Genomic DNA, 116,508 nt, shown 5'->3' with positions numbered 1-116,508 from the left:
ATATTAAGGCACTAGTCTGCATCTCACGTTTATAATATTTTATCACAACTATTTTAAGGTTAACATAAAAGCCAACCTTAAGCATGCAAGACTAGCGAGGGATGAGTCCTACTCCCGTGATGCGCATTGTAACTGACATTTAGCTCTGATTCTGCGAAGTGTTTCGCGTCAGTTTAGCCTGCCAGTGTTACTTAGAAAAGATTTAACTTAACGGTAGAGAGAGAGAGAGGACTCAAATCTTGTGCTAAGGAGCGCATCCGTGAACATGTTATTAGGGCGTCTGTACTTTTGATGTCTTTTTCCCTTTTCACACTGTTCATGGGGTTCTCAGGACAAGAATACTGGAGCGGTTTGCCATTCCCTCCTCCGGTGGACCGTGTCTTGTCAGAACCTTTTACTATGGCCCATCCATCTTGGGTGGCCTTGCACAGCATGGCTTATAATTTCGTTGAATTGTCTAAGCCCCTTCCCCAGGACAAGGCTGTGGTCCATGAAGGGACCATAAAGAAGGCTGAACACCAAATAATTGATGTTTTTGAACTGTGGTGTCGGCGAAGACTCTTGAGAGTCCCTTGGACTTCAAGGAGATCAAACCAGTCAATCTTAAAGAAATCAACCCTGACTACATTGAAAGGACTGAGGCTGAAGCTCCAGTACTTTGGCCATCTGATGGGAAGAGCCAGCTCATTGGAAAAGACCCTGATGCTGGGAAAGATTGAAGGCAAAAGAAGAGTGTGGCAGAGGATGAGATGGTTGGATGGCAACACCGACTCCATGGGCTTGAATTTGAGCGAACTCTGAGAGTGAAGGACGGGAAGGCCTGGTGTGCTTGTCTTGGGATCATAAAGAGTTGGACGTGACTTCGCAACTGAACAACTTTGGATGTCGTGGTTTTGCTGTAGATATGCAATTTTGAGGACGTTGTGTTTTGAGTCACACACTGTTATGGTTTATGGATCTACTTCCCTCCGGATATAAAAGCCATTTTCTTGGCTGCTTGCCTCAGAGGAGTTAGTATCATCAGATCCAATCGGCCTTTTATATTTAATTCTTCTCTGGTTTTGAACTTTGCAGTACTACCTTTTTCATTTTCACTACAGCATTTAGGAAGAACCAAACAGGAAACAAGAATAGGAAAGGTAATTTCAGTGACAGCTATGATTTACTTAGGGACTGCTCCAAGGGAGGCAGCAAACTGAAATTTCCCTCTTGGTAATTCATTTCATTCTCCTAGTGTTCCTGTGAGACAGGCATGTTACTGTTTTTCAGAAGATGAGCCTGGGGGCCAGAAAGATTAATTTAGTTGCCTGAGCTCAAAGCTAGGCTGGTGGATGATCTGACAGCAGTTAATTCTCTTAACCACTGGGTCAGTCTTTGTCAGCTGAGAAAACAGCTGGTACTGGAAAGGCTTCAGCCTTGAGGATAAGGCGGTCAGCTACAGTGTTAGATGAAGTCATGGACACACCAACCGCATGAATGGCCTGGGCCTGGCCCTGGAACTCCTCTCTCCCCTCCTGAGAGTAGTCATACACTCCTGTCAGGATCATTGTGTCTTAACTTCTCTTCCTCATCTTTTCCCTCTCCAGCCCTGACCAATCCATCGTCCACTGCAGCCAGCAATCCAACAAGTGACACACTTCAACTCCCTGCTTATGACTCCATCTGGCTCTCACCCAGCTGCACGCTTTGTCACCAAGCAGACTGACTTAGGGTTCCCCAGATGCCCCATATTCACAGGTCTTTGCAAGTGCTATCTCCCCTCTCTCACCATCCCCACCGTATGTGCCAAATAAATGTCCATATAGGAAGTTAAAACAGTTTTTCTCTCCTTGGACCTCTTAGAAGAATTCTTTTCTAAACAATTCATTTGCCAATCACATTTTATCTTGTGATAGTTCTTTATCACTTTATTCACTAGATGACTCTCTAGTTTATTTGATGACATGGGAACTCAATGCTGAAGACAGATAAATAAAACACTGCCTGGGAGACATCCCTGGTGGTCCAGAGGCTAAGACTCTGCACTCCCAATGCAGGGGGCCTGGTTTCCCTCAGGGAACTAGATCCCACATGTAACAACAAGATCAAAGATTCTGCACACCACAATTAAGACCTGGCAAACCAAATAAATAAATGTTTCTTAAAAAACGCTGCCTGGACCTCCAGTTGCTCATAACTGCAAACAGTAATTAAACAACATGAAAGTGTAAGAGCGACTCATAAAAATGCAGTGACTGAGGAGGTGACAAAGTCTGCCTGGAGGAAAGGAATGAGTTTGGGAAGGGCCTCCTTTCAGGTGGACCCTGAAGCACAAACAACCTACAGGCAGAGACGCACAGAGAACGTCTTAGGCAAGAACAAACGTGGGGGCAAGTGCACAGGAAGGGAGGGAAGGGTCTGGAGGGTTTTAGGAAATGTAATAACTTGTCTATAGCAGAGCTGCCCAACAGAAATATAATACGAGCCACAGAGTCATTATAAATTATCTAGTAGCCACATTTTACAAAGTGAAAAACAGATGAAATCAAATATAGTATTTAACCAAGTATATACCAATGTTATCATTTTGTCATAGAAAATATATTTCAAATGTTGTGTTGTGTTATACCTTTTTTATACTGTCTTTGAAGTCCAGAGTGTTTTTTATACTGACAGCACCTCGGTTCAGACTGGCCCCGTTTCCTGGGCTCACAGCCCCAGGTGGCCAGTGGCTTTCACTCCGGGCAGTGCAGGTCTGGAGCACAGGGTGTGTGAGTGGGGGCAGGGGACATGCCATGGGTGGACGGCAGGAGATGAGACTGGGGGGGGGGGGCAATTTGTCCAGGGCCTTGGAAGGTTTGATATAAAGATAAAGCATTAGATTAGGCAGTGATCAGTCCTTAACATGGGAAGAGATAGCTGCAGCTGAAGACTGGGCCGGTGGAGAACTCCCGACACCCAGAAACCAGGTGGTAGCTTGGCGGCCTTCGTACAGGCTGCTTCTCTGCCTGGATCTGCAACACCTTTGCTTCCCCCAGTGCCTCCTCTGCTCCATCTCTCTCTGATTCTTCTGCCTCAGTCCCCCATATCCTCGTCCCTGTACTTTAAAAATGTATGTTCTGGGCTCCTCTGGCAGCCCAGTGGTTAAGGCTCAGAGCTTCAGCTGCAGGGGGTATGGGAGCTAAGATCCTTCCTGCCACTCAGTGCAGCCAAAACGTATATAAAAATAGGGATGTATGTTCACTCTGGCAGGTTGTGGTAAAAACAAAAAAATTTTTCCCACATTAATAACTTTGTTACAGAAGTCACATCACAATACTGTCACTGAGGTGTGTGGATGTGAAACTTGCCTGCGGTGTTAACTAAGGGCTGGTCAGAAGTCTGAGCTCAGGTCACTAGCAGGGTGTTTTACCGCCTGCGTCGAAGCGGGATCACAGGGCACCTACTCTGCAGGGATCACGGCTGAATGAGTAATTCTATAAAGTACTGAGCATCTGTACCTACAAAGCTGAGCAGTCAATAAATGTGAGTTATTGACATTTTTATTATTGTTGCTCTTTTTTTTTTTTTTTGTTCAATCTAGTTTATTTGACTGGAAATTTTGATTTCATTTTTTTTCCAACCTGGAAATTAATGAGAGAGGCAGCCTCACTGCAGGAAGCAGAGTTGTTGTTCAGTCGCTAAGTCGAGTCCAAGCCTTTGCAATCCCGTGGACTGCAGCACACCAGGAAGCAGAGTGGTCAGCAGCAAAAGTCAAACCCCACAGGCTGAGGATAAGGGCTGAGGCTATGCAAGGATTATCAGAGCAGTTAGGACATCCCTGATTGCTGTCTCCCAATTCACGTTTTGCACTCTGGGCTCTGTAAACTGCATCCTTCCACCTACTAATTCTTACCCACCTCTCTGAGCCCCGGAGACTTCGTGATGGCAGCGCTGGCATCTTGGACAAGAAAGAAGGCTTGTAGCCTTTCCGTCCGTCGTTGTCAATGTGTGGGCTTTTGCAATTGCAAGGTCAGATGCCCTGGAGAATGAGCACCACGACGCTCTGTTGTCATCATCCACTCGATGAACACTCAAACTCGATGGCGTCTGAGCAAGCTACGGGAGTGGGTGATGGACAGGGAAGCCTGGTGTGCTGCAGTCCATGGGATCACAAAGAGTTGGACACAACTGAGTGACTGAACTGAACTGAGGCTCTGTTATTGTTGTTTAGTTGCTAAGTCCTGTGACTCTTTTGTGACCCCATGGACTGTAGCCCACCAGGTGCCTCTGTCCATGGGATTTTCCAGGCAAAAATATTGGAGTGGGTTGCCATTTCCTTTTGCAGGGTATTATTGCTCTTACAGACTAGTGCCTAAACTATAAGCACTTAGAAATAAAAATGGGTGCAGTACCAAAATTATAGCCTTCCTTTGTAAATTCATAAATCATCTGCTACCATGGGAAACCAGGCTGTGATGCTGCTCAGTGGTAGAGGATCTGCCTGCCAATCCAGGAGACCCAGGTTCTATCCATTGTCTGGGAAGATCCCTGGAGAAGGAAATGGCAAACCACTCCAGCATTCTTGCCTGGAGAAGCCCATGGAGAAAGGAGCCTGGCGGGCTGCAGTCCGCGGAATCACAGAGAGTTGGCACAACTGAACAGCAGCAGCGATATGAAACCATAATTGTAGCCCCTTTTGCAATTTCAGATGGCCCATCAGCACCCCTTTCTTCTCTCAGTCCACAAAGAGACCATAGTGGCAGAACCCTAAATGTACCCCAACTCCACAGTCCCTTCTCCTTGAGAATGTGATGGGATTTCACACCCAAGACTAGATACTAATCAATTCAGTTCACTTCAGTCGCTTTCATGTCCCACTCTTTGTGACCCCATGAACCACAGCACGCCAGGCCTCCCTGTCCATCAACAACTCCCGGAGTTCACCCCGACTCACGTCCATCGCATCGGTGATGCCATCCAGCCATCTCATCCTCTGTCGTCCCCTTCTCCTCCTGCCCCCAATCCCTCCCAGCATCAGAGTCTTTTCCAATGAGTCAACTCTTCGCATGAGGTGGCCAAAGTACTGGAGTTTCAGCTTTAGCGTCATTCCTTCCAAAGAAATCCCAGGGCTGATCTCCTTCAGAATGGACTGGTTGGATCTCCTTGCAGTCCAAGGGACTCTCAAGAGTCTTCTCCAGCACCACAGTTCAAAAGCATCAATTCTTCAGCGCTCAGCCTTCTTCATAGTCCAACTCTCACATCCATACATGGCCACAGGAAAAACCATAGCCTTGACTAGACGAACCTTTGTTGGCAAAGTAATGTCTCTGCTTTTGAATATGCTATCTAGGTTGGTCATAACTTTTCTTCCAAGGAGTAAGAGTGCCTTTCAATTTCATGGCTGCAGTCACCATCTGCAGTGATTTAGGAGCCCAGAAAAATAAAGTATGACACTGTTTCCACTGTTTCCCCATCTATTTCCCATGAAGTGATGGGACTGGATGCCATGATCTTCGTTTTCTGAATGTTGAGCTTTAAGCCAACTTTTTCACTCTCCACTTTCACTTTCATCAAGAGGCTTTTTAGTTCCTCTTCACTATCTGCCATAAGGGTGGTGTCATCTGCATATCTGAGGTTATTGAGATTTCTCCTGGCAATCTTGATTCCAGCTTGTGTTTCTTCCAGTCCAGTGTTTCTCATGATGTACTCTGCATATAAGTTAAATAAGCAGGGTGACAATATACAGCCTTAATGTACTCCTTTTCCTATTTGGAACCAGCCTGTTGTTCCATGTCCAGTTCTAACTATTGCTTCCTGACCTGCATATAGGTTTCTCAAGAGGCAGATCAGGTGGTCTGGTATTCCCATCTCTTTCAGAATTTTCCACAGTTTATTGTGATCCACACAGTCAAAAGCTTTGGCATAGTCAATAAAGCAGAAATAGATGTTTTTCTGGAACTCTCTTGCTTTTTCCATGATCCAGCGGATGTTGGCAATTTGATCTCTGGTTCCTCTGCCTTTTCTAAAACCAGCTTGAACATTAGGAAGTTCACGGTTCACGTATTGCTGAAGCCTGGCTTGGAGAATTTTGAGCATTACTTTACTAGCGTGTGAGATTAGTGCAATTCTGCGGTAGTTTGAGCATTCTTTGACATTGCCTTTCTTTGGGATTGGAATGAAAACTGACCTTTTCCAGTCCTGTGGTCACTGCTGAGTTTTCCAAATTTGCCAATATATTGAGTGCAGCACTTTCACAGCATCATCTTTCAGGATTTGAAAGAGCTCAACTGGAATTCCATCACCTCCACTAGCTTTGTTCGTAGTGATGTTTTCTAAGGTCCACTTGACTTCACATTCCAGGATGTCTGGCTCTAGGTGAGTGATCACACCATTGTGATTATCTGGGTCATGAAGATCTTTTTTGTACAGTTCTTCTGTATATTCTTGCCATCTCTTCTTAATATATTCTGCTTCTGTTAGGTCCATACCATTTCTGTCCTTTATCGAGCCCATCTTTGCATGAAATATTCCCTTGGTATCTCTAATTTTCTTGAAGAAATCTCTAGTCTTTCCCATTCTGTTGTTTGCCTCTATTTCTTTGCATTGATTGCTGAAGAAGGCTTTCTTGTCTCTTCTTGCTATTCTTTGGAACTCTGCATTCAGATGCTTATCTCTTTCCTTTGCTCCTTTGCTTTTCGCTTCTCTTCTTTTCACATCTATTTGTAAGGCATCCCCAGACAGCCATTTTGCTTTTTTGCATTTCTTTTCCACGGGGATGGTCTTGATCCCTGTCTCCTGTACAATGTCACGAACCTCCATCCATAGTTCATCAGGCACTCTATCTATCAGATCTAGGCCCTTAAATCTATTTCTCACTTCCACTGTATAATCATAAGGGATTTGATTTAGGTCATACCTGAATGGTCTAGTGGTTTTCCCTACTTTCTTCAATTTAAGTCTGAATTTGGCAATAAGGAGTTCATGATCTGAGCCACAGTCAGCTCCTGGTCTTGTTTTTGCTGACTGTATAGAGCTTCTCCATCTTTGGCTGCAAAGAATATAATCAATCTGATTTCGGTGTTGACCATCTGGTGATGTCCATGTGTAGGGTCTTCTCTTGTGTTGTTGGAAGAGGGTGTTTGTTATGATCAGTGCATTTTCTTGGCAAAACTCTATTAGTCTTTGCCCTGCTTCATTCCATATTCCAAAGCCAAATTTGCCTGTTACTCCAGGAGTTTCTTGACTTCCTACTTTTGCATTCCAGTCCCCTATGATGAAAAGGACATCTTTTTTGGGTGTTAGTTCTAAAAGGTCTTGTAGGTCTTCATAGAACCGTTCAACTGCAGCTTCTTCAGCATTACTGGTTGGGGCATAGACTTGGATTACTGTGATATTGAATGGTTTGCCTTGGAAACGAACAGAGATCATTCTGTCGTTTTTGAGATTGCATCCAAGTACTGCATTTCAGACTCTTTTGTTGACCGTGATGGCTACTCCATTTCTTCCGAGGGATTCCTGCCCGCAGTAGTAGATATAATGGTCATCTGAGTTAAATTCACCCATTCCAGTCCATTTTAGTTTGCTGATTCCTAGAATGTCGACATTCATTCTTGCCATCTCTTGTTTGACCACTTCCAATTTGCCTTGATTCATGGACCTGACATTCCAGGTTCCTATGCAATATTGCTCTTTACAGCATCGGACCTTGCTTCTATCACCAGTCACATCCACAGCTGGGTATTCTTTTTGCTTTGGTCCATCCTTTCATTCTTTCTGGAGTTATTTCTCCACTGATCTCCAGTAGCATATTGGGCACTTACTGACCTGGGGAGTTCCTCTTTAAGTATCCTATCATTTTGCCTTTTCTTACTGTTCATGGGGTTCTCAAGGCAAGAATACTGAAGTGGTTTGCCATTCCCTTCTCCAGTGGACCACATTCTGTCAGATGTCTCCACCATGACCTGCCCATCTTGGGTTGCCCCATGGGCATGGCTTAGTTTCATTGAGTTAGACAAGGCTGTGGTCCTAGTGTGATTAGATTGACTAGTTTTCTGTGAGTATGGTTTCAGTGTGTCTGCCCTCTCTTACCTTGGGCGTGGGGAATCTCTTCACGGCTGCTCCAGCAAAGTGCAGCCATTGCTCCTTACCTTGGACAAAGGGTATCTCCTCACCGCTTCCCTTCCTGACCTTCAACGTGGGATAGCTCCTCTAGGCCCTCCTGTGCCCGCACAGCCACGGCTCCTTAATCAACTAAGTCAAAAAGGAGATTGCCCTGAGTGGACATAACAGCAAAGGAGGTGACACTTCAGAGAGACACTTCTGCTGTCCTGAGAAGATAAAGTGAGCTGCGACACGGGGAGGGGCAACATGGAGGGAGCCCAGGGAGAGCCCTGACTGTCAGCCCCACAAATCAGAACCTGCGTCCTAGAGCCGCAGTGAACTTGGAGAGGATCTCAGGTGAGGCCCTCCAAGAGGACTCAGCTAGCACTTCACTTGCCTTCCTGGACCTGAGCAGAGGGCCCAGAGAGGTCATGCAAGCACATCTTCATTACTGGTAAGCACTGAAAGACAGCTGTGACTCGATGCATGGCTTCAGTTGGGGGTTCTCAAGTGTACTGCCTAATTCAGACTTCCCCATGAACACCAGGGCTCCCCTCACAGGCACAGAGCTTCCTCAGGGCTCCTGAGGGCTGAGCTGTATTTGGTGGATAAGTTTCATCATAGAGACAAGCATAAAGTATAGACAAGATTAACTCACTACAACAAAAGGCTTCTCAGAAGTGGAGACATACACATCGGGTTTTGAAAGATGCATGGGAGTTTTGCATAAAGACAGAAGGAAAAAGTCCAGACACAGTGAACAGTGGTGCAGGTGCAAAGGCTTGGAGAGACAGACAACAGTGAGGTCTGGCGAGAGCAAGTGGGGAGCAATGTGACGGTGCAGGGAGCAGACCCTGGGTGAGGCGAGACACAGGTCAGACTGTGAAGAGCTCCGCTTGCTTGCAGAAGGTCTTTAACTTCACAGGAGAAGAAAGGGGAACAGTTTATAAGCAGGGGAGCGATTCAATCAAACTTGCACTTTAAATTGGCCATTTGATAGAAATAGGGACTTTCAAAAATAATTTTTGAACTAATTTCAAATTTGGAGAAAATATTTGAACACAAAAGTCTCCATCACCAGATCCCCACTGTGAACCTCAACAGCATGTGCTCCCCTCGCCTGTCCCCATCTCTCACTTAGCAAGCATCTCTCTACACATACACACACACACACACGCTTGTGCTTAGTCGCTTAGTCACGTCTGACTCTTTGCGACCCCATGGACTGTAGCCCAACAGGCTCCTCTGTCCATGGGGATTCTCCAGGCAAGAATACTGGAGTGGGTTGCCATGCCCTCCTCCAGGGGATCTTCTTGACTCAGGGATAGAACCCAGGTCTCCCGCATTGCGGGGGGATTCTTTACCATCTGACCCACAAGGGAAGCCCAAGAGTTCTGAAATGAATAGCCTATCCAATCTCCAGGGGAACTTCCAGACCCAGGAATTGAACCAGGGTCTCCCGAATTGCAGGCAGATTCTTTACCAGCTGAGCTACCAGCTGAGCTTACCTATCATTATTAGTCTTTTTCTGAGTTATCTGACAAAGGCTTTCAGATATGATTACTCATCACCCTGAAATACTCCAGTGCCTATTTCCCCAAAATAAGGACAGCCTCTCCTCCACAGCCCTCTCACTCAAGAAGTAAAGACTGAAACAACTCTATCTAATCCACAGACTGTCCCCAGGGTATTTCCTTTGTGGCCAAGATCCCACTCCGGAGCATACACTGCAAGGAGTTGTGTCTCTTCAGTCTCCTGGGATCTGAGATAATTACAGTTTCTCAGTAGAAAAGAGGGCACCTGAACACCCCATCTGTCTGATGAGCTCCCAGGCCACACTTGGACCAAGCTTTCTGGCAGAAATGCCCCAGGCATGCTGCTCTGCTCCTCTCCACTTGTGAAGTCAGGACGCAAAATTCCACCCTGGCCCCCAACCCCAACTAGGTCACATCTGCCAGTTTTTCCCTTTGAGATTGAAGAGTACCTTGTGACAGGTATTAAGGCTTCCACCTACCATCCTTAGCCTCCACTAATAACTCACTGCAGCCCCATGATGACTGCTAAATGGTGATTTTTCCGTTTTCATCACTCCCAATTATTTATTTCTACACATTCAACACTCACTTGTCTACCTACCTTGGTATGGACTCATGGGTTCCTGTTTTACTCACTGGATGGTAATCTGTCAACATCATTCTTGACTTTGATGCTCAAATTCAGTTCAGTTCAGTCACTCAGTCATGTCCAAGTCTTTGCGATGCCATGGACTGCAGCATGCCAGGCCTCTCTGTCCATCACCAACTCCCAGAGTTTATTCAAACTCATGTCCATTGAGTCAGGGATGACATCCAATCATCTCATCCTCTGTCAGCCCCTTCTCCTCCCGCCTTCGATCTTTCCAAGCATTAGGGTCTTTTCAAATGAGTCAGTTTCTCATATCAGGTGGCCAGCGTTTTGGAGTTTCAGCTTCAGCATCGGTGCTTGCAATGAACATTCAGGACTGATTTCCTTTAGGATGGACTGGTTGGATCTCCTTGCAGTCCAAGGGACTCTCACGAGTCTTCTCCAACACCACTGTTCAAAAACATCAATTCTTCTGCACTCAGCTTTCTTTATAGTCCAACTCTCACATCCATACATGACTACTGGAAAAACCATAGCTTTGACTAGACAGACCTTTGTTGGCCTTTGTCTCTGCTTTTTAATAAGCTATCTATGTTGGTCATAACTTTTCTTCCAAGGAGTAAGCGACTTTTAATTTCATGACTGCAGTCACCATCTGCAGTGATTTTGAAGCCCCCAAAATAAAGTCTGTCACTGTTTCCACTGTTTCCCCATCTGTTTGCTCATTTACCCAGATTTAATCAGGGGGCACCCTTCCCATTGCCTCCCATATGTCCTTTGACATCACTCGATTCTTTGATAATTTTCTTACTTTTTGGCACAACAAAGTATTTCAGGCTCAATGGAAGTACTTTCACTTCTTCAGCCCTGAAGTCAACTATTTCTCAAAAGATCCCTAGTTCCTTTTACTGGAGAATGGTATTTAAGAGCAAGATCTGGGAACTATGCATATGATCTGTACACTTACATCATACTCCCTCCAATGCCAATCCAACACCTCAGGGCTCTTTCCAGCCTCCCCTGTTTCCATGGTTATAAGATCTCCAACAGCAAGAAACCTGGCTTGCAACACCCAGTGTATGTGTCTCTTCGCCAGTATATCCAGGCTGACTAGTCACTAGTGCTAGGTCTACCACTGTCCCTTCTGTGCTGGGGAGCAGAGGCCTCTAGAGAGCTTTTAAAGAGAGAAAGATTAAAGGGATATCAATCAGTTAAGACACTACTGTAATAATCCAGGTAAGCCAACGAGGACCAAGCTTTCTCTGATTCCTCTAGTTGCACAGCAAAGAGATCCACTTGGTGACTCAGATAAAGAATTCGTGATTGTGTCAGCAGAGAAGCGTCTCAGAGACACAGGAATAGCAGTCTTGCATGGTTAGGGTAAAACGAGTCTGGCTGGTAGAGTCAGCTAACAATTGTCGTCCGCCATCTGCCTCTACAAGGATGAGGTCACCGGCCACTGCGGTAGCTGCCCTTCCACAGCCCTGAAGGGAGTTCAGGGCAGAGACCAGCAATGAGGGAGGCCCTCTGTGCTCTGGGAAAGCTGGCAGAACAGGCTTTAGGCAGTTTGATATGTTCAGGAGAAGATTTTATGAGCTCAATTTCTTGCATCCTGTCATAGCTTAGAAAATCACTACGATCATTAACAAAGATGTCTGCCCTTGTGATCAGTAGCAACCTTCTGCCAAAATGTGTCCGATTTCATGCACCTCCTTCACCAAAATCACACATATACTACACCCCCACCCCGACCCCGACAAGCTCTTTGGAACAGTTCCTCAGAACTATCTGACAGGCTGTCTTCTGAACTATGGTCCTCATTTTGCCCCAAATAAAACTTCACTCACAAGTCTCATTTTGTGTATTTATTCTGTCGACAGCATGAAAGGGAGGCCGACTGTGCCCCTCCCCTCTGCATGAAGCTGGTGTAGAGGTGCAGGGAATGAGCTAGGACACAAAGCTGGGAAAGGTTCATTAAGGCCCAGCCTCTCCACCGGAGGGGAATCTAAAACAAAGCAGAACGGATTGAACTTACAGAGAAGGCAGCACTTTGCTCTGAAACTAGACAGGATGAATGCAGAGGCTGAACTTCTACAGTTCTGCACTGGAACACTCATGATCATGCTCATCTTTCCTCTGAAAACTGTCTGCCCCGAAGATAAGGAAAGAGGCACCATGAAGAGGTTACAGGAGTCCGGGGTGTAGAGTAACATGCTATCAAAGACCTAAGAGCTGGGCTGTATTTGCTGACAGGCTCAGTGCAGAAGGAGATGGTTCCGCCTTGCTAGGAAGGAGCCAGAATTTCAGTGGGGTCACAAAGGCAGCAGAGAGGCTGGAGACTGATTGGTGCACAGAATATTTTATTAGGTTGGTGCAAACATAATTTCAGTTTCAGGCATGAATTTTAAATCATAACTAAGCTCAAACATCTTTATTAATCAAAATAGGGACCATTACAATCAACGCATCTTTCCCAATGAGAAATAAGTTTGCTTATTCTTCTAGCATAAAAATCCATGCTTTGGGATTTGACAAACTCTTGGAAAGCATTTCCTGCCCCCTCTGGTTGTGGAAGCATTTTCCCTGCAAAAAGTTGTCAAGATGCTTCAAGAAGCGGTAGTTGGTTGGCAAGAGTCAGGTGAGTATGGCAGATGAGGCAGAACTTCGTAGCCCAATTCGTTCAACTTTGGGTGGTTGTACATGTGGTTGGGCGCTGTCGCGAGAATTGGGCCCTTTCTCTTGACCGATGCCAGTGCTGCAGTTTTCCGTGCATCTCATCCATTTGTTGCGCATTCTTCTCAGGTGTAATGGTTTCACGGGGATTCACAAAGCTGCAGCGGATCAGAGGGGCAGCAGAGCACCAAACAGTGACCATGACCCTTTATTGGTGCAAGTTTGGCTTTGGGAAGTGCTTTGGAGCCTCCTCTTGGTCAAGTTTGGCTTTAGGAAGTGCTTTGGAGCCTCCTCTTGGTCCAACCATTGAGCTGGTCATCGTCAGTTGTATAAAATCTACTTTTCATCACATGTCACAGTCCAATCGAGAAATGGTTCATTGTTGTTGCACAGAATAAGAGAAGATGACAGTTTTTCAAAACGACGATTTTTAAATTTTCGGTCAGCTCATGAGGCACCCACTTATGGAGCTTCTTCACCTTTCCAATTTACTTCGAACGTCCAACAACCGTAGAAAGCCGAGTTCTACAGCGAGTTCTTGTGTAGTTGTCAGAGGATCAGCGTCAATGATCCTCTCAGTCGGTCACTGTCAACTTCTGATGTCAGGCCACTACATTCCTCATCAAGGCTCTCATCTCCTTTGGAAAACTTCTTGAACCACCACTGCACTGAATATTCGCTAGCAATTCCTGAGCCAAATGTGTTCATGTTGCAAGTTGTCTTTGCTGCTTCACAACCCATTTTGAATTTGAATAAGAAAATTGCTCAAATTTACTTTTTAATATCATTTTCCAAGTTTTAAATAAATATAAAATATACAGTAAGTAGCAAGTCATTAGCAAAAATTATAAAAGCAAGAAATTCACATTAAAATGATGTATAACATAACCACCTTTAAGAATGTACTCCAGTATCAAACAGCAAAGTTTTAACATGCAAAACTGTGATTACTTTTGCACCAACTTAATACATCCCTAGGTCCCCAGGAAGCTTCCACAAGCCTCTTACCCTCCTCTATTAGAGGGCAGAAAGAATGAAAAGCACAATCACAGAAAACTAACGAAACTGATCACATGGATCACAGCCTTGTTTAACTCAATGAAACGATAAGTCATGTCATGTAAGGCCACCCGAGATGGACGGGTCATGGTGGAGAGTTCTGACAAAATGTAGTCCTCTGGAGAAAGGAATGGCAAACCACTTCAGTATTCTTGTCTTGAGAACTCCATGAATAGTATGAAAAGGCCAAAAGATAGGACACTGAGAGATGAATTTCCCAGGTCAGTAGGTGCCCAATATGCTACTGGAGAACAGCGGAGAAATAGCTTCTGAAGGAATGATGAGGCTTAGCCAAATCAGAAACAATGACCAGTTGTGGATGTGACTGGTGATGGAAGTAAAGTCTGATGCTGTAAAGAAGAATATTGCATCAGTTCAGTTCAGTTCAGTTGCTCAGTTGTGTCTGACTCTTTGCAACCCCATGAACCACAGCACGCCAGGCCTCCCTGTCCATCACCAACTCCCGGAGTTCACCCAAACCCATGTCCATTGAGTCGGTGATGCCATCCAACCATCTCATCCTCTGTCATCCCCTTCTCCTCCTGCCCTCAATCCTTCCCAGCATCAGGGTCTTTTCAAATGAGACAGCTCTCTGCATCAGGTGGCCAAAGTATTGGAGTTTCAGCTTCAACATCAGTCCCTCCAATGAACACCCAGGACTGATCTCCTTTAGGATGGACTGGTTGGATCTTCTTGCAATTCAAGGGACTCTCAAGAGTCTTCTCCAACACCACAGTTCAAAAGCAGCAATTTTTTGGCGCACAGCTTTCTTTATAGTCCAACTCTCACATACATACATGACCACTGGAAAAACCATAGCCTTGACTAGATGGAACTTTGTTCACAAAGTAATGTCTCTGCTTTTTAATGTGCTGTGGGTCAAGGTGGAGAGGTCTGACAGAATGTGGTCCACTGGAGAATAATATTGCATAGGAACCTGGAATGGTAGGACCATGAATCAAGGTAAATTGGAAGTGGTCAAACAGGAGATGGCAAGAGTGAACATCGAAAATTTAGGAATTAGTGGATCTAAAATAGACTGGAATGGGCAAATTTATTCAGATGATCATTATATCTACTACTGTGGGCAAGAATCCCTTAGAAGAAATGGAGTAGCTCTCAGTCAACAAAACCATCTGAAATGCAGTAGTTGGGTGCAATCTCAAAAATGACAGAATGATCTCTGTTCATTTCCAAGGCAAATTATTCAGTATCACAGTAATCCAAGACTATGCCCCAATTGCTGATGCTAAAGAAGCTGAAGTTGAAAAGCTCTATGAAGACCTACGAGACCTTCTAGAACTAACACCCAAAAAAGATATTCTTTTCATCATATGGGAATGGAATGCAAATGTGGAAGTCAAGAGATACCTGGAGTAGTGGGCAAGTTTGGCCTTGGAGTACAAAATGAAGTAGGGTAAAAGCCAAGAAAACACACTGGTCATAGCAAACACCCTCTTCCAACAACACAAGAGACAACTCTACACATGGACATCACCAGATGGAAAATACCAAAATCAGATTGATTATATTCTTTGCAGCGGAAGATGGAGAAGCTCTATACAGACTGAAAAAACAAGACCAGGAGCTGACTATGGCTCAGATCATGAACTCCTTATTGCCAAATTCAGGCTTAAATTGAAGAAAGTAGGGAAAACCACAAGCAGCCGTAACCATTCAGGTATGACCCAAATCAAATCCCTTACAATTATACAGTGGAAGTGACAAACAGATTCAAGGGACTAGATGTGATAGCCAGAGTGCCTGAAGAGCTATGGATGGAGGCTTGTGACAGAAGGCGCTGGTCAAGACCATAATCAAGAAAAAGAAATGCAAAAAGGCAAAATGGTTGTCTGAGGAGGCCTTACAAATAGCCGAGAAGAGAGGCAAAAGGCAAAGGAGAAAAGGAAAAATATCCCCATCTGAACGCAGAGTTCCAAAGAATAGCAAGGAGAGATGAGAAACCCTTCCTAAGTGATCAATGCAAATAGAGGAAAACAATAGAACGGCAAAGACTAGAGATCTCTTCAAGAAATACACAACCTTGACAAACTCCTTTCCCAATTTGGAATCAGTCCATTGTCCCTTGTCCAGTTCTAACTGTTCCTTCTTGACCTGTATACAGGTTTCTCACGAGGCAGGTAAGGTGGTCTGGTATTCCCATGTCTTTAAGAATTTTCCAGTTTGTTGTGATCCATGGTAAGGATAACAACAAATTTTCTCTTCAAGAAAATTAGAGACATGAAGGGAACATTTCATGCAAAAATGGGGACAATAAATGACAGAAATAGTATGGACCTAACAAAAGCAGATGATATTAAGAAGAGCTGGCAAGAATACACAGAAGAACTCTACAAAAAAGATCTTCATGACAAAGATAACCACCATGGTATAATCACTCACCCTAGAGCCAGACATCCTGGAGTGTGAAGTCAAGTGGGCCTTAGGAAGCATTACTACGAACAAAGCTAGTGGAGGTGATGAAATTCCCATTGAGCTATCTCAAATCCTAAAAGATGATGCTGTGAAAGAGCTGCACTCAATATGCCAGCAAACTTGGAAAGTTCAGAAGGGGCCTCAGGACTGGAAAAGGTCAGTTTTCATTCTAATCTCAAAGAAAGGCAGTGCCAAAGAAGGTACACCTTACCGTGGATCACAACAAACTGCAGAAAATTCTTAAAGACCTGGGAATACCAGACCACCTTACTTACCTCCTGAGAAACCTGTATACAGGTGAAGAAGCAGCAGTTAGAACTGGACATGGAACAATAGACTGGTTCCAAATCAGGAAAGGAGTACGTCAAGGCTGTATATTGTCACCCTGCTTATTTATCTTATATGCAGAGTACATCATGAAAAATGCTGGGCTGGCTGAATTAGAAACTGGAATCAAGAATGCCAAGAGAAATACCAATAACCTCAGATGTGCAAATGACACCACCCTTATGGCAGAAAGTGAAGAGAAACTAAAGAGCCTCTTGATGAAAGAGGAGAGGGAAAAAGCTGGCTTAAAACTCAACATTCAAAAAGCTAGGATCATAGCATCCAGTCCCAACACTAAATGGCAAATAGATGAAGAAACAATGGAAACAGTGACAGATTTTATTTTCTTGGGCTCCAGAATCACCGCAGATGGTGACCGCAAACCATGAAGTTAAAAGATGCTTGCTCCTTGAATAAAACGTATGACAAATCTAGACAGCATATTAAAAAGCAGTGACATTACTTTGTAACACAGGTTCGTATGGTCAAAGCTATGGTTTTTCCAGTAGTTATGTATGGATGTGAGAGTTGAACCAAAAAGAAGGCTGAGCACCAAGGAATCGATGCTTTTGAATTGTGGTGTTGGAGAAGACTCTTGAGAGTCCCTTGGAGAGCAAGGAGATCAAACCAGTCAACCCTAAAGGAAATCAGTCCTGAATACTCATTGCAAGGACTGATGCTGAAGTCCAATACTTTGGCTGCCTGTTTTGAAGAGTCAACTCATCAGAAAAGACTGATGCTGGGAAAGACCGAAGGCAGGAGGAGAAGGGGATGACAGAGGACGAGATGGTTGGATGGCATCATCGACTCAACAGACATGAGTTTGAGCAAGCTCCAGGAGATGGTGAAGGACAGGGAAGCCTGGTGTGCTGCAGTTCATGGGGTCACAAAGAGTCGGACACAACTGAGGGACTAAACAACAAGGCCGACAAGTCAAAGTCTTTATCACAGACATGCAGGATTTCTCATGTGGATCACGTTCATCCAAATTTTTATCTATAGGATATGCTGCTGCTGCTAAGTCGCTTCAGTTGTGTCCGACTCTGTGCGACCCCATAGACGGCAGCCCACCAGGCTCCGCCGTCCCTGGGATGCCATTTCCTTCTCCAATGCATGAAAGCGAAAAGCGAAAGTGAAGTCGCTCAGTTGTGTCCGACTCTTAGCGACCCCATGGACTGCAGCCTTCCAGGCCTCTCTGTCCATGGGATTTTCCAGGCAAGAGTCCTGGAGCCTGTTGCCATTGCCTTCTCTGATAGGATATGATTCTACAGCTTTTTAGAGGAAATACCACAAGACAGAAAGACTCATGCTTCTTCCTAGGTTAACAAGGCAATTACTTGTTTTAAGGTTGTAAATTGGCCTTGAGTGACAGGTAGCCTTCCAGCTTTAAGCTGCTGCCTAGCAAAAGGGATGAGACTCACCCTTTCACCTATCTGTAACTCACATGATGTAATTTGCGGAAGAGAAAGAAAAAAACACTCCTTCCCTTGCTTGTGGTTTAGTGTGCTTGCTTAATGTTGTGTGTTTAAGACCCTAGAGCAATGTTATGAGAGTATATATTTACATATATCTCCATAACCCGCCCCCCACACACACTTATGTATACCTATTACATACAGACTCACAGATGAGGGGAGGGGTGCCCTTTATTCACTCAGGACCTGCTGTGACGCGCACTGTGCTAGCCTGAAAAGACGTTGACCAACATAATAAATATGGTTCCTGCCCTTACTCACGTAAAGCCTCAGCTCAGCTCAGCTCACCCAGTTGTGTCTGACTCTCTGTGACCCCATGGACTGCAGCACACCAGGCTTCCCTATCCATCATCAACTTCCGGAGTTTATTCAAACTCACGTCCATTGAGTCGGTAATGCCATCCAATCACCTCATCCTCTGTCAGCCCCTTCTCCTCCCACCTTCAATTTTTCCCAGCATCAGTCTTTCAAATGAGTCAGTTCTTCACATCAGGTGATCAAAGTATAGGAGTTGGAGCTTCAGAATCAGTCCTTCCAATGAATATTCCCTTAGGATGTGGACTGGTTGGATCTCCTTGCTCTCCGAGGGACTCTCCAACACCACAGTTCAAAAGCATCGATTCCTTGGTGCTCAGCCTTCTTTATGGTTCAACTCTCACATCCATACATAACTACTGGAAAAACCATAGCTTTGACCATACGAACCTGTGTTACAAAGTAATGTCGCTGCTTTTTAATATGCGGTCTAGGTTTGTCATACGTTTTATTCAAGGAGCAAGCATCTTTTAACTTCATGGTTTGCGGTCACCATCTGCGGTGATTCTGGAGCCCAAGAAAATAAAATCTGTCACTGTTTCCATTGTTTCCTCATCTATTTGCCATTTAGTGTTGGGACCGGATGGTGTGATCTTAGCTTTTTGAATGTTGAGTTTTAAGCCAGCTTTCTCCCTCTCCTCTTTCATCAAGAGGCTCTTTAGTTTCTCTTCACTTTCTGCCATAAGGGTGGTGTCATTTGCACATCTGAGGTTATTGGTATTTCTCTTGGCATTCTTGATTCCAGTTTCTAATTCAGCCAGCCCAGCATTTTTCATGATGTACTCTGTACGTAAGTTAAATAAGCAGGGTGACAATATACAGCCTTGACGTACTCCTTTCCTGATTTGGAACCAGTCTGTTGTTCCATGTCCAATAGGCTCTGTCCCTCCTAAAGGTGATCATTCAAGGCTGCCAGAAATTGAATTAAAATATCCTTCGAAACCACTTGATATGCTTTAAAAACTTACTTAGGCTGTCCTCTGCAACTCTTTGGCTTTAAGGAGGCTAGAGTGCAAATATAATTACCCTGATTGAGTTTAAGGGGAAACACAGCGATCAAGAGCGGTTTGCCCTGCTAGAGAAGGTATTCAGGAAACGCCTGCGCTCGTCGGAAATCCTGCTGAGGGCGGGTGTCGGGTCTCCGCGATCCCGCGGGCGAGAACAAGTCCCGCCTTCGCGCACAAAGCGGCCTATCCAAGCTCCCTCGTCTCCAGGGCCGCGGAGAGAATTCCGTCAGGAAATCGTCCGTCGGCTGTGGGCGGTCAGGACCCGCAAACTCAGGAGCGTGGGCTTCTCCTTCCGCAGTATCCCGGCGCGAAGCGCGGCCCAGGTGACTGGGAGAGCGAAGCCCCCCTCGGCGAACACGGAAGCCCGCGGACTGATCGTTCCGCGCCGCAACTTTCACGCAAAACCCGCCCGCCACTCCTCAAGGGCGCCCCGCCCATCCGTGTTGGCGTCACGAAGCACCGCCCACTCCGCCTCAGGGGCCCTCTCTCTAGCGTGTGAGGCAACACCCACGCCGGGCCCGGCCCCCCAGCGTCAGAGGCGCCCTGCCCACCCGCGCCAAGAAGCCACACACCAGCCAGCCCCGCCCAACCCCCGCCACCGCGGCGCTGGCGGGCCTTGTGGGATGACGTCCCACGCGGGCCGGGCGCACCCCGCGTTGGGCCGCACCCAGGCCTGGGGCCACACCCGGCTGCCGCAGTGGAACACCTCCGCTCCTCTCCGCCACCGCCCCGCCCTGCGTGCTGACGTCACACGGCGCCGCGAGCGGAAGCGCGCGCGGGCGGGCGGGCCGGGCGGCTGCGCCGTCCCCTCAGAGGGGCGCTGCCGCGCGGGCTGAGGCGTCTCGGCCGGGAACCGGGGGGAGCGGTACGCGTCGGGGCCATGAGCGGCTCCAGGGCTCCGGGCCCCGAGGCGGGCGCCTCCGGGGCAGAGCCCCCCGGCGCGGCGCTGAGCGTGGACGTGGCAGGGCTGCTGGCACAGCTGGCGCGCAGCTTCGCGCTGTTGTTGCCGGTGTACGCGCTGGGCTACCTGGGCCTGAGCTTCAGCTGGGTGCTGCTGGCGCTCGGGCTGCTCGTGTGGTGCCGCAGGAGCCGCGGCCTTAAGGCCACCCGCCTGTGCCGCGCGCTGGCGTTACTGGAGGACGAGGAGCGCGCCGTGCGCCTGGGGGTGCGCGCCTGCGACTTGCCGGCCTGGGTGAGTGGGCGCCGCGGACCCCGGCCCGCCCCCGGCCCTGACCGGCCCGCCCGCCTCCGCTGGTCAGGGTCAGGGGCCCCGGGCCCGCTCTGACCCCGCCTTCCCACTCGGTCTGGGAGGTCCTCGCCTACCTTTACTCTGGCTCAGGTCAGACCAGGGATGCCCGCCCGCCACGGTCCCGGCCCTGACCCCGCCTGCCCGCCCGGCCGGGAAAGCCCGTCGGGAGTACCGACCCACCACTACCCGGCCCGGGTCGGGTCCCCACCCGCCCTGACCCCGCCTGCCCGCTGGGTCAGGGGTCCCCGCCCGCCACTACTCCGCCTGGGTCGGGGTTCCCACCCGCCCCGTCAGGGGTTCCTGCGTGTCCTCGCCCAACCCGACCGGACCCCGCCCGAGTCGGGGTCCCTGCCCGCCGCGACCCGGGTCCTGGTGCTGGCCGCCCGCCCGGTGGGAAGTCCGGGCTCGTCCCCGCCCCTCCCGGGTCTGGGGTCTCGTCATTCCTCGACCCCTCCCACCTGGGGCGTTCTGAGCCCCGGGCGCCGGCGTCTGTCCGAGCCGGGTAAATCGGGGGTCGCCGCCGCTGTCGCCGGGCCCCCACCCCGGCCCGCAGACCCCGCGGGTGGGCGCCTTCCCCTCTCCGCGCGGGCGGGTCCCGAGCACAGGTGAGGCGCGCCCCGCGCGCTCCTCCCGCGGCCACGTCGCCGGGCCTCCCCGCGAGGTGCCGCGACTCCCGCCGCTGGAATGTGAGCTCGGGGCGTCTGCTGCGCTCCGCGGGCCTGGACGCCGCTCGCTTCTCTGCTGCGGAGAAGGCGGCCAGCGGTGAGCGGGGAAGGGCGGTTTCCTCCTCCGCTGAGACGCCTCAGCCATTTCTTGGTTGTTTCTGACACAGTTGAGCAGTGGGGGTCCGCCTAAAGGTCCTTTGATGTTACGATAATTGGAGGTTTGTTTCACATCTTTGGAAGTAACGTTATGAGCTGAGTAGCTTTTATGTAGGGTAGACTTGAATCCGAGGTGAATTTTAAGTGGGTGGGGGCAGGAAGTTTTGGAAGAGTTGCACTAATGGAGAGAGTCCTGGTACTGATTATGTTTACATCCAGCAATTCTCATTATTTATGCAATGTGGAAACCAATGGAGTTGGCTTCCTCCTGCTTTCTTAACCATAAGTTGGTGTCGCAGTTTCAGGCAACAGGAAATAGTGCTTATTTTAAGATAAATGATGCTCATGTTAGGCTTGATGTAAACTTCATGGGGAAATGGCCAGCCAGTGACTTTCAGAAGGGTCGTTTTCTGTTAGCGGAGTAAAGGACTTGGAGTGTGATCCCTGTTTCCAGTCTTAAGACATTTGTCATGGAGTACATGACACAGGCAGACAGGTTGGAAAGCTGGAGTGCCCAGGGTCAGGAGGAACCTAACCTAATGGCTACTACCTGTGAGGACAAATAGCAATTGTAGTAAGAATCTCACAGTCAGGGACTTCGGGAATTTAAAATTCTATCAATACATGGTGGATGTGTGCACAGTAGTATTTGGAAGAATCAGAATAAGTAGTGTGGTGTAGCTTTTCGCCAGAAGCAGCAAAGAGGAGTGAAGTGTAAACAGGAACTTAGAAACCCAGGTGTGAAAATCCAAGAACAGAGGTGCACTTTTTGGAAAGGCAGAAGGACTTTCAAGTGGCATCTTGTGTCTTATGTTACACCAAATTAAATGATTACAGAAAGTAACCAAAAACAGTGAGTAGAGACATTAATGGCACCCCACTCCAGTACTCTTGCTTGGAAAATCCCATGGACGGAGGAGCCTGTTAGGCTGATATCCATGGGGTCGCTAAGAGTCCGACACGACTGAGCGACTTCACTTTCACTTTTCACTTTCATGCATTGGAGAAGGAAATGGCAACCCACTCCAGTGTTCTTGCCTGGAGAATCCCAGGGATGGGGGAGCCTGGTGGGCTGCCGTCTGTGGGGTTGTACAGAGTCGGACACGACTGAAGTGACTTAGCATAGCATAGCATAGCATAGGGGCATTACCCAAACAGTAGACATAATCAGGGTCAAGAGTCACAGGAATTGGGGCTGTCGACATTCATAGATAGTTGGTTATGGAGCAGTTGGCTAACATCAATGCTTGTGAAAGTTGTGAAATGCATGCTATTTTAACAATAAATTAACAGGTATGTTTGTTACCATATTGAAGGACATGACAAATTATTATTATTTTATTAACAGAAGAAAAGGGTGATTAGCCAAAGATTCCTTTCTTGGATTTTCCTCAGTGTGACTTAAACTGATGAACCTTGGTGTTCATCTCGTAAAGTATGGAATTTCTGTTTTTCACACAGCTTTTCACTTGTTCATCAATTTGTATTTGCGCTCACATTACATGTATATACACTTAAACATGCCTGTATTGCTTAGAAAACTGCTGTGAGAATTCACACAAAACTTGATTATGATCATATCCAAGAAAAGCCTAGGAGTCTGAGGTTTGAGGAAGATGTTTTAATACCTTTTTTATTGTAATACCCATGTGTTAATTTCCTAATAAAACCAGTAAATTACACTGCCTAGAAGTGGACCTGCTGTTCTGTTATAGCTAGGGAATAAATCAGCAATAGAAATCGTTCATATATAAGAAGAGTTAAGATTTCTGTATTAGTAGTTCTTTGATTTTTACTGTACAAACTTAGGTTCTTCTGGTTGGTATTTTGCTTTGAACAAGATGTGTTTGTGCAGATTTCATAGTGGGTCATTGACAGCTGTGATTCACAGCAGGGTAGAAGCAGAGGAAAACATGAAGTAATGTGCTCACTTCCTAGCTTCACTTTTGAATATGTTTACTCACAATTTTTCTTCTTTTTATTTAGTAAAGTAAAAATTTATGTTGGCTGTAAAATGAGATGATAAACAAATATGAATACTTTGAGAAAAATGTATATACTATTTCAAATCAAGGCTATTAGGAGGATATGAAAAACGGCTCTCATTTAACATGTGACACTTCTGTAAGACTTTGATCTTACAGCTTTAATGAAGCACAGTACTATTCATTTCTTTACTCTCTTTTTTCATCAACAGGGAAATCACCTGGTAAGTCTGAGTTGACAGATTGAGGACTGGCCTTTTTGTTGTCCCTGCGGTTGTCCCTTGTCAATTGAGCCCTGTAAAATTAGACTGTGGGTGAAGAAAATTCTTGAAGAGTTTTTCATAGAGATGCGTAAAGATGGTTTTCCACTACGATTTTTGTTTATTTGAAAAATTAGAACTTGGTGTGAAGTCTGCCCTTTTCCCGTTTTCACTGCTGCCAATTAATGTTGATTCTATGGCTGCAAATAATTAGAAACCCAAACCTGCTGTAAATGACAATTGGTCTTCTATGCTTCTTACACCTTGATGATTGAGATTTAAAGCACAGTCAGCTTATGTGTTCTGCTGTTTTTACTGTTATGCACTAGCTTTTCTTTAGGGAGAGCTTTCTTCCTGTGGTTCTTCTGGGAAGTTCAGGAGAATTTTAAGTCTAGCCAAAATTTATTATATTAGAGGAAAAACCAAATGAGCAAAAGAATACAGTTTGGTCTTATGTAAAGGAACGGCAAGTACTTTTATTTTCAGTGTTAATCATTGACTTATCCTATTAAAAAGTTTTGTGAAGACTCGTTAACAGACTTGTAACTACATCAGGTCCCAGAGTTTAGCTATTTTAAACTGCAGTTGCAACTTTAGATCCTAGACCAATTAAGTGCTTGGAGAAAATGTTGGAAGCTCCTCAAAGCTAGGAGAGATGTGGAGACTCCTGGGCTTTCCTTTATGCCTGCTACCGCTGCAGTCGCCGGCAGCTCACCGTTGCGCCAAGAGCTTCATGAGGTTAGAGCACAAGGCCCCGCGGTGCCGGACGCAAAGCAGCCAATACCTGTTCACATTCAGGATCTGTGCCTCCATCAGGTTGTGTGCTCTGGGTTTTCTGCTTCAGGTGAACATATTAGCCTCACTTTATATTTCAAGATTGGAGAATGTACAGCTAGGACTAAACTGTAAATAATTAAACAGATACAGGAATTGAAAATATATGTAATTATATTAAATTATATTTAGTTAATATATGTTGTATTAAATTATATTAAATATGTGTAAAATATAGATCTTGGTCCTGTGAAGAAACAATTATGAACAACTGACTAGTCACTTAGTGTTCTCCTTAGACCTGGTGAACATCTTACTATATTCTTTGTGAGTTTTCATGATTTCTACACTAGTTGCGACATTTAACCTTGAATATCACAGATGTTGAAAACAGATTAAAAACAACTGAATTGTAGACGTTAAATGAGTGAATTTTATGGTATGTGAATTATTTGTCAATAGTGCTATTGAAAAATATTATAGACATTAAATTTCTTTTAAAAATAAGTGAAACAGGCGATTAGTTATAGTACAGAGTAAGCCACACAAACCACCTTGTTATGGAATTCCAACTAAAGCTGTTATACCTTTTTAAAATTATTGTTTCAATGTAAATTTGGAGTAATTTATAAAGAATATTTAATGAACGAGGAGGGCTTATGAATGTAAAAAGTAACTCCATAAATATTTTTACCTTAAACCTAATGTTACTTTCTACTTCCCTATGGTTCAGTGGTAAAGAATCTGCCTGGTAAAGAATACAGGGATGTGGGTTTGATCCCCAGTTCTTGAAGATCCCCTGGAGAAGGAAATGGCAACCCACTCCAGTATTCTTGCCCATGGACAGAGAATCTGACACAACTTAGTGAGCAAACAACAACAGATGTTACTTTAAGCATTGCTGCTACATTGGCTAAATGAACAAATAGAGATTTTGCTTCAAAGATGTAAATATCCTAAATGTGTGTGTGTGTAGGGAGTTGTGTGTGAGTTATTCTAAACTCTTAACTTTAATTCAAGGTAATGATACGTAATTACAGTGTGTATTGGAGAAATCTAGCTGGTAAATTGGTTTGTTTTTTATAAGATATATTCTATCATAGGGCTTCCCTGGTGACTCAGACTGTAAGGAATTTGTCTGCAGTGCAGGAGACCCAGGTTTGATCCCTGGGTTGGGAAGATTCCCTGGGGAAGGAGATAGCAACCCACTGCAGTATTCTTGCCTGGGAAGTCCCATGGATGGAGGAGCCTGGCAGGGTACAGCCCATGGGATCGCAAAGAGTCAGACATGTCTGAGCAACTAACACTGACACTATCATAGCATGATTTTATTTTTTTAAGGCCCACTATTTTTTTTTTTTAATTTTAATTTGTTTATTTGGGCCACCAGCATGTGGCATGCAGTATCTTAGTTTCTTTACCAGGGCTAGAACCTGTACTTTCTGCAGTGGAAGTGAGAAGTTTTTATATAGATGTAATTTTTTATATTTATGTAATTTATTGTTTGGCTGTGTTGGGTCTTCAGTATTGCATGGGCTTTTCTCCTGTGGCAGCAAGCGAGGACTACTCTCTAGTTGCAGTGCTCTGCCTTCTTATCGTGGTGGCTTCTCTTGCTGACCGTGTGTTCTAGGACACTTGGGCTTTAGTAGTTGGTTGCGGTTCGCGGGCTCTAGAGCACAGGCTCAATAATTGGGGTACAGGGGCTTAGTTGCTCCACAGCATGGGGGATCTTCCTGGACCAGGGATCTAACCCCTGTGTCCTACATTGGCAGGTGGATTCCTTACTACTGAGCCGCCAGGGAAGTCCTGGAAATGTGGAGTCGTAACCATTGGACCACCAGGGAATTCTTCATAGCATGATTTTAGAATGAATGTACTGTTTGTAGACTCTTGCATTTTGTTATGTTTTGTTAATTTATTATCTTTTTTGGTTTCCATGCCAACACTGTGTCGGATTAATTTTCCTTCTTCATTTAAAGATCTAAGGACCCACTATCTACAGTCGTGTTAGAGGTCACCTTCCCTTCCTGTGTGTACTTATTCCAGGTAGCTACGAGGTGGGGTGTGATGGCTGAAGAGTGCCCTCATGGTCAGAAAGTGGTTTGGGGGGGGGGGGGAGGTGTGTGTATAGACACCCTAAAGGACAGAAGAATAAGTGGGAACAGCAAAATCAGGCGTGTCTCAGGGTGGAGGTGTCAAGTGTCAGAGCCCAGTAGGACAGCACAATGGATCTCTGGGCTTTTCCTTGGTGGGGGCTGGGGCGGGGGAGGGTTGTAAGTAAGGTGAGAACTGTCAGCTGGGCCCAGGGGTGAGGAGCGGAGGTGCTCAAACTGGGGACTGGGCCATCTGTCAGGCAGCACCCCCATGTCTCAGGGGGGCTGGGCGATGTGTTCAGAACCAGGCTTGTGAGGTCAGAACACGGGAACCCTGCGCAGTGCGGGAGATCTCCTGCCCTGGCTCCGGAACACTTAGCGCCATGCTGCCACTGGGTTGCTCAGCCTGGAGGGGCTGCTGGAGGTGCCCGCCCGCCTTCCCTCAAGCTCTGCTCTCTTTCACTCTTAAGGATCTTATTGTGCTGTAAACACTGAGTCACCTTGTGTTCTTTTGGAACTGGGTGGGGCACAGTGCTTGTATAAATAGTGTCTGTAGTTGTCTTGCATGGCATTTTTCCATTTAACATGTTTAATTCACAAGTTTTCTCATGGTCTTTCTCCCTGTCAGTGGTTTTGCTTCATTTTTTCCCCTGCTTAACTTTTTTTAAAAAAAAGTCATAAATTTTTTTAAAAGGAAACTATTCTATTTTGGTGAATTTTTCCTAGAGTAGATGATATTTTAAGTAACAAGCCTAGCTTAAGTGCAGGAATCAAAAATGAACTTTTATTGATTCATCTGTTCACTGAGCCAGAATTTATTAAACCTTTGCTATGTTCCATGTACTGTGCTAGGTGATAAGTAAGACAAGGCCTTAAACTAAGAAATTTATAGCTAATAATAACACAAATCCAGTAATAATCCTAATTTTAGTGTGCACTAGCAGTTTTTTCTTTTTTAAAAAATAAAAATAATACATACTCATTTTTCTTAAATCAAAAAAGTGTATTAAAACATTATTCATGTGGAAAAAGAAAGGCAAACCTTTATTAGATCTTTCAGTTGGTGAAATGATATGTTCATTTTTTTTAAAAGAGTCTGCCTTCTAGGGCATTTTGTGCATTTAAGAAATAGCTCATCTCTTTAAAGGAGAAGGCAGTGGCAACCCACTCCAGTACTCTTGCCTGGAAAATCCCATGGACAGAGGAGCCTGGTAGGCTACAGTCCCTGGGGTCCTGAAGAGTTGGACACGACTGAGCGACTTCACTTTCATGCATTGGAGAAGGAAATGGCAACCCACTCCAGTGTTCTTGCCTAGAGAATCCCAGGGATGGGGGAGCCTGGTGGGCTGCTGTCTACAGGATTGCACAAAGTCGGACACGACTGAAGCGACTTAGCAGCAGCAGCAGCATCTCTTTAAATCAGTGTATTGTAAAAGATTTTATTGATAAGGATTAAACCTTTTCTTCTAGGGTTTGTAGATATAGCTAGCTGTGCATATAACTTCAATGTTATGTTGTCCTGTCTGCCTATTTTGGGAAAGGCAGTCTTGTGATTACTCATAGTGGATGCCTCTGAGACCCGTAGTTCAATATCTGTGTCTATTAAGTGGATTACAGCAGGATGTGCAGAGGAAATCATCAGAGTGATGGCACTGTCAGCAGCAGTGACTTTGTGTTTTAAAGAACGTCGTCGTCGTACCTGGTGACTATACTTGAGAATTAGTGATAACCGCACAAATGGCAGATGTGGAAATACTAATATGAGAGTGTTTATTATTCTTTCTTTTTTATTATTTCCAAAAATGTCATTGAAGTTGAGCTTGAAGTTCTTTTCTTTGTTCAGTCACGTAGTGAACTTTATCTTTCTACTTTCAATGAATATGTTGTCTTGTATGTCTTTTATTATGGCTGTGTGCTCAGTGGCTCAGTCATGTCTGACTCTTGGCAACCCCATGGACTGACTGTAGCCTGCCAGGCTCCTCTGTCCATGGATTTCCCAGGCAAGAATACTGAAGTGGGCTGCCCTTTCCTCCTCCAGGGGATCTTCCTGACCCAGGGATCAAACCTGTGTCTCTTGCGTCTCTTGCATTGGCAGGCAGATTCTTTACCACTAAGCCATCAGGGAAGCCCTTTATATTATGGCTAGACAAGTTTTAAAAACATGTTTTTCCGGTATGAGAACACATACTCATTGTAGAACATTTCAAGCTTTGCAGAAGAATAAAAGGAAAAAAGTTACCTACTGTCCTACTAACCAGTGGTAGCCATTATTAATGTTTTGGTGATTTTCTGAATCTTTAGTATTGACATGATTGGCGGTACGTGGATGTCTGTGTGTGTTGTATTTGCCTTCATTAAGCATTATGGTGTGAACATTATGTCATTATTCTTCAGAAACATGACTGGTTTTTGCAGTAGTGTCTTGTTTATGGGAGTGCCATGCTTTATTTAAATTGTCTCATGTACAGATTCCAAAAATGAGATTGTTAGTTACTGAAGGTTAAGAAAAGGTAAAACTAGAGTTTGAGATATTTAATTTTTTACCTTTTCACGTTACAAAAGATGGTTTGTGTGAGCCATTCATGTAATCTGTCCAGGATATATGAACTATTTTTGAACTCCTAAGAGTAGCATAGTAATTTTATAAGCAGAAGTCTAGCTTTAGAGGACAGTGTTTGTTTTTGAATAGTGTGATGTTAAAATAAGCACAGTAGGTTTATCCAGATCCCCTCTTATGTAAATAACCTTTAGAAGAAGAGAGTGCTCCCACGCAGTCACTCTTTTGAAGGGCTTTTCTTCTCTGTGCTGTGTTGGCAAGTGAGAGTTGGGTAAGCCAAGTCATTGCTTTTTGTAGCGCGGTATAGGGATGGTTGTTTGGAAATGGCTGAGAGGGCTCACTGCATTGTCCTTGATCTTGTCTGAAAATAGCCAGCTGTGTGACTGGCGTCGTCAGTGTTACCTGGGAGTCCTTGGGCACTGAGTGTTGTGGGTCATGCTCAGGGACCTGTGTCACACGTGATGGTGTTGCCGCTGGGGCACACACTCGAGAAGCAGGCTTGGTCTGACCCATGTGGGTTCCTGTCTGAGGCCCACCCACTCCCAGCTCTGTGCTCTCTAACAGGTCAGCACCGCTTTCAGAATCTTAGTGCCCTTATCATTAGGTGGGCACTGACAGCCTCGGCTTGTGTGTTGTGGTCTTGAGGCTGGAATAAGGAAGGCCCAGGGCTAAATGGCAACCCACTCCAGTGTTCTTGCCTGGAGAATCCCAGGGACGGGGGAGCCTGGTGGGCTGCCGTCTATGGGGTCGCACAGAGTCGGACACGACTGAAGCGACTTAGCAGCAGCAGCAGCAGGGCTGGCAGGGTGGCTGGAGGTCCCTTGGGGTCAGGAATCCTGTGCTGATGCCTCCTTTGAACTGTCGGCTGTTAACCTCCAGCTTCCTGCTGCCTGAGGGCTTCTCTCACCTTGCCACCGCCTCCCCCACTTCAGCTGGAGCAGGCAAATGACAGAGCTTCTCTTAGTTTCTGTTTCACTGGGGTTGTTTGTTTTGTTGCTAAGAGTTTATCTACCATAATGCTTTGTTATGAGTCGTACTTGAAAATATTCCTTGTATTTTCTTTCTTTTTTCTTTGAACATCCTAAAGTAATATCCAAGGAGCCAGTGTTGTTACCCCTCATCCTCGCTGCCTCTTCCTTAAAACAAATTCTGTCCTGCTGCTGTTCAGTCCCTCAGTCGTGTCCAACTCTTTGTGACCCCATGAACGCTGCAGAATGCCAGGCTTCCCTGTCCTTCACCGTCTCCTGGAGCTTGCTCAGACTCAGTCCACAGAGCCGCCTGTCCTCTGTCCCCGTGTCGTCCTCTGTCCCCGTCTCCTGCCTGAGGCTGTGGTTGCTCTCGCTCTGCTGTAGCAGCCGCCCTGACACAGCAGATGGCTGTAGCTCGTTCCATTAGGAGACTGTCACGCAAAACCTTTAAGTTCATGTGCTCATTTCCTTCCTCTTGTGAGTAAGTGTTGGTTGGGGACTAAAGTGGGGGTTTGAAACTGCATATCAATAACCTCAGATATGCAGATGACACCACCCTAATGGCAGAAAGTGAAGAGGAACTTGGTGAAGATGAAAGAGGAGAGTGATAAAACTGGCTTAAAACTCAACAACTAAGTTGAGTTTTACTTAACATCAAAAAACTAAGATCATGACATCTGGTCCTGTCAGTTAGTGGCGAATGGGGTGGTGGGGGGGAATGAAAACAGTGACAGACTTTATTTTCTTGTGTTCCAAAATCACTATGGACAGTGACTGCAGCCCTGAAATTAAAAGACACTTGCTGCTTGGAAGAAAAACTCTGACAAACCTAGACAGTGTATTAAAAAGCAAAGAGATGTCTTTGAGACCTTTGCTGACAAAGGTCCATCTAGTCAAAGCTGTGGTTTTTCCAGTAGTCATGTGTGGAGGTGAGAGTTTGACCATAAAGAAGGCTGAGTGCTGAAGAATTGATGCTTTTGAACTGTGGTGTTGGAGAAGACTCTTGAGAGTCCCTTGGACAGCAAGGAGATCCAACCAGTCCATCCTAAAGGAAATCAGTCCTGAATATTCATTGGAAGGCCTGACGCTGAAACACCAATACTTTGGCCACCTGATGCGAAGAACTGACTCATTGTAAAAGACCCTGATGCTGGGAAAGATTGAAGGCAGGAGGAGAAGGGGACGACAGAGGATGGGATGGTTGGATGGCATCACTGACTCACTGAATGAGTTTGAGCAAGCTCCAGGAGATGGTGAAAGACAGGCAAGCCTGGCGTGTTGCAGTCCATGGGGTCGCAGAGTCGGACATGACTGAGCTGAACAACAACAACAAAATTTTGGGTCAACTATGATAGTTTAATTTAACCAATATTAGATGTAGAGTTTCCTTCTGTTTCCATCTGGTGGGTTATGTTTTGGGTTTCTTAGAGTACGGTGGATCTGCAGAAGATAAATCCAGTGATGTGGAAAGACAACATCCTCCAGCTTGCTTTGTGCCATAAATTCTACCCTGGAGTGCGTGTGAAATACTGGGTTTTGAGTCTGCCACTCATAATCTGAGGTACCAGCATCAGATGAAAGTTACTCATCTGGGCGATGCTCTTCTTGTTTTCTCACAGAACCGCTTCATATCAATCATATGAAGCGGTTCTGTGAGAGTTCTGCAGTTAAGTGTGCTTAGTCTTGTAATTGTGGATCAAGAGTTTGAAGACAGGGACTTTTTATGTCTGCTGTAGCATCTAACAGTTTGCAAGGAGTCTGCACAGAAAACCTAGTGAGTGGTTGAAACAGTGAACTACTAATTGCTTGTTTTACGAGGACTCTACACTCAATTATAAATTGTCGTGTAATGCCTATGATGCCAATATACATATTTGAGGTGAGCTGCCTACTGAGATCATTAATTTATTTCATTTGTGCTGTAAACACTTGCATGCATAGCAAGTGAACACATAAGATCTATTAATGCTAAATTAATGTTTTTTCATGTACATAGATTTTGAAATCTATTCAGAGCTGTTGGAAAGTGTTGATTTTACTTAATAGCTTGAATCTGATTGTGGTTTTACACTGGGGAAATGAAAGCATGAACACTGCTGTGTGTGTGAGGGATAGTCTTAGCAGGACTTACTTGAGGGCTGTTTCATCATGGATGGGCAAGAGGGGAAGTGAGCAGCCCCCTTGGCTTGCTCCCCGGACTGGGGCCACCAGAAGAAAGCTCTGCAAACTAGTGGCTTAAAACAGCACAGATTTATCATTTACACTTCTGGGGGCCAAAAGTCTGGAAGCAGTTCCCAAGGGCTGAAAGCAGGGGATTGACAGGCTCTTCCCAGCTTCTGGAGCTGTGCTCCTGGGTGCGTGGCTCCTCACCCTCACTGCCGGTAGCTGCTCCAGTCATCACATACTTTCTGTTTTCTGTCTGTGTCTGTTCCGCCTCTGCTTCCACCTGAGAGGACGTGTGTGATTGCATCACAGCCCACACAGGATGCAGGACAGCTCCTCAACTCAAGAGCTTATCAACTCAACTTATCACATCTGCGGAGTCCTTTTTTTTTTGTCCTGTAAGGAAACACGAGTCCTAAGGAGTGAAACGTGGCCATCTCCTGAAGGGCCACGAGCACCCCCCCATCTTGGATGCTCGGAAGAGGGTAGCTGCGCGCAGTGGCGGTGGCTCAGCTTTGCCTCATCTGCTCTGGAAGGCCTTTCCCTCCACTGGACCTGCGGGCTCAGATCGTGTTGTGTCTTGGGTTCAGTACTGTGACTATTCCCCTTCACTGCCGTTCTCCTGGTGCCTGAGAATTACGTGTGGCCTCGTGGGTGCAGGCGGGGGAGAGGAGCTGAGCCCTTGGACTCAGCGCGGCCCAGCTGGGCCACAGTGTTTGCGTCGGGAGCGGAGGAGCGGAGCAGGGCCTCTCGCCGCTGGCATTTGGGCCAGATCTGAACGACACCAGGAAAACACCAAAACATTTAAAGCAATGGCATGTCCCAATTTGAAAACTGGACGTGTAGCAAGATAAATCTGGCAGCGATGGCCAAGGAGACTGAGGGGACAGAGTGGGGACCGGCTCCGAGCCTGAGGAAGGAAGCAGCGCCTGGCCCTGACGGCTCACTGGAGGGAGGGATACAGGGCTGGGCTCTCGGAGGGAAGGCGGCTCCAGCTGAGCCCCTGGGGGAGGACGCATGATGGCCTTCACCAGTAACCATTCAGTAGGAACAGGAGTTTGGAGGCCTAGGGATAAGGCTGGGAGATGGTTAATCTTGTCTTATAAACGTTGAGTTTAAGAACCCTAAAGGAGTTCTTAGAGGAGTTGTCCAACAGCAGCCAGTGGCTGGTAAGGGAGACCTGGGAGCATAGCCAGATACCTCAGTTCACAGGCAATGGGTGCTTGAGATCATGCTTGAAGTGGAGAAATGGAGGAAGTGAGTGTAGACAGTGTAAAAAGACCAGAGCGCCGAGGACAGGCCTTTGCTCCCCGGAGGAAATCAGGAGGTGGAAAATGAGGAAAGGGAAATCACTGGCCATCCAGTCGTTATGAGTCCATGCTTTTACTGCCATGGCCCGGGCTCAGGCCCTGGTCAGGGAACTAAGATAGCACAAGCCACACAGCATGGCCAAAGAAAAGGGACATGGTCCATCCATTAGTGCTCACTGTGTGCAGCTTCTCTTCCAAGCTCTGCGTAGAGGAAGTCAGTAAGGCCCGCAGCATGCCTGTTACCCCGTCCTAAGGGCGAGGGGACAGACCACACTGGCACGCACTTTGGGTCTGCGACAGACTTTGAACTGGGAAGTCTGTGAGTTCTCAGCCCTCTCTTGATGGTGGTGAGGAAGAAACTGGGGATTAGACATCATTTCATCTAGTCATTTACTAATGTGGGCAAGAATCCCTTAGAAGAAATGGAGTAGCCTTCATAGTCAACAAGAGCGTCAAAAATGCAGTACTTGGGTGCAGTCTCAAAAACAGCAGAATGATCATGGTTCATTTCCAAGACAAGCCACTCAGCATCACAGTGATCGAAGTCTGTACCCCAACCACCGATGCCAAAGAAGCTGAAGTTGATCGGTTCTAAGACCTTCTAGAACTAACAACAAAAAAAGATGTCCTTTTCATCATAGGGGATTGGAATGCAAAGTAGGAAGTCAAGAGATACCTGGAATAACAGGTTAAGTTTTGCCTTGGAGTACAAAATGAACCAGGGCAAAGGTAACAAAGTTTTGTCAAGAGAACACACTGGTCATAGCAAACACCGTTTTCCAACAGCACAAAATACGACTCTACACATGGACATCACCAGATGGTCAATACCGAAATCAGCCTGTATTCTTTGCAGCCGAAGATGGAGAAGCTCTATACAGTCAGCAAAAGCAAGACTTGGCACTGACTGTGGCTCAGATCATGAACTCCTTATTGCCAAATTCAGGCTACGATTGAAGACAGTAGGGAAAACCACTAGACCTAAATCAAATCCCTTGGAGTGGGTGGTGACAGTGGAGGTGACAAATAGATTCAAGGGATTAGATCTGGTAGACAAGAGTGCCTGAAGAACTATGGACAGAGAGGTTCATAACATTGTATAGGAGTCAGTGACCAAAACCATCCTGTTACTGAGTCCAAGCTCACTCTGCTCAGTGCATGACAGGCCAGTGAATCTAAGAGACAAGGGGTTGAGGCAAGAAAGAGACTTTATTCAAGGAGCTTGCTGATGAAGAAGATGACAGGCTAGTGCCTCAAAATAACTATCTCATCGGGTCTGGATGCCAGGTTCTGTTACAGATCAGCGATGGGGGAAGGTCAGTCAGTTCAGTCGCTCAGTCACGTCTGACTCTTTGCAACCCCATGAATCACAGCACGCCAGGCCTCCCTGTCCATCACCAACCCCTGGAGTTCACTCAAGCTCGTGTCCATCCAGTCGGTGATGCCTTTCAGCCATCTCATCCTCTGTCATCCTCTTCTCCTCCTGTCCCCAAGCCCTCCCAGCATCAGAGTCTTTTCCAATGAGTCAACTCTTTGCATCAGGTGGCCAAAGTATTGGAGTTTCAGCTTCAGCATCAGTCCTTCCAATGAACACCCAGGACTGATCTCCTTTAGGATGGACTGGTTGGATCTCCTTGCAGTCCAAGGGACTCTCAAGAGTCTTCTTCAACACCACAGTTGAAAAGCATCAATTCTTCTGCGCTTAGCTTTCTTTATAGTCCAACTCTCACAACCATACATGACCACTGGAAAAACCATAGCCTTGACTAGATGGACCTTTATTGGCAAAGTAATATCTCTGCTTTTTAATATGCTGTCTAGGTTGGTCATAACTTTCCTTCCAAGGCATTTTTTGTCTCTATAATTGTGACAGGACCTTCTTCCATTTCCACGTTTTTGTGTGGGATCATTTTCTTTCTACCTGAAAAGCTCACATTAATACTTATTTTAATGCAAGTTGGACAGCAACAGGTTTTCTCTACTTACTTGGTTTACAGAAAACTCAAGCAGATACAGTTCCCATATCCCCCCTGCAGGCAGTTTCTTGAGTTAGCATCTTGCATTAGTGTGCTACATTTGTTGCAGTTATTGAAACAGTGTGATACATGATTAATTAAAGTCCCTAGTTTACATGAGGAGGCTCTAGCTAGTCTTCCTTCCTCCCCATCCCTGACCTTCTTGGTGGCCACTTACCTTTTTACCGTTTCCAGTACCTCAGGGAGTTGGAATCATACAGTGTAGTGTTTTCAAGTTGGCTTCTGTCTGTCTTCGCAACATGTGTTTTAAGATTTTGAAAGGTTGTTGTTGAATCACGCGAATACACCGGGATTCTTGGCCCCTGGAGGAGAAGAATTCAATCCAGGGCCAGAGACGAGGCTTGATCGCTCAGAGCTTTTGTGTAATAAAGTTTTATTAAAGTATAAAGGAGATAGAGAAAACTTCTGACATAGGCATCAGAAGGGGGCAGAAAGAGTACCGGCTTGCTAGTGTTAACAATGAAGTTATATAATCCAAAGAATATCTGGAGGTTGTAAAGACCTCATCAGACCTACTCCCATAATTTACATTTTAAGATAACACTGTCCTCAGGCAAGATACATCCTTGTAAAGACCAGGTCTACTCCCATAATTAACATTTTAAGATAACAGAAGGTTGAGTCCAAAGACTGTCCTTAGGCAGGATACATTATTGTTATATAATCCTAAGGAATGTGGAGAAAGAAAAAAAGTTCGTCCTTTCTTCCTCCTTGAGAATTCCAGACCCCTCTCTCCTTGGGGACCCCTAGACTCCCTATCAACCTGACTAGGAAGTGACTCAATTTCTTCTGATTTTTTCCTGGCATGATAGTTCATTTCTTTTCTTCTTACTGCAGTAGGTTTCAAGTGACATAAAATGACTCAGGGTCATTTAGCGCCTTCATAGTGCTGTGCTGCCATCACCTCTGTCTGGTCCCCCAAGTTTTCATCACCCAAAGGAAAGCCCGTACTAGCATCATGACGCATTTCACCCTCCCCGTGGTGGTGCCGTCACATATGTTTCTTTTTTTTTTTTTCATATGTTTCTGTCTTTATAATTTTACCTTTTCTTAATGTTTCATATAGATGGAATCATACAATATGTGAACTTTTGTGTCTTTCACTTAGCGTAACATTTTTAAGATCTTGCTGCTGCTGCTGCTGCTAAGTCACTTCAGTCGTGTCCAACTCTGTGCGACCCCATAGACGGCAGCACACGAGGCTCCCCTGTCCCTGGGATTCTCCAGGCAAGAACACTGGAGTGGGTTGCCATTGCCTTCTCCAATGCAGGAAAGTGAGAAGTGAAGTCGCTGAGTCTTGTCCGACTCTTAGCGATCCCATGGACTGCGGCCCACCAGGCTCCTCCGTCCATGGGATTTTCCAGGCAAGAGTACTGGAGTGGGGTGCCATTGCCTTCTCCGTTTTAAGATCTTACCCTATAGCATACCTCTTATTTTACAGCTGAATAACGTTCCGTTGTACAGGTATGCCCCGCTTTGTTTATCCTTTCATCCTTTGAAGAACTTTTTGGGTTGTTTCTGTCTTTTGGCTATTATGAGTTGTGTTCTGAACATTGATGTTCACATTTTTGTTTGAATACTTGTGTTCAGTTTTGGAGGGTATATACCTAGAAGTGAAATTGATGGGTTTAACTTTTGGAGGAGCTGCTAAACTGCTTTCCATAATGGTGGGAATACTTTATAGACTCACCAGCAATGCAAGAAGGTTCTAATTCCTGCACCTGCCTGCAAACACATATTATTTTCTGTTTTTTGATTGCAAGTCATCATAGAGTGTGTGAACTGGGATGTCACTGTGGATAATTCTGCATTCTCCAATGACTGATGTCACCTTCCCACGTGCACTTCCTCCTAGCTTCACAGGGTGAGATTGTCTCGTAGCGTGAAACGGCCGTGGTGGGACAGTGTACCCTGGCAGTCGGCAGTCTCGGGAACTGGCTGTGAACCCTTGCTGGCTCTGCCACTGCCCCAAGCCATCTTCGTTCCCCTCCTCCGGAGATCTGCACCCCAACCGCTAAAGGCAGAGGGAACAGACGCCTTAGCCCAGCAGGTTTGAGTTGGCCTGAGGGCGGGTGGTAGGGAGGAGTGCTCTCTGATCTGGACCCACCTGTGCTCCGGGTTCCGTACAGTGGAGGCTGTACCAGAGCCCATAACAGAAGAGGACCTGCCCTGTTGACCAGGTCCCTTCCAGTCCCTCTCAGAGTCCAGGCTGTGCTTTCTCAGTGCAGGACACCTGCCAAAAGCTCTAGTTTGCTTTTTATAGACTAGCTTCTTGCCCTCTGTAGCTCAGGAATTTGGCAGATGCCTGAAGGGAAGCTTAGTTGGCCTCTCCTCCCCATCCCAACACCCTCCCCCCTCCCCCCCCCCCAGGGTCTGGGCCCTCAGAGTGTCGCTCAGCCGACCTGAACTCCAGTTCCTGTCTCCTTGGTCTGGTGAGGTTTCTGTCAGCTCATCTGGCTTCTCAGCTGCATTCCTCCGGGTTTCTCAACCTCTGGTACCTCAGCAGTGGGGGAGAGGCACCGCAGAGTGCCTCCTCACCGCCCTGCGCGCCTTCTGCCCTGTGTCCTCGTCCTTCGCGCCTTGAGTGCCCTGTGACCTCAGGTAGGCGTGCATTCGGGTCTCTTCTGGGTTTCTCATGTTCTCAGCAGATGGGGATCATCATATCTGGAAGCCAGTATTATTTTTAGGGAAAAAATAGATTTGAACTCTAGTATATTTCCATGTGAAAGTTGGAAGAACAGATAGTTTCTGTTGGGAGATATGTTTAGAAGACAGAGGGCGGAGGTTGAGTTTTAGGTGTGTAGTTTGTTTCAAAATATTTCCCTGGGTGAATATTTTAAATTTAGGTGGGTTTCATGGTTTTGGGGTTTGTTGTAATTGTTGTTTTCAGGAAAATACTGCCCAAGGTGTGAGGTAAATTTTAAGCAGTGAGGCTTGACGTAAACAGCTGTAGAAAAACTCCAGTCAGGGCTTCACTTATTTTACCTGTGAAACGCCACCCAGCAGGTCTGGTAAACTCTTGAAATACCTGTTTAGCTTGACCACTTAGTGGACTCATATCTTTATGAGTGGTGAGCACTGTTTCTTGCATTTTATACTTTGTAGCTTCAGGACGAAGACAGCCTGAAAACACTGGGAGTGTTACAACTAGCGGAGAAAAGAGTTTTGAAAAATAGATTTTAGAACTTTTCACTGGAGCCCCTCCTGTGTAAGGAGGGGCCGGGAACCTGGCCCCTGGAACAGTTTGGCCTGGCACTGTCTCGGGCACCTCAGGACCCGGCCTGGTGCCAGAGCTGCATGGAGGCCAGCCTCGGAGTGCCTGCCTGTATTCCGTGGCTTCTGACTAGCGCCCTCTTTCTGGGACTCGGATTCTTCGCCTGCCGAGTGGGGAGGAAGCACAGTGGTTCACCTGTCAGGCTCCTGCACAGCCTTAGAGACAAAACAGGAAACGAGCCAGGAGTCGGGCCTTCAGGGAGGAGCAGCGGCGAGCAGGGCAGTGCAGACAAGGGGAGAGGCTGCTTTCAGGTGGGCAGCGGGCATTAGCGCGCTGAGGAGGAAGCTAGAGGGGGTGAGGGAAGGAGCAGCTGGCCGTCAGGAAGGACAAGCGTTTGTTGTTGTATACACCGTGGATCGTATGACAACGCAGTTTATTCTCATAGTTTTATGGCCTCAGGAAGTACTTTGGTTCTGGTGTATAAACAGCTTTTAACTTCAGGAATCATCTGGGGGCCCCGGTGGTGTGACTGCTCTTCCTTCACCAGTGAGTGGACCAGGGTCCTTTAAGGCTGAAACAGCCCCAGTGTGCCCTCACTTGCTGGCTAATCCACTGACAGCTCTGAGTCAAGCTACTGGTTTGCCTTGGGACTCTGCAGTCACTTATTTGGTGGTGGTGTTATTTGGGGAAATATTGATCCACATGAGGACACAATACTACATGATCCACGGTCAGTTGGAACTGAGGATTGGAGGACTGACTGTAAATTATATGCAGATTTTTGGCTGGGCAGAGGGTCAGCTCCTCTAACCCCTAAGCTGTTCAGGAGTCAGCTATATATGGTTCAGATTTTTGTTACATTCCCAAGATTGTGTCAGTTCAGTTCAGTTCAGTCGCTCAGTCCTGTCCGACTCTTTGCGACCCTCTTTGCAGCACACCAGGCCTCCCTGTCCATCACCAACTCCCAGACTTCACTCAAACTCACATCCATAGAGTCGGTGATGCCATCCAGCCATCTCATCCTCTGTCATCCCCTTTTCCTCCTGCCCCCAATCCCTCCTAGCATCAGAGTCTTTTCCAGTGAGTCAACTCTTCGCATGAGGTGGCCAAAGTACTGGAGTTTCAACTTAAGCGTCATTCCTTCCAAAGAAATCCCAGGGCTGATCTCCTTCAGAATGGACCAATTGGATCTCCTTGCAGTCCAAGGGACTCTCAAGAGTCTTCTCCAACAGCACACTTCAAAGCATCAATTCTTCGGCACTCAGCTTTCTTCACAGTCCACCTCTCACATCCATACGTGACCACTGGAAAAGCCATAACCTTGACTAGACGGACCTTTATTGGCAAAGTAATGTCTGCTTTTTAATATGCTGTCTAGGTTGGTCGTCGGAGAAGGCAATGGCACCCCACTCCAGTACTCTTGCCTAGAAAATCCCATGGACAGAGGAGCCTGGTAGGCTGCAGTCCATGGGGTCACTAAGGGTTGGACACGACTGAAGTGACTTCACTTTCACTTTTCAATTTCATGCATTGGAGAAGGAAGTGACAACCCACTCCAGTGTTCTTGCCTGGAGAATCCCAAGGACGGGGGAGCCTGGTTGGCTGCCGATGGGGTCGCACAGAGTCGGACACGACTGAAGCGACTTAGCAGCAGCAGCAGCAGCAGCAGGTTGGTCATAACTTTCCTTCCAAGGAATAAGTGTCTTTTAATTCCATGGCTGCAATCACCATCTGCAGTGATTTTGGAGCCCCCCAAAATAAAGTCTGACACTGTTTCCACTGTTTCCCCATCTATTTTCTATGAAGTGATGGGACCAGATGCCATGATCTTCATTTTCTGAACGTTGAGCTTTAAGCCAACTTTTTCACTCTCCACTTTCACTTTCATCAAGAGGCTTTTTAGTTCCTCTTCACTTTCTGCCATAAGGGTGGTGTCATCTGCATATGTGAGGTTATTGACATTTCTCCCGGCAATCTTGATTCCAGCTTGTGCTTCTTCCAGCCCAGTGTTCCTCATGATGTACAGTGCGTATAAGTTAAATAAGTAGGGTGACAATATACAGCTTTGACGTACTCCTTTTCATTGTGTAACCATCATCAAAATCTAATTTTAGAATGTTTTTGTCCATAAGCACTGGCACTCACTCTCCCCTCCCTCCGCCTTCCTTATGCCAGCCTCAGGCAACTGCTAGTCTCCCTTCTGTATCAAGGCTTCCCTTTTCTGGGTGTCCATGCCTGTGGAATCAGACATGGTGTGGTCCTTGTGGCTTGGACAACCCATGTGATAGATGATAGAGGTCTGTAGATAGGTGATAGAAAATGAGAGAGGTGATGTGATTGATAGATACAATGCTGATGGGTTGATAGATAAACGGAGATAAACAGATACCCGTCCATTCCCTCTTGTGGTGATGTACTCTAGTTGTATAATATGTAACCACTGGGGAAGTCTGGGTGAAGTGCACACACGGGCTTTCTTTTGTAATATTGCTCTTTTGCAATATCTGTAATTATTTCAAAAGAAAAAAAAATGAGAGTGATCTTATGATCTAGTTACTGGTTTCTATATAATTATGCATTTATAGTGAATAAACTAGTGGGTTTTTCTAGGAAAAACTGAATAGAGTTTGGGATTTGATCAAGAGATTATGAAAATTTTTGTAGTTTTTTTCCCCTGAGATTTCTTTTTTTTTCCCCCCTGAGATTCTTGTATGGAAAACAAAGAATGATAAGGTAAGCTATAGTATTTCTCCCTGGGTTATCACTGTAACACCAAAACTGAAGGGTTTCTTTTTTATTTTTGTTTTTAGTTATTTCTGTATTCCGTGATCACAGTTAATTACAGACAAGCACTGAGGGATGTGCTGGAGCGTTGGTTTCAAGCATCCAGTAAAGATAAATGATCACATTCAGGAAAAAGTCTCAGTGCTTTCAGGTGCCTGAGTCTCTCTCGTTTCTCCGTTGCATACAAATAGAGGAATGAAAGGAGAAAACAATAAGGTTTTAGGTTCATAAATTTCTCTGACTTCATTCTCATAACTTCTGAGATATTTGTGTCAGTGTGAGAGAATGAAATTAAGCTTTTAGAAATACCATGTAAGTATATTTCTTTACTGTAGATCAAAAGATTTATTCATGGCTTTTCTGAATTTGCATTTGAAAAAACAAAACCAAAACAAACACCTCTCCCTGCAAAAAAACTCCCATACGTTTTTCCAGTATAATTTCTCAGAGCTCTAAGATTTTGCTGCACTTATTACAATGGTAGTTTTCCCCCAGGATAATTGTGTAAATATCTACAGACGTGAAATACTGCCGGAAGCCACTCTGTGTTAATGTTTAATTACATACAGAGTTGGTTTTTCTCCCTAGAAGAGTATTTAAAAATTTAATAAATATTGCATGGTACTAAGCCTATTTCTTGAAAATGAAAAATTTATAGTAAAATTTCAAACATAAGGTGACTTCTGATTCCATGTAGATGTTTGGTATACCTGTCTGTTCTGTAATCTGTAAATTTAACCCCAGCATCACAACATCATAGTCTCATAGGTTCTTTCTTCCCTTCCTCCTTCCCTCCCTTCTTTCCCTTTTCCTTTCCTTTTCATTTTTATAAGAGAACAAAGCTGGGTTGATTCCACTTAGTACAAAGAATGTGTCCAGTTAATTCAGCGCGGTAATTACCTCTCTTTCTTCTTGTCCATTCCAGTCAAGATGTAAGCTTGTAAATCTGAATGGTAGCTTTCGATTTGAATTTAAAATAAAAAACAACCATATTGTCTTATGTGTTTAGCAAAGAAGATGAGAAGACATGTTTCCTGTTGTTGGACTCATTTTAATTTGTGAGATATATCTCATGCCAAAACCTCAACTTTAAACCAAGCTTGTCAAGTAATTTCCTTGTGTGAGTTTTTTTTTTTTTCTTTCTAGCATTTACGGAAAGAATATGTCAATGACTTTAGAATTTTATTAAAATATGCTTCAAGTCTTTGAAAAATATCACAGACATGCATCTATATGTAAGGCATTAAACCTCTTGGCATTAGTATTTTGATGAAGGGGGACGTCCAATTGTTCTCCTGGGTGGAAGTCACGATGCATCCCTGTTGGTTTTTTTTTGTGTGTGTGTGTTTGCTTGTTTTCTTGTGTCCCTGTTTTGACCCAGCCATTGATTCTGAGTCCTGGCTTAAATCCCCTTAATCATTCTATGCATGCACTGAAATTTAAGCCCCCTTCAAAATTAAATGGATAGATAAATAGTGTGTCTAACACAGCAATGTATGAGATTATAGGAGCCTCACAGTGACATTCTCTTTAGTGAATTAGAAGTAAGAGTTTGTTTTCACATAATTTGGACAGCTTTCTTAATTATAGAAATCATGCTGGGATAGACCTAGCTTTGTTTTTCTTTTGGCCATGCCATGTGGCACATGAGATTTTAGTTACCTGACAGGGATTGAACCCATGGCCCCTGCAGTGGAAGCACGGAGTCCTAACCACTGGACCACTGGGAAATTCCCCAAGCCAAGCTTTTTAATTTTTATTTTACTGTTTCCTGATCTGCAAAAATAGGTAGTGGTAAGTAATCAAAGTCTACATAAAGCTGATCGAACCAACCAAGAAAATAGTAATTGTGGATGTTGAAAAATATTAATTGCTGTATTTACTGTGTGACTGTGGATTGCCTACTTTTTTGTGCACTAGACATAGATGAACCGAGTTATTTTTTTACCCTCCAAAGGAGTAATTTGGCCCTGCTGCTACCATTTGACAGAGGTTCTGAAAGACATTCCTCCCCCACGTTTTTAGCCTTGAATACTTTATTCTTTATAGAAGTAGCTATTAGGAGAAAGTGTCCCGGTATTTAGAAAAAAACATCATTAGGATTTCTTGGCCCTATTTTTCCAATTTCCATGCACACTGAATCTCTGGAGAAGATGGGAGGCAGCAGATTGGAACTGGGAATTGTGAGGCTTTAAAGACAGAGATGGTTTAATAACGCATGTGCTAAATGGATAAATAAGTTTTAATATAAAAAAAATTAGAGGCCACACATTTAGCTGATGCCACTTTGCGTTTGAGTCATTTTCTCCTGACATGCTCCCCAGCCAGTCTTGAGGATGCTCAAATTCCCCCTCTGCGGTACTGGAAAGAGCTGGCATGGGCCTGCAAGATGCTGGTGCCGTTTAAACTTTTAGACCCTCTTATTTGGAAGTTCTCGCCAGGGTCAGTATTTGTTAGTGTCTCTGATACTTTTTTCCCATCATAATTACATAGCATAAAGAGATTTTGAGGGACTTTTCTCCAGGCCACATACAGATGCTCCCAGGGCCCCAGTTCATCGCAGCAGGCCAGTCACACGTGGTTTTCTGAAAGCACTGGCATAGAGACCTGTAGGTGTCTGATTGACCCAGGGTCCACAGAGGAAGAACGGTTTCTGGCCTTCTCTTGGACTGGTGTCCATCTTTCTCCATCATTGACAGCATCTCCCAGATCCTGGCTTCTCCAGGCAGTCCTGGCTTGATTGGCCAGTTTAATGACATTTCATTTCTAAATTGATCATTTTATCCATTATCTTTTGTATTTTACTTAAAGATGTTAAATCAGTAATACTTCCGGTGTAGTAGATAGGCCGTCTTTACTTGGATTTCCCAGACCTTGACTAATTCTTTTAGATGTTTAAATAAAGGAGTGAGTTACTTTCCACCGCAGTTTCAGCGCTAATGGTGCTCGCAGGGTTTCAGCGGGGTTCTCTGCAGCCCCAGGAGGCGCCCGCTGCACTGTGTGTGGCTGTCTTGGGCTGAACAGAGATGTCTGCACGAGTGCTGACCATCAGCAGGGGCTCCCAGAAGAGAGCCCTCTGTTAGCTTCAGTTCCAAACATTACCTCATGTTCAGAAGTGGGGGAAATAGGATTTAAGGAGAAGATGTCAGCTGTGTGTAAATTGGTTCCATCCTTTATGCTTCAGGGAGGACTTAGAGTCATGGGGTCTGGGCCTCTTCCCTCTAACTCACTTGTTGCCTTGGGACTTTGAACAGATTATCCCTGGAGAGACTGTGTTTCCGTATCTGGTAGGTGGTGCATGGACTGCTGACAGGGTTGTTGTGAGGGTTAAAAAAAGGCACTGTTTGCAGGGTTCTGGCATACAGTCAGCGTTGTGTCTTGGGTTTATTTTTCCTAAGCAAGCAGCTTTGATAATATCAACATCATATTAGAATCGAAAATATGCCTTTGTTCTTTTTGAAGAAAAAATTAAAGAGATTTCTTAGTTTCAACTCTTACGTAAAGTCAAAATTTCGGTGCTCCTACAATGGTTATTTCTAGTTTGTAAAGATACTATGAATAATAAATATGAAAACATGTTTCATAATTAGACATATAGAGATTTGAGTGGATTTTCTTCTTGTTCTTTGGATTTTTAAAAATGATTTACAACCAAATGACATGTGTTCATTATTCCTCTATGCTTTGGGAACACATTTTCTATTTTCCCTGTACATCTTTACCTCTCTCTCTGAGGTTTTTGCTACTTTAAATTGTTTTGTGGAACATAAACAAATGTCTGTGAGTATGTATTAGTGAGAAACAGTAAACAGAATTAAAATGTGGTAACAGGTTTATTTTATTCAATTTTGAAATATTCTTTTTCCTTGGCACTTTGAAACAATCTCTTATAAATTAAAAACCACAGAATTGTTGAATGTCTTGGGATTCTCTACTAAGAGAGGGCTTGATTTTCAAATTCTTCTATATAAACTTTAGTGATGTAAGCCCGTTCTCTTCCCTTGAAAGCTTACTTGTGCAGATGGTTTCTCTGCCCTCTCCTCTGGTAGTTACAGAATAGAGTTCCTCAAATACTAATCTTATGTAATTTTTCTCCTGAAAACCCTCAGGTTGACCCATTGCCAGTAGAACAAAATCCGTGCTCCTCTATGTGTGGCACAGAAGGCACATCGGGCTGGTCCTGACCTGATTTTCCAGCTTCAGCACCTACCATTCTTCCGTTGTCTTGGTCCAGCCAGAGTAAATTACATGCTCCATTTTTTTGCTTAGAATGTACTGTTTCTTTGCATGGCAGACCCCAGCTAATCCCATCAAACCCATGTCACATGCTATCTTCCTGACTCTCTCATGGACTCTTAGAGGCAGCATCAGACCCTCCCCAGCCTGTACTGTCCTTCCCTCCTAGGCTGGTGGCCACACGTGTCCTTGCCAGTGTGAGCCACACCCAATTCTTCATTATGTCCCTGGCCCTGGGCACAGCGCCAGACCCAACTAACTGAAAAGTGACTTCTTCAACCTGTTTTTCTAAAAGAACAGTCTGTACATTTGCGGTAGATTAAGGAATAGCACAGTGATGAAAATGCAGTAACAGAATCAGAATTTACACCACGCGAACTGTACTCTTTCCTGGTGCATGGTGGTGAGTAGCTGCTGCTGCTGCTGCTAAGTCGCTTCAGTCGTGTCCGACTCTGTGCGACCCCATAGATGGCAGCCCACGAGGCTCCTGTCCCTGGGATTCTCCAGGCAAGAACACTGGAGTGGGTTGCCATTGGTGGTGAGTAGAGAAGTTCTCTTATTAGGTGTAGGTGACTCAAGGGACTGGTGTGTTTTGCCTGAGGTGTGTGACAGGATACATAGGAGTTGGTGGTTTGTTAGCAGGAATGTCTTGAGGAATATCAGTGAACTTGAAGAAATCACATTATGTTAGAGAAAGCAGATATTATATTTTTGAATAGTTTTGCAGGAGTTATTGTATTTGATCATTAAGGTGTTTGTTTCAACGTAGTTATATTTTAGCTTTAAAACTTGAGGATTCAGAAAAAAAATTTTTTTCAAATCAGATTTAGAGTAGGTTACTTGTATTATAAGAAAGTCTTGTTTCCAAGTATTCTTGCTGATATAATCAATATGTTCAAAATCAATTTTATGAAAACTCTTGTTACACAGTTTGAGTTACTTATTATATAAAATACTACTTTCTGTGTTAGAGAATTCTTGGTTTTAATCTTAAGTTAGACTAATAACTGGAAAAGTAGTTTATGCTTCTTACACATAGTTCAAATGTATAGTAATAGAGGAAAAAGTAAAATCCTCATTCCAGTCCTTGTTACACTACTTTGATGTGTATTTTTGCAGTTTTTCTGTACACTTATAAGCATGTATAATGTATATAAAAGTATGTTTATGTGTACACAGAGAAATATACCAGTGTTTTTAAGAATATGTGACCTCTATTTAGTACATTTTCATTAATTGGAAAGTTTGGCAATACTTTATTACCAAACATAGTAATTTCTTGAAATGCTTTCACTGAAAGTAGAAGTTCATTGAATGATATTTGCACAGGTGAATTTGGTCTGCTGTACTGACTTGCTCCTTGGAAGAAAAACTGTGACAAACCTAGTTCAGTTCAGTTCAGTCGCTCAGTCGTGTCCGACTCTTTGCGACCCCATGACTCGCAGCACGCCAGGCCTCCCTGTCCATCACCAACTCCCGGAGTTCACCCAGACGCACGTCCATCGAGTCGGTGATGCCATCCAGCCATCTCATCCTCTGTCGTCCCCTTCTCCTCCTGCCCCCACTCCCTCCCAGCATCAGAGTCTTTTCCAATGAGTCAACTCTTCACATGAGGTGGCCAAAGTACTGGAGTTTCAGTTTTAGCATCAGTCCTTCCAAAGAAATCCCAGGGCTGATCTCCTTCAGAATGGACTGGTTGGATCTCCTTGCAGTCCAAGGGACTCTCAAGAGTATTCTCCAACACCACAGTTCAAAAGCATCAGTTCTTCAGCACTCAGCCTTCTTCACAGTCCAACTCTCACATCCATACATGACCACAGGAAAAACCATAGCCTTGACTAGACGAACCTTTGTTGGCAAAGTAATGTCTCTGCTTTTGAATATGCTATCTAGGTTGGTCATAACTTTCCTTCCAAGGAGTGAGCGTCTTTTAATTTCATGGCTGCAGTCACCATCTGCAGTGATTTTGGAGCCCAAAAAAATAAAGTAGGACACTGTTTCCACTGTTTCCCTATCTATTTCCCATGAAGTGATGGGACCGGATGCCATGTGTATTAAAAAGCAGAGACATTACTTTACTGACAAAGGTCCGTCTAGTCAAAGCTATGCTTTTTCCAGTAATCATGTATGGATGTGAGAGTTGGACTATAAAGAAAGCTGAGTGCTGAAGAATTGATGCTTTTGAACTGTGGTGTTGGAGAAGACTTGAGAGTCCCTTGGACATCAAGGAGATCCAACCAGTCCATCCTAAAGGAGATCAATCCTGGGTGTTCATTGTAAGCACTGATGTTGAAGCTGAAATTCCAGTACTTTGGCCACCTGATGCGAAGAGCTGCTGAATGGAAAAGACCCTGATGCTGGGAAAGATTGAAGGCAGGAGGAGAAGGGGACAACAGAGGATGAGATGGTTGGATGGCATCACCAACTTGATAAGACGTGAGTTTGAGCAAGCTCTGGGAGTTGGTGATGGACAGGGAGGCGGTTCATGGGGTTGCAAAGAGTCGGACATGACTGAGCGACTGAACTGAACTGACTGGAAGACAGAGGGGCTGACAAGGGCCCCAGTTGGTAAATGAAGTCCCTCGTTTGGTTGGTGAAGGAGTTCTCTGACGCTGGGAAAGTAGAAAGGAGCCATGTAAGTGTCTTGAGGATTTGAAGAGTTGGACGGGGAGGCGGGAGCTGAGGATGTGCCCCGCCCCTGCTGGTGAACCTCGAGGCCTGTCTGTGCGGTGACTGTGGGACAGCTGACTGTGCCCAGACGGGAACAGGGCCGGGTGGGCGCGGACGGGGGAGCTCACTTCCACCTTGGGCCCTTCTCCTGTTCTTGTCTCTACTCTCTTGTCCCCTTCCTTGGGAACCGCGTTTTTAAGTTTTTGTTAATTTTTATTTTAAAACTTTATTATGTACACCTCCTCCCTCCACCCCACTCCCCTGAATGAATGGTAGCCAGTTGTAGCTGCTTTTCTCTGTATTTTCACTGAAAACAAATCTTGGGAGTTACTCCACAGAAGTATTCCAGCAGCTCTGGCAGCCCCCGCCCTGGACCGCTCCTCGCTCCTGTAGCTGTGCAGCCCTCACGTGTGGGCACGTCTGTCCCACCCGGCCGCTCAGGGCAGTGATGGCCGCTCCCGGCATGCCGCACATGCATCGTTCTCCTAGGCCAGATTCTGAGAAATGGGATTGCTGGTTCACAGGGTGGATGGATGCACATGGAATTTTGTCATTACTACTTCATCATTATTTCGTGTTCATGGACACTAGCTCTTTCCCGTGGCAAGTTTGAATGTTAAGTAAAACCAGTCTTAAATTGCTCTGTTGTGAGTCTTGGGTGGAATACTAGGTCTGCTAATAGTGTTTTATTGTGAAGTGCTGTCTGGTTTTCTGAACTTCGCTGTCAGCTGTTTCAGGATTTGTACAACCTCTGGAGTGTAGGTTCTTGTTGTCCAGTCACTCAGTCATGTCCGACTCTGCGACCCCATGGACTGCAGCATGCCAGGCTTTCCTGTCCTTCACCATCTCCTGGAGCTTGCTCAAACTCATGTCCATGGAGTCAGTGATGCCATCCAACCATCGCATCTTTTCCAGCCTCTTCTCCCACCTTCAGTCTTTCCCAGTGTCAAGGTCTTTTCCAATGAGTCAGCTCTTTGCATCAGGTGGCCACAGTATTGAAGCTTCAGCTTCAGCATCAGTCCTTCCAATGAACACCCAGGACTGATCTCCTTTAGGATGGACTGGTTGGATCTCCTTGCAGTCCAAGGGACTCTTCAAGAGTCTTCTCCAACACCACAGTTTGAAAGCATCGGTTCTTCAGTGTTCAGCCTTTATGGTCCACCTCTAGATAAATCACCGTTAAACACACATTTTCTACTTCTGGCTACCACTCAGGATCTCGTACATTTTAAGACATGAAACCAGACTTGCAGGTTCTGCTCTTTAAGGGGGTGTGTTCTCTTGAGGGTTCAGCAGGCTCTACGAATGGTGATCTCCATGCACTTGCCACTTCCCTTGGTAGCAGAGTGGCCAAGAGCACAGGCAGACAATCTGGTTTTTCATCCCCATTCTGTCACTAGTAGCTGTCCTGTAAATTTGGGATAGTAATAGTCCCAATTTGTAAGAATTAACTCAGGGAATGTGTCTGACTAACAGCGCAGCACCTGCTACATAAATAGCAGTTTATACTCAGTAAATGGTAGTTCAGTCTGGTGCTCAGTAGCTCAGCCATGTCCAACTCTTTGTGACCCCGTAGACTGTAGCCCACAAGGCTTCTATGTCCGTGGGATTCTCCAGGCAACAATACTGGACTGGGTTGCCATGCCCTCCTCCAGGGGATCTTCCTGACCCGGGGATCGAACCCCCAGCTCTTGCATCACCTGCACTGGCAGGCAGATTCTTTACCACTAGCACCACCTGGGGAGCCCAAATGGTAGTTACTCATATCATTTTATACAAAAATGGTTGGATGGCATCACTGACTCCATGGACGTGAGTTTGAGCAAACTCCGGGAGATGGTGAAGGACCAGGAAGCCTGGATTTCTGCTGCAGCCTGTGGGGTCACAAAGAGTTGGACACGACTGAGCAACTGAACAACAACACACAAAAATAGTTTATAGTTTAGTTGTATTGTCCACCTTGATCTCCAGAAACCTAGTTCAGGGGAGATTTATGATATGTCCATCGGCCAGCCCTCAGCGTCTGCCTTTCCTCACTTTCTGCTCCTCCAAATCGTTCACCTGAAAGACCTTGAAGAGACCTTGCCCTCATTGCCCCCCCAACCCCCGACCCCCTCATGTCAGATCTAAATCTCTTGCAACCTAGTCTGGCTGGTCTGGAGAGCCCTCAGCTTTCTCCAGCCCCGCAGCCTCCTGCCTCTGGGGGAAGTGCAGTCCTTTCTGTGCTCTGGTTCCCCTCAGGTAGAAATGGCTCCTCTGCAGCGACGTGACCTCCAGACAGGAGCAGCATCGCCAGCATCCTTTCCTAAATCTCTGTTTCTTTTTTTTTTTAATTTTATTTTATTTTTAAACTTTACATAACTGTATTAGTTTTGCCAAATATCAAAATGAATCCGCCACAGGTATACATGTGTTCCCCATCCTGAACCCTCCTCCCTCCTCCCTCCACATTCCATCCCTCTGGGTCGTCCCAGTGCACCAGCCCCAAGCATCCAGTATCGTGCATCGTAAATCTCTGTTTCTTAAGCATCATCTTTCTCAACTCTTGAGCCTTTTCCTTAATTCTGGAAGGTTGCCATCTATTTGGTTTTGTTCCAGAATGGGTTCAAGCTAAAACTTAATTTAGAAAAATTTGTTGCAGGCATGCCAGCCCACCCTTGGGATTCATGCAGATTAAAGGCTTCCCATCCTGCGGCATGAAGGGGCAGGTCTTAGGCATGTGGGTGCGAGGAAGGTGGAGCTGTGCGGCCGTGACAGACGTGGAGACAGTGGTCTCGCCAGCCAGGACCTGGCTGCTCACGGCCCCGTGTCCTGGTTTGTGCTCGGGGACCAAGGCTGAGAGGTGGAATTGGTCCTCAAGGAAGCATCTTCTTGGGCACATACCCTAGAATAATGTTTCCTGAGCAGCTGCGCTCAGCCAGAGGCTGGGATGGGGCTTGGCTCTTACTGGCTGCAGCGTGTATGTTACTGAGAGAAGTTGGCGTGGCCATGTTGGGCCCTGCCCTCCCCCTCCACCCCCAGTCCCCAGGACAAAACTGCCGCGCTCCAGTCTGTACTCCAGGCTGTCGTTGGGCCCCAGAGCAATTTTCAGAATGTTCGTGTGGCCAGCGTGTTCTTTCTTGGAGGGGCGTGGAAGCATTTCTTAGACAACTCCCTGCTCAAAACTGCTTTAGCCTTTTTTCTGCAGGGATTGTTTTAATGACAAAAAGAGCACTTTCTCAGCTATTTCTAAGTAGGGTTGTTTTTTTTCCCTACCTCTCCACTTATTTTCTCCAGTATACAGGCCCCATCATGGAGAACTGTAATTATAATCCTTGTTTGGGAGACTCTATGGAGAGGGGCCAATTAAGGAACATTGTGTGCCGTCTCCTTTGGGCCAAAAGGGGAAGAGAAAGGTGGGCTTCTGAGGCTCTGAGCCTGGAGGCCTACGGAGGGTGGGGGTGCTAAGGTACGAGCTTGAGGTTTCGGGCTCTGTGGGTGCTCCTCAGGCCAGCGGGGAGGTGGGCAGGGGTTTCAGAGTGTCCTCACAACATGAGGGACTGGGCCACACGCTTCTGTGGAAGGTTTCCCAGCACGGGGTGAAAGAGCCGCAGACACAGAGTAGATATACAGTAAGAATACTAACTGGCCTGTGTGACATTTTACTTCGAGTTGTCAGGAGTTGCTAAGTCGTGTGTATGTTTTTCTCTTAGGTTCATTTTCCAGACACTGAGAGAGCAGAATGGCTAAATAAGGTAAGAGAATAGTGCACGAAACACCAGATATCAGTGGGAATTAGAGGGTGAGATGCCACCTTTCCATATTTGGGGATTTGGATGTTGACAATATGTGAACTCATTTGGACTTAGCGGGTTGGCTTCTGCTCTCAAAATAACTGAGACGTTACTTTCCTTTTCTAAGCAGTGCAAACTGTGTCTTTGACATAGAAAGCTAATAATACTCTCATAGTTGGACGTTTGGCCCTGTGTCTCCTCACTTTGATGATAGTCGTAAGTGAAAATTTTAGAACATTCTTATGAAGAGGGGAATAACTCCCAAGAAATCTAGCCTTTTTAAAAAGGTTATGTTTTTAAAATCATTATACTTTGAAATAGATCTCTTTTATCTCTGTATTTTATATATCCTTAGAATTGTAGTAAAAACTAATGTAGGTAATGATTACCCGTAATGTAATCACTGGAAGTTAGTCCGTCCTTAAAGACAACTCATTAATGTTTGTTAAGAACAACACAGTTTTAGAAAGTTTTTAGCACTGAGTTTAAATTACAGGATTATCTGACTGTGCATACCAAGTTGCTTCAGTCACATCCAACTCTTTGACCCCATAGATTATAACCCACCAGGCTCTTCTGTCCATGGCATTCTCCAGGCGAGAATATTTGAGTGAGTTGCCATGCGCTACTAAAGGGGATCTTCCCGACCCAAGGATTGAACCCTTGTCTCCTGTGGCTCCTGCATTGCAGGCAGATTGTTTACTGATGAGCCACTGGGGAAGCCCCTTTCTGACTTTTTAGTAATGATTAAATGTGCTGATATGCATAAACAAAATATTTAACTCAAATAACTAATTCCTGCAATATACTGGTTGGTTAATCAATAGTTTATTGTTATAATACATTTTTAAATTTTAGATGCTGTTTTTGCATAACAAAAAAGGACACCCCCTGCTTTTGCCTTTCAAAAATTCTGGTAAACTGTACGAGCATGATTTTTCATGATGATTTAGATACTGTACTATTTGTTTGACTGAGTGAGACCCCACAGACTATACAGTCCATGGAATTCTCCAGGCCAGAATACTGGAGTGGGTAGCCTTTCCCTTCTGCAGGGGATCTTCCCAACCCAGGGATTGAACCCAGGTCTCCCGCATTGCAGGTGGGTTCTTTACCAGCTGAGCCATGTTGAACCTGAACTCCTTCTCTTTTCCAGACTGTAAAACACATGTGGCCTTTTATTTGCCAGTTTATAGAGAAGTTGTTTCGAGAAACCATAGAGCCGGCCGTGCGGGGCGCACACACCCACCTCAGCACCTTCAGCTTCACGAGGGTGGACCTGGGGCAGCAGGTTTGTCTCCTCTTGGGCTTTCTTACCTGTGCACCACTGGAGAGAACACTAAGCCACTTCACATTGCTTTCTAGAGCGAGCTGTTTTCTGGAAGGCTGGCTGTGTGTGCAGGTCCTCCCTGGGTCTCCTGTCTCGGGGTCTCTCCTCTGTCGGGACCTCGCCTCCTTTGTGCGCAGTGGTGCCTCTGTCAGTCCAGGTCCACCTGCGGGCCCCTCAGCTGCACGTTCTCCCATCACAGTTACCTTTGTACTGTCCTGCAGGAGAGGGGATTTCTGGGGAAACTCACTAATGGTTGACACAATCTGGAAGGAGCCCCCACTCCCACCCCCATGTTTCAAAACAGCAACCCGGGGCTCCAGTGCTGGGCTCGCAGCACCGCTTTAGTGACACAGGGGAAGGGGAAGATGGGCTTTGTTCTTGGAATCGAGTTATATACAGAAGATGGTCACTAATTCCAACACTGCTGGAAGCCTCGGGACCACCATAACAGCAAGTTTCCTTTTTTATCTTTTTAAGTCAGTGTTCACAGTAACTAGAAACCGCTGAAGGTAGCATTTTTTCTATCAAGGCATAATTGACACATAACGTTATATTAATTTCAAGGTAACATTGTTTTTATGCCTAATAAGAGTTCAGAGTTCAACAGTACTTTTTTTTAGTTTATTTTTTGGCCACACTGCGACCCTGCAGGATCCTAACTCGCCAGCCAGGGGTCAGCGGCTGCAGAGCCCCACGAGCACCTTCCCCTCGCTGCGTCCTGTTGTTGGTGCTCCAGGGGGCGGGGCAGAGGACCGTGACCCCAGCTGTGTCCCTGCCCCAGGCTCCCTCCCAGCCCACACTCCCAGATGTCGGTCGCCTATCCTTGTCGAGGTCCATCTTTGTGCAGAGACAGGTGTGTGTGTCCTGCCCAGCTGGGTCGTGCAGGCTGTTTGCCCTCTTGGCTGAGTCTGCAGCATGCTACCATTTTGGATGCGGTCCCTGTTCAGCTCATGGGGCCAGCGCAGGACTCCTGTGGGACACTGCCTCTCGTTTCCACTTTATCTCAGTCCCTTAAAGGGACCACAACAAGTGGGAATGCACAGTTAGAAACCAGAATGGCACATGAATATGAAATGGGGGTTGCAAGGTTTTCTGTGAAGGGCGGGTGGTGAATAGTGTGCGTTTTGATGGGTACAGACAGTTTCAGAGGCGTGTCCTCCTCCTGCCCTGCCCCCTTCTTTGCCTTTAAAATAACACTCAGGCTGTGTCTTACAGTCAGGCATGCTCATGTTCATGCAGATTTGGAATTCTTGCTCCAACTGAGTTTTTCTCAGAATTACATTCATGTTTGTGTGTGTACTTTCAACTTAATGCTGACAAAGGGTAGGAATGTTGAGAGTAGTGCAGTTTGGTCAGAGAGCTCAGTGTCACAGGGCGCTTGGACTTCTCGTAGGAATAGAGGACCGAGGCGTCTGATGCAGGGACCGGAGGGGGCACGGGAGCCTGAGCGGAGACCCTGCAACCTGGGGTGGTGGCAGCGTGGGCCCAGAGTCTGCTCCTTAGGCCGACTGGGCAGTCAGACTTCAGGACACCCGCACTGTCAGAGTGAACGTGGGCACCCGGTGGTTCTTCAGCTTGCGTTTTTCATGTCCAGCTGTCATGTTGCGAACTTTCTTAGAAGGGGGTCTCAAATCAGTAAATTGGGAAAAGATTCTGAAATGATGTTGAAATATAATATTTATTATTGTCTGCCTTTTCTTTTTATAGTCATTTGATTCTCACCTTGTTGCCTGTATTATCTGTTGAAAATATAGTTAATATTTTTGATTCACTCAAAAAGTCCCGTTTTTATAAAAATATTAAAAAATAGAAAGTTATGACATAAAGATAAAATGAGAAGAACTTCTGTTTTAGACAGGGTATTAAGGGTGGACTAGAGGGAATGGGTCAGAGTCCCCTGGAGGAGGCAAGGACTGAGGGTCCTGGGGCGGGAGTGAAGCCGGGTCACAGCCCCGAGTGCCTGCTGAGCTAGGCAGCGCTCTATGGCCTGCTGGTCCCACATCCTGTGGGCCGCTCTCAGTCTGCAGGGCCCTCCTGAGTGTGTTATAGATGAGGGTGCTCAGGGCCAGAGGCCCATGGCGTCCTGGGGGTGAGACGACAGCATCATGAAGCAGAGTGTTCCCGCCCGGGCCTGGGACCCAGGCCCGTCTTCTCAGCTCTGCTGGGTCACAGGGTTTGGTGTTCTTTACCCTTCCTATGTTTTAAAGAAGCCAATTTTTGTTTCAGCCCCTCAGGATCAATGGTGTTAAGGTGTATACTGAAAATGTGGATAAAAGGCAGATTATTTTGGACCTTCAGATTAGGTAAGTTTGTGTGTTAGTCGTAGTTAATGATGTGTGATGTCACTTAGCTATGCCCATAAAGTAGAGAATATAAAGAGCACATATCTTACTGCTATTTGATGGAATTGGACTAGCTTCTTGTTGAGGACCTAAACTTAGCTATTTCTGGTTTTAGTCCCTGATAGGAGAAGGCAATGGCAACCCACGCCAGTGCTCTTGCCTGGAAAATCCCATGAACGGAGGAGCCTGGTAGGCTGCAGTCCATGGGGTCGCGAAGAGTCGGACATGACTGAGTGACTTCACTTTCACTTTTCACTTTCATGCATTGGAGAAGGACATGGCAACCCACTCCAGTGTTCTTGCCTGGAGAATCCCAGGGATGGGAGAGCCTGGTGGGCTGCCATCTGTGGGGTCGCACAGAGTCGGACATGACTGAAGTGACTTAGCAGCAGCAGCTTAGATAACTGCCATTCGTAGAACATGTTAAAATAAAAGAAATTAAAGGCACTGCAAGAAAACTACAGGCCCATATCCCTTGTAAACATTGATGCCATAATTGTCAAGAAAATGCTCACAAACTGAATTCAGCAACATAGTGAAAGGATTATACACCATGAATAAATGAGATTTATTTCCAGAATGTAAGGATGGTTCATCATAAGTGATCAATGTAATACTCCACAGTAATAAGAGTGAAGGGGAAGACCACCTCATCATCTCAGTTGATGCAGAAAAAGCGTTTGTTGAAATTCAACACTTTGATGATAAAAACACCTAGGGCACAGACAGAAACAGTGTCAGCTGGGCTTGTTTATTGCACTGGGAGCGCTCAGCATGTGTCCCCAGCAAGCAGCACGCTCCTGGTGAGAAACTGAGACGCCTCCTCTGAGCTCAGGAGCTCGGCAAGCACCCTGTCACCACTGTTGCCCAGCGCGGCACTGGAGGCTCTTCCAGAGCAACTAGGTGTGAAGAAAACAAAACGCAGACATTGTTGGAAAGGAAGCAGTAGTAAAGTAGAAGGATACAAAATCAGTGCAAAAAAATGTATAGTTGTATTCTATACATTAACAACAAACAAGTCCAGAAAGGAAGTTAAGAAAATTTCATTTATGGTAAAAACAAGAATAAAATACTTAGAAATTAACTGAAGCGGTGAAAAACCTGTATAATGAATACTACAAAACACTGATGTGAAAAATTAAAGATGACATGAATACATAGAGATACAGCTCATGTTTGTGGTTTGGAAGACTTAATATTGTTAAAAGCCAACACTCAAAGTAATCTATAGAATCAGTGCAATCAGATGTATGCATGTAATCAAATATATGATAAAGGATTGAGATCCAGAATATAGAAAGAACTGCTACAACTCAACAGCAACAACAAAACAATTAACGTGATTCAGAAAGGAGCAAGGGACTGGAATGGACGTTTCTCCAAAGCAGATAGACTAGTGTTCACAGGCGCACGAGAGGTGCAGACGCCACTGCTAACACCCGCGAGGCGGCGCCTCACACCCATCAGGCAGCAGCTGTCAACCCAGAACGGTCAGTGAGAACGTGCAGAGATCGGGGCCCCTGCACACTGATGGTGGGAATACAAAGGGCATGGTTGCTGTAGAAACAATAGTATCTCCTTAAAAACAAGAAACAATAACTATATGACCCAGCACTTCCCCTTCTGGGTGCATACCCAGAAGAACGGAAAACAAAATCCCAGAGGGATGATTGTATACTTCAGTTCATAGCAGCTTTGTTCACGTTAGCTAAAACATGGAAGCAGCCCAGGTGTTCGCTGACTGTTGGACGGGTAAGAAGGCGTGTTGTGTGCATACAGGGGAGCGTCGTTCAGGCTGTACAGAGAAGGAGTGGCCACAGTGGGCAGTGTCCATCCAGCTACAGTGGGATGGGCACCTTGGGGACATCATGCTAAATGAAGCAGGACAGTCACAAAGAGATTGTGTGTGATTCCCCCCGTGGGAGACCTCTCGAGGAGCAGACCCACAGAGACAGAGAGCAGGATGCAGGCTGCTGGGGAGGAGGGGAGGATGTAAGTCACTGAGTGAGGGCCATAGAGTCTCAGTTTTGCAGGATGAAGAGAGTTCTGGAACTGATGGTGGTGATGGTTGCACAGCAGTCTGAATGTGCTTAATTCCACGCCTTGCACTTCAGAATGCGTGAGATGGTAATGCTATGTACATTTTACCACGATAAAAAGTAATAGGGAAAAATTGATTGGGGGTCTGCCAACTGCCTTCCCTGGTGGTAAAGGGCTTCTCTGGCTCTTGTCTTTGTCCTTCAAGAACCTGCTTATGGCTTTGTGAGGCCCCTGCCCAGCTGTGTGCCAACTACTGACTGACACGGCTCAGCAGGGTTGGTTTTGTTTTGATTAAGGGTCATAATTTTTATCGTGTCATCTTTGAGTTTCTAAAGTGTATTAATGTAGTAAATGAACAGAGTCCATACCAATTGCTTTTATTTTAGAAAGAAGCATAGAGTGTTAGGATGCTGTAAAATGGGAAAACTCTGCGTCTTCAACACATTTGGCACCACTGCAAATACTGCTGTCATGAGCGGAGTAAAAGAGGCAGCCCCGTGTTTGTCTTGGGGTCAGCTGTACCTGGCAAGGCTGTCCACAAGGTTGAGGGTGAGCTTCAGGGGGTGGGAACCCTGTTCTCTTATTCCATCACTGAGGGAGCCCTTGATACACGTTTGTTAAACAAACACTGAAATGAGTCTGTTACCTGATGCCATTTTGAAGACTGCAGTCTGGCTTTTGTGGTTTCAGCAGACATAGCAGCATATGCAAGTTATGCAGCTCAGACATTTATGTCTCTGAAGCAGTCTGCATTCTACTTTTTCCTATGTTCCAGACAACAACCGTAACTAGATCACTGCCTGTAGCGTTGGGGAAGGAGTAATTGAGAGATAATAGAACATAAAATGATCACGCCTTAGGGTATGTGGAGAAAACTTGTCAGTTGCCATCTGCCTCTACAAGGATGAGGTCGCCAGCGCTGTGGTCACTGCCTTCCACACCCCTGAAAGGAGTTCTGGGCAGAGACCAGGGATGAGGCCCTCTGTGCTCTCAGAAGACTGGCGAACTGACTTTCAAGCAGTTCGGTATTTTCAAGAGAAGATTTTATGAGCCCAGTTTCTTTCATCTTCTCATAGCTAGAAAAACTCTACAATCATTAACGAAGACGTCTGCTTCTTGTGACTGCTAGCAACCTTCTACCAAAATGTGTCCTTGATCGCGTGCACCTCCTTCACCAAAAGAATCTATACACACACACAAAATCGCTTCAGTCGTGTTCGACTCTGTGCGACCCAGTAGACGGCAGCCCACCAGGCTCCCCCATCCCTGGGACTCTTCAGGCAAGGACACTGGAGTGGGTTGCCATTTCCTTCTCCAATGCATGAAAGTGAAAAGTGAAAGGGAAGTCGCTCAGTCGTGTCCGACCCTCAGCGACCCCATGGACTCCAGCCTTCCCGGCTCCTCCATCCATGGGATTTTCCAGGCAAGAGTACTGGAGTGGGGTGCCATTGCCAGTGACTTTTAAGGCAGGAGTGTGACTGTTGGCAGACTTTCATCCCAGATGCCTTCTGTTGATATTTTGCTCATGTGCTTGGACACGGCCTGTTGTGATTATCAGATTCCTCCTGATGCTCCAGGGCAGGAGCAAGATGATCCGCTTCCAGAATCAAGGGTGGGCATCAAACCATTCAGGTTCCACAAAAACATCATGGGCCTGTCACGTTTTTATAAAGACAGGTGAAGCCTTCCATGCAGCGTCACACAGTGTTCATGGGTGTTCACATTAACGATTGAAGGGACAGTCGCTCAGTAAAACTGATGCCTCGAACAGGTGTAATGTCTCTGAGGGCCTGAGAACTGCTGGTTTCTCACGGTGGGGGAGCACGGGCACATTGTTTGTGATGAAATATGATCGAAGCTTTGTATATGTTTTAAACAGTTATTTATGAGACAAATGAAAACTATACTCCATCAAGAGACTTCTCCAGAAGCTGCCCTTTGAGAAGTGACATTTGTTCCAGGACCTCTGGCCAGGCCGCCAGGCTCGCCCTCCGTGTGGCCGTGCTGACTCTGGGGCTGTGGCTGCCGCAGCCCAGGTGCTGGGACCCGGGCCTAGCTGGCCTGCGGGTTGCAGCTGCCCACGGTCCAGTTCTGGTGGCTTTACTAGCACTGTATTCAGATTCTGCAGCTTGGGTCTGTGCTGATGAAGAGAATGTAATCGGAACTTTTTCTTTGCTAGTTTTGTAGGCAATTGTGAGATCGATCTGGAGATCAAGCGATATTTTTGTAGAGCTGGTGTGCAGAGTATACAGGTAAGGCTTTTTTAAGTTTCATTTTCCTATCAGATTCTCTGCGCTCTATTCAGAAAGAAAATTGTGAAGTTTTTATTAACTCAGAATTTCTTTGAAGTTAGAGAAGCCTGAAGTCATGTGCTCAGGAATCACTGTCAGGATCTGGTACCCTCCTTTTGAGTCAGTAAGGGCCTGTGAAATTATTTCCATTAATGTTTTGTTTTCCCATTTAAATTTAGATTCATGGTACAATGCGGGTGATCCTGGAACCATTGATTGGAGACATGCCCTTAGTAGGAGCTTTGTCTATCTTCTTCCTTAGGAAGCCAGTAAGTCAAGGTTTATTTCATTCTCTTCTTCCCATTCACTGACAAGAATGTGTACATACCAAAGAACAGAGTGAAGAAAAAGAGCTTATCTCACTTTATTCCCTTTGAGGCATGAATCCTGTATGTTTTCATCTCTTTATGCTTTAACATCTCTTGATAGACAACTTTTTCCTCATTATAAAACTAATACGTTTGGGAATTCCCTGGTGGTCCAGTGGTTGAGACTCAATACTTCACTGCAGGGGGTGGGGATTCTATCCTGTTCAGGGAGCTAGATCCTGCACGCCTCACAGCCAAAAAGTAAAAATAACCTTATAATACTAATTTCCAAATGAAATTTTAGCACTCAGAAAAGCAGGATGTGGCTGTGAGAGGTTGAGAATCACTGGTACCTTTATATGGTGAATTACAGCCCCTAAGCACAATCTTCAGAGAAAAGGGACTTTTTCGGTCACTTTCATCTGGAAAATATCAGAGCACAGTTCCCTACCATCTGCCAAGTCCTTCCCCACCACAGTGAAAAACTAAGATTTTGGGATTTTGACTGGATGATTTAGACGTATGGAAATCTTTGAATGTGAAACTTTTGTACATTGGTTTGCTTGTTGATTTGTTTAGTTTTGATAATGTGCTACTTGCTTTATAAAAAACAAAACTGCAAGTTTCTGAAGTGCTGCCCTCATGGAGCACATGGATGGACGTGCTGCCCCATTTCAGGCTCAGTGATGGAAGCAGGCCTCCCACCCTCACTTCCCACTCTCGGTTCCTCCTGTTCTTTGATCAGACTGCCATCTCCCGCCACCGGTCTCCACAGGGGATGGTCCCAGGACTCCCACAACTAAGGTCCACGGATGCTCAGGTTCCTTAGTAAATAGCAGTGTTTGCTCATAACCTCTGCACAGCCTCTTGCATCCTTTAAATCATCTCCAGATCAGTAGTAACACCTAATACAGTGTAACTTCTGTGTAAATAGTTGAAATGTAAATGATATGTAAATGGTTGCCTTAGTGCAGCAGATTCAAGTTTTGCTTTATGGAACTTTCTGGAATATTTTTTCTTTCTGAATACTTTTGATCCATGATTGGTTAAATCTGAGGAGATGGAGCTGGAACCCTTGGACACTGAGGCCCAACTGTTTTTGATTTCTGTAAGCCTCAGTTTCCCCATCAATAACACGGAGAGTACAATAATACCTCCGGTAAAAGATTAGATTTGACAACTAAATGTCAGTGGGTAAAAATACTCAGTATAGTACCTGGCATACAGAAGTCTTCAAGTATTTAAGAAATAAAATATTTTCCTATATGTAGGTTTAGCATTCTGGTGGGTCCTGACAGCAGAGGTCAAGGTTTGGTAAGCTTGGATGAAGGTTCTGGGAAGAGCCAGGGAGACCCACTGTCTGCCATTGGACATGTCCCAGAAATTGGTGGCCACCCACTCATGCTGACTTGACATTATTGGCATTGCCTCTGGGGTATACTCTTGAGGGTGTTTCAGAATCCTTAGGTCACATTTAGGTTCATCTCAGGAGTGTGGATTAGACTAGACTGAAATGGGAGGCCTTTTCTAGAACTTCTCCAGGAGGTGGTCTGGGCTCACTCTGAATATGTTTATCCGAGGGGTCCTCCCCGGTAGCAAAGCACATGTCTTCTGAGTCTGTGATCCGCAGATTGAGTTTCTTCATCTATAAAATGGAATTAATATCTTCCTTTAAGAGTGAGTGTGAAAAGAAATTGAATCCATCTAGCTAGGACTCCAGCAATTGACGTTGTTATTGTTCAGTTGCTCGGCCATGTCCGACTCTTTGTGACCCCATGGACTGCAGCATGCCAGGCCTCCCTGTCCATCACCAACTCCCAGAGTTTACTCAGACTCATGGCCATTGAGCTGGTGATGCCATCCAACCATCTCATTCTCTGCCGGCCGCTTCTCCTCCCGCCTTCAATCCTTCCCAGCATCAGGGTCTTTTCAGATGAGTCAGCTCTTCGTATCAAGGGCTAAAGTACTGGAGCTTCAGCTTCAGCATCAGTCCTTCCAATGAATATTTAGGACTAATTTCCTTTAGGAGTGACTGGTTAGATCTTCTTGCAATCCAAGGGACTCTCAAGAGTCTTCTCCAACACCACAGTTCAAAAGCTTCGGCGCTCTGCCTTCTTTATGGTCCAACTCACATCCATTCATGACCACTGGAAAAACTGTAGCTTTGACTAGATGGACCGTTGTCAGCAAAGTGATGTCTCCATTTTTTAGTACGCTGTCTACATTTGTCATAGCTTTTCTTCCAAGGAGCAAGCAGTTGATGTACATTAAGCAAAGAAGGAGGATGAAGGGGGGACTTTAAAAACAGAATGAGCATGTCCTGCTGTCTCATGGAATCCATGCAGGGGCTGCAGCCGAGCATCAGGAACAGGATGACTGGCGCGTGGCCACTGTGGCTGCCGTCCTTTCTCAGGCCTGTTCTGCCTGCTTCGCTATCTCTCCCCGAGACCGTGGCCTCTGGTCCTTCAGGCCACAGGGCAGAGTCCCAGCTGCCATGGCCCCTAGGAGGAGTGAGCCTCCCCTCTCCATCTGTCCTGGCCTGCCCCCTTCCAGCTGCGCCAGGCACAGGTCCTTGGCCCTGAGACCATGAGTGCGGAGGACACAGTGTTTGAACGAGGGTCCCGGAGGCTGATCCTGCCACCCTCTGTGGGAGGCAGCAGTGAGGTGATGAGGCAGAAACTGGCAGGGGGGTCCTCGGAGCCCACTGCGCTGAGGAGGGCCCAGAATGGGGCCACTGGGGAGTTTGAGGGTATTTATCCTGCCAGATGTTCTCTGAGTTTCTTGGAGCAGGGGTTGATATCCTGCCTTATTTTGGAGCTTCTTGCCGCACCGCCAGGGTGCTGGTGCTCTCAGCGGCCCCTCCCCGTGCCCTGGAGGCGCCTGACGCGCTCTCAGCACCCTGCACCTGTGTGGTGCAGAGGGAGTTCTGTCCTGGCCTCTGAGCAGCCGGCCTGTCTTTCCTGTCTTTTTCTGTCTCTGGCTCTCATAGGGCTTGCTCTGGCTCTCCTGCCCAGGGTGGCTCTGTCACCTCAGCTGTCTGTGCATTCAGGAGTGACACTCTTCCCAGTTTGCTGCATCCCAAGTGGAAGCTGGAAGTCCCAGGGCTGTTAAAACATAAGAAAAACATTCGTGACCTTTATCACCAGTCCGGACCAGCAAATTCAAAAGCTCTGGGGAAGGGCGGAGCCACCAGTATGTCTGTAGCACACTTCCTGTGTAGGAGGCTGGCGTGCAGCCAGCGCTGAAATGAGCAGTGTCTGTGGGTTCAGATTCTGTTGGACCCACAGGCCCTCAGAGGGCGCTCAGGGGAGGCATGGCTGAGGCTGCCCTTGCTCCTGTACCTGCTCAGGCTGCTGGGGCTCCAGGTGCAGGGGGTCTCCGCCCCGCCCTGCCCTGCCCCTGCCCTCACTGCTACTTCTCAGCCCTCAGAAAGAGGTAATTTCCTGTCCTTTGGGAACGCTTCCCACTGGCTCTTCAGTTTCCCAAAGGGAGATTCATCCAGACTGCGGGCTGATGGGGAGGGCACTAATTTTCGTTGCTTTTCCTCGATCTGCCCCTAGGGCTGGGTGGACTTTTCTCTCTCACATATCTGGACACCTGTTCAGTCACGCACTCTCAGTCTCGTCCTCAAACACAGAGTCACTCACACTCCTCTCCCTCCACAGCCCTCCAGCTTGCTCTTGTGTGCTCTGGCCTCCCTTGTGCTCCGGGACAGGCCAGCTCCCCGTTCAGGGCCTTGAACAGGCGTGCCTGGAGCCTTCCTTCTTGCATTCGTATCTCTTCAAACTCAGCTGAGTCTGTCCTTCTGTGAATTCTTTCCCCGTCCCCCTAGTATTATTCTTTTTCTCTGAACTCGGGTAGCATTCAGGTACATCTCATCGTTTTGACAAGTGTCCTGTGAGTAGGTGCTCTGTTACCCCCGAGCTTGCAATCTAGTTTTAGTCCCTCGACATGATCGCCCTTTGGGAGGGCCATTGAGAGTTTCTTTGACCTTCTGATTCAGCAGGATGCCCCAGGTTCATGTTAGCAGTTTTTGCCCCAGACCTAGAATCAGCCATTTCTTCAGAGTCTCCTGTTCCCTTTAGTGGCAGATGCATCTAGAGATCGCCGTCATGGTCTAGGGCGTCCATGGGCTTCCCTCTTAGCTCAGTCGGTAAAGAATCTTCTTGCAAGACAGGAGACCTGGGTTTGCTTCCTGGGTTGGAAAGATCCCCTGGAGGAGGGCATGGCTACCCCCTCCAGTATTCTTGCCTGGAGAATCCCATGGACAGAGGAGCCTGGCAGGCTACGGTCTATGGTGTCGCAAGAGTTGGACACGACTTAGCAACTAAACCACCAGGGAGTCCTGTGGAGGTTAGTTTCTTATTAAAGTTGTTGCTTTTGAGTTTGGGTTTGTCCAAAGGAATCTTGACCCTTCAGTTCATACTTAGAGCTGCTTCATACTTAGAGCTGCTTACTCCCCAGCTCTGTCACCCCAGTGTGTGTAAATAATAGAGGTCATACAGTTTCACTCAGCGTCTTCTGCAGTGTAAAGCACAAGTGATTGCATTACGTGCAGTATCCATCTTGACAGGAGAAGCAGTGTTTTAATCAGTACTTTTTACTTGTCCACATCTGTTTAATGGAGTCTCAGCCAACTATATAGAAATTATTCTAAGATAAATACCCACTAGCTGCTGCTGCTGCTAAGTTGCTTTAGTCGTGTCCGACTCTGTGCGACCCCATAGATGGTAGCCCACCAGGCTCCGCTGTCCCTGGGATTCTCCAGGCAAGAACACTGAAGTAGGCTGCCATTTCCTTCTCAAGTGCATGAAAGTGAAAAGTGAAAGTGAAGGCGCTGAGTCGTGTCCTACTCTTTGCGACCCCATGGACTGCAGCCTACCAGGCTCCTCCATCCATGGGATTTTCCAGGCAAGAGTACTGGAGTTGGGTGCCATTGCTTTCTCTGAAATACCCACTAGAAAACTGAGCCAAAAAAATCCAAAAGTTGACTAAATGGATGGAACATATCCCACTAATATCAGGAAAAAAGTGAAAGTGAAAGTCACTCACTCGTGTCCAACTCTTTGCGACCCCATGGACTGTCCAGTCCAGGGAATGCTCCAGGCCAGAATACTGGAGTGGGTAGCTGGTCCCTTCTCCAAATATCAGGAAAATGCTGTTTGAAATAGTGATGGAGTAACCATTCTTTAACTGGCAAATAGACTGATTTTTAACATCTGTGTTTGGTGTGGCTGTAAAGAAAGTACATTTCATACAATTTTGATGGAAATGTAAATTGGTACAATATTAAAGCAATTAGGTAGTGACATGACTTAGCAGCTGAAAACAAGGTAGTGTATATCAGCATAAAAAATGAACATATATCCTTGACAAGAGCTTCAACTTTTTGAATGCTGGTCTCTGTAAGAACATGTGTGTAAAAAGATATTCACTGAATCATTTTGTTGTTCTTCTTCTTCAGTTGCTAAGTCATGTCTGATTCTTTGCAGTCCCATGAACTGCAGCATAGCAGGCTTCCCTGTCCTTCGCTATCTCCCTGAGCTTGCTCAAACTCATGTCCATTGAGTCAGTGATGCCACCCAGCCATCTCATCCTGTCACTCCCTTCTCCTCTTGCCCTCAAACTTTTCCAGCATCGGGATCTTTTTCAGTGAATCAGCTCTTCACATCAGGTGGCTGAAGTATCAGAGCTTCTGCTTCAGCATCAGTCCTTCCAATGAATATTCAGAGTTGATTTCCTTTAGGATGGACTAGTTGGATCTCCTTGCAGTCCAAGGGACTCTCAAGAGTCTTCTCCAACACCACAGTCCAAAAGCAGCAATCCTTTGGCCTTCAGCCTTCTTTATGGTCCAACTCTCACATCCATACATGACTACTGAAAAAACCATAGCTTTGCGTATACAGACCTTGTGAGCAAAGTGATGTCTCTGCTTTTTAATACGCTGGCTAGTTTTTTCATAGCTATTCTTCCAAGGAGCAAGTGTCTTTTAATTTCATGGCTGCAGTCACCATCCGCATTGATTTTGGAGCCCAGGAAAATGAAATCTGACACTGTTTCCACTTTTTCCCCATCTATTTGCCATGAAGTGATGGGACCGGATGCCATGATCTTAGTTTTTTGATTGTTGAATTTTAAGCCAGCTTTTTCACTCTCCTCTTTCATCTTCATCAAGAGGCTCCTTAGTTCCTCCTCACGTTCTGCCATTAAGGTGGTATCATCTGCATATCTGAGATTGTTGATATTTCTCCTTGCAATCTTGATTCTAGCTTGTGATTCATCCAGCCTGGCATTTCCCATGATGTACTCTGCATATAAGTTAGGTAAGCAGGGTGACAATATACAGCTTTGACATACTCCGGTACAGGTTTCTCGCGAGGCAGGTCAGGTGGTCTGGTATTCCCATCTAAGAATATTCCACAGTTTGTTGTGATCCACACAGCCAAAGGCTTTAGCATAGTCAATGAAGCAGAAGTAGATGTTTTTTTAGAATTCCTTTGCTTTTTCAATGATCCAGCATATGTTGGCAATTTGATCTCTGGTTCCTCTCCCTTTTCTAAATCCAGCTTGTACATGTGGAAGTTCTCGGTTCATGTACTGCTGAAGCCTAGCTTGAAGGATTTTGAGCATAATCTTGCTAGCATGTGAAATGAATGCAATTGTAGAGTAATTTGAACATTCTTTGGCATTGCCTTTCTTTGGGATTGGAGTGACAACTGACCTTTTCAAGTCCTGTGGCCACTGCTGAGTTTTCCAAATTTGCTGGTATAATGAGTGTAGCACTTTAACAGCATCATCTTTAAGGATTTGAAATAGCTCAGCTGGAATTCCATCACCTCCACTAGCTTTTTTCATAGTAATGCTTCCTAAGGCCCCCTCAGGATGTCCGGCTCTAGGTGAGAGATCACACCATCGTGGTTATCTGAGTCATGAAGAGCTTTTTTGTGTAGTTCTTCTGTGTATTCTTGCCACCTCTTCTTAATCTCTTCTGCTTCTGTTAGATCCTTGCCATTTTTGTCCTTTGTTGTGCCTGTCTTCGCATGAAATGTTCCCTTGGTATCTCCAATTTTATAAAGAGATCTCTAGTCTTTTCCTTTCTTTTGTTTTCCTCTAACTCTTTGCATTGTTCACTTAAGAGAACTTTCTTATCTCTCCTAGCTGTTCTCTGGAGCTGTGCATTCAGTTGGGTATATCTTTCCCTTTCTCCTTTGCCTTTTGCTTCTCTTCTTTTCTCAGCTATTTGTAAGGCCTCCTCAGACAACCACTTTTCCTTCTTGTGTTTCTTTTTCTTGGGGGTGGTTTTGGTCACACCTCCTGTACCATGTTATGAACCTCCGTCCATAGTTCTTCAGGCACTGTCTCTACCAGGTCTAGTCCCTTGAATCTATTTCTCACTTCTACTGTATAATCATAAGGGATTTGATTTACGTCATACCTGAATGGCCTAGTGGTTTTCCCTACTTTCTTCAGTTTGAGCCTGAATTTTGCAATGAGGAGCTCAGGATCTGAGCCACAGTCGGCTCCCGGTCTTGTTTTTGCTGACTGTTTAGAGCTGCTCCATCTTTGGCTGCAAAGAATATAATCAGTCTGATTTTGGTGTTGACTATCTGGTTATGTAGATGTGTAGAGTCTTCTCTTATGTTGTTGGAAGAGGGTGTTTGCTATGACCATTACTTACAAAAAGGATAAACTGCAAATATTCTAAGTGCTCATCAGTAGGAGGGTGGGTATATAAATAATTATGATTTTACTGGAGAAAATTATGACATCAAAAAACATAAGAACAGGCAAGCTATCAGTACCAATAAGGGACAACAGCTTTGATATTTTATAAAGTGAAAATCAAGGTATAGGACAGCATTATGTACTGAGTAGCCCATTTCATTTATAAAGAAACAGACTTGTATAATTTGATAATGATAATTAGAAGTAGTTTGCATACTTACTATATTTGCCGTTTTTTTAAAAACAGCTTTTAGAAATTAACTGGACAGGACTGACTAATCTTCTCGACATTCCTGGATTGAAGTAAGTACTCTGTCGTGCCCTGTGGCCAGCTTGCTGATGGCATGTGCGTTGGCGGCGTCATGAGACAGCCCAGCGGCTGAGCGCCGTCTCCCGGGCAGTGTCCGTGCCTTTCAGGCAGGGCGCTCAGGCTCCAGAACCCGAGTTGCGTCTCAGGCTCTGGGTTGCAGCTGCACGCAAGCCCTGTTGGGGCTCATTGGAGCCATTTCATTTGTCATGAGGTGTCTTTCCAGTTTTGGTGTTTTAATATCCCAGAAAAATAAAGAAAAGTTTAAAAAGTTTTCAAGCCCTTTCTGGCTACGTTGAAGCTGTGCTGCCCCATCCCTTCCTGCCTTCTCGGCCTTGACGCGCTCCTCCTGGGCGGGGAGGAGTCAGCCTGGACATGCGGCTGCGGGGTGCGCTGGGAGTCTTTGCTCTTCCGTGTGCTCTAGTGTCTGAACCGTGAGGACTCCTTCCAGACGAGCTGTGAAGCCTTCGGGGCATGTCCCTCCTGTGAGGGCGGTGAGGCTTCCTAGTCAGGCTGCAGGTCGTCTGTCCTCCAAGATGGAAGGCGACAGTGGCAGGCCGTTAGCGCCAGGCAGGGAGCCTGCTTCTGGTTTACCACTGCGCTTGAAGGCGAAAGTGCAGTAAGTGTTGCTACAGTTACATATTTCCTAGTGGACACTTTGTTAATCTGTGGGGTTCTTTTCCCTATTTTGCTTAGAAAATTGAATTATGAAAGCCTTGGTTCAGTCTGCTTTTTTTTCTATTCCTTTGTATTTATTATCTCCTTGAAGTGGCCATTAGAAAGAATTTTATTTTGTTTCATTATCAGGAAAAAATGAAGACTTTAATAAGCTGGGGCATAGTTGTAATAATAAGACTTTTTTAGGTTTTAGGTACTGTGATTTATTGGATATAGAGAAGTACCGTTATCTTTAAAAGATTCTCGGAAAGGACAGCGTTAAAAGAATTTTGTAAAAGGGTTGGTTAGCATTCTTGCTTTCAAGAACAAACCCAGCTCACTTGGTCTTCATTAAGCGAGTAAAGGTTTTGACAGACAGTCTGTTCTTCCATCCACCAAGCGGGCGGGGAGCGCCTGCTCTGGGCGTTGGGTGTGGCCTGTGGCCCTGTCAGGTGGCCAGACGGGGCTGGACGCTAATGTCCACAGGACGCCTCCTGACCCACGTTTTCTATGTGTGGCTTTGTTGCCAGGCAGGCTCTTGCTGTGAAGTAGCAGCTTCTGGCTTCTATTCTGTGGTATGCTTAGCAACCTCAGGAGAAGATTCCAGCAAATGTCCCTCTAGTTCCAGCAAAAGTTTCAGAGTTGACCTCTGTTTGTCCACCTTTCCTTGGACAAATTTTCCTGGTTCTGATGATCAGGTCTGGGTCTCATGCCCACACTGAGAGGAGGCAGAGAATGGCTTGAAAAAGTTGCAGTGAAGGACAGGAAGTCCCCCAAAGGAAGGACTCCCGGAGTTGGAGGAAAGGGTGCTGGCCAGTGGCCAAAGCAGCAAGTCCCTGCTGTCCTTTAGTGCAGAAAAGAACGTGGATCCTGCTTGCCTCCCCTCAGCACCGCGACCTGTGCTCGTCAGGCGTCTCCTCTGCAGGTCGCGCTGTGGCGGAGAGAGCCGGTGGGCGGCTCCGGGCCATGAGCCCGCAGCTCTGGAGTCAGTCCCAAACCAGTGGAAAGGGAGAAACGCACGTACACAAGGACACACAGATACACACGTGCAGACACAGCTTCGGTTCATTTCGTGGATTTATATGAAGACAGACTTGGTGTGGCATACCTTCTAGCTGTTGTTCTATATATAGATTTTTATACACATATAAAACATATTCTTATATATTAGGTATATATAGGATTGCATATATTGTTAAGAATATATATGCATATATATTAGAAATACAGGTGGAAACAGGCACACACCATGCAAAAATGAGACCATGGTATAAAAGAAATATAGTAAAATACTCCTTTAAAATTACATATATTTACATATGACATCACTTATATATAATTATGTAAATTTCATGCGATAAAATATATGCATGTGTACTTAACGTAAAACTTGGGCCACTATTTTGTGAAGATTTTATCAGGTAACAGCTGTGGCAGACCTTATCTTGTAAAAGTAAATATTTAATAACTTTGAACCTAACACAATGAAATCTTGCCCCAAGCTTTACTAAATGAACGTCTGCCTGCTCCCTGCATTGACTGCAGAACAGAAGCCGAGGTGTGAGGAGGCGGCAGGACGCCTGAGTCACTTCACGTCACCACGCGTGTTCGCGCTCCCTGCCACTGTTGAGTGAGGAGCCCTAACCCGAGTGTGAGGGGTGAAGGCTGTAGGTGATGCAGGACCGGGTCAGGAAGACCAGGAGGGCGGAAGGCGTGAGGAAGCCGTGCTGTGTGCTGGGCCCTGCCGCGGTCAGGACGGGGGAGTGGCGACTCGGGGGGTGTGCAGCCCGCTAGGGAGCCGTCGGTGGAGGTGCCAGCTGGGCCTTCTGCTGGCAGCACGGGCGTCAGCGGGAGGTGAGGCACAGCCCACCCCCGGGGCAGCGAGCAGGTCCTGAAGCACTTGCGTCAGCAGTGAGGGGTCTTCTGTCTCAGTAGATTTTTCGAAATAAAACTCATGCTTCTGCAGGGAGATTGCCTGGAGTGAGGGTGCTGGGTGCTAAAGCTCTGAGGGACCCCTCCGTCGTCAGCTTGGTGAGCACCAATCCAGTGTCTGCCAGCTTACGCCCTCCGAGTCCCTCTGGAGTGTAGACGCTGGTTAACTGGCCTCTTCACAGAGCAGAGCTGTCTGGGGAGTGTGGTTCCCACGTTGAACTGAGAGGGCTGGCGCTGAGCCTCCACGCCTTGGTTGGCGTTTGGACCCCAGCCTGCAGTGAGGCTCGGTCATCTCTCAGGGCGCGATAGGACTGTCACTGTGTCCCAGGGGATGTTCCGGCTGTGGTTCCTTTACGTCTGCCATGTCCGTAATGCTGACATCTGAGAAGTACTGGCAAGAAGTAAGTTTCTTCTAGGACTCTGCTGTTCTGGCTAAAGGTGCTCTCGCACAGCTGTGCAGCTCAGGTTCTGGGCCCTCAGGAGTGGTGTTGCAGAGACCCCTGACTCTCCACTCACACACATTTACAAAGAATAGACAAAAAGGATATTGAAAGTACATTAGTTTCTTTAGCCCCCACAACTCTATTCCTACTACTGAATTCTCTGTGCAGTGGTGTATACTGTTTCAAATTGATTACAGTATTCAGTACCTAATAAAGTGTAAAGAAGAATGAACTGTAAATTCTTTTACTTCATTAGGAGCTCCGCATATATAACAAGAAAGATGAATTTAATGTAATAAATGTGAGATGAGTAAATGTTTTTTTCATATTCTCTGCATTTTTATGTATGTTTGAAATATTTTATGTTAAAATAAGAAATTTAATTAAATGTATATTCAGTGTTAAATCAGTGATAAAGTTATGTGGAAACAAATGTATGAATGTGATTTAGGACATTAAGAAATGTAGCCAGAATATTACCTCGTGTTCTCAGAATAAATCCCACATAATGGTCACCATAGCAGCATAAATACTGTGTTAGGGGAACTAGCTCTGACCTGTTGGTGGGATATTGTATCATGTTTATGCCAAGTTCACCATTACGGGTGGTAACTAACATGAAGTGTCTGATCATTATTGTTTTTTTTTTAACCTCCCACCTAACAGTGGTTTATCAGATACTATCATTTTGGATATAATATCAAACTATCTGGTGCTTCCCAATCGAATCACCGTCCCTCTTGTCAGCGAAGTTCAAATAGCTCAGCTGCGATTTCCTGTACCAAAGGTAAGCATGTGTTCATTAACACTTAAGATAGACTGAAGGAACTTTTCACGTACATGGGTGCTGAGTCTTCTTGTATTTCTCCTAACAATGACCTTGCCATGTAGATCTTGATGCTGTAAAAGTGGTTTCTCCTGCTCGTCCTTAGGAGGTTGGCTAAGGGCCATTTGGCCTAAAGCTTTCGGAGACTTAAGGGCAGTTCTTAAACCTCAGAGGTGCTCACAGGGATTTAATTCTGCAGAGGTCACTGCAAATTGTAAAGGACAGCTGTGACAACTTACTTACTGCCTCAGAAAGACTTTCTGCTTGTGTGTAAGACGCACGTCTTAGCCTGAGCTGGGAACCTTGTGCCAGGCTCCTGCCAGGCGTGAGGAGCGGTCGTCTGTGGAGTCCTTCAGGGCGGACGTGCCGTGGGTGTTAAGCCCCCCCTACGGAGTGAGCGGGCAGGGCTGGGCTGAGTCACGGCCTGGGGCTTGGCGGCAGCTTCACTCTGGGAGCACATCCCTCAGAGTGTCTTCATCTGCAGGTTGGGGTGGCGCCTCACACAGGGGACCACACATCTTGGAGGCACCTTCATTTGAGTAAAGTAAACAACCTCAGCCCGAGACCACGAGAGCCTGCCGGGCATGGGTGTGGAATCCTGTCTGAGGCCCAGAGCACGTTCTCAGAGGGCTGCTCCTAGTGGTTTGCGTCCCGCCTGTGTGATCTCACTGACCGTGGGCTCCAGAGGTGGAGTGGGCAGCCTGTCACATGGTGTCTGGCCTCAGTTCAGAGTTTGTTTCATGAAGGAGAAGTCGCCAGCCTCCCCCTGCCTGTTACCTTCTAGGAAGCTCGGCCTTAGTGACAGTGCACAGACCAGCAAGCACTCGTGAGCAGCCCTGCTTGTTCAGAGTAGCAGCGCCCAGTCCTCACACCCCAGGTAGTCATACTGCTGGCGTTCAGCAGGTGTGACGGGACACGGCTGAGGTGGGGATGTCTTTCTTCCTTCACTTAGCATCCTCAGCTCGGGGAACGCAGGCCTGCCTTTGCACGTAGGAGTCCTCCTGCTCCTAGGCCATGGGCTCTGTGTTCTCTGAGCACTGGGGACCGTCTGAGCCTGCCCGGATCCACCCTCCATGCCGCTTAAATATGTGGCCACAGTGTCTAAGCATTAGATTGGTGAAAATGTGAACGGGAGGTTGGCTGTTATTTTTATAAGTATCAGTTCAGTTCAGTCACTCAGTCGTGTCCGACTCTTTGCAACCCCATGAACCGCAGCACGCCAGGCCTCCCTGTCCACCAACTACTCCCGGAGTTCACTCAAACTCATGTCCATCGAGTTGGTGATGCCATCCAGTCATCTCATCCTCTGTCGTCCCCTTCTCCTCCTGCCCCCAATCCCTCCCAGCATCAGCGTCTTTTCCAATGAGTCAACTCTTCGCATGAGGTGGCCAAAATATTGGAGTTTCAGCTTTAGCATCATTCCTTCCAGTGAACACCCAGGACTGATCTCCTTTAGGATGGACTGGTTGGATCTCCTTGCAGTCCAAGGGACTCTCAAGAGTCTTCTCCAACACCACAGTTCAAAAGCATCAATTCTTCAGCACTCAACCTTCTTCACAGTCCAACTCTCACATCCATACATGACCACTGGAAAAACCATAGCCTTGACTAGACGGACCTTTGTTGGCAAAGTAATGTCTCTGCTTTTCAATATGCCGTCTAGGTTGGTCATAACTTTCCTTCCAAGAAGTAAGCGTCTTTTAATTTCATGGCTGCAGTCACCATCTGCAGTGATTTTGGAGCCCCCCAAAATAAAGTCTGATACTGTTTCCACTGTTTCCCAACTATTTCCCATGAAGTGATGGGACCGGATGCCATGTCTTCATTTTCTGAATGTTGAGCTTTAAGCCAACTTTTTCACTCTCCTCTTTCACTTTCATCAAGAGGCTTTTGAGTTCCTCTTCACTTTCTGCCCTAAGGGTGGTGTCATATGCATATATTTATCTATAAAAATATGTGTCATCCTGTGCTGATTGGTTCATGAACAGTGCCTGGTAACTTAAAGTGTTTATGGTATAGAATGCTACCCCCTCAAAAGAGAACTTTACCACTTGTGTTTACCTTGAACACAAGGTAAACAAAGGTAAGCACAAGGTAAAGGTGGGCATTTTATCAATTAAGCAACATCTTAGGGAAAGAGAACTGTGTTGTCTGTGAGTGTATGTATCTCAGAGTTTCAGTTTCCTATCCATAAAATAGGTTTAATGACTATTTCATAGGATTATTCTAAAAATGCAGCACAGTGATCGGTGGGTATCAAGGACTTAGGAAGAGTCTGCTGCATCCCGGGGTGCTGGTCTCCACTGCAATTACCGCCCATGGGATTCCTACCAGGACACTGCACTGTTCCGGGCCCACGAGGCCCTGTGTCGCATGCCTCGCTTCTGCCGTCGGCCCTGCCCAGCCGGGGCCCCTCCCTCCCAGGAGGGTCAGCAGCTCATGCCGGCGTCTCCATCTCTGGCCTCTGGTCAGACCCTTGGGCCCCATGGTCTTGCACCTGAGGCACTCGTGTTTGCCTTCTTTGCTCAGGGGAGAGGCTCTGTCTTGTCCCCAAGCCAGCCTCTGCTCCAGGTCTGTGGGTGAACCGGTGAATAGTCTGCTGTGTCTTCTTTCCAGGGTGTCCTGAGGATACATTTTATTGAAGCTCAGGATCTTCAGGGAAAAGACACTTACCTTAAGGGACTTGTCAAGGGGAAATCAGACCCCTATGGAGTGATTCGAGTTGGCAACCAGATCTTCCAAAGCAAGGTCATCAAGGAGAACCTCAGTCCAAAGTGGAATGAGGTGTATGAGGTGAGGGAGTGGTGAGTGCTTGGTGCGAGGTGAGAGGTGGGTGCCGTGAGCCCTTCCCCAGGGTCCGCTCTAGCTCCCACCCCCGTGTGGTGGTGGTGTGCTTGTTCAGTGCGCAGTTCTCTTTGCTTTGATTTTCAGTCTTTAAACATACTTCACCTTGTATCCCTGCCTCACACACAATTTTAAACCTTAAGCTATCTCAGTAAATAACTGGCCACTAACACACAGATATACTCCACGATGAGGTTAGTTATGTGCTGTTGTGTGAGTTTGCAGTTAGTGCATCTGGACATCTCTTCGTGTCCCAGGCACAGCCACTCACGTGGGAAGACGCCCTCATGTCCTCACACGAGGGATCTGGCCTTCGGGCTCAGCACTGTAACCAGTGCCTTTTGGGTGTCATGGGGCCGTATTCGTGCACTTGGCCAAGTTGCCCCCAGAGAGTGCCTCTCGGAGTGAGCTGCTGCCTCACAGGGCATGTGGCTTGGAAAGAACTGGAAGAAGGTACACTTTTTACCCCGCCAGCTTCTGGTCCTCCCTGCCCTGTCTGTTGCCGGACCTCCCAACTTCCGAGTGGTGGTGAGGGGCCAGCCCTGCCCGGGGCTGCTGCAGGAGTAGAGAGAGGTCCGCGCCTGTAGCCTGGAAAGGTGGGAGCAAGCTCGGTGCCATGTGCCAGGGGAGTTCCCAGGGGCTTCTGCCGTCAGCTGTGTCTCAGGTCTGATAGTGGGGCCTGGGCGCGGAGCAGCCGCTGGCGCCGATGTCAGCTGCGGCTACGACTCAGAACAGACGCTCGTAAGGGTGAGACAGCCATGCACTGGTACCTTCCAGGCTCTGGTCTATGAACATCCCGGACAGGAATTGGAGATCGAGCTCTTTGACGAAGACCCAGACAAGGATGACTTCCTCGGAAGGTAAGTCCTCCGTGACTGAGGGTGTGGACTCTTCCTCTTTGATAGTCATTCTTAAACTTGTAACATCAGACCAGGTTTATTACATGTTACATGTGTGTTAAAATGGCTTTTTGATGCTAGGTTTGTTTCACCTTAGACCTCTTAAAACATGTTTTTTGTTCCTAAAACAAGTTTTACATTTAAGTAAGACAAGGAAAGCTAAGTTAAACAAAGCTTGAAATTCACTTTCTTGGCTGTGCTGCCCCATTTAAGTGCTCAGCCACCAGCTGCAGCCCCTCACGCAGCCCAGCTCCCCAGCCTTGCACCCAGCAGGCCTCTGGGCTCCAGGCTCTAGAAACAGGTTTGTGAACTTCTGATTTGTTATTGGCCTGTGGGGGTGGAGATAGATAGTAATTTACATTGTGCCTATATATTGGTAAAATAAATACTGACTTGTTTACTTAAATTGAACGTGTACAGCTGAAAAAATATGAACTATCAAAAAACACACTTTAGCCTATATAACTGAATTTCTTGTGGCAAAAAAGATAGAAGGGTAAATGACACTGATCAGCTCTGGTTTCATCAAGGATGGCCTGTGGGTTAGGCTGTGACCTCAGAATTCGTTTGTGAGACCCTTTATCGAAGAACAACCAAAAGGTTGTAGGCAAGGCAACGAACAGATGAGATTTGCAGTAACGCCTCTGTTAGATTCCGGTGTCAGGGGCTGAGTCCGGGGGCTGGCTGGGCCCCGGGAGTCTGTAGTGGAGCAGGGGACCCGGGGCCGTGCGGGGCAGCGCGCAGGGACAGAGAGGAGGGGCTGCGGAAGACGGGCGTGCGATCGTCCCGCCCTGCTCGGCTCTGGCTCCTGCCGCCTCACGCTTCCCAGCAGAGCAGGACTATGGAGGGAAATGGGACGGGCTGTTCGGGGTCGTTCCAGGCACGAGGCAGAGGCCTTTGCGGCCCTAGAGGTGCCGATCAGAGCTGAGGAAGCAGGGCTAGAAAGGTGGTCAGCGCCTGATTCAGCACACCTAGACGGAGCCCCATCCGGAGCAGCGGGTGTGGCTCAGAGAGAGCATGTCCCACCCACCCTGGTCGAATGCGTCTGCCCCGCACACCCTGGGCTCCCCTGTAGACACGCCCACCCTGCCCCAGGGCTCCCCTGTAGACCTGCCCGCCCCGCCCCGGAGCTCCCCTGTAGACATGCTCACATGCCCGGGGCGCCTCCAGACCACTCACTGCCTGTGGGGAGGACCAGCGTTCCCATCCCTGACCTCAGCCGTGCCGTGCTGCGTGTTCCCTGCTCACTTCACACCTGGGTGGAAGCTTGAGGAAGCTTGGAGGATGAAGCTTGTTTCCTGATAAACTGTAGCATTCTGTTGCTTTTCTGGAGTACTTTTTCATAGAGTAATGCTTAAGTTTATTTCAGTTTTCAGAAGTGGTTTTCTGTGTTCTAAAGTTGTTGTATTGTTATTTCTATAGTCTTATGATTGATCTTATTGAAGTTGAAAAGGAGCGCCTTTTAGATGAAGTAAGTTTCCTTTGAGTATTGTTCTATTCCGTGAGTGTTGATGGCGAGTACCCACTGCCACCATCCCTGGTGGTCTGAGAACTTAACAGCCGCTCACAGACGCTGAGAACTTAGGCCTTCCAGTCCCAGCGAAGTGAAAATAAGTCAGCACCTGCCAGAAGCACAAAATCCTCAAGGATACACACACACACCCACTTTGTTTCAGGCAGGCATGGTCTGCTTCGGAGTCAGGGCAGAGTCTGGTAGAAGCTCCCGAGAATCGGGCATTAAAAGGTAGTTGGGAGTCATAGCAGAGCGGCGCAGTGCAGTTGATGAGACATTGTCCCAGGAAAGACACCCACAAACGCATCATGAACTGACAGCCACAGACGCTGCTTCAAGCAAGATGCTGCTATCAGAATAAAAAGGATAAGGAAGGAAGTTTGTGATGGCTGCTAAAAGATGGGTAAGACTTGGATAAGTAAGGCGCAGTTAAGCAAATCTCTGTTGAGAACTCTTCTCAGCTGCACACAGCACACCCTAGACAGGCGTCTGCAGTTTGTCCTACCATCCCGTGTGCTGTGTGCTTCGTCGGGCCCACCAGACACGCCCTGCACTTGGACGTCTCTCCTAACGCCGAGTGTTTGAGCGCCGTCCTCATTTAACAGCTTGATGGCTTTTAAGCTGAAACGAGTGTGAACCAATTATTGTTATACAGTCATGAGGAAAAGCACACTTGTTAGCATGTCTGATACTGAAATTCAGTACTTGGGATCAACATTATATTTTTTCTTGGCCCCTAAATGCTATGGATGTCCATACATAGAATCTTGGTAGCGCTGGGTGGTACGAGAGGACGTTTGAGTCCTTGCATGTCACACAGGGATGGCACTGGGAGTCAGTGAGTTAACACACAGAGCGGCCCCTGCTGTCAGTTTCTGGGGCCAGCAGCTCCTTCTCAGGCCTGGAGCTAAAAGTGTCAGGACTCGGGCCTTCTGGGTTTGTAGAGACTGCTCAGCTCATGTGTCTGATCAGGAGGGCTTTGGCTGACCGGTCTCACTTTCTCCGCAGTGGTTCACCCTGGACGAGGTGCCCAGAGGGAAGCTGCACTTGAAGCTGGAGTGGCTCACACTCATGCCCGACGCGTCGAACCTTGAGCAGGTGCTGGAGGGGCCCCACGGCAGCCCGCAGTCCTGGGCACTAAGAGTGGTGCCTGAAACTGTGCTGCTGCTCCCTTACAAACTCGGATCGGTAACGTGACTCTCATGCTGTGAGTCACCGAGGTGGCATCGGCACAGATTAGAGCCAGCGGGAGTTTACAGGCATCCGCAGGCTCTCGGAGGTCTCAGGGCTCGTGCTTGGGTGCCCTGCAGGGACTTGGGGAGCCTCAGGTCACCTGAGCACTTTGATCTGAGTGGAACCTTGTTGTGTTCATTCTCTGTACTGCGTGTATGGGATGCTTAGTTCCCCATCTCCCTTGTTTTCTTGAGCAGTGTAGGCATAATTAGATAGAAACAGGAAGCTTGGAAACCCACCTGCTGAGGCTTTTCCCTTTCTCTGTAGGTGCTGACAGACATCAGAGCTGACAAAGACCAAGCCAATGACGGGCTGTCCTCCTCACTGCTCATCTTGTACTTGGACTCGGCCCGGAACCTTCCGGTAGGTGCTGGTTTCTGGCAGCGGCTCCTGCTGGGTTTAGCCGTGTGCTCTGCGTGTGTTGCTGTGCTTTCCCTACCCTGCAGCCCGGGAGAGCAGCGGTGGAGGGGATGCAGGTGCACTCCCTTCATGGATGTAGTGTTACGTCCCCACCTTACTGGCTTACCCAGGGTGATCAGAACTAGCTGACGTGTTTTAGCACACAGGAAAAGAAGGACTTAGTAGTTAGGAAAGAAAATACCCTGTGGAGAAGTGCTAATTACTGAAATTCATGCCCGAAGATGAAAATCGAATCCCTTTGGCATCCCCCCGGCCGTGGCATGGCGGGGTGAGGGGCCGCATGGGCGCAGGGATGCCCTGCGCACGGCTTCTGGCCCCAGGCTCGCACCACGGAGGACAGTTTCACAGGCGGTGGCAGCGCTCGGAGAGGAGGCGGCGAGCCAGCCCTGCTGCGGCGCTGCCTCCACGCTGAGGGCACTGGCTTGTCATCAGAGTTCACCGTTGCGACAGCATGTTTTAGAGCCCGTCTACCTGTTCAACAGATGGCCTGTCTGCTCCATTTCATCGTGTTGGAGGCCAGTTTTGTTAAAGACTGCTGTCTCCAGAGGCAGGGTGTTTCCTCCTGAGATGACATGATACTCAGTGCCCAGTCACCTGAGTGCCCGTGTGTGCCCCCGGGTGCACCCTTGTTGTGGGTGGCGCCTAGGTGTCCCGCCTGACCGTGCTCACACCACCCTGTCCCTTTACCTCATGAAATGCACACCCTAATTCTGTTCAGCACCTCTCCAGGGTTTAAATGGTACATTACTTGGGTTTTGCTCAAAAGCAAACTCGATGTATTTTGTGCATCTCTGTTTTATTTAAAATTTTTAACAATTAAAATTTGATTGATCATCTGTATTTTTCATTTTGCAAAGATGTTAACTGAACTGTGTTTATGAATGTGTATAATTGTACCCTTTCTTTCAGTGAAGATTTAACCTTTCTGCAGAATGACTTGTACGGTAGAACTTTTTGTTTTTAACCACAATTTAAGTTTTAAAGTCTTTTATAATGCCTGATGGGAGTGAGTTTGTTGTATATTTTAGAACAGAGGAAAGTGGTGGTGAATTGGCTTCTCTTGAGAGCTGTGTGTTTTGTCACATTAAATTAAATTAAAACGGAATGATGTCACGTAAGCAAGGGACAGAAAGAAAAGTGAGCGTATTAACCTGCTATGGAAAGGGCACTTTGTGCATGAAGTGTGCTCTGGCCGTCAGAGGCAGAGGACCCTGAGCAGACCCTCAGCCCAGGGCCTGCTGGGACGGGAGTGTGCGGCGTCCCCGCGTCTCCGTGCGGCTCTCTGACTCTGCCTGCTGCATCGTGGGTCAGTGCTTCCGTGCCTCCATTGACCACAATCCACCATTCTTTGCTTTCTCCTCCCATTTCCACTTTCCCAAGAGTATCTACGAGGGAAACTTTGGGTGTGGCTACTTAAAAGAGAGGCGAGCGTCGGGACTAGTGTTTTGTGAAAATACTGCCTCAGTCTATAGAGCACTATTTGTGAGTTCTCAGCGTTCCTCCTTCTTGTGTTTGGTGGAGACTGCTAGAATGTGGACTGGAGACTAATGCCGTCTGTCAGTGCCGGAATGACGTGCATGCCTTCAGTCTTGCATGATTTCAGTTCCTGTGAGTGTTGCTTTCGTGCCTGTTTTGTGAAACGTAACTCTGCTTTAACTAACATTGGTGACTGCATCTGATACCGAGGTGGACCAGCCCGATGAGCCATGGAGGAGCCTTGGGCTCTGACGCTGCTCCTGGCCCTGAAATTTTTTTTTAAAAAAATCATCTGAGGAAACAGTGAAACCATAATGATTAAAATGGATTTTCTTACGGTTCATCTCAATGTGAGATGTAAATATTTCTTTGCAAGCTTTCAGAAATCTTCCTTAAATCTGCTTTCTCCTCCTGACCAGACACAAGGGGTATCAGAGCCTGGCTTTCCATAAAGTCCCCGAGGCCCCGGGAACAGTGGGTGAGACAGAAACTCACTGCTGCCTGAAGATGTGCCTTCTCCCCCGTGTACCCGGAGCTCCTAGGGGGAAGAAGTGTATGTTGACTTTGCGATTCGCTGCTTTTAAGGAGCTTCAAGAATTCCTGGGGTGGGTAGTTCCTGGCCTGTATCTGGGAAGTGGTTTTCATGCCTGTGTTTCCTGAGTCCGTGCTCTGGAGCCTGATTCCTGGCACTGTTTTGGTCCTTTTAGCAGAGTTATTTTCACTTGCTTTGGGCTCAGAGGAAGCCAATGGCTTAGTCCTTAGTCTAGAAACTAATTATTGATTTAATTCAATAACTAGTGAGATTCTTAAAGCTCATTTGTTTCATTTTCACTTGTTTTCATTTTTATTTCAGCATGCATACTCAGTTTATTCTTATTTTTAAAACGAAGGGGCGGGGAGCAAAACTGAAAGAAGCAGCATTTTGTCCCATTTGATGGATGAAGACAGTCAAGCCAAACGAGGGGCAGGTGGGCTGCTGTCTCCTGCAGCACCCGCCCCCGAGCAGCTGTTGGGGGGTCAGGAGGAGGCAGTTGTGCCTCTGGCTGCTGCTTCTGGTCACTCCCAGGAGTGTCCCAGTGGGGCCTGTGCTGGAAGCTGCTGCCTGTGCCAGCCAAGCTGGCTGTATAGTTACTGTTTTCTGTGACTGCTCCTTTTATAGGAAGTGCTTCTGCCCTTGTGTCGGGATTTTTTTAATTGCTTTGTTATATTTAGCTAAGGTGTTGATTGATCCAAACTACCTTTCCTCCTGAGTTATCAAAACCACATACTCGGCTTGGATTCAAATATAGGTGTCACCAAAAAGTCCTGCAAACGAATCTGGATAGATTGATCTCTTCCCCCTCTGGTTTTCAGTATGTTGTGGATCTGTCCCTATGTCAGCTGTCCCCAAAGGCTGAGCCTGTTGCTATTTCCAGCGGAGGTTTTGGGCGGCTGCCAGCCCCACACCCTGGTACCTTCTGCTGCTCGAAAACGCTCCTCCTGTCCAGCCCCGTGAGTGTGCTCTCACCCCCGGTCCCGTCTGGAAACCTCAGCACACGGACCTTGCTCCCCAGCTGGAAAGGGCCTCTCTATCCTGTGGCCTCAGTACTTGGACCTTCTCCTCTGGCCAGAGGAACAAGAGGGTGTTTTCTGACCCCCAGAGGCCTCTGTGACCACATGCATCTCCGGAGCACTTTCCAAGGGCTCTGCGTGCAGAGCTCATTGCGTCTCGGGCCAGTGGAATCCCTCCTTAGATGAGGTGCTGAGATTAGAGACCAGGGTTGCCTCTAGGAATCCGCAGAGCCAGGATGATCTGAACTCAGCCGTGTGACCCAGAGCCCAGTTTTCCACCCTCCTGTCTAGTCCATCCTCGTATAAAGTGAACTTGTTACCACTTCAGTAAGTCTGTGAGTTCATAGTGCTGTCTATGGAGTCCATCTGAGAGGAGTGTTGTTCGCACTGACGCCCACTCCATCCGTAGAGATCCTGGCTGTGACGTGGAGCCCTTGGGCGAGGTGCTCCTCCACACTCTGTTAAAAGTAATTTCAGCTCTCGCTTGGAAACAGCGCAGGTGACTATTGGTGGTGAGTCGCCCCAGTGCCGGCAGTGCAGTGACGTCCAGAGGCTTCACGCTGGGCCCCCACCGAGCTCTATCCACCTGCTCTGTCACACCCCTGGCCTGGGCAGCCTCCCACGCCCTCACATGGCTCCTCTTGCTCGCTTAGCCCACACCAGAGCCTCTCTCCTTGCATCACGTCAGCTGGTGCACGCTGGAATAACACGCATGCAGTAAGGTCACGTCTGTAGAGAGGGAGCTAGCTGTAGGGCGGGTTCTCAATGTCTGCACTCAGCTCTCCTCAACCTCAGGGCTGCAGTTCCCAGCCCGGCCCAGCCCTGCCCCAAGGGCATCTGCTGGACTCAATGTTCCAGGGTGCTTCATAAAGAATAACACTCAATTTGACGTTAATTCCAACTCAGGTGATAAAATCTTTCATCTTAAATGTTAATCCTCAAAGGATCTTGCAAAACAACTCTATCTTGACTTTTTGAGGGCAATAAAGTAATGAGTTTTTAAAATCAAAAAAAGTAGGACATAAAACCCGTAATAATAATAATAGAATAGTACAACTTTAAAGCGAGGGGGAGCTTTTGAGATGATCTGATCCGCTTCTGCATTGTATGCTTGTAGAAGAGTGGGGGACGAGGTAGATCAGGTCCCATCTTTGCTGTGATTTTTTTTCATGAGAAGATAAAGTTCAGAAGGAAGAAAGGTAGCATTTGCTCTTCCAGGATATGATTGGCTTGAGAGCAGTTGGGACATCTCTGGCCCATTGATTTGTACTTTAGATGAAACCTTCAGCTTAATTATGGTTGAAACTTTACGATTTTTTTCAAGGGACAAATCCTAGGGTTTGTTCAAGCTAAGGATAGCAAACAGAACCCTTTCCTCGGGTGTCATTTTTGGATTTTTCAAATCCCAAAGACAAGAGGGATGGGAGGAAAAGAACAGTGATGTAAAGGCTGATCTGCTTTGATATTTACAGATTAAAGGTTTAGTCTAAGAAAATCTTGGGCATAAAGAATACTTTTACAGCTAATATTTACTGTTTCTTTGTGTAATTCTTGGTGGGTTTTGTTTAAAAAATTTTTTGTTCTCATAAGTTTTCATGTCATTAACCTTAACATAAACTCCTCATTGCATGTTTATTAACCCTTGGTATATTCATTTTCTTCTGACTTGAAAGAGTAACCCATTAGAATTTAACCCTGATGTCTTGAAGAAGGCTGCAATTCAGAAAGCTTTAAAGGTAAACTAATAGTTTTCCCTTCGAAAGTTGATGAAAACGTATTGAAAGAGATGATGCTTTAACCCATATAGGTTTATTGACAGATTCTTCGCAAAGTAATAGAGTCATAATTACTTGTTTAGTTGAAGAGAGGCTACTTTTATTGTTAAAGAATTTAGTAGTTAGAAGAATTTAAATCAACTCTGATGATAAATTTGTAAGATATCAATGTGGTAAATTAGACTTTTGTCCTGTTGGCCTTAGGCAGCAGTATCTAAGGTGCTTTTAAATCATCTGTACTTTAATTGGATTTGAGTTTGTGAAAATGGTGATATAGAAGTTCTGTTGAAAATCATAACCAATTTTTAGACTATGATTAAAATGTGTGCCCAGTGCACCGTGACTTCCCATTAAAAAATCACCTCTTCCAATATGCTGCATCAGGGCCGTCTCTGAGTCGGCGACCGCGGGCTTTTGGTGCTGCTCGTTTGGGTGACAGATCTTTCAAGAAGCTTTAAATTTCATTAAATGAGGTATATTGAAAACTAAGCTCCACTTCTTAAAACGACATGAGCATGTATTTTCTGGCTAAATTAAAAATGTTTAATTTTTTTTTTTTCTGATTTCTTTGAGGCCTTATTTTAAGCTTAAATATTTAGGGGAATGCGTGAGGAGTTCAGTGTAGTTCTTTTAATTCTATGCAAAGGAATCAATCAACAGTGGGTTTTGATCAGTTTCATCCAGAAGAATCAGTTAAACTTCAAAAGAGGAAGACTAGCATTCTGCTCTGATACGGGACTTAGAAAGCCCGTAGCACACCCCACTGGGGAGGGGAGGTGGCTCTCCTGTGGAGTGCTAGTTGGTTAGCGGGGTAGTTCCTCACCAGAACGCCGGGAGGGAACGTCTCCACAGCCTTGGCTCACCGCTTCTTTGGTAAGGGAAGATTATTGACCCGCAGAGCGTGATGGCTAGGATGAAGGCTCTCCAATTAGACTAGACTGTCTGGGCTTGAACCCCTGCACAGCCAACGGCTCATCAGTGGGCCCCACAGTAGGCAGCAGAGGCCTCCCTGCTTTGTTCCTCAGAGTGGAGGTGACGTCCTCATCCCTGTGGGAGTGCTGAGTCTGTTAATGAGATCGTGCATTTAAAGTGCCCAGTGTAGCTAGCAGAATACGTATATTTTTAATTGTTATTGTGTTATCTTATTTAAGCCTAACAACTTGGTTCTGGAAATGATTTTACACCCATGAAAACTGAGGTTCAAATAAATAAAATACACGTAGATCTTAGTAATCAAGTAGAGAAAAGCTAAGATTTAAATTCAAGACAGTCTGACTTTAAAAGTTCCTATTTTCATTATACCCTGTGTGTCTGTCTTGTGCTGAAGCATTTTGAATATTGCGTCCTGATAGAAGACTTAGTCACTGATTTAACCTTGTTTCATAGCATCCAGAATATCATCCATTTCAGGATAGTCAGCCCTCGGTATCCGCGGATTTTGTATCCACGAGTTCAGTCTAGGATCAAAAATACCCTGGAAAAATCTACAGAAAGCTCCAAATAGCAGCATTTACATTGTGTTTACAGCTATTTATGTAGCATTTACACACTTTATTAGGTATTACATATAATCTGGAGATGACATAAATTATACAGAGGATAATACTAGGTCGTTTTATAAATGAAATTTGAGCATCATTGGATTTGGCATCCTGACGGGGTCTTGGAACCAACCCCGTGGCAGATACCAAGGGATAACTCTACACCATTATTTTATATACGACTGAGAAAGAAAGCATGGGCTTCCTTGCTGGCCCAGTGGTAAAAACCCACTTGCCAACACAGGAGACTGTAGTTTGATTCCCTGGGTCAGGAAGATCCCCTGGAGAAGGAAATGGCAACCCATTCCAGTATTCCTGCCTGGAAAATCCCATGGACAGAGGAGCCTGGCAGGCTACAGTCCATGGGGTTGCAAATGAGTCTGACACGACTTGGTAACTAAATAACAAAAACAAACAAAGAAAGAAAATAAGGTGCCAGTTAAGGTTTGATAGCATTTATTTTACACTTACTGAAAGAATTTTAATACTTAGGATAAACATTTTTTAGGATGCCATTCACACACACACATAAAAGGAAAATATAAGCAAAATAAATTGGGGAAGGCAGAGATAGCTACCACTCTGCTATAGTCTGCCCCAAAGCAGGCACTTAAAGTCATCCATTATAAATTTCATTTTGTTTTCAGAGATGTTAGAAAGTTTAGACAAGGGGCTGGGGGAATGTATTTAAATAGATAAGCTACAGTAAATAGGAACGAATGGCTACTTTTTAGAGATTAATTAAATGTATAAAGTTAGCTTCTGTATCAGAGACGCAAAAGTAGCAGTAGCTTAAGTGAGACAGAAGTGTATTTCCCTTGGATGCCACCGAATGCTGACTTGCAGTTTGTGGTGCTCCATGCCTCCAGCCAAAAGGGGCGCAGAACAAAGGCGAGAGGCTAGATCATTATGGGCCACACCTACCACAAGGGAGGCTCAGACAGAATCCAGGTCACACAGGATGTGTGCTCAGCCACAGCCCCAGGGCGCTCACGTTAAGGGAAGAAGGAGAAGTGGATTTAGGGGGAAATAAGTATTCTCCTGCAGTAGTCTGTAGCCTTGGGTTTTTTTTAACAGTGTTTATTTCATTTTGCAGAATTAATTCACATCAAAAAGATGAACCAGAAACTAGATTATCACAGTAGGTTTGGGCTAGAAATATTTTATTCCAATAATCATAAATTTGACACCTCTGTCATTGCTGCAGTTTGAGGATTGACTCTAAAATTATTTAACTTAAAAACATTTTGTGACTTTCTTCTAATTAATTTCCACTAACACAAATATTTAACTGCATCTTCTTGTGGGGCTAAGTTATAAATAAACCTCATATATGTTGCATTTTACTGTGTTTTCTTCTATCAGCTATCTGTACTAAAGTATGCTGCTTACCATTTTAACTTATTCCTGAATTTTTCTCATTGCATTTTATCTGCTTAAATGCAATTTAGATTGATGTCTATTCTTCCAGTCAAAATTACTTAGCAGCTGGTAAGCAAGATTTGATGATTGCTACATGTTCAAGCAGAAGATACTAAATTAAAAATGTAAAAACATGCCTCTGACACCTTAGTATTTTTAAGATTCCAACCACAAAAACTGTTCTGAATCACAGGCTCTCACATTTGTCCTTCCTGTGCTTTTCTCTTTCCATTTGTTTCACTTTATTCAGTTTGTTACCTGAGTTTTCAGAGCGGGAATTAACATGAAAGATTTTCAGAAGATTCCATTTTTCCAGGGTTGCTTGCTTTAAACGTAAAATACCTTAATGTTTTAAAATTGTTTGCAAATACAAGTTTCATTGATTTATGTAGATACAATTATGGCTTTGGGGTGTGCTTAGCAATTAATTGTTTTCCACTGAAATCGTGTCTAGATACTCCCTGTAGCTGAAGTATCAGAAATAAATAGAAATGACTGTTAACATAAGCAGTGATTCCATTTCTAGTAATCCCCATTTCAAGACATGTTTATTGATTTTATCTATTTTTTTCTTTTTGGATAGTCTGGGAAGAAAATAAACAGCAATCCAAATCCTCTTGTGCAAATGTCAGTCGGTCACAAGGCCCAGGAGAGCAAGGTAAGGTGGTGACGCTGTGACTGGCCCCTGTGACCCAGCTGCCACAGGCACCGGGGAAGGGAGGGAGGGGGCGGGTATTGAGACTGTTGACTTCCATGTCTTTGTTTTGCATTCTCAAATCAATCATTTGATAATGAGCTACTTAATTTGGAATAAAATATATTCACTTAAAAATAGCATGAAAAAGACATGAATTTGTTAATTATGCTTTTGCTTGATTTCATGGGTAGATGACATGGGACAAATTTCTAAGTTTCCTTTGAATGCACTATTAATACTTTGTTTAAAAGACAACGGTGTACTTAAAATTCAAGAAATGCGAATTGAATAGAAGACATTGCTGTTGCTATAACATGTGCTACTTTTCAGGAAACATTTTGGGAATTCCTCCCTTTTTTTGACTGCTAACCATTAATTTAAGAAACTTCTGACAAGCAGCACTCCACAGGCCAGGGGAGTAGGGGCTGTCCATGCAGATGACATGCTGTGGCGGGGCAGGGACCTGGGCTGGCAGCTGCTGGCAGTCATCCCCCTGCCACACGGCAGCTCACGTAGTTGATGCCTAGCAGCACAGCCCAGCTGGAGAAGGGGTAGGCTACCCACTCCAGTGTTCTTGCCTGAAGAATCCCCAAGGACAGAGGAGACTGCCAGGCTACAGTCCATGGGATCGCAAAGAGTCAGACACGGCTAAGCACAGCACAGCCCAGAAAACAGGTGTCATCTCGGCTTCCATACACGGTGCTGGAGCACTTGTCCGCAGAAAACATGCTAGAGCTGATTCAGGACATTTTTTTCAGATTCGGTACAAAACCAACGAACCTGTGTGGGAGGAAAATTTCACCTTCTTCATTCACAATCCCAAGCGCCAGGAGCTCGAAGTGGAGGTAATTTATTTGCATGTTTACATAGACGTGTTTATATCTCCCCATCACACAGCACGCAGAGAACTGCCACCATGGGCCCACCAGACATGTTCCTGCTGTGAGTGTTGGCAGCAGGGCAGGAGGGTGTCGTCTTTCATGTTCACCTTTGGCTGATTGTTCCTGGCGTCTAGAACTGCAGCTGGCGTGTGTATGTTGGCATCACCGTCAGCCTTGCTGTGCGTGCTTGCCCTGCGGCTTCTGTGTGGATGCCCCGGGCGCTGCTGCGTGCTGTCTGCTCCCAGTCAGGGCACTTCCCTTCCTCCCTTGCCTCACTGCCCGCCCGGCCTCGGCCTGAGTGGACACCTTTGCCTCCTTCAGGTCCTGAGGCACAGCCTTGATGTTTCCCTGTTGCTAAGTCTGATGTTGGAGGAAGTTTCTTTCTACTTCTGCTGATTTGCTGTAGGTTTTTGTCATGAGTGGATATTGAATATTGTCAAAGATTTTTCTATGATGTTTGAGATGATCATGTGGTTTTTCCTTTTGAAGTTCGTCAATATGGTGAAATGCAGTACTGATTTTCAAATCTTAAATTTTGTAAACCTCTATTGATTTTCAAGATTTAACATTAGAAAGCCTTGCAAGCAAACTTTTTTACTTTTGATGTAGTATCCTTTTTACATACTCAATTTAATTTGCTAAAATTGTATTAAGAATTTTTGCATCATAAATAAGAATAAAGGTGTGTTGTACAACACAGACAAACAGAGCCATTATTTTGTAATAACTTTAATGGAGTCTAGTCTATAAAATTATTGAATCACTTTTGTACACCTAAAACTAATGTTATAAACTGTACTTCAATTTTAAGAAAATAATAAGACAGGATAATAATTTTAAAATATAATTTTTACACTACAACCCAGGGATTGAACCCATGTCTCCTGCATTCCAGGCAGATTCTTTACCTACTGAGCCACCTGGGAAGCCCACTTATAAAATAATTTATAGTAACTGGACCTTGAATTTACAATAACTTTTAAAGTTCTGTAAACTTAGTTATTTCATATAAAAATGCTTTTGTGTTTGCAGTTTAAAAAATGAGCAATGAGGCTTTTAGGTTTTCATGTGTAGTTAACTTATTTGATTATTTTTGTATAGTCTATGAAGCCATCAAAGTTCTTACTCTTTTTGTTTAAACAATCTGTAGCATGACAATCTAACAGGAATAATTCCTGTTGTAGAGGTAAAGCTGAAAGTTATTATTCAGTAGCCAGATATTGCCATGCCTTTAAAGCAGGTATTGTAGATTTTGAATAGAAAGCTTAAAAGAAATTTAGAAATGTGTCCTCTCCATAAGTGTTTGTGTTTCTCTAGTAGAAACTCGGCACAGCACTAGGAATGTGTGTTGTCACCATTTCCACAGGATTTAAGACATTCCTTTCTAGTCTTCAGATTTGCGTGGACTGTTGCCTCTGGCTCAGGGTTCTTGTAGTGGATCCTTTGGACAAGACTTTCCATCTTGTATTCTCATTTTGCCTGTGAGGAGGAGATGGCCGGCCCTGTGGCACGGACACCCTGTAGCACCACTGGATGGGTGCTGTTTCCCTGAGGAGCTGTCCTCCGGCCTCATGTATGGACACGTGACTGAGAAGGGGAAGGCAACGTGTGTTTTTGACACCCAAGGTTTGGGCCACCTGCATTTTCTGTCTCCGTCTCTATGCTGAGCGCTCTGTGTGTTTGGCAGGTGAGAGATGAGCAGCACCAGTGTTCCCTGGGGAACCTCAGGATCCCTCTCAGCCAGCTGCTCGCCCGCGAGGACATGACCCTGAACCAGCGGTTCCAGCTCAGCAACTCAGGTCCCAACAGCTCTCTGAAGATGAAGCTCGCCCTCAGGGTACTGAGTGTCCGGAGTGGCTAGGGGAAGGGTCCCGGGTGGACACGGTCTCAGCGCCGGACGCAGGGCTGTGTAGCTCAGGGGAGCGATGACCAAGGCTTGTGCTCAGACGCTGATGGCAGCGGTGATCCCGGCTGTTGAGCAGGCCGGAGCCCTTCCTCACACTTTCAGATGAGTCCAGCCAGTCTTTTTTTTTTGATCCTTTGGTCCAGAAAGTATTGCTATCTGGATCAATAAAGTTTTCTGCTATTGTTAAATTTTCAAAAGTCGTTCAGAGGGAGAATTTAATAAAACTCTGCAAGATGGTAGAGATTATAGGAAAAATAAATTCTGTCCAAAATAGACAATGATTCATTTTTAAGTACCTAAGGAAATGCTGAAAATAAAACTGGCAAACATATGGGAAAGTGCTAAAACTCTCTAATTTTTAAAATGCAAATTAAAATGAAGAACCAGCTTCTTAAAAAATTCAGTAGTCTGTGGAGGGTGTGGTAGAAACAATCTCCTTGGGCCTGGTCACAGCCTTTCCAGGTGGGACCACAGTGTCTCCAGTGGTAAATCATAGAGCTCTTTGTCTGGAAGCCCGACTCCTGGAGCCAGCATAGCCCTGGGGGTGTTGGCTGCAGCTTTACTTGGGGAGAGGCTTCAGGCTGTCAAGATGACCCCTGATGCCAGGGGTTCACGTGTAGGCTGCTCAGGGGACGTGTGCACACGCAGAGCAGGTGTGGCAGGAGCACGCAGGGTGGGGCTGCTTCCTCGTCGACCCTCAGAGTCCGGCGGCCTCTCCTTCCATGATCACTGGTAAGATGGCGGGATAGGGGTCTGTGGAGGAGGAGTTTATGACCACTGTGCCAAGAGTGGCTGCTGGCAGAGGCCAGAGCGCGTTGTGCTGTTGAGTGGCCTGCACACTCCTGTTTTACACTTTCTTTGATGTGGTAGGGTAGCCAAATGGGTAGACTGCTTTGAATGTTTTGTGCCAGGATTTGAAGAAACTTTGCAGGTGCGGATCCCTAGAGCTGCTCACGCGTGCACCTGTGACCAGCATCAGCGGTTTTCATCCTGTGTCTGTTTTCACCCCGAGGTGCTCCACCTGGAGAAGCAGGAGAGGCCTCCGGACCACCAGCACTCGGCTCAAGTGAAACGGCCCTCTGTGTCCAAGGAAGGCAGGAAAGTCTCTGTCAGGCCTCAGATGTCCGCGTCGCCGGGCTCGGGTGACAGTGGCACGGCCCCGTCCACACCGGTCGCCGGGGGCGATGAGAGGCCTGGTGTGGAGGAGCGAGGCTTGCCCGTGGAGGCCGGCCTGCAGGGCCCAAGGGACCTCGGCCGGAGCTCCTCCAGCCTCCAGGCGGGCCCCACCGGCTCCCCCAGTCACGTCTCCGTCAAGGAACCCACCCCAAGCATCGCCTCGGACATCTCGCTGCCCATTGCCACACAGGAGCTGCGGCAGAGGCTGCGGCAGCTTGAGAAGTAACTAGACGTGCCCTCGCTCTTGCGGAATCGGCGCGGGCCCCACGGGCTTCCGGGGTGGGGAACTCAGTCTTAACCAGACGGTTTCAGGCAGTGTGGCCCTTGCGCTCCCTGAGCCTCTGGCTTTCAGAGTAAACCTGCTGTTTTCTGGTGCCTAGTGTTTGGCTCACTTAAAGCTTAAGAACAGTGGGGTGATCCTCAGGTCAGGAAGGCAGCGTCTAAAGCGGACCTGTTGGACCTTAGCCCGGGTCACGGAAAGGCCTGGTGGCAGTGGGGCGTGTTTGTTGTTTGAGGACAGCACTGCTCTTCCATGCTGGGTTCACACCTGCCACACCGCCCAGCGCTTTGTCTGGGGATGTTTGTGTGGATTTCTCACTCACGCCCATTCGTCACAGGTGTGTCCATGGCTCCCTTAGATAAGGACAGAGTCTGTGGTTACCCAGAGCCTCAGATGTTAGGCTTTTCTTTTCGGTGGGAAGAGCTGCCCTTTGAAGCAGCTTCCTCTGCTGCCCTGCCGTGCTCAGTGTGAGGTGGGGGAGGTGGTGCAGAGAGAGTGCCCCTCCGTCCGCGAGCTCCGTGCTTCAGCCTGAGACGGGCCGGGGCTGTGACCTCATCCCTGCGAGGCTGGGGCCGGGGGCTCCGAGAAAGGAGCACAGATTCAGGCAGTGCCCGGGTAGACGGAGCCTCGGGAAGACAGAGAGTTGATGTCTGTAAGGAGAGCCCCTGTCTTGATTTTACTTTGGGCCCCAGTTTTTAGGAATTGGGCTATATTGAACCCTTGAGTGGAATGTGCATCCTGCTGGTCCGTTTGTGCCCAGAAGTTTAGACAGGGTTCCCATTCATGGGTTTGCCTCCTCCTCATGCGAGGGAAGGAATGTGCTCGCAGCCTCTGAGCCGTCTGCAAAGCTCACTCTCTGCTGTGTTTCCCCAGCGGAACCACCCTGGGACAGTCCCCCTTGGGGCAGATCCAGCTGACCATCCGGCACAGCTCGCAGAGGAACAAGCTGGTGGTGGTCGTGCACTCCTGCAGGTGAGCTCCTTACAGAGCAGAGCAGGCAGGCGGGGCTCTGAGTGGGACTGTGATCCTGGTTTTCATGACATTTTCTGTTCACAGCCATTTTGTTTGCTTTTAATACTCCCTTAAACTGCCATGTTGTAGTCTATAAGACGTTCCCTGTTACTGAGCCTTTAGAACACAGTAACGGGTGTATTTTTCTGTCTTTGAAGTGTCTCTGGGGATTCAGTTTCCAGAGTAGCTAACAGTCCAGGCAGGTCTGTGGCATCGTGACAGGAGCAGCTGCGGTCTTTCAGGAAGAGCATGCCCGGGCGGGGCGGCGTGCACTCACTCAGCGAGCACAGCAACAGACAGCAGTGCCACTGTGGTTGGTGTTTGGTTGTTAGTGATGATGGTGTAGAGCTGACTGGTTATTTTTCTTTATGTGACTTGGTCTCACTAGTAGCTCTGATGTAAATAGGTGATATAAAAATTTGGATGTTCTAAAAAAGTGTTGGAAACAGGGAAGGAAAATTAGTAACGTTTAGAAACATGATTATGTGAGCGCGTAGGTCAGTTCAACACGTGCTTGTTTACTGAGCACCTCCTGTGTTCCTGCTGCTGAGGTGCTTCCTCGGAGAGCTTCCAGAGCAGCAGGCTGGCCAGACGCCCCTCCTCTGGGCTTTCGGGCTCCTCGAGATGAGTGAGCAGTTGGAAGTGGCTGCAGGGACAGTTGAGCCTGGGACACCGTGGGTTTGAGCAGTGTGGCTACGCCAACAGGAAGATTTTTTTTCAGTCCTAAATGTCACCACTCTACACCACTTGCCTTTGGCTGACTCCATGGATACAGAACCACATAGGTCCTTAACCTCCGTGTAGTTCAAGATCAGCTGTAGTTAAATACTAGGTGTGTTGGGCCCAGTTGTTGGGACAAGAGCGGCGAGGAGGAGGTGGGCATGTGTCTGTGACGGAAGGGTTCAGGGGGACAGAGGGCGGAGGAGGGCATCCTCAGCCTGAGCAGAGGCCAGGGAGCGGTCCTGAGGACTGCGGCTGCATGGCCTCCGGGGCCTCCCGGGAGGCTGGCCACGCCCCTTTCTGGGAGGGCCAGTGAAGCAGTGTGGAGGGTGATGCTGTGGTTTCCCTGTTGGCAGCAGAGCAGGGAGTCAGAGCGTCCCCCAGACTCTGGGCTGAGGAGAAGGGGCCGAGGCCACCTCCGTGGCTGCTGGGAGCCCGTGAGCACGGGAGAGGACAGTCGCCTCCCTGAGTTCTTAGCGCCAGGATAAATGCAAAAGTGGGGGTAGGTTCTCGTGTGGTGCTCACTGGCTTTTTTCTAGACCCTAACACCCAGTGTTCTCTGGTCTGTGTTACAAGAAATCTCATCGCTTTCTCTGAGGATGGCTCTGATCCCTACGTCCGCCTGTATTTGTTACCAGACAAGAGGAGGTCGGGAAGGAGGAAAACACACGTGTCGAAGAAGACGCTGAACCCCGTGTTTGATCAGAGGTATGGTCCACGCTTTGGGGCGGACGGTCTACGCCGCCCTTTGAGGAAGGCCTGGTGGTGCCTATGGGGAGGCTGAGCGAAAAACACCCCCTGTGAGTAGTTGGGGGCTTGTTGATAGATATGAGTACCACATGGATCCTCAGACCACACCCCAGCAGCCTTGGCCTGCGCACATGTGGCTGGACCCCAGTCCTCGTGGCTCAAACACCACTGACATCCGGGGAAACGACAAGTTGAATGATGTCGACGTCCACTGATTCAGGACATTCCATTGCTGAAGGCACTAGTTGCTCCCCACGCTTTCTGACTGCTGACTCCTCTACACTGAGGCCAGAGACCAACGAGCAGGCGCTGGTCTTGGTCAGCCACAGCCACTACAAGTTTGGGGACCCACCTGCAAACCTGGGGGTCAGGCTGCTCGCTCTGGGAAGACCAGCACATCCACATGTCCTGCGAAGCCTCCGACCTCGTCCTCTGCTTTGCCAGCCTGGCTGCTGGAGGCTTGTCCAGCAGCCTCTGGCCTCAGCCGCCAGGAGCTGCCTGCAGATGCCTCTTCCACGAGGCTGCTTTGAGGGTGCTGGTCTTCCTTCATGCAGGGCTCTGAGCTCTCACCCCTTGGTCTGCAGGGGAGGGACTGGCCTGGACTGCCCAGGACTGCCCACACCACAGCCCAGGTTTTTCCCCAGGATTCAGGCACTGTGTCCACACCGGGGGGCCACAGGGTCAGCTTTGCATGTTTAGGGTTCCAGTCTCCTGTTGTGTTTGGGAAATAATTGGTGGGGGGAGGGGGGGGCCGGGGAGGGGAGGGGAGCGGGAAACTGAGTCTTCCTGAAGGGCCAGGTCTAAACATCTAGCCAAAGAGATCACTTCTACAATAAAGAAACAAAGATCATGTTTGGAGTGGACTCATAAACAGAAGGCAATGGCACCCCACTCCAGTACTCCTGCCTGGAAAATCCCATGGACGGAGGAGCCTGGTAGGCTGTAGTCCATGGGGTCGCTACGAGTCGGACATGACTGAGTGACTTCACTTTCACTTTTCACTTTCATGCATTGGAGAAGGAAATGGCAACCCACTGCAGTGTTCTTGCCTGGAGAATCCCAGGGACGGGGGAGCCTGGTGGGCTGCCGTCTGTGGGGTCACACACAGTCGGACATGACTGAAGTGACTTAACAGCAGCAGCAGCATAAACAGAAATGTCAGTTTTTAGTTACAATAAAACAGAGCAAAATTATGGAGAAGTGTATGATGATCCTCTTTTTCTGCTTCAGCTTTGATTTTAGCGTCTCACTGCCAGACGTGCAGAGGAGAACCTTGGATGTGGCCGTGAAGAACAGCGGCGGCTTCCTGTCCAAAGACAAAGGGCTTCTTGGCAAAGTAGGTTTAAAAAGTTCTGCATGTTGTAAAAATTAAGCACTTGATCCAAAGTGTGCATTTTAGACTGGATTTATGTGCATGGATAATCCACGTCAGCTAAGCTGCCATGAGTGGTTTGTGAGTCATTATTGAGGTGAATTATCTCCACTGACACTGCATGATAACCTGCCACAAGGCCGTTGGCTACAGGAAGGGCCTCTTGGGTATAATCAACCATAGGTCATGGGTAGATCTTAAGGGCAGAAAAATTGAAAAGCGAGACACCCAAAGTGCAAGTTGCCAGAACCCACTTCTATAGGCGTTTTCTAACCCACAGGTGCTGGTTGGTCTAGCATCTGAAGAGCTCGCCAAAGGCTGGACCCAGTGGTGAGTGTCCCCCCGACAGACAGGGAGCCCGTGAGTCCACTCAGGAGCATGGCCCCTGTGACCGCGTGTCTGCTGTCTTCCTATGTCTCAGGTACGACCTCACAGAAGACGGGATGAGGCCCCACGTGGTGACGTAGGCCGCCGCCAAGAAGCCCCCGCTGCACCTGCCCGCCCTGCACCAACAACCCCCACACACACCCCCACAGACACACCCACGCTGCCCCGCACCGACACACCCTCCTTCCCCGGCCCCCGCAGACATACCAATGCTCTTTTTATAATTTCACGTACTTGGTTACTGGCCCCGTGACGGTTTTATAAAATGTTGATACTTTAGGCGTATTTGGCCAATATTAGCATTAAGTTTTGTATGTTTAAATTTCCTCTAGTATTTCAGCAGTTGTCACGGTGTGCGTAGCATAGCGGCCAGCTGTTGTGTGTGTAAAGCTACATGTCGGCTGTCTCCTAGGAAGCCCATGTATGGACCTGCTTATTATTGCCTTGTTTTGTATATCACTGAGGTGTACTGTGCTATATAAATAGACTATTTTTTATTATCTCTACATGCTGGTTTGAAATTCAGAGAAAATGGATCAAGGAAATATATCTATTTTTTTCTTCTGAAACTTATTAAATTCTTATTACAAATAATCATTTTTGTCTTTGCAGGAAAAAGTTCTCAGTGACCTATTTTGTGGTGTTTCTTTTTAAAAAGAAAAGCTGAAAGATTAGTAAATGCTAGTATATTTCTGCTCATTATGAATGGTAAAAGAATGTATGCAAAATATTTACACTTTGATAAAGATAAAGATGTATTATGAGGAGTCAGTTGTAGCGCTTATAAGGAAAAATGTATAGCTGAGCAATATAAAATATCACAAGAATTGTCACGGTTCACAGCGCACTAATCTGAAATTTCTCACATAAAATAGAATGTCTTAAGTTTATTTTTAGTTGCTTGTTATAACTTATTCATGAAACAGTACAGATACATACTGAAATACAATACTTCAGTGTTAGCGGTTAGTCTGTTGTGGAATTTTCGGTGTTTTCTCAGCTGTAAAAGAAAGACTAACTCAGGTTGTCTCTGCAGAGGCTGTGAGACAGGTCGGGGTGAGCAGATAGGACATGATGTGTGGGAAGCCGCCACTGGCTCACGTGTGTCGGTGTGACGCGCACGGGGCGGGGCTGGTGCACGCGTGTTGGTGTGACATGCATGGGGTGGAGCTGGCACACGTGTGTTGGTGTGACGCGCATGGGGCGGAGCTGGCACCTCCACCTCAGGGACCCAGGGGTCTTGGCACGGCGGCCGCAGGCTGTCAGTAACTACTGGGTTTCCTCACCTCATGCCGTGACTGACCTCAGTGTTGGGATGTTGTTATACAACTTTTATTTGGGAGTATTTTTTCTTCTTAGATTAGGAAAAGCACGTTTTATATCCAAGTATATAAAGGTCCCAAGCCTCTTGGGAGGTGAGACTCCATAGCCTGCGGCAGCTGTGCGTGCCCTAAACACGGTGCACGTGTGCAGAAAGCTTTACCTATTCTAAGCTGCGGGATGCACATGACCTGAGCCACGAGGACATCCTCCAGCCCTGTGCAAATACCGGGGGAGATGCGGCTCTGAGCTTAGCGACCTCACCGTTCGTCCCGCGGGACTCCTGGACGCTCGCGGGGCCTGACTGCCCAAGTGCCTGTGGACGCTGCCTCTGCTCTGCCTCTCCTGCCCTCGGGGCTCAGCTCTGGCCCTTCACACTCTGACCCCAGGGGGTGGTGGAGCCTGGAGCCTCGCAGCACGTTTCACGCAGCCGTGCAGACCCGGCGCCCTTGCAGCTTCCTGGGCCATAAAGCTTCTCCGAAGCCCCAGCAGAGACCACCTCCTCCATCAGCGCGGGAGGCGCTGCAAGCCTGATGACACGCACAGGAAACACCTAACTCTGGTGTTTTAGCAGCAGGAGGAAAACAGGTCATTACTAAATCCAGTGGCCTGCCCATGGTTTTAGATTTATTGGAGACTTTTTAAAAAGTGGGTTTGTTGTGGGAATTCCCTGGCGGTCCAGTGCTAAGAACTGGATGCTTTCACTACCAGGGACCTGGATTTAACCCCTGGTCAAGAACTGAGATCCCACAAGCCATGAGGTACCTGCTGCTCCCCCCCAAAATCAGGTTTTTTGAAGGGCTTCTGGCATAATTTCTAAAAGAAGGGAAACACTCACTGAAATTTAGCACACCCATGATTTCTGCCAACATCCCCAGTATTTGGGTTTTGTAGCCATGCACTTCACCTGTTCAACATGTTCTGCTGCATGTGCTACATGGAATGCTTTACTTAAGCAATTAGGCAAAGTAAATGCCACGAAAGGTGCAAAACCCAAACAAAGCCAGTTAGCTGCACGATGCCCACCCTTTGTGTGGCCGGTGGGGCCTGGACAGACCCAGCAGCCAGCGCCATTCTCTGTAAAAGGAAGGGATGACTCTTAGGCTGGGACTCTTCCTTTATGGCTGACGGGTGTTCAGAGGAAAGCTCTTGTGTCCAGTGGGGCAGCTGAGACTCGGCTTTAGGCCAGACCCCGGGCTCCGTGATCCTGGCGATGGACAGTCACTTCTCAGAACCTTCATCACCAGTTCTGACTAACTGCTTCATCTGGGAAAAGGGAACTTCAACTTTTCTACCTTGACCCAAACCAATGGAGGGAAAATTAACGTTGGTTAATTTGAATTGTTACTTTATTGCTTATCCTGTGCCTTAAAGTATGAAGTGTGAGGCATTGCTTCAGCTTAGAACAGAAGACGCCTCACAGCAGAGTTCACCACAGTTTATTCCTCGTCAAGGGTCAGCCCTCCTCTGTCAGGAACTGTTGAAGCCAAATGCAAACACTGGTTGTTTGTACGCGGTTGTTGCTTTAACGCCATTCTAGCTGGACCACCCCCTGCAGATGGAACACGGCAGAGGGTGTTTGTTTTTGTTTTTATGTAAATGCCCTTTTTGCTCAACTAATTTTACAGGACAGTGCATGTATTTATTCAATAAAACTTTTTGTGTTACCTCGCTTGTGATTTATTCTTCCTTTGTCTTTTGAAGTAAAATTTTTAGTGTGGAACCAGGCAATTTGAAAAGTGTGTGTAGTATAGTACTTGTATATGTTACTTGTGAATTCTTTTGTTTTCAGAACTGTATCAGATCACTGATATTACTCCATAGTTTCCATCTTAATTTGACTCTTCTCTGCCTCTCTCAGACTCTGAGTTTTGAAAACAGCTCTTCTGAAAGATAATCATGAATAGAAAAAACAAGTCTTTAAAGCCAGAGCTCTGTGAGGTTGCAAAGAGGGTCTGGTCTGAACAGGAGGAGGGAAAGCCCTGGAGGCAGTGTCACCGAGTGCAGGCCAGCCTGCCCGCCTGGAGGGGCCGGTAAGCGCGCTGAGGCGAGGGGTGCGGCGTCATCGACTGTACTTGGAGAGCTGGCGGACCTAGAGGATGGCAGGCTCCTGTCTGAAAATAATCTTCTGGACCAGGCCTGGATGCCAGGTTCTTTTATGTGTCAGACATGGTGGGAGGTGAGAAAACAAAGTAAAAAGACTGTTTAACTTTTGCGAATGGCTCCTAGAGTGGCAAGCCTCAGGCAGGGGGAATGTGCTAGTTTCATATTCTTACAGCCATTTCACAGGTCGCGTGAAAAAAGAATATTTCCTGCCGCATTAATAAACAAGGATGAGCTAACAAGGGTTAGCAGTCTGTCATTTCAGACCCCAAATGTGAATTTTGAGCAGGTACCACTCCCCACGCAAGAAGGTCCAGAATGTCACAGTCATTCACAGGTGGGGTGGGGACAGGTTATCTCCCAGAGAGCTAAACAAAGTCGCTTTAACCCTGTTCCTGGCACACAGTTGATGAAAAGATATCTGTTGAATAAAGGATGTATAAACTGCAGTTCAGTCGCTCAGTCGTGTCCGACTCTTTGCAACCCATGAACCGCAGCATGCCAGTCCTCCCTGTCCATCACCAACTCCCGGAGTTTACCCAGACTCATGTCCATCAAGTCGGTGATGCCATCCAGCCATCTCATCCTCTGTTGACGCCTTCTCCTGCCTTCAATCTTTCCCAGCATCAGGGTCTTTTCAAATGAGTCAGCTCTTTGCATCAGGTGGCCAAAGTATTGCGTTTCAGCTTCAAAATGAGTCCTTCCAGAGAACACCCAGGACTGATCTCCTTTAGGATGGACTGGTTGGATCTCCTTGCAATCTAAGGGACTCTCAAGAGTCTTTTCCAACACCACAGCTCAAAAGCATCAATTCTTTGGCGCTCAGCTTTCTTCACAGTCCAACTCTCACATCCATACATGACCACTGGAAAAACCGTAGCCTTGACTAGACGGACCTTTGTTAAACTTGGCAGACCTTAAATAACAATAACATGAATTTGTCCTAACAAGTTTCCATTTAAAGAAAGAGACACCAATTGACAGTTCTTAGTTATGGCTAAAGAGAAAGATACTGATGAACACAGTAGAGAATACTGTTGAGACAAAAGCCAGTAGTATAATTGAGAAGTAATTGGACCAGGAAGTCTGTCTGTCTTTGTGTTAATCTGGAAACCCTGGGCAATACAACAAGGACAGAAACAGGTTATAAATTTTGTCTTGGGAAAGAAGGTCATTTTCAAATACGAGATTGTCAACGTGAAAAACCTAAGCAAGTCGTATGAAAACTCTTGAACAAGTATTTCATAAAGGACCAGTTATAAAAACAGAAATTTCTGTGTCTTATCCAAGAATAGCTATTAGAAAACAGCATGGAAAACATCCTACAGAGGCCTGGCGCCGCACTGGCAGTGAGACCTGCAGCCGATCAGGAGCGGGCGTGGAACCCGCTCCCCGGAACCCGTCCTGGAGCACTGCCGCTCTGGGTCCTGGGGAGACGGTGTCGAAAACAGTGGTGGTTCTCTCACGCTGCAGCTCCCTGGGGTGGTGAGGCCAGGTGGGACTAACAGGAGACTGACCAAAAAATCTTAAAAAGGAAGACCTGGGAAATAGATGTCAAAGAGGGCTTGGGGAAACCTCTCACATCCCTGGGCGTCTAGGAAGGTGTACTCATGCGCAGGCACGTGAGTGAGACTTGGCCAGTCACCTCACCCCATCAGCAGGGGTGAGGGCTGAGCAGGACCACGTGACGGGGCACTGAAAACAGCCCCCCACACACACACCAGCTCTCACCAAGTACCAGGAAAGTGAAAGTCACTCAGTCGTGCCTCTGCGACCCCACGGACTACACAGTCTATGGAATTCTCCAGGCCAGAACACTGGAGTGGGTAGCCTTTCCCTTCTCCAGGGAATCTTCTCAAGGCAGGGATCAAACCCAGGTCTCCCGCATTGCAGGCGGATTCTTTACCAGCTGAGCTATCAGGGAAGCCCAAGAATACTGGGAGAGGAGTCCAAAGTATTAAAGAAACCTCTGACTGGTCACTAGCTGACCAAATTGGGTAACTGAGTGGAGACTTCAGAGGTAGCGTGTGACAAAGAATATGGCTTCTAGAGAATTTATCCAAGAAGCTACTAAGTGAAAAACATCTGAGTGGAGGCAAGTATGTTCAAAGAAAACTACCCAAAGAATTCACAGAAAGTAAAGAGTGATTTTCAGGGAAACAAATTATCGAAAGAATGAAATAAGAATTCTGGAGTATAAAATACAGTACATGAAATGTAAATGTCACTGAGGTTCAGTGATAGACTTGAGCTGAAAAAAGTCAGAAACTTGAAGCCGAGTCACAGACCATCTTCTCTCCTTTGATCACAAAGAGCAGGCTGGAGCGTGAACAAGGCAACTCAGTGAAGCCCCAGAGGGGAGGGAGGAACGGGACCAGGAAGAACACTGAACCAGATGACGGGGAAACACGCCGGGTTTGCTGGAAACATCGCACATTAAAGCAGCTCAGCAGACCTCCCGCAGGAGAAAGTCAGAGGCCCCAGCAGGCGCGGCTCAGCCATAAGGAGGGAAAACAGGCTCAGGCGTCTTCCACAAGGATGCGCTGAGGTCCTGCCAGTGGCTTACCGCAACCACTGAGGCCAGGACGCGGGTGACCGTGCCCAGCGCTGGAAGAGCCCATCTCCAGCAAGACTCTCCTACGGAAGGAAGGGCGGCGTGTCCCCAGATTCTCTTCTCACCGTTACACCTGCACTGCAAGGGCCACCCGAGGACAGACGTCTGCTTCCGGCCGTCCCCTTGGGAGTCAGTCAGTCATCTGTTTCTACCGGGAGTGGCCGGGCCAAGAGCGGAGCCCCAGTCAGACCGGCCCCGCGCGGCCCCGCACGCGTCTTGCTCTCGGCTGAGCGGGCCCATGGGGCCGGAGCGGCTGCAGCCGTGCCTGGCGAGCGAGCGGGAAGCAGGGGCCGTGGGAAGGCGCCTGGCGTGCGCGGGGGTGGGGGGCAGCCTCCGCGTCCCCAGCTCTGCGCCGGCTGCAGGCCCCCCCCCTCCCCGCGCAGCGGCCCCATGGCGCCATCTGCTGCCCGCGGCCTGCCTAGGCCTGTGGGCCGGGGCCTCCGAGGGCCACTCCCCGCGGCACAAACAGGCCAGTTTGTAACTACTGCTTTCATTCATCACGGCATAAGATAGAGATACGTGCAGAAGCCCTAATCGTTCTGCCCTGAAGTTTCCCAAACGGGCTGCCATGTGCCCCACATGCGGTGACCAATAGCACCCAGGTGCCCCCCCCACCCAGGTGCCCTTCAGTGCCCCCCCCACCCAGGTGCCCTTCAGTGCCCCCCCCCACCCCACCCAGGTGCCTTTCAGGATGCCTGGCCTGGCCCACAGGCCTTCTGCCAGCTCCCTGCACACCCTGGGCCGTATGCCCCCCGGGCAGTGCCTGCCTTCTGAGGCCTGGTGGATTCTACTTGAAGTAACTGCAGACGAGGGCCCGGGGGCCAGGCCGGGCAGCACCATGGCAACCCCAGGAGGTTTCCTGCTCCAGCCACGAGGACCCAGTCACAGGCTACACATCTCCGCACTCAGGCTCCAGGCTGGTCCCAGTCCCCAGTCCCAAACGGGACAGTCACACACAAGACACATCCTTTTCTAGAAGCTTCTCCAGATTCCGACCGTGTGGGGAAGGCTGATCCTCAGCTTCTGGGTCATTTCACTGCTACTAGCTTCAGGGCTGGATTTGTCCCCAAGGTGAAAGGCAAGCTGTTCATGGCAGTTTTCTAAATAAGTAAAAAAGTAAAGGCACAACCCTCTGTTCTTGTGCAAGCCCACCTCCATGTGATGGAGACGGGTTTTTCTGTTGGACTTTGCTTTCATTTTCACGCTAATATTTCATATCAAATAACCCAAGATTTCCTTTCACTTGTCTGCAATCTTGCAAGCTGCTTTAACTCGAGAGGCTGAGCTCTTTATTGGTGAACATGTTCAGTTCAATTCAGTCGCTCAGTCGTGTCCGACTCTTTGCGACCCCATGAATAACAGCATGCCAGGCCTCCCTGTCCATCACCAACTCCCAGAGTTCACTCAGACTCACGTCCATTGAGTCAGTGATGCCATCCAGCCATCTCATCCTCTTTCGTCCCCTTCTCCTCCTGCCCCCAATCCCTCCCAGCATCAGGGTCTTTTCCAATGAGTCAACTCTTTGCATGAGGTACCCAAAGTATTGGAGTTTCAGCTTCAAAATCAGTCCTTCCAAAGAACACCCAGGACTGATCTCCTTTAACTGGTTGGATCTCCTTGCAGTCCAAGGGACTCTCAAGAGTCTTCTCCAACACCACAGCTCAAAAGCATCAATTCTTCGGCACTCAGCTTTCTTCACAGTCCAACTCTCACATCCATATGTGACTACTGGAAAAACCATAGCCTTGACCAGACGGACCTTTGTTGGCAAAGTAATATCTCTGCTTTTTAATATGCTGTCTAGGTTGGTCATAATCTTCCTTCCAGGGAGTAAGCGTCTTTTAATGGCTGCAATCACCATCTGCAGTGATTTTGGAGCCCCCAAAAATAAAGTCTGACACTGTTTCCACTGTTTCCCCATCTATTTCCCATGAAGTAATGGGACCAGATGCCATGATCTTAGTTTTCTGAATGTTGAGCTTTAAGCCAACTTTTTCACTCTCCTCTTTCACCTTCATCAAGAGGCTCTTTAGTTCCTCTTCACTTTCTGCCACAAGGGTGGTGTCATCTGCGTATCTGAGGTTTTTGATATTTCTCCTGGCAATCTTGATTCCAGCTTGTGCTTCTTCGAGCCCAGCGTTTCTCATGATGTACTCGGCATAGAAGTTAAATAAGCAGGGTGACAATATACAGCCTTGACGTACTCCTTTTCCTATTTGGAACCAGGCTGTTGTTCCATGTCCAGTTCTAACTGTTGCTTCCTGACCTGCATACAGGTTTCTCAAGAGGCAGGTCAGGTGGTCTGGTATTCTCATCTCTTTCAGAATTTTCCACGGTTTATTGTGATCCACACAGTCAAAGGCTTTGGCATAGTCAAACACGTTAGCATAACTTAAATGAAACATAACAGCAAGAGCTTCTTAGATCATTTTTTATGCAACAGTTTTTCCAAAACCTTGCCTGGATTGTCCCTCATGCCCTTCCAAGTGTGTGAATGCCCCCAACACAAGGAACCAGGTCTACCTGTTCTTTATAAAGAGTGCAGAAAATAGCTTTGGGGAAATTTGGTTGTATACACGTTACCCTTCTTTGAAAGTGTAAACCTCTGAAATATCTTGTTGACTTTTCCCAAATGTAAAAGGCCAACTGCTTACGATGCTACCCATTGCTTGGTAAAGTTCAATCGCAGTCCACTGCACACAAGACAGCATGCGAGGCCATGAGGGAGTGGCCTGTCTTCAGGGACCAGATGTGCATGTGTGCCTGTGTGTGCATGCACGAGCACGTGGGAACTGCCAGTGCATGCACGAGTGGACGCGTGTTTGTTGTGCGTGCATGTTGACTACACACCTGCCTTGTGTGTTTACACGTGTGTGCATGCAAGTGTGTGGATATGTGCTTGTGTTGCATATGTGTATGGTGTGTGCGTATGTATGCACTTTGTGTGCGTGTGTATAAGTATGCATGAGCATGTTTGGCTCTCCCAAGATGTTCTTCTGAAACCCAGGGTTTCAGTCTGGATCGCCTTGAGAGCAGAGCCTAAGGCAAGACCCGTGTGCGTGTGGTTGTTTGGTAATGTGGGGCTGAGAGCGAGACTTCCCTTCTCTTCTGGTCTCTGAAAAGATAAGTTCGCATGAGAGAGTGATCACCTGTTTCTTAACAGTTTGGTGAAATTTGCCTATAAAAACTTCTGAGCCTGATGCCTTTCAGGAAGAATTGGATTACCATTCATTTTAACATTTGGTATTAGTTTATTTTCAATTTCTCATCAAAGCAGCTTTGCAGACTATCTACTTCATGCTTTCCAATTTTTTGGAAAACAATTTCTTTTCAATCTCTATTATATTTGTAGTTGCAGCTCCTTTTAATTTCACAACATTGTTTCTGTGTACCTTTTACTTTTTTCTTGATTAGAATTGCGAGAAATCCATTTATCTTAGTAGTTTTGTGAAGAAGAAAAAAAGAAAGTGAAAGTGTTAGTCGCTCAATTGTGTTTGACTCTTTGCAACCCCATGGACTGTAGCCTACCCAGGCTCCTCGGTTCATGGGATTCTCCAGGCCAGGATACTGGAGTGGGTAACATTCCTTTCTCCACAGGTCTTAGTGACCCAGGGATCGAGCCTGGGTCTCCTGCATTACAGATGGATTCTTTACCATCTGAGCCACCCAGGAAGCAGATTAGTTTTGTAAAGATATTATTTTATTATGTCAGTTTTTTCCTTTATATCAAATTCTGCTCTTGCCTCCCTTCTGTCTACCTTGGTTTACAGAGTTGAACATCAAACTTATTTTCCATCCTTCTTTTAAGACAATTAAATTCATCTAATGCTAGAAGTTTTACCCTTCACACTGCTCTGCTTCCCCTCCCGACTTTGGCTAAGCACGTGCTTTCATCTAATCTAGATGTTTTATAACTTCCATTGAGATTTACTCTTTATTCCTGGAGTTACATAGAAGATGTTTTAACTTTCCAAGCATGCTTCCCCCCACCTTCTGGTGTTGGTTATGAAGTTAATTGCACTGATGTCAGAGAAGATCCTCTTCATGAATCTCTGGCTTGTTGTGGTAAAGGGGCTTGGGTAACTCAATGAAGCTATGAGCCATGCCATGCAGGGCCACCCAAGACGGACGGGTCGTATGAAGAGTTCTGACAGAAATGTACTCCACTGGAGGAGGGAATGGCAAACCGCTCCAGCATTCTTGCCTTAAGCACCCCATGAACAGTATGAAAAGACCAAAAGACGTAACACCAGAAGATAAGCCCCTCAGGTTGGAAGCTGTCCAATATGCTACTGAGGAAGAGTGGAAGGCAATTGCTAATAGCTCCAGAAAGAATGAATAGGCTGGGCCAAATTGGAAATGATGCCCAATTGTGGATCTGTCTGGTGGTGAAAGTGCAGTCTGATGCTGCAAAGAATAATATCGCATAGGAACCTGGAATTGTAGGTCCATGAATCAAGGTAAATAGGACATGGTCAAGCAGAAGATGGCAAGAGTGAATGAACATCGACATCTTAGGAATCAGTGACCTAAGATAGACAGGAATGGGCAATTTTAATTGGGATGACCATCGTAACTACTGCTATGGGCAATAATCCTTAGAAGAAATGAAGCAGCCTTCATAGTCAACAAAAGAGTCTGAAATCCAGTACCTGGCCGCGGTCCCAAAAACGACAGAACACTCTTGGTTCATTTCCAACGCAAACCATTCAGCATCACAGAAACACAAGTCTATGCCCCAACCACTAATACTGAAGAAGCTGAAGTTGACCAGTTCTATGAAGATCTATAAGACCTTCTAGAACGGACACCAAAAAAAGATGTCCTTTTCATCACAGGGGACTGGAATGCAAAAGAAGGAAGTCAAGAGATACCGGAAATAACAGACAAGTTTGGCCTTGGAATACAAAATATAGCAGGGCAGAGGCTAACAGTTTTGTCAAGAGAACACACCAGTCATGGCAAACACCCATTTCCAACAACACAAGAGACGACTCTACACATGGACATCACCAGATGGTCAATACCCAAATCAGATTGATGATATTCTTTCCAATCAGTGATGGAGAAACTCTATATAGTCAGCAGAAATAAGACCTGGAGCTGACTCTGACTCGGATTATCAGCTCCTTATTGCAAAATTCAAGCTTAAATTGAAGAAAGTGGGGAAAATCCCTAGACTATTCACATATGAGCTAAATCAAATCCTTATGACTATACAATGGAAGTAACAAATATTTTCAAGGGATTAGATCTGGTAGACAGAGTGCTTGAAGAACTATGGACAGAGGTTTGTAACCTTGTACAGGGGGTGGTGACCAAAGCCATCCCAAAGAAAAACAAATGCAAGAAGGCAGAGTGGTTGTCTGAGGAGGCCTTACAAATAGCTGAGGAAGGAAGAGAAGCAAAAGGCAAAGGAGAAAAGGAAAGATATACCCATCTAAATGCAGAGTTCCAAAGAATAGCAAGGAGAGATAAGAAGGCCTTCTTAAGTGAACAATGCAAAGAAATAGAAGAAAACAATACAATGGGAAAAACTAGAGATCTCTTCAAGAAAATTAGAGATATCAAAGGAACATTTCATGCAAGGATGGACACAGTAAATAAACAGTATGGACATAACAGAAGTAGAAGAGATTAAGAAAAGATGGCAAGAATACACAGAAGAACTGTACAAAAAAGGTCTTAATGATCCAGATAACCATGATGGTGTGGTCACTCACCTAGAGCCAGACAGCCTGGAGTGTGAAGTCAGGTGGCCCTTAGGAAGCATCACTATGAACAAAGCTAGTGGAGGTGATGAAGTTCCAGCTGAGCTATTTAAATTCCTAAAAGATGATGCTGTGAAAGTGCTGCACTCAATATGCCAGCAAATTTGGGAAAGTGAGCAGTGGCCACAGGAGTGGAAAAGGTCAGTTTTCATTCCAGTCCCAAAAAAGGGCAATGCCAAAGAATGTTCAGACTACTGGACAATTGCACTCATTTTACACGCTAGGAAGGAAATGCTCAAAATCCTTCAAGTCAGGTTTCAACAGTAGGTGAGCCAAGAACTTTCAGATGTACTAGCTAGATTTAGAAAAGACAGGGGAACTAAGGATCAAATTGCCAACATTTGTTGGATTTTAGAGAAAGCAAAGGAATTTCAGAAATAAATCTACTTCTGCTTCATTGACTACACTAAAGCATTTGACTCTGTGGATCACAACAAACTGGAAAATTCTTGAAGAGATGGGAATACCAGACCACCTGACCTGCCTCCTGAGAAACCTGTATGCAGCTCAAGAAGCAACAGTTAGAATCTTACATGAAACAACTGATTGGTTCAAAATTTGGAAAGAAATACAACAAGGCTGTACATTGTCACCCTTTTTACTTAACGTATATGCAGAGAACATGATGGGAAATGCCAGACTGGCTGAATCACAAGCTGGAGTCAAGATTGCCTGGGGAAATATCAACAGTCTCAGGTATGCAGATGTTACCATTCTAATGGCAGAAAGTGAAGAGGAACTGAAGAGCATCTTGATGAGGGTGAAAAAGAGTGAAGAAGCTGGCTTGAAACTCAACATTCAAAAACCTAAGATCATGGCATCTGGTCCCATCACTTCAAGGCAAGTAGGAGGGGAAAAAGTGGAAACAGTGACAGATTTTATTTCTTGGGCTCCACAGTTACTGCAAATGGTCACTATAGCCATGAAATTAAAAGATTCTTGCTCCTTGGAAGAAAAGCTATGACAAACCTGCACAGTGTATTAAAAAGCAGAGACATAACTTTGCCAACAAAGGTCCTTCTAGTCAAGGCTATGGTTTTTCCAGTGGTCATGTATGGATGTGAGAGTTGGACTGTGAAGAAAGCTGAGCACTGAAGAATTGATGCTTTTGAACTGTGGTGTTGGAGAAGACTCTTGAGAGTCTCTTGGAGTGCAAGGAGATCCAACCAGTCCATCCTAAAGGAGATCAGTCCTGGGTGTTCATTGGAAGGACTGATGCTGAAGCTGAAACTCCAATACTTTGGCCACCTGATGCAGAGAGCTGACTCATTGGAAAAGACCCTGATGCTGGGAAAGATTGAAGGCAGGAGGAGAGGGGGACGACAGAGGATGAGATGGTTGGATGGCATCATCGACTCGATGGACGTGAATCTGAGCAAACTCTGGGAGCTGGTGGAGGACGTACTGTGCTGCAGTCCATGGGTCACAAACAGACACGGCTTGGTGACTGAACAACTACAACATAGATGTCTCCACAACGTTGATGCTTCGGGGAGAGTCGAGCTCGTCCTCCATCCTTGTCTTTGCCTCCTGGCCCCTGGTCCAGAGCAGATCTTAAAGGAGATTCCGAGACCCAGTCCTTGAGAGCTGGGATCTTGGGGTAGCAGCTCCTGCGACCAAGTGAGAGGGGCCTTGACGTGGCTACTGGTCAGGGTCTGGGTCCGGGGCTGCTGCGCCAGAAGCACCAGTTTTTGAACCTTTCAGCTTCTTTTGCTGGGCAGGTAGGTGTGCCTGGCAGTTGGCTGCAAGCAGAGAGCCCAGACCTGGCATTGGTCCTCCGTGGGGCACGCCCAGCCCACTTGATGGCAGATAGAAGGGGAAGAAAGTGCAAAGAGTGACGGTTTTATTTTCTTGGACTCCAAAATGGCTGCGGATGGTGACTGCAGCCGTGAAATTAAGACGCTTGCTCCTTGGAAGGAAAGCTATGACCAATCTAGACAGCATATGAAAAAGGAGGCCCCACACTCCGGCTGTAGCTGCCTGTCCATGGCCTGCACACCCGTGGCCCCAGGACTTCATTCTGCATTCCTGTTCCAATTTTGCTCCACGGGTGCAGCGATGCAGTTTTTGTTTTCTCCATTTATATCCTGTCTCCTGCAGCTGCTGGGGCAGCAGAAGTGAGCAGAGCACTGAAGTGAGCACTCACGTCACCCTGACCCAGAGTCCTCACGTCTATGTCATCCTGAGACAGTCGGGCTGCTGATGACGGACACCTCCTCACTGTCAGGAGCCATGGTCCCACCAGGTGGCGCTGTAGTCAGGGAGATACCTTGCGGCTTTCGAAGGTTCAGGAAGGAGCTGCTGCTGCTGCTGCTGCTGCTGCTAAGTCACTTCAGTCGTGTCCGACTCTGTGCGACCCCATAGACGGCAGCCCACCAGGCTCCCCCGTCCCTGGGATTCTCCAGGCAAGAACACTGGAGTGGGTTGCCATTCCATTCTCCAATGCCTGAAAGTGAAAAGTGAAAGTTAAGTTGCTCAGTTGTGTCCAACTCTTAGCAACCCCACGGGCTGCAGCCTACCAGGCTCCTCCGCCCATGGGATTTCCCAGGCAAGAGTACTGGAGTGGGATGCCATCGCCTTCTCCGCAGGAAGGAGCTATTTCATTCATTTCTGCATGTGTTTTAGAGCCAGAAGGAGCCACTAATTGCGACAGGTCTGCCTTCCATTTTCCAAGTGAGGAGACAGGCTCTCAGAGAAAACGATTTGCCCAAGATCTTGTTAACTGCAAGAACCAGGTGCGTCCCACCAGCATGTTTTACAGCTGTCTCAGGATGGCAAACTTGCCTACCAAGGAATCTCCTTCTAAAGTAGAGATACTGCCCAATCTAAATACAACAAAATACTTCCAATGAAGTCATTCTTATGAGATTAGATGAGCTGATGGTCAGTTATTATTTTACTAAACTATCTCAATATCACAAAAACCTTTAAGCCGTCTCTTGAATTTAATTATTTAGTAACAGCCAATAATTATAGTTTCCTTACTCGTTCACGAATGGACTTCTAGGAAAATACCCACTACACGTAAGGTAAAGTTTATGGTGTAAAGTGATTTAACACGATAGACAGTTGATGTTAATTTGGACAAGACAAGACTAACCTCTGAGCTGTGTGCTGTAGATACTCAACATGTATGTTCCTGGAAAAGGCTGTGAAAGGCAAGCCTCACTTTCCTGCACACAGAACAGTGCTGAGGGCTCTGCTCCTCACAAGGAGGTCCCGTCCTCATGTCTCATAGACATTGCTGGCCCTGTGTGAATGACAGCAGGAAGGAGTCCCTGCAGGGACACTGTGCACAGGGGCCCCTTTCCTACATCCCGGGAACCGCCACCTGCTCTGTCTGCTGCCCCGTGCGAGGAGCAGACACAAAGGCTGCATTGAAAGGTTCAGAACAGACAGATCCACAGCGGTGCTGTGCCAGCTCCTGTTCCCGTCTTCCCCACAGGCTCCCCTGGGACCATGCGCACACAGGGTCCCCAAGAGACCCGTTCCCACCTCCAGAGAGCCTGACCAGGTCGTTCTGAGGAGGCCCAAGCTGGGCCATAAGGACTCGGGTGATCCTTGTGTGTCTCAAGGTGAGAGCTCCTGTTGCTGAGTGCGGCCGCCTTCTGAAAGCTTCCTGCACATCCCACTGCCTGTGAGCACTGCCCAGGAGTGTGGGCCCGGTAGAGGTTTCCACACCAGCCCTGCTTTCCCACTCCACTAACTCGGATTCGAATCCCCAGCTAGGTACGTCTGTGTTGGTACTCAGCCTGCTGAGATTTGTTTATAACAGCTTTATTAACATATAATTCATATGCTATAAAATTTAGCCTTTTAAAGTATACAATTCAGTGGTTTTTAGTATGTTCACAAGGCTGTGAACACATTACAGTCAATTCCAGATGGTCTTCATCACACGAAAGGCGCCCTGCACCCATTAGCAGTCATTTTCAGCCTCTGCCATCTCCTAAGCTACCTTTGCCTGTGGATCTGCCTGTTGCGGACATTTCCTGTTAGTGGAATCGCACATGGTGTCTCTTTTGTGTCTGCTTCTCTCACTGGGCATTGTGTCTTCGGGCTCATCGACATTATAGCCTGAGTTAGAGCCCTGTTCCCTCTAAGGCTGAAGAGTATGCCACCGTATGGGTGGGCCCACCTTGTTTGCCCATTTGTCTGTTGGTGGACGTTGGGTTGTGTCCAGTTTCATCGTGCTGGTGCTCTTTGAGAGGACGGTGATCATGACAGGGGTTGGAAGTCTGGCTTGGAAGGATTCAGACGGGGCAGCATCCCCCAGGCGATGCTCGCTTACGGTGGGCTCAGCACTACAGGTTCTATGCTTGTGCCACTCAAATTTCCTCTTTCCCCATTTTTTCTGACTTCCCTGGTGGCTCAGACGGTAAAGTGTCTGCCTGCAATGTGGGAGACCCAAGTTCAATCCCTCCGTTGGGAAGATCTCCTGGAGAAGGAAATGGCAACCCACTCCAGTACTCTTGCCTGGATAATCCCATGGATGGAGGAACCTGGTAGGCCATAGTCCATGGGGTCGCAAAAAGTCGGACATGACTGAGCGACTTCACTTTCACTTTTCCATCTTTTCTGCCAGCAACTTCTGCCCACTAGGATCACCTGGGGATTCTGATACTAGTTAAACACACGAGTGCTCACTGGGCCTCCCTCCCATTGTCTGAGTTCATTGGTCGGCCCAGGTATAGGTTCATGTTCTCATTAGCAGCTCAGGAAATTCTAATCTGCAGCATGGCTAAAGGTGATTTGCTCTGGGCATATATCACATACTCCTTGGAGTTACCTACCCAAGAGACCCCCACCTAGTTCAGTGGGGCTCTCCTGGGAGGAGCTGCCCCAGCTCCAGGAGCCCCGAGGAAGATGAAGGCAGATCGCTCCCCTTTCCCATCTTGTTCCAAGGTCATCGTAGAAGGTTCAGTTCAGTTCAATTACTCAGTCGTGTCCGACTCTTTTCGACCCCATGGACTGCAACATGCCAGGCTACCCTATCCACCACCACCTCCTGGACCTTGCTCAAACTCATGTCCGTCGAGTTGAGGATGCCATCCAACCATCTCATCCTCTGTCATCCCCTTCTCCTCCTGCCTTCAATCTTTCCCAGCATCAGGGTGTTTTCTAAGTGTCAGTTCTTCCCATCAAGTGGCCAAAGTACTGGACCTTCAGCTTCAGCATCATTTCTTCCAATAAATATTCAGGACTGACTTTCTTTAATAAGAAAAGATCTCTTTGCAGTCCAAGGGACTCTCAAGAATTTTCTTCAACACCACAGCTGAAAAGTATCAACTCTTCGGTGCTCAGCTTTCTTTATGGTCCAACTCTCAACATCCATACATGACTACTGGAAAAACCATAGCTTTGACTACACAGACATTTGTCGGCAACTAATGTCTCTGCTTTTCAATATGCTGTCTAGGTTGGTCATAGCTTTTCTTCCAAGGAGCAAGTGTCTTAATTTCATGGCTACAGTCACCATCTGCATTGATTTTGGAGCCCAAGAAAATAAAGTCTGTCACTGTTTCCATTGTTTCCCCATCTATTTGCCTTGAACTGATGGGACCAGACGCCATGATCTTAGTTTTCTGAATGTTGAGTTTTAAGCCAGCTTTTTCACTCTCCTCTTTCACTTTCATCAAGAGGCTCTTTAGTTCCTCTTCACTTTCTGCCATTAGGGTGGTGTCATCTGCATATCTGAGGTTACTGATATTTCTTCCAGCCACCTTGATTCCAGCTTGTGCTTCATTCAGCCCAGCATTTCGCATGATGTACTCTGAATATAAGTTAAATAAGCAAGGTGACAATATACAGCTTATTGACATACTCCTTTCCCAATCTGGAAAAATTCTATTGTTCCATGTCCGGTGCTAACTGTTGCTTCTTGACCTGCATACAGATTTCTCAGGAGGCAGGTCAGTTCACTTCAGTTGCTCAGTTGTGTGCGACCCCATGAACTGCAGCACGCCAGGCCTCCCTGTCCATCACCAACTCCCGGAGTTTACCCAAACTTATGTCCATTGAGTCGGTGATGCCATCTAACCATCTCATCCTCTGTCGTCCCCTTCTCTTCCTGCCTTCAGTCTTTCCCAACATCAGGGTCTTTTCAAATGAGTCAGCTCTTTGCATCAGGTGGCCAAAATATAGGAGTTTCAGCTTCAACATCAGTCCTTCCAATGAACATCCAGGACTGATCTCCTTTAGGATGGACCGGTTGGATCTCCTTGCAGTCCAAGAGACTCTCAAGAGTCTTCTCCAACACCACAGTTCAAAAGCATCAATTCTTTGGCGCTCAGCTTTCTTTATAGTCCAACTCTCACATCCATACATGACTACCAGAAAAACCATAGCCTTGACTAGGCGGACCTTTGTTGACAAAGTAATGTCTTTGCTTTTTAATTCGACAAAGTAATGTCTCTGCTTTTTAATATGCTATCTAGGTTGGTCATAACTTTCCTTCCAAGGAGGCAGGTCAGGTGGTCTGGTATTCCCATCTCTTGAAGAATTCTCCACAGTTTGTTGTGATCCACACAGTCAAAGGCTTTAGTGTAGTCAATGAGGCAAAAGTAGATGTTTTTCTGGAATTCGCTTGCTTTTCTATGATCCAGCATATGTTGGCAATTTGGTCTCTTGTTCCTCTGCCTTTTGTAAATCCAGTTTGAAAGTTCTCAGTTCATGTACTGTTGAAGCCTGGCTTGGAGAATTTTGAGCATTACTTTACAGCGTGTGACAGGAGTGCAGTTGTACGGCAGTTTGAGCATTCTTTGGCATTGCCTTTCTTTGGGATTGAAATGAAAACTGACCTTTTCCAGTCCTATGGCCACTGCTGAGTTTTTCAAATTTGCTGGCATATTGAGTGCAGCACTTTCCCAGCACCATCTTTTAGGACTTGAAATAGCTTAGCTGGAATTTCATCACCTCCACTAGCTTTGTTCGTAGTGATGCTTCCTAAGACCCTCTTGACTTTGCACTCCAGGATGTCTGGCTCTAGGTGAATGATCACACCATCATGATTATCTGGGTCATGAAGATCTTTTTTTGTATAGTTCTTCTGTGTATTCTTGCCACCTCTTCTTAACTTCTTCTGCTTCTGTTGGGTCCATACCATTTCTGTCCTTTATTGTGCCCATCTTTGCATGAAATGTTCCCTTGGTATCTCTAATTTTCTTGAAAAGATCTCTAATCTTTCCCATTCTACTGTTTTCCTCTATTTCTTTGCACTGATCACTGAGAAAGGCTCTCTTATCTCTCTGTGCTATTCTCTGGGACTCTACCTTCAGGTGCCCAAAGTATTGGAGTTTCAGCTTCAGCATCAGTCCTTCCAGTGAACATTCAGGACCAATTTCCTTTAGGATGGACTGGTTGGATCTCCTTAGAGTCCAAGAAACTCTCAAGAGTCTTCTCTAACACCACAGTTCAAAAGCATCAATTCTTTGGCGCTCAGCTTTCTTTATAGTTCAACTCTCACGTCCATACATGACTACTGGAAAAACCATAGGTTTGACTAGATGGACCTTTGTCAGCAAAGTAATGTCTCTGCTTTTTAATATGCTGTCTAGGTTGGTCATAGCTTTTCTTCCAAAGAGCAAGCGTCTTTTAATTTCATGGTTGCAGTCACCATCTGCAGTGATTTTGGAGCCCAAGGATATAAAGTCTGTCACTGTTTCCATTGTTTCCCCGTTTATTTACCATGAAGTGATGGGACCGGATGCCATGATCTTAGTTTTTTGAATGCTGAGTTTTAAGCCAACTTTTTAACTCTCCTCTATCACTTGACTCAAGAGGCTCTTCAGTTCCTCTTTGCTTTCTGCCACATGCGTGGGTGATGTCATCTACCTCTCTGAGGTTATTGATATTTATCTGAGGTTTATTTCTAAACATGATTTTGCTCCTCTTACTGTCTTATTGGGGCTTCTCCTTTGCCCTTGACAGGGGTATCTTTTTTTGGTGGGATCCAATATTCTCCTGTCGATGGTTGTTCAGCGGTTAGTTTCAAGTTTGGAGTTCTCACAGGAGAAGATGAGCCCACATCCTTCTATTCTGCCATCTTGAGAGGCAGATGTGTGTGCAGATTCCTTTGGGGACCATGTGGAAGAGTCTTATGTCTAGGAGTGGTGGCACCTGCAGAGGGGCCCCTGTCTTCACACCCCCCCCTCCTGGGTGTTGCCCTGAGATCCTCCAGTCTTGGGTGCAGTCCCCAGGCAGAGCAAGGGTGGGCCTTGAGCTTCCAGTGACTTCTGCTTTACCTTTCATTGTTGTTGAATCCACTCCATGCACA

At 46.7% G+C, this 116,508-nt stretch overlaps 1 protein-coding gene across 6 annotated transcripts; it reads left to right on the top strand.

Moving 5' to 3' along the window:
- Positions 1 to 20,213: 20,213 nt before the first annotated feature.
- On the top strand, positions 20,214 to 99,416 carry ESYT2 (extended synaptotagmin 2). 6 transcript variants are annotated; one of them, XM_055591399.1, is made up of 23 exons: positions 20,217 to 20,669; positions 52,290 to 52,331; positions 53,527 to 53,661; positions 55,927 to 56,003; positions 60,262 to 60,334; positions 60,553 to 60,642; positions 68,654 to 68,709; positions 72,412 to 72,532; positions 75,188 to 75,364; positions 76,193 to 76,275; positions 77,737 to 77,785; positions 78,836 to 78,925; positions 79,328 to 79,423; positions 84,181 to 84,243; positions 87,829 to 87,903; positions 88,701 to 88,787; positions 90,511 to 90,660; positions 91,742 to 92,127; positions 93,059 to 93,157; positions 94,493 to 94,624; positions 95,897 to 96,002; positions 96,319 to 96,368; positions 96,460 to 99,416. In XM_055591399.1, exons 1-23 carry the CDS (start codon positions 20,358 to 20,360, stop codon positions 96,503 to 96,505), a joined length of 2,595 nt encoding a protein of 864 aa, XP_055447374.1. In that variant the 5' UTR covers positions 20,217 to 20,357; the 3' UTR covers positions 96,506 to 99,416. The 6 variants fall into 6 exon arrangements, with proteins under 6 accessions (XP_055447377.1, XP_055447376.1, XP_055447374.1 ...); XM_055591398.1 differs by lacking the exon at positions 84,181 to 84,243 and adding an exon at positions 80,861 to 80,962; XM_055591404.1 differs by lacking the exons at positions 20,217 to 20,669; positions 84,181 to 84,243 and adding exons at positions 38,089 to 38,294; positions 80,861 to 80,962.
- The last annotated feature ends 17,092 nt before the right edge of the window (positions 99,417 to 116,508 follow it).

The sequence above is a fragment of the Bubalus kerabau genome, chromosome 8, assembly GCF_029407905.1.
Source record: "Bubalus kerabau isolate K-KA32 ecotype Philippines breed swamp buffalo chromosome 8, PCC_UOA_SB_1v2, whole genome shotgun sequence".
Lineage (NCBI taxonomy): Eukaryota > Metazoa > Chordata > Mammalia > Artiodactyla > Bovidae > Bubalus > Bubalus kerabau.
The sequence above is the reverse complement of the archived record's forward strand: the minus strand, read 5'-3'. Positions and strand labels throughout refer to the sequence as shown.

Excerpts from the sequence above, each read along its gene's own strand:
- ESYT2 (XM_055591398.1), top strand. The coding sequence starts at position 20,358 with ATGAGCGGCTCCAGGGCTCCGGGCCCCGAGGCGGGCGCCTCCGGGGCA. Across the intron at positions 53,662-55,926 it reads GGGTGGACCTGGGGCAGCAG|CCCCTCAGGATCAATGGTGT; the intron begins GTTTGTCTCCTC and ends TTTTTGTTTCAG. Across the intron at positions 88,788-90,510 it reads GCCAGGAGCTCGAAGTGGAG|GTGAGAGATGAGCAGCACCA; the intron begins GTAATTTATTTG and ends TGTGTTTGGCAG.